Genomic DNA, 107,575 nt, shown 5'->3' with positions numbered 1-107,575 from the left:
TGTTGGGTGGGGCCGAAGCCAGACTCTGTGCAGGACGGGACCTGGGAGAGGCTGCCCACGCCCACTCCCCAGGTCCATTCTCTCTAGCTGAGCTACAGCCTCAGAACTTTGTTTGGAGAAGGTATGCCAGTTTGTCTCCTGGGCAGGGGGGTGGGGTTGGGTGGGGTGGTGCTGTGTGTGGTAGGTCTGCCCTGTACTTTCTTGCTCCTCTTTGTCTCCCTCCCTAGTAGGCAGAAGGAATCTACAGCTGGAAGAGAGGGGAGAGGCTCCCTCCTACACACACACACACACACACACACACACACACACACACACACACACACACGTTACCTTTCGGTTACCTGTGATCACCAACTGTCTCAAAGATGCACACCACAGTGTAGGTAGACCCTGGCACACATTTAGCTTCCCCTAACACAGCTTTACTTAACCACCGTGGCAATTCACACTGTCACACAGAGACTTTCAAGGTCAGCCAGGTATGCTGGCACCTAAGACAGGAGGACTGTCATGAGTTCCAGTCTGGGATATAGGGTGAGACTGCGTCTCAAAAAGTCAGTAGAGGGGCTGAAGAGATAGATGGCTCAGTGCTTAAGAGTTTATACTGCTCTTGTTGAGTTTGTCGCCAGCACCCACTCTGGTATCTGACAACTACCTGTAACTCCAGCCCCAGGGGATCCAAGGACACCTGAACTGAGGTGCATATATTTTTAGTATTTGGGCATCTGTACTGTGCTGTCCTTGGGGTCCTGACAGGATACGCCCTCAGCTGCAGCCACTAAGAGCACCACCTGTGCATTCACTACATTCCCTTTTAAAAGGTGGGTCTTGCCCACCTCTCATCTCTTTCTCTCTCTTTCTCTGCCTCTCTGCCTGTCTCACTTTCTCTCCCCCACCCTCTCTCTGCCTTTCTTCTCTGCTGCTCCTGTCTCCAGAGGCCAGTTTCGCCTCTCCCCTCCCCCTTTCCCCATTCTCTTAAAAAAAAAAAGCCCTCCACATGAGCTCTGTCACATGGTGTCTTTCTCTCTCACATTGCTTTTTAAATTACAACACCTATCCCCACACAGGCATAGACACATGTACACATAATTGAAAAAGCAGGACTGGAGATATGGCTCAGGGGTTAAGAGCTCACACTGCTCTCGCACAATTCGGTACCTAGCCCCCACATTGTTGCTTACACCTGTCTGTAACCCCAGTTCCATGGAGTTCTGATGCTCTCATTTTGCCTCCTTAGGCACTAAGTACTTATGGAGTGTATGTTTGCACATGTAGGTGAAACATCCAATATAAACAGCCCAGCGGTGTTGGTGCATGCCTTTAGTCCCAGCATTTGGGAGGCAGAGGAAGGTGGATCTCTGAGTTAAAGGCCAGCCTAGTCTAGAATCTGGTCACATAGTGAGTTCCAGGACAGGGCAGTCAGGACTACATAGAAAAATACTGTCTCATGAAAAAAAAAAAAAAAAAAAGGAAGCCACTTCTTTAATTCTAGCATTAGAGAGGCAGAGGCAGGCAGGATATGTGAGTTTGAGAACAGCCTGTTCTACAGATCTACATAGAGACTTCCAGACCCTCTCCCCACCAAAAAGTCTATAAAGGTGCATATCTATGATGCTAGCATTCTTTGGGAGGTAGAGGCAGGAGGATCACCAAGAGGAGATAAAGACACCAACCTGGGCTTCATAGTGAATTTGGGGCAAGCCTCAGTTTGCTACATAGTAGGATTCTGTATAAAAAATAATGCTTGGTTGGGAGGAGGCGAGAGTGGAGGGAGTTGGGAGGTTAGGAGGGGGGAACTGGGATTGGAATGTAAAAGATAAATTAATAAAAAAAATAATGCTGGGCAGTGGTGGTGCACACCGTTAGTCCCAGCACTCCAGAGGCAGAGGCAGGTTGATCTCTGTGAGTTCAAGGCCAGCCTGGTCTCCAGAGTTAGTTACAGGACAGCCAGGGGATACAATAAAATTCTGCCTCCAAAAAACAAAACTGAAAACAAACAAACAAAAATGTCATACATAAGCTCATGTATAAGCTTAATCCTTGAAGTCTGTATAAAGCAACTCCACAAAGCTGTCCTCTGATCTACACACCCCCCCCACCCCCACCCCACCAACGTTTCATGTTTGAAGTCACCCAAGGTACATGTAGCCTCACTCTCTTCCCTCCACTAGAGCAAGAGGTTGTAAGGCAAGTGAAACCTGGAAGCAGCCAGTTCTCAGCTCATGGACCTACACTCGCTGCTCCGAACAGCCTTATAGGAAGGCAGAAGAAGCAGGCCAGGGGCCTGCCTTCCTGTAAGCTCTTGTCATATGACAAGGACTCAGGAGAGCACACAGCCACCAAGGCCTTCCCATCCATAGCCACAGACATTCAGTTTGAAGTCTCCCCCTCTGTACAAAGACACATCCAAAGTCACATGAGAAGTGTGGGGTGACCTCCCTCAACACAGTAGAATACAATCCTAGGGTCAGAGCAAGCCCTTGGTGGTCCCTGACATTTACCAATTTGCAAAGGCTGTGGGTAGCTTAATGGTAGAAGACTTGCCAAGCATTTGTGAAGCCCTAGGTTCCATCCCTAGCTTGGCAGGGGGATGACAACAGGGAACTTTTCTTAACATTCTCACCAACTCAAACCCCAGTGACATTAATGCATTTGTATATTAATATATTTAGTCAGGCATAGAGGCATAAACCCGTAATCCCAGCATTTTAGAGGCCACACATTCAAGGACAATCTAAGTTATATAGTCAGGCCCTGTCTAAAATTAAAAAAAAAAATGCCTCATTTCAATGCTTCCTTTATGTGCTGTGTACAGAAACACCCAGACATATACTCAGATCTCATACTCAACAATGTCCTGAATACATAACCAGGCACATAAATCCTTGTCCCTACTTTTGGCACTGATTCGAGAGACAGATGTTGTCTCTTCAGAGACACCAACAGGAGGGCCACTCCCAGTCTGGCACAGAGAGCACTCCTGCTGCCACCCCCAACTTCAAGCATGTCCACAGACACATGGGTATGAGAGGGGCAGAGGCTCAGGGGTCCAGCCTGGGAAGGGCACTCTTGAGGTCCTCATGAGTTCCTTGGTATCTACCTGTTTAGCTGCAGAAGTGGGAACGGCCCAGTGCAGCCCACTGGGAGGCCCATCTGGCCAGGACACAGTGTTCCCAGGCTGGCAGATGTCTGCCCCACCTGGGTAAATTAGGAACCAGCCTGGGCTGGCCACCCTTGGACCCATATCTCCGCTGTCCAGCTGCCCAGCAGCCTATAAACTCCAGCAACGATAGCTGACTGGGGTGACACTGTAGGACCTGGGAACTGGACAGGCTGTTCTTTGAGACTGCCCTGACTCCCCGCAGCTTATCCCTTCTCCACCAGCACACACATTCCCACACAGTTCCCGATCCCCAGCTGGTCTGGAGGGCAGGTTGCCTAGTTCACATGCCCTCTCACGGCAATGGCACCATTCTTAGTGAGGTCTGAGTCGGGTGCTGGAGGAAAACCTGTTATTTCCACCAGCCTCATGGGCAAACCTTATCTCTGATGATACAGCTAGGATCTGAACCCGGGCAGTATGGCCTTGGAGTCTGTGGTCCTTCTTCCTGCGGCCACTTCCATTGGCTTACTTTTGTCACTCCAGCGTGCCCACACCAGCTTGCACACACAGGAGTCCAGCAGCAGGACAAGTCTAGGCGGGTGATTGGGTTTCCTTTGCATGCATTCCTCGGCACGCCTAGACCCTGGGTGTACCAGGAACACTCCTGAGTCATGTATGTCTCCCAACACCCCTTCTTGTCCCCTCACACCAAGCAACTGTGGCTTGGAACTTGAAAACACTCAAAGGTCATGTTTTATTCCCAGTCTCTCAGGTGTCCATTACAGGGTTGCTCAGTGGGTGTAGAGAGAGGGCAGGGAACAGGGGTCCCAAAGGTGTACTAAGAATTCACGCCACAGTTCAGGTCCCCAGTTGAAGGGCTATGGGAGTACAGCTTGGACAGGTGGGGCCCGTGCTGGGGAGCCTCGGGAAACCTTCTCTGAAAGCAGGTCCAACCTCAAGGGAACCTCCAGCATCGTCTGCCTCCTGCTAATCCTCATCAGTCCCACCCCAGGAGAGGCTGAAAGCATGTCAGGAAGGCAGGAACTAGGGGTGTGTATACAGATCCTTAATCCCCAGTCTGGCAGGCCAAGTCTCTGCCCAGGGCGCCCACTAATTCCCAAACTAAACAGCAGGTGGTATTGGGCTCATTGCCTGCTTAATCCGTTCCCTACTAGCCTGGGGCTGGCCACAGGGCCCAAAGATTCCCACACTCTTGTTTTTTTTCTTTTTCGACACAGGGTTTTTCACCTGTTTAACAGCCCTGGCTATCCTAGAACTCACTTTGTAGACCAACCAGGCTGGCCTCGAATTCACAGAGATCCCACCAGCCTCTTCCTCTTGGGATTAAAGTCCTGTGACAACACACCTGGTTTGAGTTTTTAAGGAAGGGAGCTTTGCAGCCCTAGCCAGGATATCTTTAAGACAGTCTCTTTCCACAGCTGTTACCACAAACAAATTATCACCCTAGGTTTGCTATGGATGGATCCCTATGTGTGTGAGTGAGAGAGATGACTTTGGTGCAGTGTACAATCTATGTGGCTGTACACAGGTGCTTACCTTCCCATGCCTCCATTAACAAACAGCTGTTTAAGATTATTTTATTGAGGAGTGTGAGGCAGGGAGAGGTGGGGGGCATTGCAGCCTCCCCAGGCCCCACCAGGGGGAACAGATCCCCTCCCAACTTCCCACCTCCTAAACGGCTCCCCCGTACTATGGGGGACTTTGTGCAAACTCTGCCCCATAGGGAAAGAGGAGGGTGTGAAGTGGCAGCAGCTGGGATGAGTGGTGTGCTATTGGGTACTGGGGGGCTTGTAGGGCTCCAGGAGCAGGGCAGAGAAAGTGTTGACTTTGTCGGCTCCCCGAACCTCATGGGGTAACAGTGGCAGCTTCACAATGTGAAAGTCTTCATAAAGGTCTTCCATCTGTTACAGGTTAGAGAGCAGAAAGCAGAGATTAAGGGCAGAAGAGGTTTACAAGGTGGGGGATGGCAGGTCAGGGCAGAAGCCTCTTGCTATGTTAAGTGGGAGTGGGGGCAGCAAGTCCAGGATTGGACTAGGTGTCATGCTTCCCAGTTCAGCCTCAGTTGAGATACAGAAAGCTCAGGAGTGGGAAGAGGGTAGGTCATCAGGGGAGCACAGAGGTCAGACAGGACTGGGGGCATGGCTCTGCAGAAGAGAATTGAATGTAAATTGCATGTAAAAAGCCTCAAGCAGTATCCTCAGTAAGACCAACTCTCTCTCTCTCTCACTCTCTCTCTCTCTCTCCACTGAGCTGCAGCCCCAGCCCTCAAGGACTTAAAAAGGGGTAAAAGACACAGGACTTTTGGCTGGGTTGGGCAGGTCGGCACACCTGGTCCAGGTATTTGGCCTGGATCTTGTGGCGAGCCTCACACATCTTGCAGGGTTTTTCAGGGTCAGGGAAGACGAGCTGGTTGACGATGATGTTGTGGGTGTCGATCTTGCACTTAGCCAGCTCCTGGATCAGCCGTTCCGTCTCATACAAGGACAAGAATTCAGCGATGCACACACAGATGAAGGTCGTCTGTTCCTGTGGGGTACAACACAAGAGCAAGGGAAGGGATCTGGCTATCCCCATCCCCATCCTCAAAAGCCCCTCACTACCTGCTGGGTCACAACTCACAGGGTCCTTGAACTGTTCGCTAACCGATCGGATGACAGGCAATGTCTCTTCTAGCTTGGAGGCCAGCTGGTCAGCATTCATGTCCCCCAGACCCAGCATGTTGCACATCTGTGGGGAATGGGAGGACAGGTTTTTCACCTTCCTGGCCCATCAGAGGCTTGCTGAATACTGCAGCATCTCCTTTAAAGGTATGGGTCCTGGGGCTAACTCATGGGGTAAATTTGTGTAATTTTAGTTCTTCCACTTTGTGGGCAAACATGGCCAAGATATCTGACCTCCTGAATTCTCAGTTTTCCTATCTCCACACCTTACTTCCAAGAGCTGTTGTGCTATGTGAGCTGTCATGTGTTTTATTACAGATTGGTGCTAGCCACTAAGTAGATACCCAGCAGACATTACTCTCTGAGACTGGAGGTAGACATGGGAGTGGGGACAAGTGTCACAGTATCGACAACCCACAGAACCATTCTTGGACCCTCCATTTTTGTTTTTTAAAGTGTCTATGCTGTTGAAGTGAGCATTATAGTTGACAGAGAAGGAAAGGAAGACTCAAAGAGGAGAAAAGATTTACTTGAGGTCACATAGCAGGTGAGATGTGGAAGGACACAGTCCATTTCATAGGGGAGGAGACAGGGGACAATGCCTCTTGCTTTTCCATGTGGAACATGGTTCAGTAAGACACAGAAGTAGTGTGTGGCACCTGCCTGTGAGATGAAGGGGCTGATCTGGTTCTTGATTTGCATGAGGCGGCCCAGGCCCCGCTCCACGATGGTGGGGAAGTTCAGGAGTCTGAGTGTGTGTCCGGTGGGTGCTGTGTCGAATACTACCACTGAGAAATTCATGCCTTTCACCAGCCTGAGGAGAGATGAGGGTCAGGCTCACACCAGCAGCCCTCCCAGAGCAGGCAGGCAATCCCCCAACCCCTCCCAGGCTGACCTCATGACCTCAGCATAGCTCATGGCCTCATCAATGCCTGGGAAGGCGCTCATGGCCTCCTGCATCATCTTCTTGCCCATGCTCAGCATGTTGTCCTCCTCGAAGAACTCATCGGGGAGCTCTGCCACGCCCAAGCTGGGGTCTATCTCCTGGGGGCCGAGGGGATCAGACTCAGGCTGCTGCGATGACGGACTCCCAGAGGAGGCCTCAACTCCTAGGTGCAGGCCAGAGGAAGCCCGTGTAGGGCTCCAACCACATAGGATCCTAGGTCTGTCCCATCAGTGGTTTAACCTTCACAATCAAGTAAGAAATTGCAAACTGGGACTAGGGGAGGCCCCAAAGATAAGCTGAAACCCAAGCCCACTGCAGGAATCTGCACAGCTGTCTGCCACCCAAAATTTGCCTTCCCAATTTACAACTACAGCTAGCTCCAATTATTTTCAGATCATGTCTCTAATATGGGCCTTGGCTGTCCTGGAACCCACTCTGTAGACAGGATGGGCCTTGAACTCACAGAGATCCACCTGTCTCTGCCTCCTGAGTGCTGAGATTAAAGGTGTGCACCACCAAATCCTCGATGATTCTTCAAAATTACTATGTAGCAGAGGCTGGTCTTCCTCGACCTCCTGAATGCTGGGGTTACAGGTGTGTTGCACCATGCTTAGCTAGCTCCAGTTACTCTCTGTACCTCACCCTGATCTTTTCTCCCCTGCCGTTTGCTGTCCCTTTTATTTTTTATTTTTTTGGTGGGGGGTGTTTCAGATGGAACCAAGAGCTAAAGATGCAGGCTAGGCCAACGCCCCTATCAAGTAATGCCTTCAGCCACTCACTGGGAGATTCTTGTTTTTGTTTTTTTCCAGTTAGGGTTTCTCTGTGTTACAGTCCTGGCTGTCCTGGAGCTCGCTTTGTAGAGCAGGCTAGCCTAGAACTTACTGAGATCCACCTCCTTCTGCCTTCCAAGTGCTGGGATTTAAGGTGTGTGCCACCACCACCTGGCTCACTGGGAGATTTTAAGTAGGGCCTTTACCACTGAAAAATTCTCAAGCCCCTTAAAGGTAGCTTCTAGCTGGACACTTGGCCCCATGGCCCCAGCCTCTGTCTGGTTGATTTTAGCAGGAGCTCTATTACTGAGATATAGTCCCAGTGTTGGCTCCCTGCTCCCTTTCCCAGCCTAGGCTGTTGGGTAGCTCATGTCAACTCTCCTACTTTGCTGTTGACAGGCTCCCCACTCTGCTTTTCCCTAGCTGTTTGGTATTGCTACTTTGGGGGCAAAAATACACCTCATCAGTCATACCTGCCCCCATTCCTAATGACAGAGCTCCAATGGCTGCTTGAAAAGCCACACAATTCTGCCCACTACCCCACCCCCTCATCAAATGTCTCCTGACTCACTCACTGCGGAAGCCCCTGGCTGTGCCTGGCAGTATAGGCTTGTAATCCCAAGTACTCGGCAGAGTGAGGCAGAAAGGTTTCAAGATCTGTCAACGCCACAGAGTGAGCTAACGCTGGCTGTAAACCCAGTCTGAAAACAGCAACAAATCAAAAGCACAAACAAAACCATAACAGGTCATTGAGAGAAGTTTCAGCAAGTAAAGAAATTGCTCCATGAGCCTGGAGACCTCAGTTCTACCCTGGAATCTACTGAAGGCAGAGGAAGAGAAGTGATCAGCCATACACGTGGTAATAACAGAGAAGGAAAGGTAAAAAGGGCTGACGAGTTCAGAGATGAATCTGGCCTAGTATGCACCAGACTCTGAGTCCAATCCTTATTTCTGGGGAAAAAAATTAAAAAGAAAAGATGAGATGTCACTGTTTTTTTTTTTTTTTTTCCCTCCCAAGACAGGGATTCTCTGTGTAGCTTTGGAGCCTGTCCTGGAACTCAACTCTTTAGAGTAGGCTGGCCTCGAATTCACGGAGATCCACCTGCCTCTGCCTCCTGAGTGCAGGGACTAAAGGCGTGCGCCACCACTGCCCAGCCAAAATGTCACTGGTTTTAACACCTCACCTGTCACAGGAAGCATCCCAGTTCCATATACTTCCTTCTGCTTTTTCCCCCCTGGCAGAGCCTAAGCCCTGGCTCTGTGTGCTGAACAGAGCTCAGCTTTCAAGAACTATGCCTTTCTGCCTTTCTTTCTTTCTTTCTTTCTTTCTTTCTTTCTTTCTTTCTTTCTTTCTTTCTCTACTCTGGCAACGTCCAGCAACATCAAATATGCCCTACTACCATCTTTCCAGTCAAGCCCTTCAAAAGCCAGATGTGGTGCTGTGATCCTGCAGACTAGGCTGCTCTAGAAGCTGAGGCAGGAGGACCGTTTGAGTCCATAAGTTCAAGGCTAGCCTGGACAGCATAGTTGAAACTCTGTCTCAACAACCCTCTTTCTTTCCTGTGACGTTCCCATTTCTCAATGCCAGTTACTATTTCCCTCATTAAAGGAAAACCAAGCAATCTTAGACACTAGAGAGGTGGCTCAGAGGTTAGCACTGGCTGCTGTTCCAGAAGACCCAGGTTCAATTCCCAGCAACCACATGGAGGTTCACTACTGTCTATAAATCCAGTCCCAGGGGACGACCCAGCACCCTCTTCTGGGACTGAAGGCACTGCCTCCACTTGGTGCACACTCATTCATGTAGACATAACATACGTCAGTGCCTATAAAAAATGAAGCAAAACCAATCAATTTTTGGCAGGCACCATGACACATACCTGTCACCCCAGCACTTTGGAGGATGATCAGAAGTTTAAAGTCATCCTTGGCTACATATCAAATTTGAGGCCACACTAGATTACATGGGACTGAGGCAGAAAACCAGAATAATGAGGATTGGAGAGATTCTTTTGTGCTTAAAGGCTTTGCTGCTTTTGTAGGGAACTTGGGTTTGATTCCCAGCATCCTCATCAGTCATCTCACAACTACTTATATCTTTAGTTCAGGGGATCTGAAATCTTCTTCATGCCTCTCCAAGCACTGCATGCAAGTAACCCATGCCACCTACAAATAGTCACACAAACACACACATCAAAGAAAAAAAAAAAAGAAAAGAAGGCCTTCTGGATAAAGCAATTGTACCAGTGTGGAGACCAAAATTTGGATCTCCAGAACCCATGTAAAGGTGGACACTGTAATGACCCTATACTCCCAGGCTGCTCTGTTGAGATAAGAGGTGGAGAACTCCTGGAAACTCTCAGGTCATCTAGCCTAGTGTATACAGCAGTAAACAAGGGAGTCTCAAACAAGGTGGTGGAAGAGCAAACACCAATATATGGAGATGTCCTCTGACCTTTACAGTGGCACATGGGCATGGATATATGCATATGCTACACACACACACAGACACACAGACACACAGACACAGACACACAGACACAGACACACAGACACACACACACACACACACACACACACACACACACAGAGATTGAAACAGATGGACAAAATTCAGATATGACCTAAGTAAATCCCCAGCTTTCTTGTTACTCTTCCTGACATCATCCTTGACTTGCAATCCAGTTTCCATATGACAGCCAGACACGGATTTCTTTTCTTTTTTTTGGTTTTTCGAGACAGGGTTTCTCTGTGGCTTTGGAGGCTGCCCTGGAACTCTATCTATAGACCAGGCTGATTCTGTCTCCCAAGTGCTGGGATTAAAGGCATGAGCTACCACGGCCAGGTACTACTATATTTTTAAAGACAGGCTCTTCCTATGACAGGCCCTGCTGGCCTCAGATTCAGTGATCTATCTGCCTCTACTTTTCTAGTGCTGGGATGAAAGGTATGTGCCACCATGTCCAGCTCTTTTAGTTTATGAACTTGAGAGCTGGGGATGCAGTTAAGCACTGGCCTAGCATACTGGATGCCCTGAGCTTCATCTTAAGCAGCAGCAGCAGCAGCACCGCTGCCAACAACACAATAATAACAACAACAAAAACATGAGTATGGGGCTAGAGAGATGGTTCAGCAGTTAAGAATGTGTACTGCTCCTCCAGAGGACCCCCAATTACATAGGGGTGGGAGTTCACAATTGCCTGTAACTTCAGCTCAAGGGAGTCCTGATATCTCTGGCCCCTGTATATATAATTAAAAATAAAGTTAATCTTTAAAAGAATAGCTTTCTTTCTTTCTTTTTTTTTCAAGACAGGGTTTCTCTGTGTAGCTTTGGAGCCTATCCTGGTACTCGCTCCAGAGACCAGGCTGGCCTCAAATTCACAGAGATCCACCTGCCTCTGCCTCCCGAGTGCTGGGATTAAAGGTGTACGCCACCAATGCCTGGCAAAGAATAGCTTTCTTAAAAAAAAAAAAAAAAAAAAAAAGCTTTCTATCAAACTTTGACTCAAAGCCAAACTACTTGCTCAGCCAGCAAAACCTCACAGTGTTTACCTCTGGTTGGTCTTCCTCCTTTTCATTCCCTCCCTTTGCTTGCTTAGTTCCATTTTGTCATCTTTCTTCCTGTTCCTTAAAGGTTTCCTTCCCACATGTCCCTCTGGGGGGATGGGGACAGGGACACACCAAAGAGATGAATATGTAGACTATGAATGGCCTGGTGGCTGCTGGTAGGTATGCCCCCAGAAGACTTTATGGTTGGAGCTCACTGGTTAAGAGCACTGGCTGCCTTTCCTGAGGGCCTGGGCTCAATTCCCAGCACCCAGATGGTGGCTCATAACCATCTGCGACTCCAGTATTAGGGGATTTGATACCCTTTTCTGGCCTGCATGGGTATAAGGCATGCACCTGTCATTAAAACAAAACCAAAAAAAAAAAAAGGGGGGGGGGAACCTCAGCCTGAGAGGCCCCCAGCTAGCTTACCATAGCAAAGAGGTTGTCATAGCCTTTGACCTTGGTAGGCACCTTGGAGAACTTCTGATCAAAAGCATCTGAGATGTTGTGGGCTGGGTCTGTGGAAATGATTAGAACACTCTCACGTCCTTTAGACAGCTGGACCGCTAGGCTGCAGCTGCACAGAAGAAAGGTGGGAAGACAAGAAGTGAGGAGCCAGCTTTGGTAGTGTGGGTTTATAACAGGAAATGCAAGGTCGGGCCACAGAGACCTGGATCAGGCAGACCTTAAAAGCAAAGTACCGGTCCCATTGAGATCATGCTTTGATACCCGCAGAGATCACCACCTGACCCTTCCATTTGGACTGGACTGGTGTGCAGTTTTCAGTTGATTGGTTCGGCTTGTTTGAGTGCCTGCTTCTGCCTTTTTGGCATACAGTGGCACAGTCCAGCTGCACAGCCAGCACAGACTGCTCTACTTCACTCACTCCACTTGCTCAGGGACAACAATGTACTTCACCTCTCAATGGACTGTAATTATGTGCCTTTTACTCCTTCCCGCGCTGGGCATCAAATGGAAGGTTCGTCATACTATAACAGCTTCCACTGGTGTCCCTGCCTCTACTCTGAACTTCCTGGGGGGACTGTCCATCCGATTGCGGTATTTAAATGCTCCTCTGCACACCCCACGCGCTGGATTCACAAGGCCCAACGAGGGATAATCCAACCCAGAACGCCAGGCTTGCATTTAGGAGGTATCTTCGGCAAGCTGCCGTAACTTCCCGAGAGTACAACCCCGAAGAGCCCCGCTCAGCTCGCTTTGCCCCGCTTGGGATGAAAAGGCCGGTCCCTGTCCTCCCCTTCGTCCGGTGGTACATCCCACCCGCCTTCCTGGCCCCACCAGAGCCTCCTTACCTGCAGGTGGTCTTACCCACGCCACCCTTGCCCCCGACGAAGATCCACTTAAGGCTGCGCTGCTCGATGATATTGCTAAGCGTGGGTTCCAGCGGCTCCACGTCAGGAGCATCCTCGAACTCCTCTGCCTCAACCCCCCACCCGGCCACCCCCGCCGCCATCTTGGAGCCGGCTCACGTGATCAAGCGGAACGCACCACGTCCTAAGCAACTACAGGGGAAATGAGTCTGCCACATCCCTGTGCAGGCTGGAAGTCTGACTTATTTTCCTCCTGAGTTGACACTTGGGGACAATGGACGCTGTATTTTCCCGTTTTATGCGTCGAAGGTTCCCCTTGGTGAACTTTCGCCTGCAGTTTTCTAAGAATTCCCCTGCCTTGTGAGCGTAGTGGTGTGACCCACGGTAGTGCCCTTCACTGATTGGGTCCTCCGTCTTGCGGCACTCTTTCCATTGGCTGCATCCCGTCTTACTTCCGCTAGCCACGCTCAAGTCCCTGTGGGCGTCAACCTCTGTCTCCTTAGCAACCAGCCAAACATCCTGTCTAAGCTCTTTGAACGAAGTTACAGCAGAGGTGTCTCTTGCCTCGATTCTATAGGCTCCGTTTCCTGATTATCTTTTCCCTCTTTCTTTCTGCTTTGGACCTCAACGTCTCTTCTTGTCCGCCAGTTACTCTGTTGGCTGTGAGCCACCTGACTCCGGCCGCAAAACGATCACGAACGAAATGGTTAGTAGGGTCGCTAAAAGGCAAAGAGACTCCATTTGTGGCAGAGCACGCAGACCTTTGTCCCGTGTGCCCGGAATACCCATGCTGGGCAGGAGTGCTATTTGTCACAGTCGAGAGAACTTTAACTTCCGAAACTCTAGCTGCGCTTGGCGCTCTGCTCACCCCCATCCCCGTGCACACGTGTGTGCTCCAAGTCTAGCCAGTGCTGTCTGAACTGAGTCCCTGTCCTCGGGGAAGAGTACGAGGAGGGTTCTTAGTCCCTTGGTGCAGAACCCAGCTCAGAACATTAAGTCTTAAGAGAAGGATCAGGCTGGAAATATCTCCGGCTTCATTTGAGTGCTCAACTTGTAAAATACTACGACTCTCAGACAGGGCGTCTAGCTGCACGCAGCCAGCAGTATCCTTACTTAAAGGTAAGAGATTAAATGCCGAGGCAGATGCCCGGTCTAGAGAAGCTCCCGTTTCTAATAGGAGGTGCCGAGTCAGACAGATATGCTTTCTAGACCTAGTTAGGGGCCACCCAAGTTCCCAAGTGTACGCAAACAACATTCTTTCAATTACAGAGTTCTGGTGGCCGACTATGATTGTGCTCTCAGCCTTTAGAGGGATCGCGGGCCCCAGACGATGGTTCCATTCTGTCTGGCAGGATTAGGGAAATCCGAGGAACAGAAGGCAAGGAACCCGGCTTCTAGGCTCCACCCACTGGTCGCCAGGTCAGAGCACCTTTGCCCCGCCCAAGTCCCGCCCACTCCGCGTTGGCTTCTGGGATCAGACCTCTCTTCCCAGCATGCAGTGCTCCAGACGAAGCCAGTCCCGCGCCAAGCGCGCGGTCTGAGATCCTTTCCCGAAGTCCCTTGCGCGGCACCTGGCGACAAAATGGCTGCCCGAGGGAGACGGGCGGAGCCTCCGAGTCGGGAGGTGCCCGGCCCGGCGGGCGGCGGCAGGAGCCGATGGGCTGAGTCGGGGCCGGGAACGTCACCCGAGAGCGGGGACGACGAGGTGTCGGGCTCAAGTCCGGTGTCCGGTGGTGTGAACTTGTTCGCCAACGACGGCAGCTTCCTGGAGCTGTTCAAGCGGAAGATGGAGGAGGAGCAGCGGCAGCGGCAGGAGGAGCCACCCCCGGGCCCGCAGCGACCCGACCCATCGGCCTCCGCCGCGGCGGGCCCTGGGAATCCGAAGAGGAAGGGCGGCCCAGGCCCCACGCTCAGCTTCGTAAGGAGCCGCGGGGGTGGGGGCGGGCGCCGGGGCCCGTGTTGGCAGGGGGAGTCGGACCCGGGAAGGGGCGTCATGGTCCAAGGCAGTTCTCCGCCGGGATGCCCCGACGGTCCCGGTCGTTTGCTGAGAACGTTGTACCTGGATTCCGGACGAGAGGTGTTTCTGGGAGGTCGTGGGAACCCCCAGATCTTACTCGTGGAACCTGGGAACCGGGAATTGCATTGGAAGCAGCACTCTGGGGATAGGAGACCCTAGATGCTAGGATTCCTGTTTGATTTGTACCCAGACTTTGATTAGTGGGTACCCAAACACAATCTGGGGAAAAGGAAGGGACAAATTCAAATTTTGAGTCTGCTGCATTCGTTAGACTCAGACCACGGACCGTAGCCGGGCGTGGTGGCACACGCCTTGCAATACCAGCACTCCGGATTCAAGAAGATTGAGGATTGGAAAGTGAGATCCTGTCCGAATTAAACAAAACCAACCAACAAGAAAAAGCAAATCACTGACTTTGTGGCCTTAGGAAGATCATTCGATTCCTTTCTATATCATTTAACTATTTTCCGTTAATTGAGCACCTTGTGCTGGGTATTCAGTGGTGAATTTGACAGAAAAGATCGCTGTTTGTTTGGAGCCTGGGTTGCCTACCCTGATTTTCTGTAGTTCTAACAATTGCCGTAATTTCACCTTTTAATGTGAGTATTCCATAGAAAAGTCAGTACAGACTCTACAGAAAGAACTAGACCAGTGGTTCTCTATTGGGGACAAGTCTCCTCACCCTTGTGTATTTATTTGGTAAAGTCTGTAGACATTTTGGTTGTTAAAACTCTGAGAGGAGATGCTAGTGACATCTATGGGTAGGTACAAGGATGCTGTTCAATATCCTACAGTGCATGGGATAACAAAGAATGATCTAGCTGAAAATGTCTAGAGTACCAGGTTGAGGAGCTCTGAGTTAAATAAATTGGATATATAATTTTTGTTAGTTGTGAGCTTGCTTTGTCTCCGGTGTTGAGTTAGAGGTCCTATAGTGGGGAGGGAGAAATGTTGGTTTGAGGATGACATTGAGGGTCAAGTCCTGGATCCAGCTCTGTGGTTTGGGGCAAGGCTTAAGTTTCTTTAGCTCTTAAAAGGGTATGTGAGCCAGACAAGGCAATGCATATGTGTAATCAATCCTAGCACTGTGGAGGATGAGACAGGAGGATTGCAGAGTTTGAGTTCAGCCAAGGTTACATAGCAATAACTTGTTTCTAAAAACAACGAAAAGGCTATGTTTGAGTGGTTGGGTACAGTAGTGTGTTTCTATAATCTCGGCTACTCTGAGACCAGAGGATCTTAAGAACAGAATGAATTCAGAGCCAGCCTGAGCAATTTAGTGAGACCTGTCTTAAAATAAAATCAAGAGGTCTGGGAATTTAGCTCCATAGTAGATAGCTTCAAGTGCTTGAGACCCTAGATTGCATCTGCAGTGCTACACGAAAAGTTGTGATTGGGGAGGAGATAGTCCCAGCACTAACTGATGTCTAGTTGAAGGGTGAGTACAGGATGATGTCTTGGAGGCCCTCAGTTAAGGGGAGAAGATGGTTTACCAAGGTTCCCATCTGTTCTTAGAGGAAGTAGAAAGTGATAGGACTTAGGTTGATGTGATGTTTAAGAGTAGAGGATGAAATCTTTTCCAGGAATGGGAGCAGCAGTAGTGTTACTGTTATTTCTATTTGTTCAGGAGTAGCCATTATAGTTACACTCCTCAAAAAGCCAGGCCAGCTAGGTGGTGGTGGTGGTGGTGGTGGTGGTGGTGGTGGTGGTGGTGGTGGTGGTGGTGGTGGTGGTTCTGCTGCTGATGCTGCTGCTGATGCTGCCGCACGCCTTTAATCCCAGCATTGGAGGCAGAGGCAGGCAGATCTCTGAGTTCAAGGCCAGCCTGGTCTACAGAATGAGTTCCAGAACAACCAGGACTGTTTTATAGAGAAACCTTATCTTCAAAAAACAATAACAACAAAAAAGCAAGGCGGGAGATTTAGGGGTGTGGTTCAGGATGCTCCCACTGGCTTTGCACCACTGTATCCCTGGTTTTGCTCCCTTGTTTGCAGTCTGCCCTGTCCCTCCCAGACACTTGTCTCTATCTCTAAAAGTTACTATCTTTCAAATAATGTAACTGAATGTGAGAGGAGATACCATGGACACAGCACTCTGTGTGTGATATATAAGGCTGGGTATATAGTGAAGCTCAATAAAGGTATTGCCACCCATGTGATCCCTGCCAGGACAGGGTCAGGCCTGGGCAGAAAGAGTGAGGGCGTAGCCAGTCCCCAGTAAGGTGAGCACTCCTCTGGCCCCCTGGGAGGGTAGCCTGGGGCCCAGGACTGCCTGGGCATGGCAGCCCAGGGCAGGTGCTGAGTCGAGTGTGCTCCTCTCTGATTGCTGCGCAGGTCGGCTGGCTGGAGGAGCTGGGCGAGGCGTCGATAGGAAGGTGTAGTGGGCCTCAGCACCGCCAAGGGCGGGCCCGGCTCCTGTAACCCTTGCAGTCTTCTGTCCCTTCACCCAGGTGGGCAAGCGCAGAGGCGGGAACAAACTAGCCCTCAAGACGGGAATAGTAGCCAAGAAGCAGAAGACGGAGGATGAGGTGAGTGGGCTTGCTAGGGGTGCCACCCTAACTGCTTTTTCCTTCCAGACTCAATGCCCAGTGGTCAGCTCTGTTTGGATGGGTGGGCGTGGTAGGGTGGGAGGTCCCGACCCACCATAACCTGCTTCTGCTCAATTTCACCTGAAATCCAGGGCTTTAGGGTGACATTGGGGATGGGTTAGTTGTCTCATGGCATTCCTGACTCATGTCCCTAACTTCTTGGGCATCTATCTTCCAACCATTCCTCCCTTCCTCCGACCCCACAGGTATTAACAAGTAAAGGTGACGCATGGGCCAAGTACATGGCAGAAGTGAAAAAGTACAAAGCCCACCAGTGCGGTGATGATGATAAAACTCGGCCCCTGGTGAAATGACCCCTTCCCGGGTGCTCATTACCTGGGACTCTCTGCGATGTACATAACTATTTAATGTGGTAATGGCAGCGGCCTTCCTGGAGGACTGATACACAGAAGGAAACCAAGGCGCTTCCCATGGCCGCAGACCATTCTCCAGGACTCTTTTTTTACCTTGAGCACTTGCCTCCTGAGACTTACTAGACCAGTGGTTTACTGTCCCCTTTCTTCCTACCACCTCGCTTTCTCTGGCTCTGTCTGTCTCTTCTTGCTGTCTCTCTCCTTTTAGCAGTCACTTCTGAGAAGTAAAGAACCTGATTTAGTGCTGGAGTTGTGTGCTTGGTTTATCATCTTTGCGATCTCAAAGCTAAGACTTTGCTCACTAGTGGCTACCACATGTACCAGTGCTGGGGTGGACTCTTTGTGAAGGACAAAGGGAGGGTTCTGTAGGCAGGAGCACATGCTGCTCCTTACATTCTCAAGACACCTTCCTTCCTTCCCTCCCTCCCTCCTTAGTAACTGTGGTACTTAAAGTCCTGCCTTCCTTGTGTTTATGTTTTTGTTTTGTGCACAGGGTTTGTCTCCTGCCTTGGCAGCATGGTATGGATATGTACTATCTTCCAAGTCTCTTCACAAACCTCAGTTTAGCTGTGACTTCGGTTGTACATAAGTGTAAGTGTGCTTGCCTAGTACACACAAGGTGCTGTTCAATCTCCAACACTCCACGTTTGTGGAATGCACTAGTCTTTTTTTTTTTTTTTTTTTGGTTTTTCGAGACAGGGTTTCTCTGTGTAGCTTTGGAGCCTATCCTGGCACTCGCTCTGGCCTAGAACTCACAGAGATCCTCCTGCCTCTGCCTCCTGAGTGCTGGGATTAAAGGCGTGCGCCACCACCGCCTGACACAAAGCTGCTTTTTATTTATTCCCTAGATACTTGCTAAGCACTTACTATATGCCAGGATTGTTCTGGACTATGGGAACCAGAGCATGAAACAGCTGACATTCTCTCTGTCCTTATAGGAGACAGATGGGAAGAAAAAGGGGAAGGCTTTTTGGGTGATGACTACTAACAAGTACTACTAACTACTAACAAGGATAGGATAGAAGCTTGTGGGGAAGGGATATCTGTTTTAGAACACTTTATATATTTTTGGTTGTGAGCCTAACATTTTAATGGCTATGGCATCTCGCCAGCCATTTTGTCACCGTTTTTTAAAAGTTTTTTGTTTTCTTTTTCTTTTTTTTTCTTGTATTTCCTTTTTTTTTTTTTTTTTTTTTTGTTGTTGTTTTTTTTTGTTGTTTTTTCAAGACAGGGTTTCTTCATGTAGCTTTGGAGCCTGTCCTGGAACTTGCTCTGTAAACTAGACTAGACTCAAATTCAGAGGTCTGCCTGCATCTGCCTCCTGAGTGCTGGGATTAAAGGTGTGTGCCACCATTGCCTGGCAAGTATTTACTTTTTGCTTGCATGTATGTCTGTGTACCACATGCATGCCTGGTATCTGTGGAGGCCAGAATAGAGCAGCAGATCCTCTGGAACTATAGTTATAGTTAGTTGTGTGCTGCTATGTAGTTGCTAGGAACTCAACTTGGGTCCTCTGGGAAAATAGCAATCCTTTTAACAGCTAAGCAATCTTTCTAGCCTCCTTAGGTGACATTTGATCAAAGTCTGGTGGGAAGGAGGTGAGAAAGGGTCTCAGACACTATAAGGACAGGTTGGACAGTGGTAAGTTCTGATGGGACTTGAGGAAAGACAGACAGCTATGATCCTGGAATGTTGAGATAGTTCCCCTGACCTTTCTGTCAAAGCAGTTTGAAGGCACTCTTCATTCACTCAGTTAACACATACGATGTAGGAGTTGGGCATAGTGACTCATGCCAATGATCTCAGTGCTTGGGAGGTGGAGGCAGTTGTATCAGTTTAGGGTAACCCTTGTCTCATGTAGGCTCTCTCCCTAAAACCACATACAAAAAATAAAGTTGGTCAGGGTTGACAGCCTGAGAGGATAACATTTACTTCAGATCTCAGTCAGTGTGGAAGGGCCTCAAAAGTGCTCCAGGCAGAGGAAACAATAGGTATGAAGATCTAGAATTTGGGGCTGGAGAGATGGCTCAGAGGTTAAGAGCACTGGCTGCTCTTCCAGAGGTCCTGAGTTCAATTCCCAGCAACCACATGTTGGTTCACAACCATCTGTAATGAGATTTGGAGCCAAACACTGTACACATAATAAATCAATTTTTTTGAATCTTTTTTTTTTTCTTTTAGATTTTATTTATTATGTGTACAACATTCTGCTTCCATGTATATCTGAACACCAGAGGAGGGCACCAGATCTCATTACCAATGGTTATGAGCCATCATGTGGTTGCTGGGAATTGAACTCAGGACCTCTGGAAGAGCAGCCAGTGCTCTTAACTCTGAGCCATCTCTCCAGCCCTAAATAAATAAATCTTAAAAAAAAAAAAATCTAGAATTCATAGGTCTTCAAAGGAGTGGGGGGTTGAGGATGGGGGAGGAAACGCAAGCTAACAGAGTAAAAACGTGTGGCTGTCTCCTAGGAAGCCTGAAAAAGTTGGATCTTAAGCACCCATAGACACAAGTAGGTCACCACTACAGCATCTTGGCCTCTATTCTGGAGTGTGTCAATAAGCAGGGCGAGCTGAAATCCAGGCCCTTCCGATCACAGATTTTAACCAGGTGTATGACTTAGGACAAGTGAAAGGAAATTCAGGTACAAATTTGGGCTGAGTCAGAGCCCTCTTCCACCTATTTTTGTGCTTGTTAGCTGTGTGATTGTGTATAAATCACTTATCCTTTTTAGTTTTTTTTTTTTTTTTCCATTTGTATGTGTATCGGCCATATGTGTACAGACAGAAGCGTTGAATCCCCTGGAGCTGGAGTTAGAGCCAGTTGTCAGCCACCTGACAAGGGTGCTGGGGACTGAACTCTGGTTTTATGGAAGAGCACTAAGTGCCTTTAACCATTGAGCCATCTTTCTAGCCAGTTGCTCTGCATTTCTTTTTCTTTCTTTGGTTTTTCAAGACAGGGTTTCTCTGTGGCTTTGGAATCTGTCCTGGAACTAGCTCTTGTAGACCAGGCTGGTCTTGAACTTACAGAGATCCACCTGCCTCTGCCTCCCGAGTGTTGGGATTAAAGGTGTGCACCACCACCATCGTCTGCTCTTCTATTTTTACAGATAGGGAATAATTTTTAAATTCAAGTTGTAAAGAGCCAAGGCTGGAGTGTAGCTTAGTCTGGTATTTGATATAGAGTCCATGACTGCAAAAAGCGAAAGAAGATATCTGTACAGTTGACTGACGGATTAGAGCTACTTTCATTGGTTCTCTGAGAGAAGTTAGCTTATGTTTACAGGCTGTGTTTTATACTTGGATAGAACCTATCTTCTGGTGCATGGTAGCACACACACTTAACATTGACCTACATCTTGGAAGCCTTGTTTAAAAATTAGACTGGAGCTGGAGAGATGGTGTCCTGGTTGTGAGCGTTTGCTGCTTTTGTAGAGGACCTGGGCTTAGTTTCTCTGAAGCTGTTACAGGTGGTTCCTTGTTTCCTGATTGTATGTCCTGGGTTCTGAACTGAGGTCCTTTGCAAGAGAAACACATGAGGCATCTTTCTAGCCCTTGTAACATTTTTCAGAAAAGTACACTTGTGTGTGTGTGCGCGGGTGGGAAAGGGGGCACACGTGGCATTCAGTGCACTTGCCCTAAGTCATTTGTGTTCTTTGCACCATGTGGGGTGGCACTTCAGTTGTCTGGTGTAATGAGTGCCTTAACCTGTTTAGCCACTTTCCTTTCCAGCCTTTCCCAGACACTGGATGGCCAAGCTGGAACCCAAGGCCTTGTGTATGTTAGGTAAACATTGCAGAGACCATGAGTTACACATTCTAAACACCAAGTGTTTGTGGTGAGACTTCTGTAGGCTGAGAGTTTATATTCTCCCATCAGATACAAAGTTGGGCATGATCTAAATGCTTTTAGTTGAACTCAAGTAAATATTGGGTGCATAGGGCCACTGTGAGGATTGCATAGGAAAATACTATTTGGAAACCTCGTGGCAGGGACTAAGTGCCCAAAAGCAGAAGGGAGACCCTAGTAAAGTGGTGCTCAGCTGTGGTTATCGAGAAGGCTGAGGTGGGTTAACATTGGCCTGGGCAATACAGGAAAGAAAACACTGGATCAAAATAGCAAAAAACAGGTCAGGAAACTTGTCCTGATTAAAAACTCTCTTGTGGTCACACTTGTGCCCTCAGGAGGATAAGGCAAGAAGTTTGCACGTTGGAGGCCAGCTTGGGCAACACAGGTAGACCCTGCCTCAGCAAGAGATTTTTTTGTTTGTTTTTCGAGACAGGGTTTCTCTGTGTAGCTTTGGAGCCCATCCTGGCACTCCCTCTGGAGACCAAGCTGGCCTTGAACTCACATCGGTCCGCCTGCCTCTGCCTCCCGAGTGCTGGGATTAAAGGCGTTCGCCACCAACGCCCCCGCTCTGCAAGAGATTTTAAGAATGGGCCGGTGGCGCACGCCTTTAATCCCAGCACTAGAGAGTCAGAAGCAGGCGGATCTCTGTGAGTTCGAGGCCAGCCTGGTCTACAGAGGAAGTTCCAGGACAGGTTCCAAAACAATACAGAGAAACCCTGTCTCCAAAAAAAAAAGGGGGGTGGCAGTGAGATGACCTGGTGGATCAAGGAGCACGCACAAATGCCTGAAGACATGAGTTCAGTCTCTAGTACCCACAGTGAGAACCAGCTGTGGAAGTTGTCACATGCCATTTGAACACATTTTTAAAAAAGTATCAAACGGTTTGCAGTCCATACTTACTCCACATGTCCTCTACTCGGAATCAATGCCCATGTTTGATCAAACACACACCCACTCCCAAGAAAAAGAAGATGAAAAAAACAAATTTAACCCTCCCTGGAGTCTTCCGAGGGACTAGCCCAGCACCACGAATAAATCGCTTTTGGCGTCCTGGACGCACAGCACCTTGGGACTTGTAGTTTCGAGGGTCACAGATGTGGTTGACTACTAGCGGGGCAGGAGAGAAAGCTCTGCGCATGTGCAGGGCCGCTTGTCGCACGTGTCTTTTAAGGAGGGTTTCTGTTTATATTAATTTTTAGCTATCCTATTCGGGAGCTTTCCCTTGATTCTCTCAACCGAGCCTAGTAAGGGGCTCCAGTTCTTGTGTTTCGTGAGTGATTGAGCGTTACCGAGACTGTGCTAATGGGAAAGTGTGCTGAATTGTTTCTCTTTTCCGTTTGAGGTATACCTAGCCCTGTGCCTCACCTGAAGGTCAATAAAATTTAGGGCAGGGCTTGGTTGTCCTTTGGAATTAGTCCTGGTTGACTTAGTAAATATTGGCAGGGCGCGAAGACAATGAACGGGCAATATTGAGGTGTGCTAGAAGCCAAATTTTCAAAGAATAATTGCGATCTGTTGCCCAAGTTTAACTTGGACTGTCTGTAATGGAGCAAATTATATAATATCCACTGAAATGGAGGCGAATGGCAGGACAGAGCGAGCCCCTTATCAGCGACCGGACTAGGAAGGGAAGAAGATAGGAAGTTAGAATTGGGTCCCCAATTCTGGACTACTATGCTTTGCAGCTGGAATGGAAAAACAGTGCTCTACTGGTTTCAGAAGCATTTATGATACTGCCGTTGCCTAAATTCTCTGGGCAAGAGCTCTCATCTTACTTCTGTCTTCAGGTAGGGAAAGGGATTAGGTCTTCTGTTCGAATTTACTAGATCATTTTATTTGAAAAGTTATAGCAGGGGGCTGGAGAGTTGACTTAGCAGGTTGAGAGCATTTGTTGCTCTTCCATAGGACCCAGGTTCGAGTGCCAGCACAGCTCACAACTATCTGGTAGCTCTAGTTCAGGAGATCCATTCACTGCCATTGGACTCACATTAGGCAAAACATCCACATACATAAATTTAAAAAGTTATAGCTTTGTGGTTTTCCTAGGACCATGTAAAAGTGTTGCGGTATTGGACAATAACAAAGAACAGAGTTGCTCGTGTCTCTGGTATAACATCCACCTCAAGCTGCGTGTCTTGCTCTTTATTCGAGAGTGGACCGAATGCTGTATAAGGGAACTGAAGAGAAACAACCATTTTAGTTTTTTTCCAAGACAGGGCTTTTTTTGACGAAAGAATTTCATGTTATAGCCCAGGCTTTCCTGGGACGGTATACTGTTGCCTTACTCCCTATCTCTCTGCCGTCTCTCTCCCCCAGTCCTGAGATTACAGTCTTATGGGTCGCCACGCCGGACTGAGAACAGTTTAATTTTTAGAGAGTGTAGTAAGGACGCAGTTAGCTGGGGATTGTGAGATTCCTAGGCGCATTACACACCGGAAGCACCCACGTACTTGCAATTTTCTAGCTCCAGCAACAAGCTGCAGTCTGGAGGGCCGGAGGGATAGCCCAATGGTTAAAAAGTACTGGCTTCTCTTACAGAGGACCCAGGTTTGATTTCAGCATCCATATGGGCTCACAACCATCTGTAACTCCAGTTCCAGGGGGATGTCCAATATCCTCTTCTGGTCCCCACGGCACTGCACTCACATGGTTCAGGAAATACACATTTAAAAAGAATGGAAGAAAGCTGCAGTAAGAAAAAGGAAACGAGATGTTGGGAGGACCTAACGGCCAGAGAGGCCTAGAGGCGGCACTTATCCTGTCACGTGACCCAGCAAAGGCTTTGGCCACTCTGCCAGATCACATGGGAGTGCTGCGTCCTCCCATTGGCTTGGCTAGGCCAGTTTGAACGGCCTACGGAAGCCGAAGTTATTCATTTCGGCCGCGTTTTCTTTTTTTTTTTTTCTTTTTTCTTTTTTTTTTTTTTTTTAATTCCCTGGCTTTGGCTCCCTCCTTCCGCGCGAGCCTCTGGAGAAGCTGCAGCACTTAGGCGCCGCCGCTGCCTTCCGGGGCCTGGTAGGTGGACCTCGCTCGGCCGGGGCTCCTTGGCTTCAGCTCTCTCGAGCCTCCCTGGGTTCTGGGTCTGCGTTGCGTGCCGCCCAGGCGTCGGGGTCGCGCCCGGCTGAGAGGCGGGGAACCGGGTTGGGCCAGCTCTCGAGGCCGGCAGAACGGGCCGGGCGGGGGAGGGGGAGCTGAGCCGACCTCAGGGGGTGGGGCCTCGGCGCCCGGGCAGGTTTGGGTGCCACGAGATGCGGGCCAGTGGGGCGGCTGGGGTCGGGCTGGAGGGGCCCTGATTGGGGGAAATCGTCGGGGGACGTCTCGAGGATCGGGTGTGTGGGGCAATCTGTGCCGGTGGGGTTTGGTTGGGTCTGATTGGGAAAGACAGCTTTGAAAGTTGAGGGGGGTGGGTTGTTAGGTCCTGATAGGGAGGGGCGTCAGACTTAAAAAACCCAGAGGGCCTTGGTGGGTCTGACTGAGAGGCGGTGTTGGGATCCGTTGAGGGTAGCGCTCCGGGCGAGTGTTTGTGTGGGACTCTTTGGGGGAAGCTGCAGGGATTGGACAGATGGGGTCTCTGACACGCGGTGGTCGGGGGCTTAAGGTAACTTGATTGGGGAGCTGACAGAGATCCGTCAGCAGGAATTACTGCTGACTGGGGCGGAGGGAGGGTGAGAGCGAGAGAGGCTTGGCCAGATCTGATTGGGGCAGGCAGCGGGCACAGGTTCTGGGGGCTTTCTTTGGTCGCCGGCTGGGTGGTTTTGACTGGCTCTCGTTCAAGTAGACATTGGAGACCTGTGGGACATTGCTTGTATTCTGGTAAAGGGGAGTCACTGGGCCGCGTCTAGATCAGAAAGAGGGGCACGTGCGTCTGCCGAGCTTGTAGGGCAGGTTTAGGGGAGGTAGCAGGGGTGAGAAGGATCTAGGCACTTGGGACCTAGAGGAGCTCAGGAACCTAGGAGGCGGCTGGGATCTAGCGGAGCTTGAAGGCTTGATCTTGGGAGAAGGAATCCTCGTGGACCGAGCCTTCACCTGGAAGACCGCTGGGGTGGGGCCCTCCCCTGGAGGGAGACGGAAGCCGTAGGGCCCGTAACCGGGGGCGGCGGCATGGACCGCCATGCGAAGAGGGTTCCACGTCGCGCCCCCGCCACAGTTCCCGATGGCTGGCATTTATATCCCCCCGCACCCCCCGAGCCCGCGACTGCGTGGCCGAGATGGCTTAGCTGGCGGGGACCCGGCACTTGGACAGGCGCGGATCAGAGGCCTCCGCTTGCCCGCGGAGCGTGCTTGCGTCTGCATGCAGCCGCCTCTGCTTTGGGGACTCAGCTTGGGTCTCACACAGAACCCTAGCGACCCAGCGCTGACCCAGGCCCCTGCCTCTGCAGTTCGCCTTGCGCCATGGACTGGCAGCCAGACGAGCAGGGCCTGCAGCAGGTCTTGCAGCTTCTCAAAGACTCGCAGTCGCCCAACACAGCTACTCAGCGCATTGTGCAGGATGTATCCTTTCCTTCCGGAGCTGATGGAATAGGGCTGATGTCTGCACCTCGTGAAGGCTAGAGAGGGAGGGACCACTTCTTGTCCCCGAGACTTTGCTGCAAGAGAGAACGTGACATGAGATGAGAATTAAAGGCTTAGATCCCTGGGTTCCAGTTCCAGAGGTGCAAAAAATGATGGGAATGCCTGATGGTCACTGAGCACTTAATCCTTTAACTGTTAAGAGTGAGTGATGGGAACCTGGAGGCTTAGGATGGGGAAAATACCTTGGATAAGCCTCAGCTAGAAACCAAGGTGAGAAGCTCAGCCATCTCATAGATGGGGAGGGACGATGGAGTTGCAGCATGTTTGTGGCAGAAAACTTTTTTTCTAGCTGCTTGTTAAGTATATAAGTATCCTGGTTAGTTTTGTTGTCAATTTGATACATCTATGAAGAAGGACCTTCAATTGAAGAATTGCCTCCATCAGAATGGCCTGTGGGGCGTTTTCTTGATTGATAATTGATGCTGGCAGGCCTGCTGTCCAGCCCAGCCCAGCCCAGCCCAGCCCAGCCCAGCCCAGCCCAGCCTATTGTGGATATTATCCCAGGTTGGGTGAACCTGGGCTGTAGAAGAAGGTGACTCTGGGAAGGAGCCAGTAAACAGTGAGTCTGGGAAAGAACCAGTAAACAGCTTTCTGCTTTGGGACTTCTCTCCATGATAAGCTAAAACAAACTCTTTACTCCCTGCCTTGGCTCTTGGTCAGTGTATTATCACAGCAGCAGAGAAGCAAATTAGAATAATGAGTTCAGATTTTTAAATGAAATGGTCATGGTGGCATATACCTTTAATCACAGCACTCAGGAGGTAGAGGCAAGTTGAATCTCATAGTTTGAGGGCAGCCTGGACTTATGTAGACCCTGTCTCAAATATTTGAACAATATCAAGTTTTCACTTGAAAATGGGACAAGTCCCCTACCATTTCTTGTGGTGTTGAGGATGAAAAGGCCAGAAGCTTGCTGGCCACATATTTTCCCATTGAGCCGCATCCCTGAGTCCTGTTCCCTGGATTTTCAACCATTCTTTCTCCTCTCTTGTGGCTGGAGACCGAATGGCCTTGTCTATGCATTTTACCACTGAGCTGTATCTCTGTACTGCTCTTTTGAGTCAACATTTCTCCATTTAACAGAATAAGAACTGAATATGTAGCTCAAGTTGGCCTTGAACTCAGTCTGACCTTCCTGCCTCAACTTCCCCAGTGCTAGGGTTAAAGGCTTGTACCACACCCAGACAGCCTTCCATTCTGGTTGAGAAAAGCAGGCATCATTGGAGTGTCAAGATCAGAAATGAGTAGCAGCTGCCCTTTTAAGAGGAGTAGACTTTTCCAATCTACTCCTGCTCTGGTAAAGGGATGGTGCAGAAAGCTCAGACATGTACCCTGTACATGTATGGACTTGGTTCTCCTGAAAAGGCCCTGTGGTGCTGTAGGGATAGTGATTGATGAGTGCCATCCCTGGAACTGACTGCCTAATTGCATTGGTCTCTCACATTCTGAGCCGTGTGGCAGTGAGAGAATATTGCCTAGGAAAAGTTCCTATCTCTCGGGGTTTTTTTTTTTTTTTTTTTTTTTTTTTTTTTTAGAGCCAAAATCATGGGATATAGTCCATGCTGGCCAGGAATTCAAGATCTTGGCCTCAGCTTCCCTAGTTCTGGGATCTCAGGCGTGCCCCAATACACCTGACTTTCTAAGTCCCTTAACAGCTTGACAGAAACTTAAACAACTCAACCAGTTTCCTGACTTCAACAACTATCTGATCTTCGTCCTGACCAGACTCAAATCAGAAGGTATGTTCTCTGTCCCTCCACACTGTGCTAGATCTTGCTTCTTCTCATGCCACAGCCCTCTGACCTTAGCACTTTTCCCACAGATGAGCCAACCCGCTCTCTGAGTGGCCTCATCCTCAAGAATAATGTGAAGGCGCATTACCAGAGCTTCCCGCCTCCTGTGGCTGACTTCATCAAACAGGAGTGTCTCAACAACATAGGCGATGCCTCCTCTCTCATCCGAGCCACCATTGGTGAGGGGGCTGTGGGGGTCGTCATCAAGGACACACTAAGGGCTTGCTCTGGGCCAAGAAGCTATTCAACGTGTGTTAAGGGTGTTGCTTACTGAATGCTGAAGCACCCTCTGTGATAGCACTGTTACTACTGCCATCTGACTGGAGAGGAAACTGAGGCACAGAGATGATAAAAGGGACTTGCCTGGCAAGTCACAGCTTGGAAACAAGCCAGGCAGTGCAGGTCAGTCTTTTCCCCCCCTTTTTCTTTTTGAGTCCAAGCTGGCCTCAAACTTTCCAATCTTCTGCTTCAGCCTCTTAAGAGCCTCAGTAACTTGGTGTCCACAATTTTGTGACACAGTCTCAAACTATGTTTGAGGTTCAGCCATTGTAATACTTGCTTCCTGTGAACACACGGAGTCATTAGTACTACACCTCAGATGATCCATATACAGTGAGAATTAGTTAAAAATGGAGGCACCTCGCTGAATCCAGGAGGAAGAAATACCTGGGCACATTACAACAGGAGGACCAAATTTTACTTAGACCATTTTCCCTTAAGGCTTTTCACCAAAAAGATTCATAGGTGATTTCTTAGCAATGTTTTTAAATTTTTAGTTATTTTGTGTGAGAGAGGGCACACATATGCCATGCCTGAGTCTGGAGGTCAGAGAAACACATTCGAGAGTCAGTTCTCACCTTCTACCTTATTGAGATGGCTCTCTTGTTTTGCTGCACAGTGTACTCCGTGCTTATTGGCATAATAGCTTCCTGTGCTCTGCCTCCTCATCTGAGAGTAGATGTGATGGGAGGACAGGCCCCGCAGCTTCTAGGGAACATGTTAGTCTGTGTCTCTTCAGCTTGGACAGTGGCTCTTTTTACCTTGGACTTGTTTTCCCAACTCCTAGTCTTTCTTTCTTTCTTTCTTTCTTTTCTTTTCCTTTCTTTCTTTCTTTCTTTCTTTCTTTCTTTCTTTCTTTCTTTCTTTCTTTCTTTTTTCTGAGACAGGGTTTCTCTGTGGCTTTGGAGGCCATCCTGAACCTCACTCTTGTAGACCAGGCTGGTCTTTTATTTTGTTTGTTTTTCGAGACAGGGTTTCTCTGTGTAGCTTTGGAGCCTATCCTGCCACTCGCTTTGGAGACCAGTCTGGTCTTGAAGTCACAGAGATCCGCCTGCCTCTGGCTCCTGAGTGCGTGCACCACCAATGCCCGGCCAGACCAGTCTGGTGTTGAAGTCACAGAGATCCACCTGCCTCTGCCTCCCGAGTGCTGGAATTAAAGGCATATGCCATCACCACTCTGCTCAATTTTTCTTTTCTTTTTTTTTCCCATTATTTTCTTGAAATCTGTCAACTAAATTTCTTTCTTTTTTTTTTTTTTTTTCTTTTTTCTTTTTTACTTATTTGTGTGTGATGTACATGGGGATTAGAGGACAGTTTTGGAGGTTGTTTTTCTCTATTTGGGCTTAGGCTTAGGGATGGCAGCAAGTGCCTTTAACCACTAAGCCAGCTTGTTCACCCTTCTATAGACTATTCTAACTAAACAATAGCTATTTACTTAAACCTCAGGAAAGGAAGTCTTAAAAAATAAAGGCTGGGTATGGTAGCACATGCCTGTAGTTTTAGCACTCACTGGAGTTTGAGGCCAGCCTGGTCTAAATAGTTCTAGGCTAGCCTCCGGTGAGATCTTATCTCAAAATAAATAAATAAGTAAATAAATAAATAAATAAATAAAACGGCTAGATGTGCCTTTAATTTCAGCACTTGGGAGGTAGTAGCAGGTGGGTCTCTTGAGTTCGAGGCAAGCCTGATCTGCATAATGAATTCCAGACCTGCAAAGTCTGTACGTGTCTAGATTGTGTTTCTTGTCTTTTTCCCTTAGCAATATAGTTGTGGTTTTTTTGTTTTGTTTTTCTAATTTGTGTGGAGGGTGGCGTGGGGTGTATAGTGCCCCTATTCATGTGTGGAGGTCTGAAAAGAACTTTGAGAATTGTTTTTTTCTACTATGTGGGTCCCAGGGATATCCAAGTCAGGTTGTCAGATTTGGTGGCAAGCACCACTCAGCTCTCTCACTGGCCCCACAGTGTACTTTTATAACTATGTATTGTTGATATTGTTGCAGTAGTTTTAAGTCATGGGGAGGGGATTTAAAGTCTGAGAGAGGTTGGGGACATAGCTCAGGTGATGTAGTGTGCCTCTCATCTGTAGGAAGATGTGTATAGGTTCTCTCTAAGTACTGTACCAGTTCTGTAATGCCCTTGATTTGGCATCTCTGAGGACCTGGAACTAATCCCCACAGAATGTCTGTACTTCAAGAAACCTTGGAAGAGCTTTAGGGCTCTGATTCAGGATTTTGCTACTCAGCCTGTGCTTTCAAACTTGGAATCTTCCTGCCTCAGCCTTCCAGGCGCTGGCATTGCAAATTTCCAGGATAGTGCTGGGATCCATGTGGTACCGAGCGGCTTTGTGATGTGGCCAACACAGTGCATGGGGTCTGTCCCATCATGGCATAGCATCTTCCTCATAGTCTGTCCAGTCCACTTTTCAGTTTTAGGGGTTGGCATCACTTGAGAGTTGTCAGTGGCATCCTCTGCCCTTGTGAAACACTGCCATCTTGTGTTGAGTGCTGTGCACATTGGCCACCATGTCCAGTTGCCTGGTGGCTCCATTACCCTCAGACCTCAGATGAAGCCTTCTGCTTAGTACCTGTGGATTTCATTATTCTAAGCCAACTTATTGTAATGTGAACATTAGTCCAGCATTCTCTATTGCTCTCTGTGTGTGCATGCTCATAAGCACGTGGACAGGTGTGCACACCTGTCTACATAGACAGGGGCCAGAGGAGGACATCACATATTGTGTTCTGTCACTCATGGAATCTGGAGCTAGGCCAGCAAGCCCCAGAAACCCTCCTGTCTATCCTGATCACTGCATTGGTATTACAGGTGTGTGCCACTACACCTGGCTTTTTATCTGGGTGCTGGGAACTGAACTCAAGTCCTTCATACTTGCCCAGCAAGCACTTTTACCCACTGAGGCATCTCTCCAGTCCCCATCCATGGATTTCTACTAGTCAGTAGAGCCCTCTCTTCGTATAAAAGAGCTTTCATCACTTGACTGCTTGGTCCCATCACCTTCCTGCCCACAACCTCTCCCCACTCTGGCCTTTCTTCTCTTAATACACCAGACTTGCCATACTTCAGCCGAGACACCTTTGCCCCAGGTGATTGGAGGCCACCTCCTCTTCATTTGCTTTAATTCCCCTCAGGTCTTTGCACGAATGTCAAGATGTCGCCTGACCACCATTTTAAAGTTGCTCCTCTCTAGCTGGGCCTGGTGGCACAGGCCTGTAACCAGCTACTCAAGAAGAAGTCTTGCCTTGGAAACTTATGACCTTAACTCACAAGGCTAAAATAAAAAAGTTAAAAAAGCAGGGTTGGGTATTTTGCTCAACAGCAAAATGCTTGTCCAGTGTGCACAGGGCCTTGGGTTCAATCCTTTGAACAATTTACTCTCTTCTCAGCCCTTGGCTTGTGGCCACCTTGATCTCTGGCTTGTGCCTCTTCACCTACACCTTCTCTTGACTTGTAAGAGAGGTGGTTTTGGGCAGATCCCATAACCTAGAACAGAGCTGGCATAGTGAGGCTCAGAGGATGTGTGCTGACTCACCAAGTGCTGCCTGAAGAGGACCTGTTGCTCTCCTCTAGAGTGCTTACTTGGCACTCATGAACTTGGGTTTAACCCCTGGCACAGGGCGCCATGCAGGACTTGCATGGGAGGGAAGACCCTGCTTCTTTGGGGCGGGGGGGTTGTAGGGACCACTAGGACCTTGCCCAGCCTGAGCAGCCTCCTTTCCCTGGCTGCCCCAGGCATTCTCATCACCACCATCGCCTCCAAGGGTGAGCTGCAGATGTGGCCTGAGCTGCTGCCCCAGCTGTGCAACCTGCTCAACTCAGAGGATTATAATACCTGTGAGGTAGGCGACAAGCTGTCCACAACCTGGCCCAATCAGGGGCTGGAGCTTGGAATAGGACCCACAACCATCTCTCTGCCTCTCTGCTCAGGGAGCCTTTGGAGCCCTACAGAAGATCTGTGAAGACTCCTCTGAGCTTTTGGATAGTGATGCTCTCAACAGGCCCCTGAACATCATGATCCCTAAGTTCCTGCAGTTTTTCAAGCACTGCAGCCCCAAGATCCGGTATGTGAAGTTCCCCAGGGCACAGGGGTCTTAGAGTTGGCAGGCAGGTGCAGTTCAGAAGTGATCCGTGCCTTCACTGACTAACAGGTCCCATGCCATTGCCTGTGTGAACCAGTTCATCATGGACCGGGCCCAGGCACTGATGGACAACATCGACACCTTCATCGAGGTGGGTCACAAGGCTTGGGTGGGTAGGGAGAGGCCGAGGGCCCTCAGGCAGCTGACTTTGTTCTTTGTCACAGCACCTGTTTGCCTTGGCTGTTGATGATGACCCTGAGGTGAGGAAGAACGTATGCCGTGCCCTAGTGATGCTTTTAGAAGTACGGATTGACAGGCTCATCCCTCACATGCACAGCATCATCCAGGTGTGCATGGCCAACACCAAGGGCAGGTGGGGGGCTGCAGGGGGTTGGTGAATCCCCTCAGTTGAGCTGGGTCTCAGCTTCTTTCCATTGCCCCAGTACATGCTGCAAAGGACCCAGGACCATGACGAGAATGTGGCCCTGGAGGCCTGTGAGTTCTGGCTGACGCTGGCCGAGCAGCCCATCTGCAAGGAAGTCCTGGCTTCCCATCTGGTTCAGTGAGTGCTCTAGCCCTCCCTTCACCCTGTGCCTCCCCGCTGACTGATTTTGCTTACCGATTACGTGGCTCATGTAGCTCACTTTGATTCCTGTGTACATTGATTTTTATGGAATGTAACTTTTTTTTTTTTTTTTAAAGATTTTATTTATTTATTATGTATACAACATTCTGCTTCCAAGTATATCTGCACACCAGAAGAGGGCACCAGATCTTATAACGGATGGTTGTGAGCCACCATGTGGTTGCTGGGAATTGAACTCAGGACCTCTGGAAGAGCAGTCGGTACTCTTAACCGCTGAGCCATCTCTCCAGCCCGGAATGTAACTTTAATGGCTTTAAAAATTAGGTAACAGAAGCCAAGTGTGGTGTCTCATACCCATCATGTGTGAGGCTTAGGTGAGATGATTACCACACATTTTTGAGGCTGATTGGACTATATAGTTCCAGGCCAGTTTGGGTTACATGAGACTGTACCTCAAAAACAAAACAAATTACAACAACAACAAAAAAGAAAACACACTCACACACACAAAGATAGTAGGCAAAAAAGATGAGAAAACAATCCTACAGCAAATGAAGGCCTCAGCCTGGCCAGGCCCAGGTGCTCAGGAAGGAAAGGCATAGACTTCCATTGTCCTGGCTGTCCTTTCAGGCATGACCTTCCTGCATAGGAAATGCTGTGGCATTCTTTTTGTTTTTGGAGACAGACTTTCTCTGTATACCTCTCCTGGAACTTGCTCTGTAGACCAGGCTGGCCTTGAATGCAGAGATCTGCCTACCTCTGTGCTGGGATTAAAGGTGAGCACTAGCCACACTGTCTGGCAGCTTCTGGTGTTAATTCAGTTTAGGAGTTCAGAGGCTTGGGTGATATTTTTTAGAGTAATGAGGAGATTTATTACCTTTTTGGGGTTTTGAGGCAAGTGGGCCTGCCTAGGACTCACATTCTGACTCCCTCAGACTCTTAAGTGCTAGTGGTAGATGCTTGTGGCACCATGCCTGGTTTGAGCCCCCTTTCTTTGACTAATCTGGGTCACTTTCGTATCAAATTATTGATAACAAGTAGGGTTGTGACTGGAGGGACAGGACTTTGAGGAGGAATGAGACAACCTTGCAGAACGGGGCAGGATAGTTGAGTCAGTTTTTATGCCTAAGGTTGTGCTCTAGTGTGTGTAACCACTTTGCCTGCTTGTTCCCTGCCATGGGCCCAGCAGCTTCATCTTAGCAATGCCTGGATATTGGGTCGGATGTTTGTGCTTTGTGTAGTGCTAGGGTACAGCATTTTCAAGGGTTTTAGGGTTCTGGCATTTATTGTGTTTGGGTCAAGAACTATCTGGTGGTATATTTATCACTAAGAGTGATAGATGGAGCAGCTGAATGTGGCAGGAAGCACTTGTAATCACAGTGTTTGGAGATTGAGGCAAAAAGTTCATGATGTCCTTTTTATTTTATTTTTTAAATGTGTATTGGTGTTCTGCCTGCATGTTTGCTGTGCGTTCATGTGTGCAGTTCTCACAGAGGCCAGGATATTTGATTCCCTGGGGCTGGAGTTAGAACAACCGATGATCCTAACTACTGAGCTATTTCTCTAGTCTCAGTGGTTACACAGACCGTTTCAAAAGGAGAGGGGAAAAAAATGATGTCTCTTAATCATGTTGGCTGAACATGTTGATTCTCTTAAGGTGAGTGAGCTGATGCAGGACACAGAAGTGTGGGTATATTGAGCAAAGTCTCCCTTGCTTAGCATTCCTCCCCACACCTCTGCTTCTCTCAGGATGGCCACCTCAGCCAGAGCTGCTGCGTTCTCACCAGCAGTCTCTCTCTCCCCACAGGTTGATTCCTATCCTTGTGAATGGGATGAAGTACTCTGAAATTGACATTATCCTGCTTAAGGTCAGCTGGGGTGTCCACAGTTGGCTATGGGTGGCCCAGACCATGGGTGTTGGGTTGGAGTCTCTAGCCAGTGCTGAGAAATCTGCCGGGGCTGGTCCCTAGGGGGACGTGGAGGAGGATGAGGCAGTACCTGACAGCGAGCAGGACATCAAGCCACGTTTCCACAAGTCACGCACAGTGACTCTGCCCCACGAGGCTGAGCGGCCTGATGGCTCTGAGGATGCTGAGGATGATGACGATGACGATGCCCTTTCGGACTGGAACCTGAGTAGGTAGTAGGCCAGCTCCTCAGGGATGGGGAGAAGCTGGTGCTGACAGTTTGTGAAGAATTGGTGGTGACATTTAGTCTCAGGAGCTGAATACCTGCCACACAGGCCTCTCTGAGCCTTGGTCCCGTTGTCCCCCTTCAGGGAAGTGCTCGGCAGCTGCGCTGGATGTCCTTGCCAATGTCTTCCGGGAGGAACTGCTGCCCCACCTGCTTCCCCTGCTCAAGGGCCTCCTGTTCCATCCTGAGTGGGTGGTCAAGGAGTCAGGGATCCTGGTGCTGGGTGCCATTGCTGAGGGTGAGTCACCAACATTTGATCAGCATCTACCTGGGCTGACCTGGGCAATGCCAGTGATGAATGCAACTCTATAACACAGGCTACCCCCCCCATCCTTTCCTTTCTTAACATTTTATTTGTTTGTTTGTTTGTTTATTTATTTATTTATTTATTTATTGGTTTTCAGGACAGGGTTTCTTTGTATATAGAGCAATCTGGCCTCCAACTCACAGAGACCTGCACCCCTACTGCCTGACTTCCTCATTCTTTCCAAATAGCTCTGTTATCTGTCTTCCCATTGTTTTGCTTGAAAGATACACCCTGATCCTACCCACCACCCCTGCCACCACTAGCAAATTCTCAGCACACTAGCCCTCTTCCTGGTTCTCACAAGCAGGTGATTCTGTGATAGCTCAAGCATGGACAGCAACTGGAGTGCCCACTTAGGTCCTTCCTCAGTACACATCCCACTGGGGTACCCCTTGCATCAGAGTCTTTTCATGGGAACTCCATCCATATATCCAGGGCTAAGCCCAGGCTTCATACATGGGCAGATTGAGCTACATAGGCTGATGCCACTTCCCTCATACCCCAGTGTACATCTGGGCTCAAACCTTATTCTTGCTGTTAGGCTTCCCACCAGAATTAGAAGTGCCTAGTTTTGAAGTTTCCTTAAATTTTTTTTTTTATAAATTTTTATTTAAATTAGAAACTTTCTTATTTTACATGTCAATCCTAGTTCCCTCTCCCTTCCATTCTCTCATGCCCCCAGTTTCCTTAAATTTAATAGTGTAAACGAGACAGTGGTAGTATACTTGTAGTTACAGAACTGGAGGAAGACTACTGTTAAGTGTGAGGCCAGTGTAGTCTACACGGGTAGTTCAGGCAAGCTAGGGAGACATCCAAAACAACCCATAGTGTGGCTGGTAGTTGGCATAGCTTTGGGGCTTCTTTCCCTCCACAAGACATAGGGAGTTCACTGTGGCCATTTTTGACACGTGTGACCATCTCACTACCCAGCATTGTCGCCCAAACTCCAGATACTAGGCAGTAAGATCTTTCATTGTGGAGAGCTTTTAATACCTCTGAGTGAGGCTTAGGGGTTGGGTGGGATACAGTCTATCATTACAACACTTGTCTGGGTTTTAAAAGGCTCAAGGTTCCATTCAGAAATGTTTTCATGACTTCTAATGCATGGTCATCTCAGATACCATGCATACATGTGTGCATGGTTTTTTTTTTTTTTTTTTTTTCCTCTTTTTTCTTTTAAGACAGGGTTTGTCTCTGTAGCTCTGGCTGTCCTGGAACTCGATTTGTAGACTGTGCTGGCCTATAACTCACAGAGATCCTCCTGCCTCTGCCTCTGCCTCCCAAGTGCTGGGATAAAAGGCAGTTGCTACCAAGGCTGGAGAGATGGCTCAGAGGTTAAGAGCACTGGCTGCTCTTCCAGAGGTTCTGAGTTCGATTCCCAATACCAACATGGTGGCTCACAACCATCTGTAATGAGATCTGGTGCCCTTCTGGTGTGTAGGCATATATGCTAGAACACTGTATACATAATAAATAAGTAAATTTTTTTAAAAAGGGGCATTTGCTACTACCATCCAATGAAGCCTAAGGTTTTACTCCTAGTATTGCAAAACAAAACAAAAAAACCTCTGTAAATAATTAAAACAGTAATGATAAAGATAAAAATGAGGGCTGGAGAGTTGGCTCAGTGGTTAAGAGTGCTTGATGCTTTTCCAGAGTACCTAAGTTTCATTCCTAGAACCTACCTATCCCCTCACAATTTCCTGCAACTCCAGCTCCTGGGCAACTTACATACTCTTCTGACCTCCGTGGGTGCCTGCACATCAGCACACCCCCACACAAAAAAAATAAATCGAGAGAGAAGAGAAAAAACAAATAATACCTCAGGAGGTTTCAAGTTGAGAAGCACTTCCTATCCATCTGGGTCCTTGCTGTTCATGAAATCTAATTCACTCAGTAATCCTGCACATTTTGATTAGTCTTGTGTTATTTTGAAGGCTGAGTATGTGTGCTTTCTCTGTGATGTGCTAGCCTCGATCTTATGGCATGCCTCCTGCCTTGTTCTAAGTGCTGGCATTATAGGTTTGAGCTATCGTCCAGACAGAATTTGAACTACCTCCAGCTCTGGGGTATCTTCTGTGTTTTCTCTTGCTCCCGTCTTTCATGGGCTCTTAAATGCCTCCAAGCCTCAGTTTTCCCACCTATTGCGATGGGTTGGATATGAGTAAGCCTCAACCTTCTCTTAATGACTTACTGTTTCCGGGTTACTGCAGGCTGCATGCAGGGAATGGTGCCCTATCTACCGGAGCTGATCCCACACCTCATCCAGTGCCTGTCAGACAAGAAGGCCCTGGTACGCTCCATTGCCTGCTGGACGCTGAGCCGCTATGCCCACTGGGTAGTCAGCCAGCCACCTGACATGCACCTCAAGCCTCTGATGACAGAGCTGCTCAAGCGTATCCTGGATGGCAACAAGAGGGTACAGGAGGCAGCCTGCAGGTGAGCCTTGACCCCTGACCCCTGTCTGCACAGTGGCCCCTTACCTTGGGAAGTGATGAAGCCTTTGACTGCTGACAATACACTGATCTCTGTCGTATTCGTACTGGCTGATCCCGTATTCATCCTGCCCAGCTTCTGTGGTACGGCTCCATCTGCTAGAGTCCTTTAAGCTTTCCTTTCTATCTTTCATCCACCAGTGCCTTTGCTACTTTGGAGGAAGAGGCATGCACGGAGTTGGTCCCCTACCTCAGCTATATCCTTGACACTCTTGTTTTTGCCTTTGGCAAATACCAGCACAAGAACCTGCTCATCCTCTATGATGCCATTGGCACCCTGGCCGACTCTGTGGGCCACCACCTCAATCAGCCGGTGAGACCCTAGAGACCCTCTGCTCTATCCTTGTAACCCTTGGCATCTGGCGTAAGATGCTAGAGACATGACCTGCCTGCTTGACAGGCAGACTGAACCGCTTTATTTAATTAGCCCCTCCTTACCCTGCTTGTAGTCTAGTGTGAGAGATGGACAGTTATGAGACAGCGTGCTCAGTGCTGTGCTCAGGGAGTGCAATGACCTGTGGGAAGCAGGAAGCAGGAAGCAGGAAGCAGGTCTCTGGGAGTTGTAGGAAGGACAGACAGATGAGGAGCATCAACAGGGCTTATAGATCTTGAACTATGGCCAGGATCCTGGATGTCACCCTTTAAGGGACAGCACTGACGAGTTATGCTGCCAGCCTGTCTAGGGACCCTAATCTCCCACTCCTTCTCCAGGAATACATTCAGAAGCTGATGCCTCCACTGATCCAGAAGTGGAATGAGCTCAAGGATGAAGACAAGGACCTCTTCCCCCTGCTGGAGGTGAGTGGGCTTAGGTCCTCCTTCAGAGTACTCTCACCTGGCCAGAGCTCACCCTTGCCCTTTTCCCTGCCAGTGTCTGTCATCTGTGGCCACTGCCCTGCAGAGTGGCTTCCTGCCCTACTGTGAGCCTGTCTACCAGCGCTGTGTTACCCTAGTGCAGAAGACACTGGCCCAGGCTATGGTGAGCACCCTGGACCCTCTGTGAACTTGCTCTACTGCCTAGGTTCAAGCTTACCTCCCTCATCTGACCCCTTTGTATCCAGATGTACACACAACACCCTGAACAATATGAGGCCCCTGACAAGGACTTCATGATAGTTGCATTGGACCTGCTTAGTGGCTTGGCTGAGGGCCTGGGTGGCCATGTGGAACAGCTGGTAGCCCGAAGTAACATCATGACATTGCTCTTCCAGTGCATGCAGGTGAGTGGTCACCCTACATAGGCTACACTGAAGTCAGGCCAAGGGGATTTTTTTTTTTAGCCATAACAGTTCAGCTGCCGTAGTTGACCCTGGGGCTAGTCAGGGCCTTGATTGTGCACAGGGAATGTCAAAGAAAAGGAGCCCTTAGAAAAGATTTTGCCAGGCGGTGGTGGCACACGCCTTTAATCCCAGCACTCAGGAGGCAGAGGCAGGTGGATCTCTGGGAGTTCCAAGTCAGCCTGGTCTACAAGAGCTAGTTCCAGGACAGCCTCCAAAGCCACAGAGAAACCCTGTCTCGAAAACAAAAAACAATTTCATGGTCTGGAGAGATGTCTCCATAGTTAAAGTACTTGTTGCTCTTGCAAAATACCTGGGTTTGGTTCCTAGCATCCACATGGTGGCTCACAACCATCATAACTCCAGCTCTTTAGGGGAATGTATGTTCTCTTCTAGTCTTTGTGCACACTAGGCACACACATGGTGCACAGACATACATGTAGACAAAACTCTAATTACACACTTAAGATGAAAACAAATACATGCTTTTTCTTAAAGATTGGGAATGGTATTACATGATCTTAAACCCAGCACTCAGGAATCAAAGGCTTATGGGTCTCTGAATTTTAGGCCAGTCAGGGCTACATAGTGAAACCTTGTCTCCAAAACAAAATAGTCAATTCTGTGCTGTTGAGATGGCTCAGTAGGTAGAGATGTCTACCATCAAGTCTATGGCATCCTGACCTGAGAACCCCAGTACACACATGAATGAATGAAAGAGTGAACCAGCTCTAGTTGACCTCTGACCTCCACATGTCTGTCATGGCGCTTTTACCTGCTCATGCATACATACAGATTAAATAAATACAAATTCTAAGGCTGGGGAGATAGCTGTGTAAACAAGGTGAGGTCCACAGACTGGGTTTTGTTTTTTTAAGCAGTTGTGTTTAGTGTCACATGCTTATAATCCCAGCTGTGGGGAGACAGACATAGAGGCAGTTCCTGGGGCTTCTGGTCAGTCACTCTATTCTAAATAGTGCTCTCCAGGCCGGTGAGAGACCCTGTGTCACAAAACGAAGTGGAAGGCTGGGAAAGCTCCTGCTTACCATGTGTGAGGCTCTGCCAGCAGCCTCCAACACTAACATAAATAAACAAACAAATGTTGGGTGGTTCCTCAGGAATTATACCTGGTTTTTGTCTGCCCTCCCATGCACAGGTGTCCACTCAGACCCTACCCACACATAACTACAATACCATTTTTTGTCAGGAAATGTAGTGCAGGTTGATCTCAAAAATAAAGTTTGGGCACAAGCCTTTAATCCCAGCTCTTTGTGGGCAGAAATAGGTGGATCTCTGTGAGTTCCAGGCTAACCAGAGCTATGTAGTGAGACCATGCCTCAAATAAATAAATAAATAAACATGTATATGGGCTAGAGAGATGAGTTAGTAAAGTGCTTTTTGGACAAGAATAGGAACCTGCATTTGATCTCCATCACCCAAGGGGGCAGGGGCTGAAGTGTTGGCTTACGTTAAGGGTACTTACTGCTCTTCAAGAAAACCTAAGTTTGGTTCCAGCACCCACATCAGATAACTGACAGTGACACTGCCTGTATGTAACTCCAGATCTCTAGGGGATCTGACTCCCACTCTAGCCTCCAAGGATACCTGTACAGCTCTTCCCTAGCATATAAACATAATTAAAGATAAAAATAATGGGTGCAGCTGCAAAGAGGTACCTGTGATCCCAGCACTGGGAAAATAGACACAGAAGAATCCCTGGGGTTCTCTGGCCAGCTGTCTAGCTGCATTTCAGTGAGCTTTGGTTTAGAAAGAAATTTTGCCTCAATTATAAGGTTGGGTGGCAACTGAGGAACGTGACCCAAGTGATTGTGCCCTTGTGCTACATAGGGTGGTAAGCCTGGTTTGTGTAGCAAACCCTGTCTCAAGAAATAAAATGTAGCAGTGATTTAATACTACTGTTATTTTGTTTGTGGTTAGGTGGCTGGAGGTGGAGCCCTTTTTTTTGTTTGTTTTGTTCAAGACAGGATTTCTCTATGTCTTTGGAGGCTGTCCTGGAACTCACTCTGTAGACCAGGCTGGCCTGGAACTCACAGAGATCCACCTGCCTCTGCCTCCTGAGTGTTGGTATTAAAGGTGTGCGCCACCAACGCCAGGCTTCTGGAACATTTTAAGTAAATGCTTACCAATGAACTTCACTGCCAGGTCCTGGCAACAGGCTATAGTTGAGTGGGAGGCCGCTAACAGTAAAGGACAGTCCTGCACCTCAGCCAGTGTTTGTGGTCGGAACTGTGCCACCTCAGCTGGCTTGGATGGTGTCATTTTGCCACCTTTTCCAACTTCAGGATTCCATGCCTGAGGTCCGGCAGAGCTCCTTCGCCCTTCTGGGAGACCTTACCAAAGCCTGCTTTATCCACGTCAAGCCCTGTATCGGTAGGCTACCCCCTTTGCCCTATCCTATGGCCCCAGTACTGGCCTCCAGTGATGGAGACATGCCCTGGGAGGCCCATGACTGTACTGGGATGTATTCGTACTGCTTGGACTGCCCAGCCAGTTCTGGGAGCATGGCCTCATTGGCCTTTCTGCTAAGTCTTTTCTTTTTCTGCTCTTTTCATTCCATTAGCTGAGTTCATGCCTATCCTGGGCACCAACCTGAACCCTGAGTTCATCTCTGTCTGTAACAATGCCACCTGGGCCATTGGAGAGATCTGCATGCAGATGGGTGAGTGCCCCAAAAGTGGCAGACTGCCTCTTCATTGGTCTGTCTCTGTCCTGGGGGCCAGAGCTTGATTCCGACAGGTCCCCTAAAGAAATGCCACTGAGTGTCCAGAGTCAAGATTATGCTTTGATTTCCCTGACAGGTGAAATCAAAGAACTAAAAAGCATTTATGAGGTGGGGTAGGTGGTCTGTCCCTGCTGGGCCATCTCATGTAGTTGTCTCCCAGGAAGGCCCAATAGTATCAGTTGGGTGACTGGCCTCCTGACCGTGTGGGTAGTGAATGCAGAGACTCCTTTGGGTGGGTCTGTTGTGGCTGTGGACTTGGCTGCGAGCATCCGGAGGAGGTTCTTTGTTCTCTCAGGCTTTGTGGTGCAGCAGTCCACATGGACCTGGGGACATGGATTGAGGTCAGCCATACCCAGCTGGCCTTCTGTGGGTGGAGCGGGCCATGAAGGGCTCTGAATGGCTGGTCCCTAGGGGCAGAGATGCAGCCCTATGTGCAGATGGTCCTCAACAATCTGGTGGAGATCATTAACAGACCCAACACGCCCAAGACACTACTGGAAAACACAGGTGAGTACCAGGCCTGGGCTGAGAGGGAGAGTTCCAAGAAGGGTGTCAACACCTGAAATGGAATTCTGGGAGGAACCCAAGACAGAATACTGGTTTTAGAATATATGGGAAGAGACCCAGGTTGAGTGGGGTGGACAGCTATATGGGCCAAACTCAAAGGCCCAGGATAGCCATAGGGTCCTTCAGTTGGGGCCTGTGGGGCGGGGCTCGGTGCCTCCTGTCAGAGGCCCCGCCACGTACCGTCCCGGGGCCACTCGGGGTTGCAGGTCGCCTGACGAGTCCCTCTGCCATTCCAGCCATCACCATCGGCCGCCTGGGCTACGTGTGCCCACAGGAGGTGGCACCTATGCTGCAGCAGTTCATCCGGCCTTGGTGTGTGCCTGCCTGGGTGGGGCCTGCTGGGGGTGGGCAGGACAGCTGTACTCCCAACACCACCCCCATGGATGCATGTGGGACACCTGTACCCATGGACACCCCACCCCCACCCCATTCCCCCATCCATCCTTCACCTATGCTTGTCCAGTCCCAAATCCATCCACTGACCTGCTGCCCTCCTCCATGGCCAGGTGCACGTCCCTTAGGAACATCCGGGACAACGAGGAGAAGGATTCTGCCTTCCGAGGCATCTGCATGATGATTGGTGTCAATCCTGGGGGTGTTGTGCAGGTTCGGGCAGTGGGACTCAGAGGGCAGGGCGGGGGCTGGCTTGGGCAGCCCCTCACATGGGATCCGTCATGTTTCAGGACTTTATTTTCTTCTGCGATGCTGTAGCCTCCTGGGTGAGCCCGAAGGATGACCTTCGGGACATGTTTTATAAGGTGAGACTCCTTCTGGTCCCATGGGAGTCCTGAGGAGTAGACACCACAGGCTTGTCCCAGCCCATTGTCACCCCTACCTTACTGCAGATCCTCCATGGCTTCAAAGACCAAGTCGGGGAGGAGAACTGGCAACAGTTCTCAGAGCAGTTCCCGCCACTGCTCAAGGAGAGGCTGGCAGCCTTCTATGGGGTCTAGGTGAACGAGGAGACCACCAGGTGAGCAGGTCTTTCATTACTCAGGCATATCAGAAAGTGAAGAGCATGAAAGCCCTGACCCCTCCCTCTCCCTTGCAGGTTTCTGTCTGCGTCATCGTCGGAGGGTGTGCTGGGGAATGTGCTGCTTCCAGAAGTCACTGTGCCCTGGTCCAGGGGGGCTAGGGAGGAGTGAGTGGGACCTAAATTCAGATGCTACCTAGTTTGTGCATCTGTCCATCTGTTGGTCCACTTGCCCCACCGGGCCTGACGAGTGGGCAGGTGGGTGGGGACTCCATGCTCATCCTACAAATAGGGAGGGGGGTGGGACTTCTTGGTGGGCAAGAGTTCTCTAGGCTCTAATCTGGGTCATCTCAGGCAGCCCATTGGGCCAGCCATGTGGGAGGGAGGAATCCTAAGGCCTACCGAATCCGGTGTCAGATAAGGCAAGGGAATTACAGGTGGGGAGGGGGGTTCCTTGTAGAGAAGCATACACTCACATGTACACATGTGGACACACGCATGTGCAGGCACCACAGCCAGCTAGGCTGGGCCAGCGGCCCCACCATTTCCTCGACTGCATGGAGACAGTAGAATTAGTGAACCCCCAAATTATGCCTATGGCCTTCTGTGTACCTTGCATCTAGAGTATAAGAAGCTTCCGCTGTTTTGCCGGAATTGGTGGTGATTGGGAGGGCTGGGAGGTTTGGGGGACCTCAGCTGGGCCCCCAGGGCCAAGGGAGGAGGGCGGTCATTTTGGGGCTACCCTCTCAGCACTTGCACACTTTGGACCTGCTCCATACACTTCCTGCCAGCTTCATGGCAGCCTCATTTAGTGTGTCCCCATCTTTGTTACATCCCAGCCAGCAGCAGAATGGGGACCATTGGAGCTGCTGGGACTGGCTTGAGGCTACCCTATAGGCTTTTCCTGTGCTCCAAAGGTATTTAAAGGCATAGGCCTGGGACTAGTTTTCCTTAAGAGGGCTAAGGGCAGCCAGAGCTGCTGGCATTTCTTGGATCGCTCTTGAAACAGTTTCAAGGATAGTTGAGTTCTCTGTCCCTGAGAACTTCCTTCTCAAGAGCTGGGGCAACAGCGGGTGATTGGTGAGGACAAAGGACAAAGGTTTACTGGGTCCAGCAAGATTTGAAGTCTTGGAGGAGCAGGGTGTACCCAGGGCCTCAAACTTTGTCCCTTTTGGGATTTAATGCTCATCACAGTGTCCACTGGACTCAGAACCCCCACCAGATTGGTACACTAATTCTAAAAATGCTTGAAGAAATTGGTAGGGGATTCCATCAAGGTGGGAGGGGCATTCTGAGGAGGGGGGCATGGATTATTTCCATATTGGCTGTGGAAATCAGCCTTGCAAGGTCCCTGAACGTTTATCCTCCATCCCCTTCCTTGCTTCCTACTACTTTGGGGGCCCATTATATTTTGGGCTTTGACCCAAGTTCTGCCCCTTAGGGCCTGTTCCATCATCCCTCCAGGACCTGGACCTTATCCCATCCAGGCCACGTGTCTGCTCTCAAGTAGGGTCGGGCCCTGCCTCTATTCCCAGGGACACTTAGTGCACATTCCATAACTCAACTGGTGGCCCCCAATCCCCTCCAGCCTCAAAATTGAGCAGGTCTCTGGAAGCCATTTGTAGGGAAAATTTTTTTTTAAAGAAAAATACCATTAGCTTTCTGGTAATTCCACTTCTTTGGAGCATCCTCTGCTGGATCTTGGGGTGTATTGATGGATTGACTGTCTGATGGTGTTGTGACCACCTCTGCCCAAGGTGGGGGTGCCAACCACCTTCAGGAAAGGGGAGCCCAATTCTTGTATTTTCTTTTTTTATTTTATTTTATTTTATTTTTTTAAAGAAATTATTTAATTTTTTAATTTATTTTTAGTTGGTTTTTTGCACAATGAAGTTTCAGTTTCTTAACCTTCCTTGCCCAGGGCTGCAGATACAGACTGACCTTGATCTGCAGTGCCACCCCCACCCCCCATTTCCCTGAGACTTTCATTACCATTACCCTGAGGGCTCCCAGGTCTGTCCGTCTGTTACTGTGCTGTGCTGGGGACTAGCGCCTCGGTGGCGTGAGATTCCACTTGTGTAGAACTTTGTTGAGTAAAGGTCAGTTTCTTGTGAAACCCTTGGTGTCTGGTTTCCTAGTCCTTGACTTTGGTGGTAGAGTGGTGTGGAGGTGGGCCTTTAGTGATGATGGGAGAATCCATGAGCTCTGGGAGGAATGAGATAGAGAATAGTAGAGCAGGACACCTGAGGGATTCAGGGTGCATTGAGATTGAGATGCACAGCTGTTCCTGGTGGGCTACATGACTGGGGCAAGAGGATACCAAGTTTGAAATCAGCCTGGGTTGATTGAGACCTCGTCTCAAAAAGTGGAGCTAGAGAGCTGGGCGGTGGTGGCGCACGCCTTTAATCCCAGCACTCAGGAGGCAGAGGCAGGTGGATCTCTGTGAGTTCGAGAACAGCCTGGTCTACAAGAACTAGTTCCAGGACAGCCTCCAAAGCCACAGAGAAACCCTGTCTCGAAAACCAAAAAAAAAAAAAAGTGGAGCTAGAATTCCTTTCTTGAGATCAAATTGAGGGATTAGTAGTTAGTTTAGCTAGACACATAAATTCCTAGCTTTAATTCCCAGGACTTGAAAAGTCAAATTGAGTGACCAAGGAAACCTGTTTTCATCTTGGTAATGTGGGAAGGTGAGTGTGGAAGAGGGTGATTAGATATTCTCCGTGATTAGTGACCCAATAAAAGGCCGCCATAACATTACACCTAATGGCAAACCCTTACAGCAGACACAACTTTGGGTCACTGGGCAGGCTAGAAATTCTTGGAGATATTAAAATAAGAATAACTGGCCAGATGGTGACACATGCTTTTAATCCTAGTACTTAGGAGGCAGAGGCAGGTGGATCTTTGTGAGTTCAAGGCCATCTTGGTCTACAGAGTGAGTTCTAAGATAGCCAGAGCTACCCAGAGGAACCCTGTCTTCCTGTCTTGGAAAAAGAAAAAAGAAAACCTCCCTCCAAAATGAATGTGACAGTGTACACTTGTAATTCAGCTTCTTGGAAGACTGAAGCAGAAGGATTGTAAATGAAAACTGTGAAGTTCTCAGAAAAAAAAAAAAAATAAGCCTTTTATGCCAGGCATGTTGGCTCACACCTTTAATGGTGAGCATTTGGAAGTCAGAAGCAGGCAAATCTCTTGAGTTTGAGGCTAGCCTGGTGTATATAGTAAATTTGAGACCAGATGGAGCTACAGTGAGACCTTTAAAATTAAAAAGAAAAAAAGCGGCACTTATACATTAGTATTCTACATGGCCATTAGAAATTTTGTGTTTGGGGCTGGAGAGATGACTTAGGGGTTTTGTTGGTCTTCCAGCAACCACATGGTTGCTCCCAACCCTCTGAAATGAGATTTAGCACCCTCTTCTGGCATTCAAGGATTCATGCAGACAGAACACCATACATAATATGTGAATAAAATCATTTAAAAAGGGCTGGAGAGATGGCTCAGAGGTTAAGAGCACCGGCTGCTCTTCCAGATGTCCTGAGTTCAATTCCCAGCAACCACATGGTGGCTCCCAACCATCCGTTATGAGATCTGGTGCCCTCTTCTGGTGGCAGATGTACATGGAAGCAGAATGTTGTATACATAATAAAATCTTAAAAAAAAAAAGTTCCAACTTCTCCCAGTCTGTTTCTCTCTCTGGTGATCGACCATGGTGGTCAGCCATTAACTCTTCTCTCTTCATCTCTCTTCTCTCTGTCTCTCTTCTCTTAAAAAAAAAAAAATCATTTAAAAAAAAAAAACCAACAAAAAAAAAAATCTTAGCCGGTCGTTGGTGGTGCACACCTTTAATCCCAGCACTCGGGAGGCAGAGGCAGGTGGATCTCTGTGAGTTCAAGACCAGCCTGGTCTACAAGAGCTAGTTCCAGGACAGCCTCCAAAGTCACAGAGAAACCCTGTCGCGGGGGGGGGGGGGGGCGCGGCGGGGGGGGGGCTTAAGCCGGGCGTTGTTGGCACACGCCTTTAATCCCAGCACTCGGGAGGCAGAGGCGGGTGGATCTCTGTGAGTTTGAGGCCAGCCTGGTCTCCAGAGCGAGTGCCAGAATAGCTCCAAAGCTACACAGAGAAACCCTGTCTCGAAAAAAAAAAAAAGTTTTTATTTTTTAAAGATTTATTGTGTATGCAGTTTCTGTCTTCATGTATGCTTGCAGGCCAGAAGAGAGCACCAGATCCCATTACAGATGGTTGTGAGCCACCATGTGGTTGCTGGGAATTGAATTCAGGACCTCTGGAAGGGCAGTCAGTGCTCTTAACCTGTGAGCCATCTCTCCAGCCCCCCCAAAAAGTTTTAAAAAAAGAAATTTGTGTTTGATGGGGAGCTGTACGCTGTAGACAAAATTATCCTGGCCTACCATTTATTATTCACTTCTGTCTGTCTGACCTAGTGTCATTGGGACAACCTGAGTCAGTCCCTGGGCCTTGGTCATTCAACCCAAAAATGAAGTGTGCATGATTGAGAACCTAAATTAGGATTCCCAGCACCCACATAAATGTTGGGGACAGGAGAGCAACTCTAATTCCAGCACCGAGGAGCAGAGACGATGGAACCCTAGGTTGCTAGCCAGCCTACTGAAATGGTTACCAGTGAAAAAGCTGTGTCAAGATTTATGATGGGAGTCAGTTTACTCAGTAGATAAAGGCGTTTGCTGCCTGGTGATGTAAATTTGATTGCCAACAGAACCCACATAAAGGTGAAGGAGCATTGACCCCACAGTATATGTATGCCGTGATATACGGGAGCACACACCTCACACACAATAAAGTTCAGGGCAAAAAACTAGGATGCAGATTGAAGATGACACCTCTCCCCTCTTCCATCCCAACCTCAGGCCTGCAAATGCGTACACAGCATAAACTCGTGGGCTGGAGTGGGAGATGGCCCAGTGGCTAAGCGTACTTTGGGCCAGGTTCGTGGTGCACGCCTCTAGCCGCAGCACTCGGGAAGCAGAGGCAGACGGAGCGCAGAACTCGAAGCCTTCCTGGGTCACATGGTGAGACCCTGTCTAAAAGTAAAAGCACTTGTTGTTGCAGAAGACTCAAGTTGGGTTTCCAGCACCCACGCCTGGCGGTTGCCGCCCTGTAACTCCAGCTTTCAAGGGATCCCAAACACATATAAAAGTAAAAATAAATCCTTAAAAACAGCAAAAAAGACTTCCTTTGAGATGACAGTTGCTCATGGTAAAAAAAAAAAAAAAAAAAAAAACGCAGACCGAAAGAAGTGACCAGCTTGTGGCTTGGACATTGGGTTTCCAGGCTAGAATCTCGTTTCCGGTGGCTTCTGACGTCACCTAACAAGCGCCGGAAATGATCTCGCGCTGCCTAGGAAACAGGACGCGGCCCAGTAGTAGCCAAACCTGAGAGCCGCACCCACCCTGTCGCCATGGAGCTTCCCTCAGGGCGGTGCGAGGATCCTCGCTCTTGTGATGATGAGTCGGACCCGGAGCCAGACCCGGACCCTGACGTTCAGGCTGAGGCCTACGTAGCCCGCGTGCTCACCCCACCCAAACCTGGCCTGACCCCGCGGCGCTCGTCGCTGCAGTCCACGCTCTCCGCGTCCCTGGACGCGCCGGAGCGAAAGGCTGTCTCCAGAGTCCCGCCCGTGCGCCTGCCGGGCCTGCTGAGCCTTCCCCCGGAGCTGCTGCTGGAGATCTGCGCCTACCTGGATGCGCGGGTCGTGCTTCATGTCCTGCCGTGCGTGTGCCAAGCACTGCACGACCTCGTGCGTGACCATGTCACCTGGAGGCTACGCGCTCAGCGCCGCGTACGTGCACCCTACCCAGTGGTGGAAGGTACGCACGCACACCCCGGGGAGCAGCAACTCCTGCCTAGGTCCGGCTTGGGGCGGTACCTGGGCTGCGGGGTGCGCACAGCTTCTGGAGCAGGCTTCAAGGAAAGGCTTCTGGAGTTGCCTAACCCTACTTGGATTCTTGACTTCCTCAGGCAGAGCCTGAACCTGGGATCTCTAACCTTAGAATTCAAAGATTTCCCGGTTTGGGCTTTGTTAGCAGTAAGGCCCTAGCCCTGATAAGAATAACTCTAGTAGGACTTTTTGGATTGTACTTGGAATGAGAATAGGGCCAAAGAATCTTTAGGCTCTGGATACAGCCTGAGACTCAAGCAGCAACTGGCTTGACAAAGCCCTTGACCCCTGGAATGTTGATCCAGGATAGGTGAAACAAGAGGTTCTGAGTCTCTCCCAAACCTGAACTAGCCTCAGGATTTAGAAATTGGGATCGTTGATACCTGGGTCTAGCCTGTCATCTTTTCTATTTTATTGTCTTATTTTGAGACAGGTTCTTATGTAGTCCAGGCTTGCCTTGTACTCCTGATCCTCCTCCTCTAGGCTTAGAAGTGCTGGGCTAGCTTGGCATCTTTGCAGAGCTCCTGTGTTATTTCTTCTGCCCTTGACTCCATTGGATTGTAAAGGAAAAGAAAACTTGAAATTGATGATTTTGAGTTTTGGGTTTGTTTTTTTTTTAAGGGTTGTATGCATGGAATTCAGAGCTTTGGGTCTGCTAGGCAAATGCTTTAATACGTGTTACATCCTCAGCAGAACTTTGATCCGGATGTTTCTGGGTCCTTAGGCTCTTGAGACAGACATATGACAAGCTGAATAGTTGATTACTCTGACCTATAAGAGTTTGATTCTGCAGATTTCTGGATTAAGGAGTTGACCTCCAATCCCTGGTCAGATTTCCAAATAGCTTTGATAAGAACAGGTGCTTGAACCTCATCCACACCATTGAAAGGGTAATCTGGGGTTTACATTCTGTCTTGGGAGGGAGGGGAAACTATTAGGGATAAAGCCAGGGCCCTTGGTAAATTCTTGACTGCTAAGCCACACTTTCCACTCTTTAGCTTCTGCCTTTTTTTGTTTTTGTTTTTGTTTTTGTTTTTGTTTTTTCAAGACAGGGTTTCTCTGTAGCTTTGGAGCCAATCCTGGAACTCACTTTGTAGACCAGGCTGGCCTCAAACTCACAAGAGATCCACCTGCCTCTTCCTCCCAAGTGAATGCTGGGATTAAAGGCATGTGCTGCCACTTCGTGGCGGCTTCTGTGTCTTAATGTGGCTTCCTGGTTTACAGTTAGAAGTTTAAGAACTGTGTCCTTGGATCTGGGTCAGGCCAGAAGGGGTAGTTAGTCTTGAGGTCCTGAAGAGGACCCAGAGTGAGGCTATTGTCACCTGGGCTCCAGTTGTGGGATGGAGGTTGAAAAGTGTAGTTTGGTTTCTTAGAGCTAGGGTAAGTATTCCTAGTATGGGAGATAGGTGGTCAGATAGCAAGGTCAGAGTCTGTGCCTGCTTGGGGTGGGGGGTGGCATCCAGGTGTCATTCTATCCAGGTCTGGTGAAGTTTGGGCTCCCAGCCAGGGCTGGACTTTCTCAGCTGATGCCCACTGACTATCCTGCTCATGGTACCCCATAGAGGAGGACTTTGACTGGCCAACTGCCTGCATCGAGTTGGAGCAGCACCTGGCCCGCTGGGCAGAGGATGGACAGCGAGCTGAGTACTTCTGCCTGGCTGATGGTCACTTTGCTTCCATTGATGCAGTGTTGCTGCTCCAGGTGAGGGGTTAGGTGGGAGGCCAGGAGAAGTAAAGGGTGGGGAACCTCCACAACATCTATCTCCATGCTCTCCTTCCAGGGTGGGGCACTGTGTCTGTCAGGTTCCCGAGATCGCAATGTCAACCTGTGGGACCTACGACATTTAGGGAAGGAGCCTAGCCGAGTTCTGGTGAAGGCCTTGGGCACCCAGGGCAATAGCACACACCAGGTGAACAATCTTGGGGTGCATGAAAGAGGCTGGGAGGGGGCTGCGACTCAGGGACTGGGATTTGATACCACATTGCATGGGTTTGACTCTGCCTGTGCTGTTGGTGTAACTAGTGATGAGTTAAGTTCTCACTGTTCAATGGGTGGTAAGATGAGGATGGGGAAGTATTAATGTGCATATGCCATCAATTTATTCTTTGGCACACAATAGGTGCTCAATAAGTTATCAGGTATACCTCGAGAAGCCCATTGCAGAACAGTTATAAAGCTGCCATCGGGTATCAGCTAGCCTTCAGTATGACTGTCCTAGCCCTTGAGGCTGCATGCTTAATTTGGTTGTTTGAGGCCTCAAACCTCCATCAGTGTGAGCCTCTGAAGGCTTTAACTGTAATGCTAATACTCTCAGGAAGCTAAAGGCAGATAGGATTATTCTGAGTTTGAAACTAGCCTGAGCTACATAATAAGTTTCAGGCCAGCCTGGACTGTAGAGTCAGATGGTTTCAAAGAGCAGAAGTGAAAAAACAAGCTATTGAAAACTGCTAGTGATAGAGCACTTGCCTAGAATGTGTTGAGGCTCTGGGTTCTATCCTAGCACAAAGAGAGGGGTGAGGGGCACTGAGAGAGACAGAGGTATCTCTAGATGCCAGTGGGGGATGTGTGGTCTTGTCACCAGGATCTGACAGGCTCGCAGACCCAAACCTTAACCTCACACACTGGGTTGCGTTGTGACTTCTTCAGTTGTTTGCCTCCTCCTCCTGACCGTCGGCTTTGCCATCTGTAGAATGGGAGTTGCGTGTGTTCCTGAAGTGTCTGTGAAAGCAGGCACGAGGGAGGAAAAGCTGTCTGGCTTTGAGTGAATCTCTTCATCTTTTGCACCATCCCTTACAAAAGCAAGAAGGTCCAAGCTTTCTCTTGGGCTTTGGGGAGGAGAGAGCCATGAGCTGTTACACAGCCCTCAAAGTGACTTGTGCCTGCTCCCACAGGGCTGGGTGTGGTCGCTAGCAGCACAGGACCACCGTGTGTGCTCCGGCTCTTGGGACAGCACTGTGAAGCTTTGGGACATGCAGGCCGATGGGCAGCAGTTTGGCGAGATCAAGTGTGAGGGGGCCCGGGCAGGGGGCCTGGGTGGGTAGGGCCCTGCCCAAGCCATCACCCCAGCCTTGTGTGCCGTGTGTCCCCAGGGGCAAGGCGGCCGTGCTGTGCCTCTCCTACCAACCTGACATCCTGGTGACTGGTACTTATGACAAGAAGGTGACCATCTATGATCCCAGAGGTGAGCCTTTAATTTAAGTGCTTAGAAGGCAAAGTGAAGCAGATCTCTGTGAGTTCAAGACCAGCATGGTCTACATAGTAAATTCCAGGCTAACCAGGGCTACACAGTGAGACTCAGGCTCAAAAACAAAACAAAAGAAACACAAAACAATAGAAAAGAACATTGGGCCTGGAGGGGAGTGGTGCAGGAGCTGAAGAGATGGCTCAGCAATTAAGAGCACCGATTGACCTTCCAGAAGACCTGGGTTGGGTGGGAGGCACCCACATGTTAGCTAACAACCACCTGTAATTCTGATTTAAGAGGATTCATTACCTTCTGGCCTTCATGGGCAGGGTATGCATACCGTACACACACACATGTAGACAGAACACCCATACACATAAAAAGGGAATCTCAAAAATTCAAACAAACAAACATTAAGTCATTTGAACAGGGAACATTGGTGGATAACATAACCATGTCTGCACTGCAAGTATTTTCTGTGTTTCTGTGATCCATTGTTCTTGTTCTAAAGGCCCAGAAATGTATTCCATTTTTTTGCTCATTTTGAGATAGACTCTGTTGCCCAGGCTAGCCTCAAACTCACTCTATATCTTAGGCTGGATTCTACCTATTTATCCTCCTGTCTCAGCCTTTGGGCTCCTCAGTAGTTGGGTTACAGGACTGCACTATGAGGCCTGGGTGATGATTAATCTCTCCTGTCCCCCATCCTGGGATAGAAGCCAAGTCCTAGTGCTTGCTAGGCTATGCCTGAGCTATATCCCCACCCCAGCCATGACTGAGTCATCTTACTCCATTAAACTGAAGGGATCCTGAAATGGACTTTGGCTTGGGTGGAATCAAGTGCTTGGCTTTGTGTTGGGAGAGTCTGGTGGGGTTGGAAGGAGACATGGCATGGAGGCAGGGCTAGGAAAGGATAAAAGCCTTTGGGTCCTGGATCCAGGTGGGTGCTGAGGGGAGGAGAGTGATTGGTAAGAGCCAAGAAGGTAGAAGATTTTCCTAGGTGTGATACTGGCCAAAGTCTCTGAAATGCTCTGATACCCTCCATCCTCCTTGGCCTATCATCCCACTCTAGCTGACTTGGCCCTAGTGAAGAGCCGGAGGCTGCACTCAAGCGCTGTGCTAGCGGTGCTGGCAGATGACAGGCATATCATCTCGGGCAGTGAGGACCACAGTCTTGTGGTATTTGATCGCCGAGCCAATAGTGTCTTGCAGCGGCTGCAGGTGGGTTGCCCTTCCCAGTAGCTTCGAGGAGGACTGCAGCCCGGCTTGCCATTCCTAAGTTTCTCTATGCCTTGTCCTTTCCACAGCTGGACTCCTATCTGCTCTGCATGTCTTACCAGGAGCCCCAGCTCTGGGCGGGTGACAACCAGGGCCTGCTGCACGTCTTCGCCAACCGAGATGGTTGCTTCCAGCTTGTCCGGGTCTGCTAGGACCCTTGTCTGTACCTCCCCTGTGACTCCTTGGGTGTGGAGGGCTAACCATGGGAGAACTCCACCTGAGTGTCACCCATTATTTCTCCCCTAGTCCTTTGATGTGGGTCACCAGTCTCAGATCACAGGGATCAAACACTCTCTGGGGACTTTGTACACAACATCTACTGACAAGACCATTCGGGTAAGAACACTGGCCCATGCAGACTCCCCCTCTGGCCAGGGCACATATCCTGACCTCTACCCCTTACCCTTCTCAGGTTCACGTGCCCACAGACCCACCTAGAACCATCTGTACCAGAAGCCACCACAATGTGTTGAATGGGGTAAGGGCCTGCCCCATATAGCCTGCTGGCCTACCAAGAACCCATGACATCTCCTAATTCCACTGTCACTGCTCCCCAGATCTGTGCTGAGGGCAACGTGGTGGTGGCTGCCTCTGGTGGCCTGTCATTGGAGGTCTGGAGGCTGCTGGCCTAAACAGCTGGATGGATATGCCTGGATATATACTGCCTGCTGAGGCTGCACCTAGGCCTCAGCTCTGGAGGACCTTCCTGCGATTGGTGCTGCTTCTGCCCTGCTCCACAGGCCTGGGGCAGAGGAAGCCCTAGGGCTGGGCCCACACCTGTGCCTGTGGAGGTGACATTCTGGTTTTAGCCACACAGGGGGCTATTCCCTACCTTCCACCCTTGGGTTGTTTTGTTTTGCTTGTTGAGAACAGGGTCTTAGTAACCCAGGCTGGCCTCATACTCACTATGAGGCAGGCCTTGAATGCTTGATTCTCCTGCCTAAGTCTCCAAGTGTTGGAATAACAGGTGCACCACCAAACCTGGATGATCCCTGTTTTGTTAGGATTTGGGTGCTTCTTTCCCACAGGAGAGTGAAGGAGAAATAAATGACCGACTGTGCAATTGTTGGGAACTGGAGTGTGAGCTTTGTGTTCTGTGACTGGGGTTGTACATGTGACTGAGTGGGAGGAGTACCATGTTAGGGCTGGGGTGCCTGCTGCTCTGTGTGTGCATGCCCTCAAGGACTTAGCTTTGTGAGGTGTTTGTGGTCTATGTGGCATGTAGACTCTGACTCAAATCCCCAGTATAGGTCTATATGGAAGGAGAAGATATCTGCCCCAACCACCCTGTAGGTATCTGGCAGGGGGCCATAGTGTGGGTTTCTCCATGCAGAGCGCTAGGTGTGCAGCTATGTGTGGCTGTGGCTGTGGCTGGAAATGGCATGGAAGGAAGCCTGACAGGTGTGCACTGATCCCCGAAAGCTGTAGTACCCCTCAGCCTCCTGCTTGAGCACACACAAGTTGTAACACAGGAGCAGTCATGTTTATTGAGGCCCTGGTACTCAGGGTCATAGGGTAGTAGCATTATCGGGGGGGTGGGGTGGGGGAGTGTCATAGGATAGCACAGGGCTTCTTTTCCTTGAAAGGGTTGGTGGCAGCTGGGATGCCCACAAGGAAGGGATCAGTCTTGGCCTGCTCCGTGCAGAACTGCAGCAGATCTGTGGCTGCCTTGGACACCTGCAGACCAATCAAGTCAGCCACATCTGGGTGTCCACCTGTTCCCTTGCCCAGATGTGTCCACTCTAAGCCTGCCCCAACCCTTACCTTTATGCGATTGATGCCTGCTTCCATCCGAAGTTGCTCCACTGCCCGGCGGGCCTGTCCTATGTCACTGCCGGTGGCTGCCTTGCTGGACATCTGGGAGAAGGTAGCAGGGATGTGCAAGCCTGAGCTTCCAAGCTTCTACAAGTCCTTCTGGGTCCCTGGCTACTCTGGGTTCCCGCACGTTCAGATACCTCAGCTGAAGACTCCTGAACACGTTTGGCTTCCTGCTCCAGCCTCAACTACCCTCAGGCTCCCTCCTCAATACTGGCTTCAAATCTTCAACCCCCTTCCCAGTCCCTGGGGAGACTTTGAAGCCAGGACCCAGTGAAATGTCACCAGCAACAACAGCAGCAGCTGCTGTGACAGAAGGGGTCCAATACCCAGGAGGCCCAGGGGCTGCTTTGGTGTCACATGTTTCTTGGATCCCCTGAGGTACTAGGCAGCTTGGCTGCAGGCATTAGGATGTGGGACTCTTACTTGCTGGGTATCTGTGGACTGTTCACAGCAGACCTCTCTCCCTGCTTCTGCCACCCCATGCAGGCTGTGTGTGTTCCCTGCCTGGCTGGGTTCTTCTCTGAACTCCAAACTGTGTTTTTCTTTTCTTCCTTTTTCTCGAAACAGTTTCTCTGTAGCTTTGGAGTCTGTCTTTGGAACTTGCTCTACACACCAGGTTTGCCATGCCTGTCTCTGCCTCCTGAGTGCTGGGATTAAAAGGCGTGGGCCACCACTGCCCAGGCCTCACCCCATTTTTTTTTAAATTTATTTATTAGTTCTAGGTAGGGAACAAGCCTGTTTCACATGTAAGTCCCTTCTCCTTCTCCCTCTCCCTCCCCTACCCCCATCCCTCTTCCCCCAACCCCATCCCATCCCCTACCCCATCCGCCCACCACTCCCCAGGCAGGGCAGGGCCCTCAACGGGGGCTCTGCAAAGTCCACCAAATCTTCCTGTGCTGATCCTGGGCTCTTCCCCATGTGTCCAGGGCCAGAGTGTAACCCTTCACGTGGGATGGGCTCTCAAAGTCCCTTCTTGCACCAGGGAAAAATACTAATCCACCACCAGAGGCTCCCTGGAGTGCAGAGGCCTCCTTATTGACATCCATATTCAGGGGTCTGGATCAGTCTTGTACTGGCCTACCCGACAGCATCTAGGGTCGATGTGCTCTCCCTTGTTCAGGCCAACTGTTCCTGTGGGTTTCTCCAACCTGGTCCTCACCCCGTTTTTAAAAAATATATTTTAATGGGGTTTTGAGGCAGGGTCTTCAAAGTGACTAAGTAGCCCAGGCTGACCTTGCCATCATGCCTGGCCTGACATTACTCTTGTGTTAGACCTCTTACTATGTTCACCCCTAGACTTGCATCCCCCAGCTGCTCAGGCACCCATCTCCAGGGTCCTCGTCCTTCTCCTTCCAGTGCCTCCATATCTAACTGCCTCAGGTACCATCATACCAGCCTTTTGGTTTTTTGTTTTGTTTTTTTTGAGACAGGTTTCTCTGTGTAGCCCTGGCTGACCTGGAACTCACTTTGTAGACCAGACTGGTCTTGAACTCAGAGATCCATCTGCCTCTGCCTTCCTGGGCTTAAAGGTGTATACCACCACTGCCTGGCCATATCAGCCTTTAAGTGATGTTCTCTGGTTCCTGCTCTTATTGGTTTTTTTGTTTGTTTGTTTGTTTGTTTGTTTGTTTGTTTTTTGTTTTTTCAAGACAGGGTTTCTCTGTGTAGCTTTGGAGCCTATCTTGGCACTCGCTCTGGAGACCAAGCTGGCCTCGAACTCAGAGATCCACCTGCCTCTGCCTCCCAAGTGCTGGGATTAAAGGTGTGTGCCACCAACGCCCGGCTTCCTGCTCTTATTGTTCATGTCACCTGTCTTCCTCCCCAACCTGACTCACTGTCCTGAACCAGTACAGTCCTCTATGTGTCATTTGCCAGCTTTTCTCTGCCCTGCTCTGGCTGTTTTGAGCATGCTGTGGTGCACACCTGTGACCCTGTCACTCTGGAGGCTGGCTTGGACTACACAGTAAGACCCTATCTCAAAACAAAACAAAACAAAAACAATCGGGGTGGGGTGACTGGCACCGTGTGTATTCCAAGCTACTCTAGAGGCTGAGGTGGGAAGATTGTTTCCTGAGAGCCAGGAGTTAGCAGCCTGGGCCACAGAAGGACCCTGTCAAGAAAATAAAAAACCTGCCCTCTACCTGCTGCTGTGCAGCCTCTTGCAGTAGATATATCCTCTGCAGTCCACAGGGTGCTGCCGCCAGCCCAACTCTTGGAATTACTTTGTTATTTATATGATCAATACCATGATTATCATTCAGACAGGGGCTGGCTAAATATCATCTAGACTGGTCTTTCACTCCAGGGCCAAGGCATCCCTCTGCCGCATCCTCTTGAGTAGCTGGGACTCTAGATACTCCCAGCATACCCAGCCTCTTAGTATCTTTTCCCCTTATCCCTCAGGGATTACTCTGACACTGTTTTCTGCCTGCCTTTCCGAAGTGTATGAGCTTTGAGATGCTACAACAAATACCACAGACTGAATTGTATAAGCAACAGTAATTGTTGGCTGAGTGGTTGGAGGTCAAGGTGCTGGTTTTGGTTTCTCTAGAGACTGTTGTTTCATCAACTGCTTTTAAAAAAGTATTTTAAAATTGCATTCATTATCCCAGCACTCAGGAGGCAGAAGCAGGCTGATCTCTGTGAGTTGAGGCCAGCTAGGTCTAAATAGTAAGTTCCAGGCCAGTCAGAGTTATATGGTGAGACTGTCACAAAAGTATTTGTTTGTGTTGGGGTGGGGTGCATGTGGAAATCAGAGGACTACTTTCTGGACTCTGTTCTCTCCTTATACCCTATGGGTCTTGGGGATTGAACTCAGGTAGCCAGGTCCTGACAATGACTTTTACCCAGTGAGTCGTGACCTCACCAGCCAGGAGGTCAACTTCTTGCTGTGTTCTTACCGCTTCTTTCCTCTGCATGAAATCACTGGTGACTCAGTGTTTATCTGAGCATAATAGCTATTACTATCTTAATCAGAGCAGTTCTGGCTACCTACGATCAACACTCAAGATTGAACCTGTTCCTCATAAAAGGAGGGAGTGCAGGCCGGCATCAGACTCTCACCTGGGAATTCAGCCACTTTCCCTCCTGCATGCCACCCTAGAGGTGTGCAATTCTCTCCAGCCACATGTGGCATTGGGCAGTGCTAGTATATGTAAGAGGTTACCTGAAGTGGGGCCCTCTATGCATCTTTGTAGGAGTAGTGTCTCTGAAATCTTTATATTAAACAGGAATTTTCTAGGTCTTCTGGCCTTTGCCAAAATGCCATGTGTTTGGGATTTTTCTCCAATCGCTTCTCCCTTCAGCTAGGGTTACCAACTCCTCTTTCCACCTTCATATTTGAGTGTGAGTGTGTGTGTGTGTGTGTGTGTGTAGGCCAGAGGACAACCTCAGATGTCATTCTTTAGGAGACATCCATCTGGTCCCCAAACCTTTTATTTTGTGCATGTATGAGCATGTGCATGCATGGTGTGCTTGTGGAGGTCAGAAGACCATGTGCCTTTGGCTACTGAGCCATCTTACAAGTCCCCAGGGATCTACCTGTCTCTGCTACCCCAGAGCTGGAAATATTGGCACTGCCCTCACAGCCATTTTTTTTTTAAATTTGTGTTCTAGGAATTGAATACATACATCCAATTCACACTCTTGCAAAGCAAGGGCTTTACTGACAGCTATTTCTTTTACCACACCATCCCCTTATGTTGAGTTATGGTCTCACTCTATTGTTCAGGCTGATCTGGAACTTGAGATTCTCTTGTTTCTATCTCTTAACGGCTGGCAGGTGTGTGCCCTGAGCCTGGCTTAACCACAATTTTCTGTTGCATCATTCAGACTATGGGACATCAGGAGGGCAGAGGTCTTGTTTACTGTTGGAGCTCAGTGCCCAGTACTGAGATTTTTTTTTTTTTCCCCTCCGAAACAGGGTTTCTCTGTGGCTTTGGAGGCTGTCCTGGAACTCGCTCTTGTAGACCAGGCTGGTCTCGAACTCACAGAGATCCACCTGCCTCTGCCGCCCGGTGCAAAGAGCACTATTTAGTGTAGACTACGCAAATTACAGAAGAATAGGTGCTCCTGTCGCTTCTTGGGGTACAAAGATGATAGCCATGCCTCCCTCCCACAAAGGACCCGTGGTTCAGTGGAAGGTGACGGGTGTGGCTGGAGGGGGACTTGGGAAGGCACCAAAAGGAGTAGCTATTCCCTTTGACAAGAGGCTGCCTGATGCCCTAAATCCTGTCTGAGGGCTCTGTCTTAGGAATAGTCACCTCACTCATACGGGGCAGGAATATTTGGACAGACAACTTTCAAAGGAGGCACTTTCATCCGCTTTAAACTGAGTCCGTTTTCAGGGAATAACGGCAGTGTACGGAGCACAGGCGTAAAATGGCCGCTACCAGGACTGCAGGCGCGATCGAAAGTCACGTGACTAAATAGCTTCCGGTCGCCCCGCCCCGCCCCCAGGCTCTCCAGTCCCATTTCCTGGACTCGGGCCGACCACGCTGAGCGAGAGGTTCGGCGCGTCCCGAGGCAGCGAAGCGGCTGTGAGTTGTGAGCGGCCGCAGGCGCATGGAGGGGACCCCGCAGGGGGTGGCGCCCGCCGCGGCGTTGGCCGCTGTGCTCAAGCACAGCTCGGCGTTGCCGCCCGAGAGCGCCCAGGTGCAGGGTTACGACTTCAACCGCGGCGTGGATTATCACGCCCTTCTGGAGGCCTTCGGCACCACCGGATTCCAGGCTACCAACTTTGGACGCGCGGTGCAGCAAGTCAACGCCATGGTAAGGCCGGGTCCGCCCAGGAGCGGGACGAGAGGGTGGGCCGCCCCGCCAGCCCGCGTTCTCTCCTGAGTGTCCTGTAAATTTGTGTTCTGGGATGGGGGGATAGGGGTTAATAGAAGAGCATTACAGGAGGAGCTTAACGCCCGGAGAGCCTTGGAGTCACTTTTCCCAGTGTAAGGAGACTTGAAAAGAAGACACTGTGTGGTTCCTAGTGACATCCCTAAGTGACAGACCTGGACTGGGGAAGGCAGGGCTAGGATCTGCACAGCGGCTGTGCTTTGGTTTTGAAGTAGTCCTGAATCCTTGAGTACAATCAAACTCTGGAATCCAGGCCGCCTGGGGTTCCTCGACTGAGGTTTGGAGTCAGTGCAACTTTGCTGTGCCCTCCCTCACGTGCAGATTGAGAAGAAGCTGGAGCCGCTGGCACTAGGTGAAGACCATCATGAGGACCTGACGAAGAGCCGCCGCCCACTCACAGGCTGCACCATTTTCTTGGGCTACACATCCAACCTCATCAGTTCAGGCATCCGTGAGACCATTCGCTACCTTGTGCAGCACAACATGGTGAGTCCACACTATGTCTGTGGCCTCAACCTCCTTGGGCTAATGGATAATAAGGTTACTGCTCATTTCAGAGAAATGGAGAGGGGTCTGAAGAGGTTCAGAGGTTAAGAACCTGCTGAACTTGCTGCTCTTGTGGAAGAAGGTCTGGGTTTGCTTCCCAGCACCCATGAGGTGGCTCACAAATGTCTGCAGCGCCATTTCCAGGAATGTAGGGAAAACACCGCACATATTAAAAAAATTTTTAAAAAAAGGATGTTAGGAGATGGATGTTTGCTTTTGGATGCTGGCAGTCCTTATGCCTGCTGAGTGGTGAGATCACAGGAGTGTGCCACTTTTTCTGGCTATGGGTCTGCTCTAAGCAGAGGAACAGACTTGGGGTCAGGATGAGCTCAGGCTGATGGTAGGAGTGCTGCTGCTTACAGTCAGGGTCAGTGTTGTTGCCTGTGACTACAGGTGGATGTGTTGGTGACCACGGCTGGAGGTGTGGAAGAAGACCTCATCAAGTGCCTGGCACCCACATATCTTGGCGAGTTCAGCCTCAGTGGGAAGGAGCTCCGGGAGAATGGGATCAACAGGTGGGCCCTGAGTAGTGATGGGGGCAGGGAAGCTGGACTGAGGGTCGTGATGACTGATGCCCATGTGCCTCCGATCCCCAGGATTGGGAACCTGCTGGTGCCAAATGATAATTACTGCAAGTTTGAAGACTGGCTCATGCCCATTCTGGACCAGATGGTGCTGGAGCAGAACACAGAGGTAGGGCTGGAAGGGTTCAGGAAGACCTACATAGGAGAGTCATAAGACATATATGGGCTAATACTGATGTTCTCTTCTTGTAGGGTGTCAAGTGGACACCATCCAAGATGATCTCCCGGCTTGGCAAGGAGATCAACAACCCAGAATCTGTGTATTATTGGGCCCATAAGGTGGGTTGGTAGGGATGACATTCCTAGGCTTTGGCATGTGCTGACTTGTTTTGTCTTTGCAGCCACCTGGGAGTCTCTATAATTATTCTTAGTCTTCCCAGACTTAGATGAGGCGTGTCAAACAGAGGCTAGGTAATCTGTCTGTTGGATGAAGGGTTCTGATATCCTAGCTATGCCCTCACACTATTGGGACCACTTAGGTGTAGTGCTTAAGAACTCACTGGGGCCTGACCCAGGGTACCATGCTTCCAGAGACAGTGGAGTTCCAAGAGTGGAAACTAATGAACCACTGCTCAGAGTGCAGACACCTTCTTAGAGGCATGTACAGTTTTCCTCTCATCTGCCTCATGTCCACCAGAGAAGTCAAGCAGCCTGGTCGGGTTGGGAGGGAAGGAGGGAAGGAGGGAGGGATGCCACTGGTTGGCATTTTTTCTGGGTTTGAGCTGTAGCTAACTGGTTGTGTGTCCACACCAGAACCACATTCCTGTGCTGAGCCCTGCGCTCACAGATGGCTCACTGGGTGACATGATCTTCTTCCACTCCTACAAAAACCCAGGCTTAGTTCTGGACATCGTTGAAGGTGAGATGCTAAGGGCCTGGGAGAAGAGGGAGGAGGGCCCAATGAGGCCAGATGCAGACACAGCTCTCTCTCTCAGACCTTCGACTCATCAACATGCAGGCTATTTTCGCCAAGCGCTCTGGGATGATCATCCTTGGTGGAGGTATGGTCAAGCACCACATTGCCAACGCTAACCTCATGGTGAGTGGGGTGGCCCTTGGCAGGTGTCTCTTTTGCAGACATATGGCATGCTAGGCATGGACTACAGCAGTGGACCAGATGGGCCATAATCCCTGTCCTCTTTGGAGTTACTTTGGGGTGAGGCAGTCAGACAGTAGTAAGTGACATGCATGTCAAGTGGCAATAATTCTAAGGACATAAGTAATGTCAGTCAGGCAAGGTGACTATAGTCCCAGCTATTTGGGAGACCGAAGCAGGATGATGGCCTGTACATAGTTCAGGGCCAGTCTGGAATGCTATAATGTGCAAGGAGTGTCTGTTTAATAAAGGGAATGTTGGAAAAGGCTTCTGGAAAATGTGACCTTGAGCAGACATTGTTCAAGAGATGCCTCTCACAGGCCTTATGGTTGTGTATGGGGGGAAGAGCATTCCCAGCAAGTGCAAAGGCCCTGAGGCATCGGAAGTAGCCGAGGAACAGTTTGGGCGAGGAGTGGTAAAGACCTGGGGGTCTTTACCTCTGCAGTGCTAGCTGGGCCTGTGGCATTGAGGGTAGGACTCAGGAGCTTGCAGAGGCCCTCTGGTGGCTGTGGGGTGAGAGTGGTGGGTCTGAGTGGTGCTGTGGGAAGAAAAGGTTTGTTGCAGCTATAGCTGAGCACAGGGTGTTGACTACAGCTTGGCTATTCTCTGTGATTTTTCGAGGTCAGCCCAGTTTCTTTGCTGACCAGACTGGTCTTGACTCCCTTGGATCAAGGATCCTCCTGCTTTCCTCTGCCTGGTAGCTGGAATCACAAGCCTGTGTTAGCATAGCTGGCTCGAATGTCCCTTAATCAAAATGCTGGGTAATACCAACCAGTGTATTGGATAGGTGTTCTGTTGTTTTATGTTTAAAATTTCAGATAGTTACATATACATTTTGGGGCAGGAACCTAGAAGGAAATCATGTCCACAATGACATATAGCTTGAAGATAATTTATTTTTAATTATGTGTATGCACGTGTGCCTATGTACACTTGTAAGTAAAGCACAAGTGCCCGCAAGAGTCTAAAAGAGGGCATTGGATCATCTGGAGCTGGAGTTACACATGGTTGTGAGCCACCTGACATGTGGGAATTGAATTCAGTTCCTGTCAGAGCATGAAATCCTCTTAATCACTGAGCTCTCTTCTCTCTCCAGTCCTATATACTGTTCTTACTTTGCCTGTGGTTTAACTGACTTGTCACACAGGTGTTCAGAAGTAGTACATTTTGGCTTTGGAGGGACAGCTTGTACCCAGAGTTGATTGTGTTGGAAATATGGACCATCTCACCTGCCCAGTAACTTCAGGCACTGATGGGCCCTTCCTAGAAGCTCTCATGGCCTTCCTCTGTGTCATACTCCAGCCTCTCCTGGGTTCTGGTATTTGTCTGTGGTTTTCTGATCAGCCTCTACTCTGCCCACAGCGGAATGGGGCTGACTATGCTGTCTATATCAACACAGCCCAGGAGTTTGATGGTTCAGACTCGGGAGCCAGGCCAGATGAGGCTGTCTCTTGGGGCAAGATCCGGATGGATGCACAGCCAGTAAAGGTACAAACTGGCTGCCTAGGGTGAGTCCATGGGCAGTGGCCATGGGTCCCATGGTTCACCCAGGTTCCTTGCAGGTCTATGCTGATGCTTCTCTGGTCTTCCCCCTGCTGGTGGCTAAGACATTCGCCCAAAAGGCAGACGCCTTCACAGCTGAGAAGAATGAGGACTAAGAAGATTGGAGAAGACCGGGGGTTCTTGTCATACCTTTATTTATTACCTTTACACTTCAGTCCCTCCCTGGGCCCACCCACTTCTTGGTCAGCAGCATCTCTAGAATAAATTGTCTTTGTTGGGTCTTCTGAGTTGGTGTGGGTCCTTTGGCTTGGTGTCAGATCCCTAAGCATCAGCCTGCTCCACCCTCTGCCTCATAGGTCTCTTCTCGCCAGTACTGGATGCTGACACCCATGGCTGTCAGCAGGCAGGATTCCGTGGGATGGTAAGCCAATGACTGTACCACACTAGAACCCACGGACAGGGCCAGTACCAGGGCACCCTAAGGAATGAATGGTGGGGAGCAATTACTAGTGATCAGGCTATCTCCCTGAGATCCAGCCTGAAGTCTTCAGTTACCCTGACTTCTTTTGATGGTGCTGAGAATGCTAGGCAAATCTTGCCACTGAGCCACATCCTCAGCCCAGACTCCTAGCCTTGGGCATAGAAAGGTCCCGGCACAGTCTTCCTTGTGGTTCCACCTGAATGTTTCTTCTTAGTCTTGGTGTTCCTTTTTTGGGGTACTAGGGACCTGAGGCTTGTACATAACTAGGCAAGTGCTTAAAACTGTTCCACCCTGGCCTATAATGGCTTCTCAAATACAACAGACATACAGACCAAACTACAGCCCTCTGGAGCTCTACCTCCAGGTGCTTAAGTATCCTGGGAGTCTCTTATACCTCACTCACTCTTTTTTTTTTTTTAAATAAAGATTTTATTTATTTATTTATTATGTATACAACATTCTGCTTCCATGTATATCTACACACCAGAAGAAGGCACCAGATCTTTTAACAGATGGTTGTGAGCCACCATGTGGTTGCTGGGTACTGAACTCAGGACCTCTGGAAGAGCAGTCAGTGCTCTTAACCTCCGAGCCATCTCTCCAGCCTGCCTCACTCACTCTTACCCTCTTTTAAAAAAACAAAAACACAAAGGGCTCTGTAGTCCCAGGCTGGCCTCATACTTGCAGCAAATGCTGCTGCTTTTTTTTTTTTTTTTTTTTTTTTTTGAGACAGGGTTTCTCTGTAACAGCTTGGGCTGTCCTTGAACTCAGAGATCCATCTACCTCTGCCTTCCAAGTGCTGGGATTAAAGGCGTACCCCACCACCATTCGACTCAGCAAACCTTTCTTTATTTGCAATATAGTGCTGGGATTACAGGCTGTCTTGGAACTCAGTGTCTTTCATAGCCTCACCAGTTGCTGGATTACATGCATGTTCTACAGGGGACCCTCTTGGCACTGCCTTCAGACTCTAGAAGTGCCTGTTCTGCTTCTTGCTCCAGGCCTGTCTTGTTCTGAGTTCACTGTTCTCTGACATTCTGGGCACTAGCAGGCCTACTTGGCAGGCCCAGTGATTGTTATTTGCCTTACACCCCATAGTTACAATACTATAGTTCCTAACCTCATACTTTGTGTACCTTTGTGTGCCCTTCAAGGTTAATTTTAGTCAGGAGTTTTAGAAGTTGACAGACTGTTCTTGTTACCTTAGTTCCCAAAGCAAGAGCTCGTCTCTGGGGTTCCATAGTTTCCCCAGTCTTCTTACTGAGCTTAATTCTGCTGACTGGACCCCAACAGTGATATCTCCTTCTTGGAGGCCCTAGAACCCTGATCTCACTAAGCTAATGGTCCATTTCCCACTTGGGGCATATCAGGTTTAAAGCCGTATGAAGCCCACATGCAGATCAGGTTTTCTTGGGTGATGCAAGCCCAGGCTTGGTGCCCCGCACTGGCTCTTCTCATGCTTTAGTAGCTCAGCCTGGCACTTACAGCTCTGTCTGACCTGGAGCCAGCTACAGCCACCACCTTCTCCAGGTTCCTTAGCATATGCTGTTTCTCTTATTGAATTTGCTACCTTCTTTTACCTCCTTCCTTCAAACTCCAGCCTGGGAGGCTGAGGCAGGATAAATTCAAGCCCAGTGTGGGGCTACAAAGTGAGACCCACCTCTACACTCTATGCCAGAGGTCCCAGCTCAAATACCTAACATTACTGCTCTCTTCAGACCTGAGAGTAGCTGAGGTAAACATATAGCTGATGCCCTGGCAAGGAGTGAAAGGGGAAGGCTTACCTCTACCAGGTCCCAGAAGAACACTTTCCCATCCTCAGAGCAGCTGACCACATGTGTGTCACGCTCACTCAGGCAGCAGTCTAGCTTGTACTTCTGGTTCTTATGGCCAACATACCTAGCAGTAGAGGTGGGTGGAATTGAGGGGCTTGTTCCTTCTAGCCTCAAAAGTAGGGTGAGGGGGAAAGGCCAACCAAGGAGACTTACTCGCCCAGCAGTTCCCCTGTGTCTTTATCTAGAAGCCGCAAAGTAGAGTCCAGGCTGGATATCAGAGTGCACTGACCATCCTGGCTGAAGCAGGTGCAGGTGATGGGGCCTGGGAGAGAGTATGGCAGGCAGGTGAATCTGGATGCTCTTGTCTGCCCCATCATCTGCCTTGATTGTCCTGCTGGGACCCGAGACCACACTCACTGCCCACGTAGTCTGAGAAGACCTGCCCCATCCTTAGGTCATAGCGCCTCACTCGACCATCCACAGAGCTGCAAGAAAAAGTAGAAGCATTACAACTATTTACTCCATGGGCAACCTGTGTCCCCATGCATTTTTGGCTATCTATGAAAGTGTGAGCAAGGGAAAAAAATGCTCTCTTGTTTTGTGACTTAGGTCCAGGGGACAATTTGGTTCCATTCAAAGACTGTGCCCTCTTTTCCAAACCCCCAGAGCTCTCTAGATCTGCATCGGCACAGCAGTCAACCCTGTCTGTCTCTGTCTACATCCACATTTGACCAACTGCAGCTCAGGACTATTCTTATAAGACTATTATGTTTTTTTTTTTTCTTTTTTTTTTTTTAAAGATTTTATTTATTTATTTATTATGTATTCAACATTCTGCTTCCATGTATATCTACACACCAGAAGAGGTCACCAGATCTCATAAGGGATGGTTGTGAGCCACCATGTGGTTGCTGGGAATTGAACTCAGGACCTCTGGAAGATCAGCCAGTGCTCTTAACCGCTGAGCCATCTCTCCAGCCCCCTTTTTGGGTTTTTTGACAACAGAGTTTCTCTGTGGCTTTGGAGGCTGTCCTGGAACTAGTTCTTGTAGACCAGGCTGGTCTCAAACTCACAGAGATCTGCCTGCCTCTGCCTCCCAAGTGCTGGGATTAAAAGCATACACCACCACCTCTCGGCGTATTATCTGTTTTTTTTAAGACAAGGTTTCTTTGTGTAGCCCTGGATGTTCTAGAACTCACTCTGTAGACCAGGCTGGCCTCTTAGCATACACAAAGCCCTGAGTTCCATCCTTAACACACAAACCACGACCATGTATTAGGATGTACAGGCTCAATGAAAGCTATTTTACAGAGGGCTGGAGCAGCCTAAAGTTTGCTGTCCTTGGTAGACTCTAAAACCAGCCTACTGCAGATAACAAAGCAACTGCTCTCAGGGTGTGATTCCTTTCCCACTTCCAGTCTTATTCTTACATGTATGAAGCTTTCTGCCTGGAATCTCCAATCCTTAGTGCCCAGGCCCACCCAGCAGCTTTCATTGCCTTTTTTGAGACAGAATCTCATAGAGCCCTGGCTCATCTCCTTTCACCATGTGACTGAGGCTGTCCTTGAACTCCTGCTGGGTTACAGGTGTCCTATCACATTTAGCTCACCAGGAAACTTTCAAAGCACAGCCACTTCGTTCCAATCTTTCCCTCAAAGAAACATGGCCTTTCACTACTCTCAGAAAATTATATGTTTGCTGGGAGGCAGGCGGATCTCTGAGTTCAAGGCCAGCCTGCCTGGTCTACAAAGCTACACAGAGAAACCCTGTATTTTGCCTGCATGTATGTTTGTGTACCATGTGCATGCCTGGTGCCTGCACAGGTTAGAAAAGGGTATCAGATTCTCTGGAACTGAAATTACAAACAATTGTAAGTCATCATATGGGTGCTGGGAATTGAACTTATGTTTCTTTGGAAGAGAGGCCAATGCTTTTAACTACTCATCTCTCCATCTCCCATAGTTAACAAAACTAACCTCTATGCTCAGCTTTTTGGGATCCTTATTTTGACTTACAGAATGAAATGTTACCTGAGCTGGGCCAGGCTTTGAGGTACAGCACTCAGGAGGCAGAGCTGGGAGCACCGCCACAAGGCCAGCCTGGTTTATATAGTGAGTCCCCGTCTCAAAAAACAAAGCAGATCTAGGCTAGGGTTCAGCATGGGGTTTGTGGGGGTATTTTTTGTTTTGTGTAACAATCCTGGCTGTCTTGGAACTTGCTTTGTAGACCAGGCTGGTCTTGAACTCACAGAGATCCGCCTGCCTCTGCTTCCCAAGTGCTGGGATTAAAGGGGTGTGCTACCACTGCCTGGCACGATGGGGTTTTTTAATGTGCATTCTGAAGGGACCAGACCCTCACTCAGCCCCTCCCCCCCCTTTTAGCAGCCATGACAGGCTACAGAAAAGGCATGTAGACCTCTGACTCAGCACAAAGACACAAAGAAACTCCAGATTCCCCCTCCCTCCAGCCTCCTAGATGCTTGGTTCCTGGGAACTGTTTGGCCACAAAAGAAACTCCAGGGGAGACCAAAAACTCCCCTGTAGTCTTCTAAAATATATTGGTATTTGTGAACAACAGGCCACCTGCAAGTAACAAGACAAAGCCATAGAAACCACAGAATGTCCCCTCTCAGCACTGACCAATGAAAATAATTGGCTCACGGGTATTTCATGCCAAAATATGACTTTGAGAAATTCCCCTTATTGTTCACAAATGTTAACCAATCAGAAACCAACCCATCTACTGATGTCAATCTTGTGATTTTCTTCCCTTTAAATTCTGGCAATAGACAAGGGACTTTGCTTCCTCTGGTGGTTGCTTCATTAGCCAGCTAGACGAGAGCCCTGTCATGGTTGGATGAACCATAAACCTTGCTTTTACAGTTTGGTGGGTCTGTCTCCCTGGTGGTCTCTTTGGGAATCCTCTTGACTTGGGCACAACATTTGTGGGCTTGTCCAGATCCCCCAGGAACCCCCCACCCCACCCCCAAGGGTTTAAACTCCAGCCTGACAAGTAAATGTTCTGTGTTTGTCAGATTTCTGTTTTGTCTAGGCAAGCTCTACTTTCTGTTTCTGGCTGTAGGAGGTTTGGCTTATGTTTCCTCTCCAGCTGGTTGGGTGACTGGTTATGCAGGTTTCTATATCTGTCATGGTCCTCTGCTTGCTTCGGTTGGTGAGTTCTGTTATCCGTTGTGCTGGCCTGGTATGTTGTGTCCTGAGTTCTGTGACAGATTTGTGATTTTATGTTTTTGCTGCGGTTTGCTAGCGGACAATCTGTAGGAAACAGGTCAGAGCCTTGGCAGACGTGTCTGTAAGGCCAGGCCTACAGAAGCTGAGATGTCCCAGCTTCTGGTCTTCTAGCCTGGGTGGGGATCCCACCATCTGAATCTAAATTTGGGTGGAAATCTGGCTAATTAAGCCACCATCTGAATCTGAGTAGCTACTAGGGAGCTGTCTGTAAATCTAAAACTTGCAAGTCTTTGAGATGGGCCCCTTTCTTTTGTCTAAGTGCTGTGTTTGTTTGTCTGTCTTGTCTTGATGGTACCAACAGTATGGACCTGACTGGGATGCAACCTAACATGGGACATACACCTTCCTCCTCTCTAGATCTCTGCCTGACTCATTGGAAGGACATAAAACAGAGAATCTGGGATTATGGCTGAAAATGTTGGAAAATTTTTTCTTTTCCTTTCAGGAACACTGGCAGCCAATGACACACTGTGTTCACCAGTGCTGCTCTCCTCCCCTTCTTCCTAATTATCCCAGTCTGTATACTTTAAGAAGCTTTAACTTTAAAAGTCAAAGATACATTATGTTTGGGAAGAAAATTATACTTTTGCTTCCACAAAAAAAGGAAAGATATATGGATTTTAGTCATTTATGATGGTTGCACACAGCAGCTCCCATGAGAGATGGATCACCCCAGCTACTGGCTGCGGGCCAGTACTCCCCTGCTAGCCTTGGGCGGCTAGCAGCCAACTTGAGCAGAGCAGCCAAGGTACAGGTTTTAATGTTTAATATGATATTAACCACCCTTCTGTGTGCTAGTCTTTTGCCATCTATATGTCCTTGACAATGAAATGTCTGTTCATGGCTTTTGTCCATTTTCTACTTGGATCATCTGTTCATGTCACTGTTAAGTTTTATATAGGTTCTCTATCAGACGTGTGGTTGCTTAAATTTTTCACATAACTTGTACCAGGAAAAAAAAAAGTACATTTAGCAACCCTTCATGCATGGCCAGTCACTAACAGAGATATGGGGCTGGGAATGTACCTCAGTAGGTAGAGCAAGAGACTCTTGTTTCTGACTTGTGCCTTCTCCCCTTTTAAGGAACAATAAAATCTACTCTGTTAATTAGGGTTTTCTGTTCTAAAAAAATTATGTAAACTTTATAATTTAAGTCACCCAGGTGATAATGGTTTTAAAGGCATAAAGGGTATTTTTTTTTTTTAATATTTTTTAGAAACATTTATTTATTCATTATGTATAGTGTTCTGTCTGTATGTTTGCCTGAAGACCAGAAGAGGGCACCAGATCTCATCATTGCAGATGGTTGTGAGCCATCATGTGGTTGCTGGGAATTGAACTCAGGACCTCTAGAACAGCCAGTGCTCTTAACCTCTGAGCCATCTCTCCAGCCAGGTACTTTATTTTTGCTATGAGTTACCCCCTTCCCTCAGCCTGGGCAAAGGGACAATCTAGCCAGCTTCTGCTGACAAACTGCTGCCAGACATAATTCATTTACCTTTTTGCCTTTTATTTCTGTCACTGGCAGTTTTCTTCTTTCACTAGCTCTGTTGCACATGGCTTGTTTACGGAATGTGCCTTTCCAGGGCCCGGTAGGGCACACATCTCATGCAAAAGCCCTGGCTGTTCCATCGACAATGGATCTGCATTCTTGTCCCTGATAGTTTTTAGTTACTCTGTCTCTTTAAATGTCCTGTCTGATTGCTAAGTTAAAGCCAGCTACAGTCAGGCTGGAGGGCTCTAAGTAAAACACCCCTCCACAGCCTCTCAGTTTAAATCCAGTTCTCCAGACCGATCCTGTACTAATGTCATTATAGCCATATTAAATATAGAAAAAAAATTTGTAACAGGTATAAACCTTACACAGTCCCCTGTATATGTTTTCAAAAGTTAAAACAAATAACTACAAACAAAGTTGTCTATCCAGATTTACCTAGACAACACTCTTAATGCTTTTGGAGATCTGCAGAATATTGGCATTTAAATTCTGACTAAAAAAACTTGTGATATCAGACACAGAATCCCAGATCCTGACAGTGATCCAAAGTCTCCAAAGAAGATTACAGGACACCTCGATATCTGCACAATGCTGACCAGGGGGCAGGATGTCCTGATGCACACTTGTTGCCAGGACCTAGCCCAGGCAAGCGACAGGACATTGGAGAATTGGTTGTATCCCTTTTGCCTAGACAAAATAAGGTCAGTCTCTTCTATGTCCCTCTTCCACAGAGAGAAAGAAAACTCTCACCTTATGGGCCTGGTAAAGATTGATGCTGTTCTTCTGATACTCCAACACTATAGAGACTTGGGTATGGCTAACTGTATATGGACTGGTCCCTGTCATTTTTTAACTGTACAGTATTTATTCTTCTCAGATCTTTGAAAATATTAATGGTTGTCAGCTTGGCAACATCAGGCAGCAGCTAGATCCTTCCACAAGGCTATACCCAGCTTGGTAACTCATTTTATATATAAAAATCAAGCCTTGATATGGCTCCTTATAAGGGGGTCTGAAGATACAAGTACACATAAATGTTAAGGGTCTAAAAAATGATTTAGATAAATAATTTAAAGACATAAAAATGGTTTTAAATTATTTTCTCCTTCTATAATACAAAAATTCAGAGCTTAACATTTAATAAAATTCCAATAAGCTGATAAAACAGTGACTACCTACTGGTCAGTCACAAGCTCAAGGTTTTTAGATTTATTTTGGTTGTCATTTAAATATAAACTTAAAGGGCTTTTCATCAGGCCAAAGACACCTCTGTCCAATCCAAACCTGACAGAAGAAAAATGTATATGCTTCTACCCAAATCTGTAGATTTTACTAGGACTCAAAGGTGTAAGTCTGTTCCTGCTGTTTTACAGATACCCAATATCTGCTTTTTCTATTTCAGTACAGATTGGTAATGCTAATATGTCTAAAACTTTTATGTCCATTCATATAGGCTTCAGAGATCAAAAGTCATAAATCTGGGAGCCACTTCTCACAGGTCAAAAAGACTCCAGATAAGTACAACTTTTGTTATCCCACATGTCTGTTCCTGAGGATGGGATTTTCTCCTCTGGTCTCGGGACTCCTGACCTTCCTGATCACTAAAACTATAAACCTAAGAGTCTGATTAAGTACATAAGTCTTAACTTCTGTTTCCAGTTTAAACATGTCTCAAACAGGTTTCCATTTCTGGCAGATGCATCCGAGCATCAGTTGCTGACTACAGCCTGCTCCTAAAGACTTTGAGCTTTGGACTTGGCTATGGATATGAATGGGTCCAGCCGATGTGAACACTCCTTGTCTCTTCAACAGAGTCTGCCAACCAGATGCTTCTGATAAATACCCCATTGCCTAAATTCCCTCTTTGCCCCCCCACCCCACCCCAAACAGGGTCTGTGTAGCTTTGGAGCCTATCCTGGCACTCGCTCTGGAGACCAGGCTGGCCTTGAACTCACATTGATCCGCCTGCCTCTGCCTCCCGAGTGCTGGGATTAAAGGTGTTCACCACCAAAAGCCCTCTTTGCTTTTGACTAGCATTTCAGCCTGCTTAGGCCCCTGACTATGACACCTCAAAGTCAGCAGGAAGCAGCACAAAAAATATGTTGCCCCTTTTCCCTGGTAGAGATGCTAAGTCAAAAGAAAACTCCCTTACATAGGGAACAAGATGACAATAAAAATTGTCCACTAGTAACCCAAGATTGGTGGTCTCTTTGGGGATCTCCGTGACTTGGGCACAACACATTCATGTTTTGTCATGGGTGTTAGGTCACTTGGAACTGGAGTAACAGACAGTTATGAACTGCCATGTGGGTGCTGGGAATTGAGCCTGGGTCTCCTGGGAGAGCAGTCAGTGATCTTAACCCTGGAGCCATCTCTCTGCCATCCGCCCCCTTTGTTTTAAAGACAGGATTTCTCTACATAGCCTTGGCCATCCTGGAACTCAACTATGTAAACTAGGCTGTCCTCAAACTTAGAGATCCAAATGCCTCAGCCTCCCGAGTGCTGGGATTACAAGGATGTGCCACCATGCATGTCATGGTTCACTCTTACAATCTCAGCACTTGAGAGATAAAGACAAGAGGGTTAGGAATTAAAGTCCACCCTGGGTTACACAAGACCCTGTCTCAGAAAAACAAGCCATGGCCACTATGGTCTCCAGTGGCACCAGGGTAGGAATAAGCATCTGGACCTACTCACCCTGCCAGGATCTCATGGTCTGACACCTTTACACTGGATATGCCATCTCTGGCTTCATCTAGCGTCTGCACTGGCTCAGGCTTCCGAGAACGGCAGTCCCAGCATCGGATGCTGGAATCGATAGAACCTGTAAGGCCAACATGAAGGTGAGGTCAGGTTTGGCTCTCTGGGCAGCAACCAGTTTCTAGCTGTCCAGACCCCTAGACTCACCAGACAGGATGACTGTGGCCTCTTCGTTAAATTGAACGGTGTTCACCTTCTGAGGAACAAGAATTACTACTTTAGAGGAGGGGGTTTTTGGAAGATTGGGATAAAGGACAGATTCGTGGTTCAAGTTAGAGGACTGGTAGGGGAGGTGAAAAGATTCTTGGGGGAAACTGCCGGGGTATAGGAGTTGGGCACACAGGGAAGACTAATGGAAGGACTTTCCTCGTACCACCTACACGCTAATATGGATCTCCATAACGCACACGTTAATGGGGTCTTCTGGCTTGTACTCACTCCAGCGTGGCCCCGAAATTTGCGCACGACCTGTCCAGTTGCCACATCCCACAGCACCACCGTCTTGTCCCCACCACCAGAGCAGAGATGGCTGTTGTCAAAAGAGCTGGCGGGCAGGAAAGGGAAGGTTAATATCAACTCCTGATCCTAGCCTCTGCGTTCCTTACGCCAGCCTGGCCTCGTGCTCACCCGGCTGCATCCAGCACTTCGTAGCCGTGGCCACTGTACGTCCGCAGCAGCGTCCCACGCAGCGGGTTCCACAGCTTTAGGGTTTTATCGCTGCCGCAGGTCAGGCAGTAGTTGCCATCCACTGGGGAACAGCAGGAGTGGGTTACGGGACCTCCAGCCTCAGGAGGCGGAAGGTCCAGGATGAAGACGAGGACGCTTACCATTAAATCGCACCGCTCTCACTGCGCCCTGGCCGCAGTCCAGCGTCTTCAGCCGTTTCTGCGGCAGCTCCGGGGCCCGTGGCTTTGGCTCAGGAAAAGCCATACTTCCAATGCATTAGTCCACTACCCGCATTGCTGCAGTCTGAACTGAGACTGCCTTGGCTTCCAGGCGTTCAAAACCCTTGCTGTGGTGTAACATTATTATTGTCCCCCAGGATGTATTTCCTGCTTCACACTTCCGTGTTCAAATTTTCATCGCGTTAATGACAGTGTTGGGAATACTGAAGGCTCCTTTCAGTTTTTTCTATATTGCCTACTTTCCAGGAGCTATTCTGGGCTGTTTCTTCTTCTCCATTCTCCGGCTGAGAGCAGTCCTGGTCACCGCCACTGGGAACAGAAGCGCTAGGCTACTGGTGTTACTCTAAAAGCCACCCTTCATTCTCACGCCGGAAGCTGGTGTTCTAGCAGTGAAAGGTACGGTGTGGTCTTCAGTTCGCTATGTCCACCAACAATATGTCCGACCCACGGAGACCCAACAAAGTGCTGAGGTGAGCAGTCCAGCAAATCATGGCAAGGCGTTTCTGGTTGTGGCCGTGGGCCCAGGCCAAGTTGTCAGCCCTGGTGGGGCTTGATCGCTCCTGACCCTTGAACATGTCGCAGGTATAAGCCTCCGCCGAGCGAGTGCAACCCAGCTTTGGACGACCCGACGCCAGACTACATGAATCTGCTAGGCATGATCTTCAGCATGTGTGGCCTCATGCTTAAGGTGGGCGGGGTTGAATCTGTCTGCGCTTCTCTGGCTCCTCCTGAGAATGAAGCCCGGGGGCGGGTTCAGACAGAGGCGGGCTTCTGGCGGAGCTGGAGGTGGTGGGGGCTGAGGTCAGCGGGAGCGGGGCCATGGTGACGCCTCCAGCGTAGGGGAAGTTGGGGTTGCAGTTGATGAGTACATAACAGCGGTCTGAGGGTGGGGAGTGACTTTGAAGGGCAGGGTCCTTGGCATGTGGGAATATGATGGGGTCGGAGATAAAGGGTACACAGACATGAGGACTTTTTTATAGCATCCTTCTCACTGATTCCATCTTCCCACCCACCTTTCTTCAGCTGAAGTGGTGTGCTTGGGTTGCTGTCTACTGTTCCTTTATCAGCTTTGCCAACTCCCGGAGCTCGGAGGACACGAAGCAGATGATGAGTAGTTTCATGTGAGGATCCTGAGTACAGGGGGTGGGGTCCCATGCCTACTATCTAGAACTGACACCTCTTTTTTGTCTCAGGCTCTCAATCTCTGCCGTGGTGATGTCCTATCTGCAGAACCCTCAGCCCATGACGCCCCCTTGGTGATGTCACCTAGAGGGCTTGGATCCAGGACTCCTACCCACCTTCTCTCTGGTCTAGCCTTTGGCTGCCTCCAACCTGCCCTTAGCTGCTGTCCTTAAACTTGCCTGAGTGTTGTCTCTGGTCTCCCAGTTGAATGGAGGGAAGTTGGCCCTTTCTTTTGGGGTCCTGCTTCTGTTTTGACAAAGGGGTAAAACCACAGACTTCCCCTTTATCTTCCCTCCCCTGGTCACTGTTATGGGAAACACTGTTCATGTTCCTAAGTATTCACTAGTTTTCTTGTTGAAATCAGTTGATATAAAATTTTCCACTCTGTATGGCTTGTATTCTCTTTTGTTCATGGGTGCTGCTCTGCCCAGGAAAGACCAGCCTGTTGTAACTCCCTCCCACTCCCCTCCCCTCCAGGTTCCCTCCCACCTCAGGCTTTTTTTTTTTTTTTTTTTAACGAGTTAGTATTTCACAAGCCTCATGTTTAAGTTAGGCATCAGGGGCAAGACAGTTATTTCCACACTTGGGTGACTGTTGGCCCTTCGGACCTAACTAACTTTGGCTTTGGTTTTCTTTCTTTCTTTTTATTTATTTATTTACTTATTTATTTAACCTACTTGTTTATTTTGAGGTGCTGGGTACAAAATTCAGAGCTTTATCCATTCTGCACAGGTGCAATACTACAGAGCTATATTTCTAGGTTTTATTTTTGTGTTCCTGTGTAGCCCTAGCTGGCCTGGTAATCATGTAGTTGGGATGGCAATATTCGAGCCCCAGCCTTCAGCATGCTAAGATTACAACTCCACACCAACACACCAAACTCTGGCCTGGGGTTTTCTTGTTAGAGCAACAGAGTAATGAATAGACTGTTAGGGGTTGGAAAGGGAAACCCTGTCCCCCCAAAACCCTCCCAGCTCACAGGAGGTCCAGCCTCTGTCCAAACCCTGCTGGGAGCCTCATCTCTGGTATTTCAGTCCCCACAAGGCAGACCAGAACTGTTTTCAACCCCAGCTGCTAGCCACGCTAGGCCCCTCCAGGACCCCAACCCTAACAGTATGGTACCCTAGGATCCCATCGATACTTTTCGAGTCCTTAGGAAACACTGACGTCCACTGGAAAAGTTGAATCCTTTGCTTACACTCATACAAAAGCCTAGCAAAGCCTTACAGCTAAGGTCTCCTGCCAAAAGAGCCCTGGGTGGAACGGGGGTGGGGACAGACTCAGTACTTCCCTGTCCTCTTAATTCCTCAGTACACTAGTCTACAGCCACAATTCGTAGATGGCCTAAGCCCTGCCCCCTTCTGCGCCGATTGGCTGGTTCGGGTTCTGGGGGCGGAGCGTTCTCGGGGATTTAGCTGGGTTAGGGAAACCCGCGGAAGCGGCGTCTCCGGAGCCATGGGCACCCCACCGCTGGCCTCTGGTGTCTGTGCTGGTGGCGGGAGTGCTGTTTGGTTCTGGATGAACTCCTGCACTCTGAGTTCTCCTGTCCAGCTTATTTCCTTTCTCTTTTGGTTGTTACTGGCCACACCTGGCGCTTGGGCCGCGGACTACAAGGTGAGCTGGGGTCCGAGGGCGAAATGTATTTGGGCTAGAGTTGAGAGGTTTGGGTGACTGCTGCTGATCTGCTGGTGCGCTCTAAGTGCGTGCATTGGGTTTCTGAAAATGTCTGCCGAGCTCCTGAGAACAGGGCTGCGCATGATTGTATCCACCGCCCTGTGACTCCAGCCGGCCTGCTTAGACTTTGCATGCACTTAATAGAGTGATTGGTTGGGTCAAGGATGAGCGGTCACTTGAGAACCGGACTCTAAGCTTTGTACAGGTTGTGTTTGCTATGGTTCCACTTGCATGAACTCGCTGTTTGGTGACAGTGCATTCCCCAAAGCCCTGTTTGGGGCGGCTCTGCTGGAAAGCCAGCCTTGAAAATCTGACTACATCACGTGAAAGGGTTCCACATCTTCCCTTCCAAAGTGTATGTGAGCTGGGCTGCTCATCCTTATTCATCTCCCTTTAGGTTGCCTGGAGTCCCAGTTTGGCTTCTCAGCTTCCTGGCTCCTTCCTTGTGCAAGTGACCTCTCTACACCATGCCTCAGTGTACAACTAGAGCTAATATTGCCCCACATCTCAGGGTGGTTGCCTGCTGTCTGTGAATGCTTAGCTAACCCCAGCTACTACTATAGTTGTTACCATGAGTATGAAATCTGCCTGATGGTGTTTGTGCAAAGTGGGAGTTGTGTCTATGAGCACAATCTGCGGTGTGTCCTACCTGAGAACGCCTGGGACAGACAATAGCTTTTGATCCCTCTGTGTTACTCCAGAGTCAAGACTTGTGCTTGTACCACCTCCCTGCCTGCTTTGTGATGGTGGAGGTCAAGCTTACAGTCTTGGACACCCTAGGCAAAGATTCTACCTCAGAGGCCCCTGTTGGCCTGCCAACTCTTGGTTACTGACAGCGGATGTGTATGTTTTGGGGTCTCTGTGCAGACGTGTCCCACAGTGAAGCCAGACATGCTCAACGTGCATCTGTTGCCTCACACACATGATGACGTAGGCTGGCTGAAGACAGTGGACCAGTACTATTATGGCAGTGAGTAAGGGGAGGGGGCCTTCTAAGTTTTTCAGGGACCCGGACACTTCCCCGGGGTGAGTGTGGTGACATCTTGCTTGTACAATGAGCCGTCTTGTATCAAGGCATGTCTCCTAGTGGTCCCTCATTACCTGACCTTCATGCCCACAGTCCTAAATGATGTTCAGCATGCATCTGTTCAGTACATCCTAGACTCGGTAATTTGCTCTCTACTGGAGGATCCCACCCGTCGCTTCATCTATGTGGAGATGGCTTTCTTTTCCCGTTGGTGGAAGGAGCAGACAAATGCAACACAGGACACTGTACGGGCACTGGTGCGCCAGGGTGAGTCTGCCCCAAGGAGTGAAAGGCAGAAGCCCAGCCCAGATTGATCTTGGAGATTATTTATTTATTACTATTATTTAATGGGACAGTGTCTTATTACATAGCCCTTCCTGGCCTGGAACTTGATATGCACATCAGGCTGGCCATGAACTTATGGAAATTCTCCTGCTTCCCTAGTGCTGGAATGAAAGGCCTGGAATTTTTTTTATCATATCATAATGTGTATACACTGAACCGATGATAGTTCTGCCTGCTTCGAATCTCTTTTCATGTGGAGATCTGTGTCCCACAAGGCCCTGCCTCTATTAGTTTCCCTGGAAGCCTGTCATGCAGATCTAAGTGTACTGGCTTGGAAACTCCCCTCCTCTTCATCTTCAGTAACAGTATGGTCTATTCTCCTAGCCTTGCCTATGATGGCCCTGTTCCTAACAGATAATCTTCTCCCCTTGCCCTCCTTGTACAGGGCGCCTGGAGTTTGTCAATGGTGGCTGGGTGATGAATGATGAGGCCACCACCCACTATGGTGCTATTGTGGATCAGATGACACTTGGGCTACGCTTCCTTCAAGACACATTCGGTAGCAGTGGGCGTCCCCGTGTAGCCTGGCATATTGACCCTTTTGGCCACTCTCGAGAACAGGCCTCTCTGTTTGCCCAGGTGCCAGCCACCCTATTTTCTTTTGGACCAGACCTTTAACTTAACTTTGATTCTTCCTTTAGCTGCTCTAACCCTGCCCTTCTCTAGCAATTTCTGGGACTAGCCCCTGGCTTGCTGAGACACCACATCGTGGGTGAATTTGACTCCTGTGAATTGAGTTTGAGCCTTGGTCTATGTCCTAGGGCACTACAGGTTTAAACTGCTTTGCTTTTCTCCAGCTGGTTTGGTCCCTTCCCTTGACAAGGCTGTATTAAAACTTGGACTCCACTAGCCTTCTAGGGTGCTCTGAACAGTGACCAGTGGCACTACCCTGCTTTAAAACTAAGTTCATGTCTGTGCTGACCTATCCCTACCTTGGACTGTAGAGAGTGGAAAAGCCTCTTTGGTTTTGACATAACCAGGGCGGTGAAAGGGTTTGGCTTTAGAGTGTCCCTTTTTTGCTGACCCTCTCAAGCTTAGAAGTGCACATCCAGGCATTGTGGGATCTGTGCCTGTAATGCACACACTTGGGAGGCTGGTGCAGGGAAACTGTGAACTTGAGGTCAGCATGGCCGCATACTGAGACCCTGTCTCAAAAAAAATCTAGCTTTATTAATTTTTTTCAGTTTTATTATTTAATATATATGGGTTTTTGGTCATGTCATGTATTATTTAATATATAAGAGTATTTTGCCTGCATGTATGTCTGTGCACCATGTGTGTGCAGTGCCTACAGAGGACAGTTGTAGGATCTCCTGGAATTGGAGTAATGATTGTGAGCCACCATATAGTAGATGCTGGGTATTGAACCCTGGTTTTCTGGAAGAGAGATAGGGCTCTTAACCACTGAGCCATTTTTTCAGCTTCCCAAAACCTAGTTTTAGTTGTGCATACTTCTTCTGTGCTGTCTTTCCCAACTGAGCAAGAAGGACCTGCACCCCTTCACTCCATCCCTTCTTCTGCACTCCAGATGGGTTTTGATGGCTTCTTCCTTGGGCGCATTGACTATCAAGATAAAGATGATCGGAAGAAGAAACTGAAGATGGAGGAGGTGTGGCGGGGCAGTGCCAGCTTGAAGCCCCCAACTGCTGACCTCTTTACTGGTAAGGAGGTAGGAGGGTAGGACAGTCACACAAGATCTCAAGCTCAGAATCGTCCAGGCGGGATTTTGTGATGTGCTGTGATTATCTTAGAAGTTTTAATGATTTTTGAGCTAGGCTCTGTGTGTTCTTTTTGTACCAGCCCTTCCTTCCTTCCTTCCTTCCTTCCTTCCTTCCTTTCTTTTTTATTTGAATTAGGAACAAGATTGTTTTACATGTCAATCCCTGTTCCCTCTCCCTCCCCTCCTCCCCATCACCCCTCAACTAAAACCCTACCTATCACATATCCTTTCTGCTCCCCAGGGAGGGCGAGGCCTTCCATAGGGTGTCATCAGAGTCTATCATATCATTTGGGATAGGGCCTAGGCCCACCCCCGTGTGTCTTGGCTCAGGGAGTATCCCTCTATGTGGAATGTGTTCCCAAAGTCCACACCTATGCTAAGGATAAGTATTGAACTACTACAGTAGGTCCTATAGATTTCTGAGGTTTCCTCACTGACACCCACGTTCCTGGAGTCTGGATCAGTCCCATGCTGGTATCCCAGCTATCAGTCTGGGGTACTAGCCCTTTCTAATTCAGAAGTCTATTCTGGGGGGGACATGGCTGGCTCTGACCCCAGGGTAGGTCTGGGGTGCTGAGTCCAATTTGGTTTACAGGTGTGCTCCCCAATAATTATAATCCTCCGAAGAACCTGTGTTGGGATGTGCTATGTGCAGACCGTCCCTTGGTGGAGGATCCCAAAAGCCCTGAGTTCAATGCAAAGTCTTTGGTCAGTTACTTCCTGATGCTGGCCCATTCCCAGGTAACATAGATGTTTAGACTATGCAGGCACAGGCACCTAACTTTTCTCAAAGCCCAGGGGAATGCCTCCAAGAGATTTCCCTTTGAGATTTATTCTTCATTAGAAGGATACACAAGGAGCTGGAGAGATAGCTCAGCACTTAAGAGGACTTGCTGCTCAATTATGAGTACCAGAGTTCAGATCCTGGTACAACATAATAAGCTAGTCACCCTGACTGCAAACTCCTGTATGGGAGTTATCTGGAGCCCTAGCTCCAAGGGGTGGAGAGACAGGGGAATCACTGGCACTTTTGAATTTCAGCCTAGTGAAGAAAATTCAAGTCCCAGGTTCAGGGAGAGACTCTGCCTCAAAGGAATAGGTGGAGAATGGTAGGGGCACACCTGACACACTCTTGTGATTTGTGCATGTGTGTACAGGCAAATGCACCCCTACAAACATGTAAATACACAGAACCCCCCCCCCTTGTTTAAAAAAGAGGTGTGGCCAGCTATGGTGGTCCACAACTTAATCCCAGGTGGGCAGAGGCAGTTGATCTCCGTGAGCTCGAAGCCAGCCTGGGACTACATTGGGAGACCCATCTCAAAACAAAACAAGTAAGCAAACCAAAGAAGTAGACCGGTGAGATGCTTGACACCCAGAGCTCAATTTCCAGAACCCACTTGGTGGAAGGAGAGCAGTGACTCCTGCAAATTGCCCTTCAATCTCCAAGCTGGTGCTGTACCATGCACTCCATAGCATGTGTCCCCTCCCCTCATAAATAAACATGAAAGAGGAGGAAGAGGAGGAGGAGGAGGAGGAGGCTGCATATGAGGTATGGTTCAGTCACACAAGATCTCAAGCTCAGAATCGTCCAGGCGGGATTTTGTGATGGTTCCTTGTAGCCTCATCTGAGTAGTGAACCCTAGAGTACTTCAGCAACTACTGGTTGTTTTCAGTTAAGGTCTTATGCAGCCCAAGCTGGCTTTGAACTTGCTATGTAGGTGAGGCTGGCTTTGAGCTTCTGATACTCCTGCCACCATTTCCTGAGTGCTGAGAATATAGATGTGTACTGCTATGCCTGATTTCAAACCCAGGACTTGATGCATGCTAGTGAAACATTCTACTGACTGAGCCACATTCCCATTCCCTCACTGGTTATTTTTGTTTGCCTCTGCTTTTATGTGCCATAGTCCCCAAGTATTCTTGAGTGTGGGTCATCCCCCCTACCCTGTACTGGGGATCTAACCTGGGGTCTTGAGTGTGCTAGGCTAGTACTCTCACACTGAACTACATCCCTAGGCCCCCGCATGTACTTTTGCACACTTGGGCATAGGAACAGTCCAGTACACCTGGGCCTGAGGTTTGCCTTCTCATCTATAGCAAAAATATTACCGAACCAACCATATTGTGATGACCATGGGTTCAGACTTCCAATATGAGAATGCCAACATGTGGTTCAAAAACATGGACAAGCTTATCCGCCTGGTCAACGAGCAGGTCAGTGTGCCTCCCTGTGTGTGTTAATCAGCTTTCTGTGACTACAATCAAATGCCTGAGATAAAGGGAAAAAAGCCATGTATAGTGGTGCACCACAGACACTGAGGATTGCTTTGAGTTGGAGGCCAGCCTGGGATGGGGACACACACACACACACACACACACACACACACACACACATGAACACGACTGTCTCAAAAACAAAATCATACACAAAACCAAAATAAAGTTACTTTTAGTTTTAGTTTTCCTTTTTCTTTTTGAGACAAGGTTTCCCGTGTAGCCCTGGCTGTCCTGGAACTCACTCTGTAGATCAGGCTAGCCTTGAACTCAGAGATCCCCATGCTTCTGCCTCTTGAGTGCTGGGACTAAAGGCGTGTGCTACCATGCCCAGCATAGTTTTAGTTTTCTAAAAGTGTGTGTGTGTGTGTGTGTGTGTGTGTGTGTGCGCGCGCGCAGATACACATAACCACATTTGTTCTTGGAGACTGGAAGAGGATGTTTAGTGTCCTGCTTTATTGGTCTCTGTCTCATTTTCCTGAGAATTGAACCTGGAGCTAGGCTGGCAGTCAACAAACTTGCATTGTACTCTTATCTGGGCCCCCTGCCATCCTGGAGTACAGATTCATAGTTGGCTATTCTTAGCTGGGATTAAAGATGCAGGACACCACAATTAGCCTCGTTATTTCTACTTCTCTGTTGCTAGTTTTCCCTCTGTCTTCTTCCACCTACCCCCTTCTCTTCTACACGCTTCTCTACACACTCCTTTTCCCGTTCCTCCCTTTCTTCTTCTTCTTCTTCTTTTTTTTTTTTTTTTTTTTTTTGGTTTTTCGACACAGGGTTTCTCTGTGGCTTTGAAGGCTGTTGTACTGGAACTAGCTCTTGTAGACCAGGCTGGTCTCGAACTCACAGAGATCCTTTGCCTCTGCCTTCCGAGTGCTGGGATTAAAGGCATATGCTACCACTGCCTGGCGCAACTGGTAGTCTTAACCACTGAGCCATTTCTTTGTCTCCATTTGTTAAAAGAAAGGATCTCACTATACATCCCTGGTTGGTCTTGAACTCACAGAGATCTGCCTGCTTGTACCTCTTGAATGCTGGGATTAAAGTCCTGCTGCTGCCTCTTTCTCTTCCTCCTGTTCCTCTTCCTCCTTTTTTTCATTGTTGGGGATTCATGGATGAGTTTTGTTTGTTTGTTTGTTTGTTTTTTCGAGACAGGGTTTCTCTGTGTAGCTTTAGAGCCTGTCCTGGCAGTCGCTCTGGAGACCAGGCTGGCCTCGAACTCACAGAGATCCGCCTGCCTCTGCCTCCCGAGTGCTGGGATTAAAGGCATGAGCCACCAATGCCCAGCCCATGGATGAGTTTTATATATGCTTGGCAAGGGCTTCATACTGCAGCTGCTTCTTTCAGTTTTAAACACCCTTGTGATTATTTTGGGTGTCCCAGGTAATCTCTGTTTTAAAATCAGCTGACTACACATTCTAATTCCTTTAAAATAAAAAAAAATTATTTTATAGTCAGGCATGGTGGTGTATACTTTTAATCTTAGCACTTGGAATCAGAGACCAGTGGATCTGTCTTTTGGTAGTCTTGACAGTGCTTAAAAAAAAATCCATTCTACCCTATAATGACATACTTAATTTTCCTTAATTAATTAATTAATTAGTTAATTAATTAATTGTGTTTTGGCGACAGGACCTCCTGTAGCCCGGGCTGGCCTCTGCTTGCTGTGTAGCTAGGCCTGTACCTCTGGAAGGGTAGAATTACAGATGTGCTGGAGGTTAAACCAGCTTTGTACAAGCTTGGCAAGCACCATACCAACTGAGCCACACACGCCCAATCTCTCCCTGTTTTAAATAATAGAGTTGGATTATTTAAAAGGTTTTGTAAGCCACCTAGGTGCAGCTGCCCATGCTTATAGTCCCAGCTACTAGGGATGCTGAGGCAGGAGGATCATTTGAACTCAAAAATTCTAGGCTAGCCAGGGCAGCTGGATAACGTGGGGAAGAGTGCCTTTCAAACAAAGCAAATAAAAAAGAAAAGAAAAAGTTGTGTAAAATTGTAGAATTATCCCTGAAATCTTTTTAAGAGTGATAGTGTTTGGTCTTGGACAAGACATATGCCCACATTTGACTACTGTTTTGTACTCAGAAAGGGTGTTTAGGGGCTGGAGAGATGGCTCAGAGATTAGGAGCATTGGCTGCCCTTCCAGAGGTGGCTCATAGCCATTTGTAACTCCAGTTCCGGGGGTTCTGGTGCCCTTTTCTGACCTTCATGGGCACCAGGAATGCAGGTGATGCATGAAGAGACATGCAGGCCAATATTAAATTAAATATAAACATTAAATAAAGAAATAAACCTTAAAAAGAACAACAAAAAGTGTAGAGAACTCAACCTATTGGATGCCTGTGGCCCCTGGAAGTACAGATCCCGAGGCTCACACATGCCTTCTCCCAGCAGCAGGCAGAAGGGAGCAAGGTCCATGTTCTCTACTCCACCCCTACGTGTTACCTCTGGGAGCTGAACAAGGCCAATCTAACCTGGTATTTGGGGCAGGGGACTGGGGAGCTTGGGGTGGGGTTGGCATGTTTCGTTGGTTGACTGCTTTCAATGCCCCTGTGCAGGTCTGTGAAGGAGGATGACTTTTTTCCTTATGCTGACGGCCCCCACATGTTCTGGACCGGCTATTTTTCTAGCAGGCCAGCCCTCAAACACTATGAGCGCCTCAGCTACAACTTCCTGCAGGTGAGTGAGCATGTGGGGAGTCAGGAAGCCCAGAGGAGCTGCTGCCTAACATACCTCTTTCTCTTCAGGTGTGCAACCAGCTGGAGGCACTGGCTGGTCCTGAAGCCAACATGGGACCCTATGGCTCAGGAGACAGTGCACCCCTCAGTGAGTGTCATCTGCCGACTATGGAATTGAAGCGGGTGGGAGAGAGAAGGATTGAAGCTAGAAACCAAAACCATCCCTAGGGCACTTTACTTTTGGTGGTGCTCGGGATCGAACCCTGGACCTCTTGAATGTTATACAGCACTGTATCACTGAACACTGAGCTACTTCCCTAGACTTTGAGTTCTTTCTTTTAAATTTACTTATTTTTATGTGTGTGGGTGTTTTGCCTGCATGTATATCAGTGTACCACATGCATAGCTGGTGACTTGGGAGGCCAAAGAAAGCGTCAAATTCCCCAGAGCTGAAGTTACAGACAGCTTCTGTAGACATAGACACATGTGATGTCAGGAGTCAAACCCTAGTCCTTTGAAAGGTCAGCCAGTGCTCTTGGCTAGTGGGCCATCGATTGCTCCAACCTTCCAGAGCTGTTCTTAATTCTCCTAAGAACCCTGTTTTCCTGCATGGGACATTTTGTGTATGCTTACTTGGTGTGGGGCTCAGAGTTCTGTGGAAGATGGCGTCCAACTGATGTTCTGTTGGCAGATGAGGCAATGGCGGTGCTCCAGCACCACGATGCGGTCACTGGTACTGCAAGGCAGAACGTTGTAGATGACTACGCTCGTCAGCTGGCAGCAGGCTGGGGACCCTGTGAGGTGTGAGGGGCAGGACCATGAAGTAACCAGGAAGGGGCTTGATCCAGGGTGATGGGTTGGCCCCAAAGGATTCTTAGGGGCAGGGTTTTGGGGAGGAGGGGAGAATGAAAAGGGGGCCATTCTTGGGAGAGAAGGGGTGGAGCTTACAGGAAATGGGGCAGGGTCTAGGTAGAAGAGACTGGGCCTTGCTAGGGGCTGGACCAGGTTTCCTGGGGTGCAGATCTTGGGTGCAGGTCTTTTGGTGATTGTCACCAGGTTCTGGTGAGCAATGCACTGGCACAGCTCAGCTACAACAAACAGAACTTCTCCTTCTGCCGTGAACTCAACATCAGCATCTGCCCAGTCAGCCAGAAGTCAGAGAACGTGAGTGAGGGCTGGAGGCAGGTGGGACTGAACCCCAGAAGGTGAAGCCTGCATTAAAGGGGATGGAGCGTTTGCATAATTTCTTTTTGGAGGGCTGTTCTGGGCACAGGAAAATGGGACAGGATAGTTCATCACGAGGGGCATGGCTTGGCCTGGGAGGCCAGGACTGTGTGGGAAGGTGTTCTGCTAGATGGGTTTGGAGGCCTGTTGTGACTCTGCTCTTCCTAACAAAGTTCCAGGTAACTATTTACAACCCCCTGGGCCGGAAGGTGAAACACATGGTCCGGCTGCCAGTCAGTGAAGGCATCTTCTTTGTGAAGGATCCACATGGAAAGACTGTGCCCAGTAATGTGAGCTTGCCTGCACAATGAAACTCCTTCCCCAGTGCATCCCAGATCCTGTAGATATCTATGGCCATGAGTTCCTTCCTCTTCTGTGTGTCTCCTGCCTCTGTTCGTTAATATATCAGGAACATCTCCCTCCCACAAATGACAACCCTTCTAAATATGTCCCCTTGGAATTTCTCTTCTTTCCTTTGTTCTGACCCCCTCCTCTTTTTTCCTTCTGACAGGCTTTCACTGTTTAGCTCAGGCTAGCCTCCAACTTGTGGTCTTCCTGTTTAACCTCCTGAGTGTTAGGATTGCAGGTTTGGGTCACCTCACAATTTCCCCAACAGATTCTCTGTGGACAGCCTCTTCACCCCAGGGGATCTCCTTTCCTGAGCCTCTTAACCCCCCTCCCGTCTCTTGCTCTGCTTCCTATTTTCTCCCAGACTCCTGGTCTCAGTCTGTATCTCCTCTTCTCTCCCCTTCTCTCTCTCTTCCTTCCTCTTCTCCCTCTCCTTCCTATGTCTTCTTCCTTGAACTAATTATGGAATGTGCTAGGCAAATGCCTTCTCCCTCTCCTGTCACACCTAAGTTTCTTCTTCTGTCCTTCCCTTACCCTCTGAGGTAGTGCTGGCACCTATGCCTGTTTTCTTAACTCTTGACTAGCGTCCTCTTTCACTCAAGGTGGTAATGCTTCCCAGCTCCTACGGTAAGACGTCCCGGTGGGATCTGCTGTTCTCAGCCTCAGTGCCTGCCCTGGGCTTCAGTATGTACTCTGTGGCCAAGGTGACTGTCCGTACACCCCAGGCCTCCAGCCTTTCGGGCAAGTCCAGGAAATCCAGGTCCCATGTATTGTCCATTGAAAATGAGGTGAGATTCTCCTTGAATTCCCTTCCTTGCCTCTGTGACAAATTTAAAGTGTTATAAAACTGTTTGGATTCTGGGTCCTTGGTTTACACTCATCTCTCTTGATTGTGTGTTCTTTAGTGAGGAGGGTGACTTTGAGCCTCAAGTTTCCTTTTCTGGAGCAGTTGTGTAAATCTAGTGTAACCATGAGGTTGATGTGGCTATGTCAGGGCCCATGGCAGGAAGGTGTTGTGGGGTCACGGAAGGCTTCTTAGATAAGGAGACAGATGAAGGCTTGGATTGTACTTCAGTGATAGACACTTGCATAGCACCTGTGAAGCTCTGGCATTCACCCCCAGCGCCTTAGAAACAGATAAATGAAGAGCCAGTGAGTGTCTACCCTAACAGTCAGTTAGGGTAGAAACTGTGACAAAACACCATGGCCAAAACCAGTTGGGAGGAAAGAGTTTATTTTGCTTACACTTCCAGGTAACAGTCCATCACTGATGGAAGTCAGGGCAGGAACTCACACAGGCAGGAACCCGAGGCAGGAGCTGATGCAGAGGCCATGGAGGGGTGCTGCTTACTGGCTTTCTCTTCATGACTTGCTCAGCCTGCTTTCTTTTTTTTTTTTTTTAAAGATTTTATTTATTTATTATGTATACAACATTCTGCTTCCATGTATATCTGCACACCAGAAAAGGGCACCAGATCTCATAACGGATGGTTGTGAGCCACCATGTGGTTGCTGGGAACTGAACTCAGGACCTCTGGAAGAGCAGACAGTGCTCTTAACCTCTGAGCCATCTCTCCAGCCCCCCCCGTCTGCTTTCTTTTTTTATTTTGTTTTTTTGAGACAGGGTTTCTCTGTAGGTTTGGAGGCTGTCCTGGAACTCACTCTGTAGACCAGGCTGACCTCCAACTCACAGAGATCTGCCTGCCTCTGTCGCCCGAGTGCTGGCATTAAAGGTGTGTAACACCACCACCTGGCTCAGCCTGCTTTCTTATAGAACCCAGTACCACCAGCCAAGGGGTGTCTACCTACAATGGGCTGGGTCCTCCCCATCAATCACTAATTAAGAAAATGTTCTACTGCCTTGCTAAAGCCTTATAGAGGTATTTTCTCAATTGAGGTTCCCTCCTCTCAGATGATGCTAGCTCTGTGTCAAGTTGACATAAAACTACCCAGCACAGCTGGAGAAATGGCTCAGCAGGTTAAGAGAATACACTGCTCTTGCAGAGAAACCAAGTTGAGTTACCAGTCCTACATCTAGCAGCTCATAACCGACTGCCTGTAACTCCAGGTCTAGGGAGACACAATGCCTCTGGCCTTGCAGGCACCTGCAATCTCACACATACCCACCCATATACATCATTAAAAATAATAAAAATTAATCTTAAAAATATCCTGGCCAGGTGTGGTGGTGATTTCCTTTAATCTTAGCACTTGAGAGGCAGAGGCAGGTGGATTTCTGGGAGTTCTAGGACAGCCAGAGCTACATAGGGAGACCCTGTCTCAAAACCAAAACCAAACAAAAAAACAAAAGAACAAAGAAACAAAGACAAAAACAGAACAACCCCAAACCCAGGTGAGTGAAAGAAAGAAAAGCAGTCTGTCCTAAGCTCTGGCATATTTGCTTTGTGGGCTCCTTTCATAAAATGTATTAATAATTGTATCAGGATGATGTGGACCTCAGTGTGGTGCAGTGTTTTTTATAGTCCTGTTACTTGGTGGGCACAGTTAGGATGGTGGGGCTTGCTGGCCAGCCAGTGTTGTTGAGTTGGTGACCTCCAGGTTCAGTGAGAATTCTGTCTCCAAATACAAGTTCTGGTCTACAGCCTGGTCGACATAGTGAGTTCAGGCTAGCCAGAGGTATATAGTGCAAACCTGGCTCACAAAAATAAAAATAAAAGGGGCTGGAGAGATGGCTCAGTAGTTAAGAGTGCTGACTGTTCTTTTTTTTTCTATTTTTTTTTTTAAATTTAAATTAGAAACAAGCTTGTTTTACATGTCAATCCCAGTTCCTTCTCCCTCCCTTGCCCCCTACTAGCCCACTATCCCATCCCCTTTCTGCTCTCCAGGGAGGCCTTCTATCTTCAAAGTCTGTCATATCATTTGGAGCAGGGCCTGGGCCCTTCCCAGTGTGTCTGGGCTGAGAGAGTATCCTTCTATGTGAAATGGGCTCCCAAAGTCCATTCGTATGCTACGGACAAACTGACTGTTCTTCCAGAGGACCCAGGTTCAATTCCCAGCACCCTCATGGCAGCTTACAACTGTCTGTGATTCCTGTTCTAGTATATCTGACACCCTTACACAGACATACGTGTAGGCAAAATGCCAGTACATAAAACAAAAATAAATAAATCATTAAGAGAAGATTAAAAAATAAAAAGTGATGGTAGAGACCATTGACACCCAGCCAGTTTCAGCCCCTGGCCTCCTCATGTATCCATGACCGCACACACACACATATGTACACATGCAGACATATACACAAGAAAGTTATAGGATGATATTTCTGTAAAGATAAGTATGCCCATGCAAGTCTTATTATGATATGTTCATTGTTACTATTCCACTTTGTGGTTGTTTTTTTACTCTTTATTCTTTTGGCTCTTTGCTCTTTTGGGGAGTCTGCCACCCAGCTCCCAAATAACTACAGAGACTGTTACTTATGAACCTCCAGCCCTTTGCTTGGCTTGTTTCTAGCCAGCTTTTTTTTTTTTTTAACTTAAATTAACCAGTTTACCTTTTGTTTCTAGGCCTTTCCCATTTCTTAGTTTTGTAAATCTTACTTTCACTCTTACAGCGTGGCTGGCTGGGTGGCTGACCCCTGATGGCCTCCTCCCCTTGTTCTATCTTGTTCCTTCGTCTTCTCCCAGATTTCTCCTTCTATTCATTCTCTCTGCCTGCCAGCCCCACCTATCCTTTCTCCCGACTCACTATTGGCCATTCAACTCTTTATTAGACCAGTCAGGTATTTTAGACAGGTAAAGAATCGCAGCTTCACAGAGTTAAACAAATGCAGCATAAAAAAATGCTGCATCATCTTTGCATCATTAAAGCAAATGTTGCACAACATTAACAAATGTAACACCTCTTAAAATAATATTCCACAGCACAACTTTTCTTTAGATTTTTAAAGGAAATGAAAATATTTTTCAGTTTTTTGGGACAGAGTTTCATAGACCCCAGACTGGCCTTGGACTTGATATGTAGGTCAAAATGACATTGAATTCCTAATCTTCCTGCCTCCACCTCCCGAGTACTGGATTATAGGCATGTACCACTGCTGTGCCAGATTTATATGGTGCTGAGGGCTTCACACCTGCTGAGAAGCACTGTCAACTGAGTTATGATCACTATTACAACATGAAAATATTTCTGTGGGTCACTGGAAGCCTTATGGTTTCTGGCATTTGCCTCATGGGTCAGATCATATATATTAGTCTAGCTCTGGAGCAGATGAGAATTGTGATTGATTTAGGATACCACAGTTGGCTCTGCTGCTGTGGGGTGAAGAGACTGGATAAGTATAGAAGTGAGGGTTTCTGCAAAAGGCTGAGTTATTCCTAGAGGGCCATGGTGCATAGAGAAGTGGCCAGAGTCTAAAGCTTATGGAAGCAGAGGTTACAATGGTGTTTGCTAATTGGATCAAGCACAGCAGTGGGTGAAATGAGGGAAGTGATTCCAGGGAGGGCTGGAGCTTTCGTTGCTAAGGAGATGTTTGTCCACATGTGTGCTCCGTTTCCCACCCAGTATATCCGGGCTACATTTAACTCTGACACAGGGTTATTGATGATGATTGAAAACATGGAACAGACCCTCTCGCTCCCTGTGAAGCAAGGCTTCTTTTGGTGAGAAACGGCTGCTATCTCCGGGTGGTGTGCAGAGCTGGGTGGCTGAGAGCTGAGGGCCCTCCCTGATGCTCATTTGTTCTGGTCCCAGGTACAGTGCCAACATCGGTGATGAGGAGAGTTCTCAGGCCTCTGGTGCCTACATCTTCAGACCCAAACATTCTAAACCAATGCCTGTAAGCCGTTGGGCTGAGATCCATCTGGTGAAGGTCTGTAGCCAGAAACCATTAGTGGGTTTTGGGGGGTAGGGGTGGGAATATGGAATCTTGGAACAGATGTGGCACATGTAGGGTGTGGGTGGGAACTATTTCATCTTCTTTATTATTATTTTAAATATTATTTGTGTGTGTGTATGTGTGTGTGCGTTCACATGTGTTTCTGTGTGCACATGTGTGGAGGTTAGAGGACAGTTTGTGGGAGTCTACCTCATGGGTCCCTAGGGTAGAATGCAGATCTTTAGGCTTGGCAGCAAGCACCTTTACTCATTGCACCATCTCTCTGCTGTCCAAGAAAGCTTTTACTGTGTAGCACAGCTCAGCCTCAGAGCTCGGGAGTGCTAAGACTGCAGGAGTGCATCACCATGCCTGGCTTTACTTCTTTACATATGAAGTAAGACCCAGGCTCCCTCTGCTGATGGGGAAAACCTGCTTGTATAAAGAACAGGTCAACATGTTCACATCCATTCCTCACTGTGGAAATTGGAGGTGAAGGGGGTGGCAAAGTATAATTGCTTAGAATTCACTAAGGTCTATGGATTCACTAAGGTCTATGAATGAGTTTATGTCTTGGAATGTAGAATGTAGTTTAGATCACTTATATATGAGTAAAGGCTGGGTTCTAGCTCCACACCACCACAAAAGGGAGGGGCTGTAATAACAGCACTTGAGTGGCTGAGGCAGGAGTATCTCAGGTCCAAAGCCAGCCTAGGCTACGTAGTGAGACTTACTCTGTCTCTGTCTCTGTCTCTGTCTCTGTCTCTGTCTCTGTCTCTGTCTCTCTTACACACACACACACACACACACACACACAGAAACAGCAACGAAAACATTTATATGTGGCTATGTATTTGATAATTTACTCTTAAAAGTCTCAAGCGGCCTCTAATGATTTTCTGATGTTTCTTCTAGGGTAGGAAAGGAGTAGATGTAGGCTTCTGAGACTCACATTTGAAGTCATTCCCCTCTAGGCAAATGTCTACATACTAATATTAAAATAAGGTTTAGAGGCCAGGTGGTGCTGGCTCACAGCTTTCATCCCAGCACTCAGGAGACAGAGACAAGTGGATCTCCAAATTCGAGGACAGCTTGGTCTCTAGAGTGAGTCCCAGGACAGCCAGGGCTACACAGAGAAACCCTGTCTCGAAAAACAAACAAAAGATTCTTTTCTTCTGGGCCATGCATGGTGGTGTACACCTTTGATTCCAGCACTGAGAGGTAGGTGGATCTCTGTGAATTTGAGGTCAGCCTGGTCTATAGAGTGAGACCCTATCTCAAAACAAAACAAAACAAAACAAAAACAAAAACCAAAGAAAGAAAAAGATTCTTTCCTTCTAACAGAATGTCTGTCTGGGCATCCAGGGAAGGTGGAGGCCTCACATTTGCCAACATTTCTTCTGTCTTGTTCTTGTCCCTCTAACTTCTTTAATGTTTATTCTCCCCTTCATGATCCAGAATAAACACTCAGGCTCTAGCCACCACATCTGTGTATTTGAGCCAGTGAGAGGGAAAGGGTCTAGAACGTTGTTGAGACTACCTTGGTCATTTTCCATGGCGGCAGATTGTGGCCACACAGTTCCTGATAGCACAAAGAAAACTAGACATGCAACTCTAGACTCCTAAGAAGGGAAGAATAGCAAGTATATATGAATTCAGTCAAGGGCTATGTGGCTTGTCAGGCATGGTAGCACACACCTGGAATCCCAGCACTGGGGAGGCAGAGGCAGCAGGTCAGGAGTTCAGGGCCAGTTTTCTGTTTTGACTCCTACAGAGTTTGAGGTTAGCCTGAAGTACTTGAGACCCTAGCTCAAAAAAAAGTGGGCTAACCAGGCTCTGGGTTCCATCAGCAAGGGTAAAGGGTAGAAGTGGGGGAGGGGAGAAGGAAGGAGCTGGTGAGATGATCAGTGGTAAAGGTGCTTTTCACCAAACCTACCTGTGTCCAATCCCTGGAAGCCACATGATGGAAAGGGAGACAGCCAATCCCTGCAAGTTATTCTTCCATCTCCATATGTATCCTGTACACAACAAAACAAAAGCAGCAGTGAGAACATCACACTGAGTTAGTCTGTGAGGTGGATGCTAGTGTTCCCTTATGGGATTCTAAGCATTTTCAATATGGCTGACACCAGCCCTCTTGTGTGCCTACAGACAGCCTTGGTGCAGGAGGTACACCAGAATTTTTCATCCTGGTGTTCTCAAGTGATTCGCCTGTACCCAGGACAGCGTCACTTGGAGCTGGAGTGGATGGTGGGACCAATCCCAATGCAGTATGTGGTATACTTTCTAGAGTGGGGAGCAGGCCCAGTGGTGTTTAGGAGACTCACAACGGTACTTTTCCATTGAACACAGAGATTTCGGGGGGAAGGAGGTCATCAGCCGCTTTGACACCCCGATGAAAACAAAGGGAGAGTTCTACACTGACAGCAACGGCAGGGAATTCCTGAAGAGGAGGTAGGAAAAGGGAGTTATGGGGAGTCTGTGGTGTGTTGGATTTCAGGGGTGATGGTATGAGTGTGGGAGAATGAAGAGGAAACAGGGCCCCAAATCTGATGTCATCACACCTCTTCCCAGGCATGACTATCGACCCACTTGGAAATTAAATCAGACTGAACCCGTGGCTGGAAATTACTATCCTGTCAACACTCGAATCTACATCTCGGTATTTGCCCTGCCACTGCCTTGGACTAGAAGTGTCTCCTAGATACCTGGGGCAGGGTGGGCTCTCAGGATCCACATTCTCAGTTACCCTTGCACCACCTAGGATGGACACATGCAGCTGACCGTGGTGACTGACCGCTCCCAGGGGGGCAGCAGTCTGAAGGATGGCTCACTGGAACTCATGGTGAGAGGGGAGCCCCATCCAAGCTGAGTTTCCCCCATAGGGTCCACTCAGACCCAGCCAAGCCTGAAGGCTGTTGTTGGTATCCGTGTCCTGCCTGTGGGCTTGGTCCCATCTTCTTCCCTTTCCTCCCTTTCTTGTGCTGGGATTACAGGCCTGCGTCACCATGCCTGCCTTTGGAATTATATTTCTATGTTTCACTTTCCCATCTTTTACCCAGTCCCTGTTGAGGCCTTGACTTGTTAGACACCTTTCTTTGTCTTTGTTTTTTGTTAGTTGGACCACTTCAGCTGCAGTTCCTACCAGTCCCTGACCTTGGTCTTCATTGTTTCCTTATCTTTAGTTTCTGTTGAAATTCCTGCAAGCCTCTACCGGATTTCTAAACCTCGATTGCTTGCTGGTTCCTCACTCTTTTCTGGCCTCTCCTCCCAGGTGCACCGACGGCTATTGGCAGATGATGGGAGAGGAGTGGAGGAGGCCCTGATAGAGTCAGGGGCTGCGAGTACGGTGCGAGGGCGCCACTTTGTGCTTTTGAGTTCTGTTAGTGATGCAGCTGCAAGGCACCGACTGCTGGCGGAGGAGGTGGTCCTGGCCCCTCAGGTGGTGCTGGCTCAGGGTGGCAGTCCATATTATTCCTGGGCAGCACCCAGGACACAGGTGAGGGACAGCGAGGCGGGCATAAAGGGAGAACCCGAATGACGCCTTCTAAGCCCCCCTTTTCAGGCCTGAGTTCATCCTCAGTTTAAGCCTTCCTCAGTTTAAGCCTCAGGAGTGAGGCCCACCCTGTTGTAAGCAATATGTTTCAGTATTGAGTCTGCCTTATCAGTGCTCCTTCCCATTCAGCTTCATTTCCTGCAAGTCAGTGCTGACTGCCAGCCAGGCTATGACCAATCCTTTTAGACTTAGTCCTTCTTTCCAGTTCTCCGGACTTCGCCAGGACCTCCCTCCCCAAGTGCATCTGCTCACACTGGCCCGCTGGGGACCAAAGAAGCTGTTGCTGCGCTTGGAACATCAATTCACTGTGACAGAAGATTCAGGCCGCAACCTGAGCTCCCCTGTAACCTTGAACTTGCAGGTGAGGCGGGTGGAGCCTAGAGACAGGAGGAGAGAGACGGGCAAAAACTGGGTTTGCATCTCAGCTGCATCCATCTATTCCCTGCAGAACCTGTTCCGGGCCTTTACTATCACCCAGCTGCAGGAGACCACACTGGCAGCCAACCAGCCCCTGTCCAAGGCTTCCAGGCTGAAGTGGATGACAGACACTGGTGAGGACCTGGCAGGAAGGGCTGGCTCCTGAGGGTGGAGTCTGAGGGTTGTTGGTTAGGAGCTAAGGGGCCAATGTAGAGCTTGAGGACAGAGGCTTAAGAGTGAGCAGTGGGTCCAGCAAACCAGCAATGCACCTGGAGTTTGGGGCATGGAATTTTGACCCAAGGATGTGTTGATCCCATCAGTGTCTAGTTCTAGGATTGTGTCTTATCACCTTTGGGCTATGAGCACAATGGTTAAGAGTTAGAGTGGGTTTTGGGAATCTTGAGGTGTGTCAGGCATAGGAAGTGGTTTAGAGGTCTGGATGTGAGGCCCTAGGGCAGAGTTGAGAGGCGGGTGTGCATGGTTGTGTCCAGGTCTCAGTTGTCTTCTGCTCATCAATAGGTCCCGTCTCCTATCCTGCTCCTTCCAAGTTGGACCCTACCTCAATCACACTGAATCCTATGGAAATACGTACCTTTGTGGTCTGGGTTCAATGGCAAGAATCCAGCTAGGCCTGCCAGGAGGCCTTTCTTGCTGTAACTATTCATAAAAATCATTAAAAGGCTACTACTAAGACTCATGTCACCCAGTGACTGTGCATTATTTTTGAGGAGGGGACATAGAGTGTGGGCAGGTGAGCAGACCCTAGCTCAGCCCTGACCCCAGGCCCTGTCTAGAGGTTACCTCCACATTGGAATTACCACGCTAGCTGCTCTCTCTCCATCTCACCCATGGCTTCCTCCCTCTCCTCCCACTTCAATCCTTTGTCCACACAGGCCCTCACACAGCTGTCTCACAAGCAGGCCTGTGAAGGAACACGGCATCCAAAAACCAGCTGCACCCTGGGCCTTTTTTTTTTTTTTTTTTGAGACAGGGTTTCTCTGTGTAGCTTTGGAGCCTATCCTGGCACTCGCTCTGTAGACCAGGCTGGCCTCGAACTCACAGAGATCCACCTGTCTCTGCCTCCCGAGTGCTGGGATTAAAGGCGTGCACCACCAACGCCTGGCCACCCTGGGTCTTTCTACCTTTGGGTCAGATCAAGGCAAGGAATCTGGGAGGTTCTGGAGGAGGTGGTGGGACAGAAGCAGCTCCCAGCTCACTGGTAGGAGGTCAGCCTGGGCGATAGAGCAAGTTCCAGGATAGCCAGGGCTTCACAAAGAAACCCTGCTTCACAAAACAAACAAAAAAGTAGTGCTTCTCAACCTCCTAATGCTTTGACCCTTTAATACAGTTCCTCATGTTGTGGTGTTCCCAGCCATAAAATTATTTTCATTGCTACTTCGTAACTGTAATTTTGCTACTCTTACGAATCATTGTGGCATCTTCCTTTTCCTTGTGGTTCATTGGTCACCAGTGAGAGAAGACAAAGGGAGCAGAGGCAGCATGCAGGTCTCTGTGTGGTCTGTGAGTATGACAGAAATAGCCTTCTGGGAGTCAGATTCATTTCAGGGTGAGAGGAATATATAGGATGGGGACAGCAGCTGGGGCATCACCTAATTTGCATTTGGCAGCATGAGCCCATCATACAGCTGGAACATAGCACCTAGTTACATGGGAGTCAGAGGGAGAGCATCTGCAGGGAACTGTGTCAAAGGTCACACTTAAGATAAGTTAGGCATCCAAACCCAGGGACAGCTTCTAAGTAAGGGCCTAGAGACACTATCCAAATAGGGTAGAGAGGGAGTCCTGCTGCCAAGGGAGTCCTCCATATTATCCCAGCTCAGAGAGCTCTCAGAGAGCTATGGGACATGGTAAATTGCAATCTTTTTTTTTTTTTTTTGAGACAGGGTTTCTCTGTGTAGCTTTGGAGCCTATCCTGGCACTCGCTTTGTAGACCTGGCTGGCCTCGGACTCACAGAGATCCGCCTGCTTCTGCCTCCCGAGCGCTGGGATTAAAGGCGTGTGCCACCAACGCCCAGCACTGGGAAGACTTTCTATTGACATAAAAACCTTGTCTGAGTAATCTCGGGTGGATATATCACTAAAGGAATCAGTGGGCTTATTAGTTACTGAAGGAGCATGGGTGACCCCCAAAACAGCCTCATTAGAAAGTTTTTACCCCTAGATCTACAGTGCCTCAAAAAACAAAGTCTTTTCCCAGAAAGGCCGATGTCTTCCTTATAGCCAAAGAAGTGGACCCTTTTCCCCTATTCACTTTAGCCCCTCAATACCACGTGGCTACATGCAGCTAGGATAGAATTACACACAACTGGATAGGGGTGGCTGGATACTAAAGTGAGGGTTTGGTGACCCTCTTGACCTTCCTTCTAAGAAGGAATGCCAACAGTCCACAGAGCAGCTGTGATGATCGTTTGCAAGCAGATCCATCTGGCCTTAGGAAGATGGTGGCCACTCCGCTTAGGAGAATTCTGTGCAACATGGAGGGAGTGAATGCCTGGAGCACATTGAGCACCTACAGCAAGTTTCCCTGCCATACCTTTTGGTGATAAGACCTGGTAGGGAGAACCAGAGAAACTGCCTGACTGGAGACAGTTTGTTGTAGCATGTGAAGTACACAGATGTACTTCATCCCAGAAACATTTCTGACTGTCCATTCTGCCTGGCATATGCTGTTCAGCCATAGAATCAAGAACCCCTCTCCCCAAAGATCTTTCAAGTTATCTAGCTGAGGCTATCTCAGAATGTACTGTTTATTCCAGGCTAGTCTTGAACTTATAATTCTCTCTCCTCATTCTTTGTATTGGCATTATAGGTATGTGTTCACTAAAACTTTTTTTGTTTTGTTTTGTTTTGGAGATAGAGTTTCTCTGTGTAGTCCTGACCATCCTGGAACTCACTCTGTAGACCAAGCTGGTCTTTAATTTAGAGATTCTCCTGCCTCTTCTTTCTTCAGAGTACTGGGATTAAAGGTGTGCACTATCACCATCTGGCTACTAACCCTTTTCAAAGTCTCACTGTAGCAAGGCAGATCTCTGTAAATTCGAGACTATTCTAGTCTATGTTGTTAGACTCTGACTCAATAAAACAAGACAAAGTCTCACTCTAGATTCTAGAGTCTAGAAGGGTAGCAAGCCAAGGTAGTCTGAGTAGGGTAAAAAGGCCAACCAAAGAAACACACCCTGACCCCGAGACCTCAGAGCTAAAGAAACACACTCTGCCCTTGACCAACTAGCATGAAAACTAACCAATGAATCCCTAAGCATGAAATCCAGCCAATCTCTGAGCTTGTCCAAGTTCGGGGATTGAAATCCAACTAATTCCCACACTGAAAATACTCACCCTGGAAAAACTCCACCCCTAAGAAAACCTAAATAAACCCTGTACCTGTTCAGTTTGGGCCTGTCTTTTTTCCACCCGGACCAGACAGCCACTCTGCTGGATTTCTCCCTCCCAGTGAGTCTCTTGAATGAGGTTTGGGTGATGACCTTCTTTCACCAGAGAAGGTGGTGGGGGCAGAGAAGTAACAACTTTCGTTGGAGCAGGAGCAGAACTGCTACATTACTGCCAGGAAACCACCCCCACCAGAACAGAGCTGCAGGTAACTGTTATTTTGTTTAAAAAGAAGAAAAGAGAAATGCTGAGACATGAGACATGTTGACCATAAGTTTATTATAAGGCCTGGCAGAGTAGGGAGACTAAGAAGAGGAAAGGAACAGGGTAAATGGCTGACCGCCATGGTCGCAGCAGAGACAGCGCATAGGTGAGAGAGAGAGTAGAGAGGAAACAGAGAGGAAGCCGAGAGGAAGAGAGAGCTTAAATGGGCAGGGATCTGTCTTTTTTAAGGGATCCTCTGCACCTGCGTGCAGACTTAGTTCCCATGGAACCTTGGGCTGACCAGGGTACTGCCTGTTCCACCAGGTAACAGGGGCGGGCCAGCATAATGCCTGAACCTTTCAGTAACAACTGCCAGAGTACCTTTCCCTTCTGAGCTGTAGCACTTAACAGTCTGGAGAAGGAAGCCCAGGGTTGTGTAACGTGCTGAGTGCTAGTCTCTCATGTGCCTTGGGAAAATGATCTTCTGGAGGATAGCAGTGGAGAAGTGGCCCAGGGGCCATTTGGAGGGTGACTTGGGCTGATTGCTGTCATTCATGGAGCTCTCCATGAATGTGCTTCTCCAGAATTTAAAAACAACTTTTAAAACTTTTGTGTTTGCGTGTGCACATGTATGTGTTTGCTCGTGCAACACAGTGTGCATGTGGAGGTCATTTGTCTCCGTGGACAGTGGGGAGCTTGTCAGGTTTGGTGGTATGCCCTTCACCCACTGAAACATCTTATTGGTTTCATGTGTGTTGTGGCCCGTCCTGTCTCAGTTCCAAACCACAGAAGCCACGAGGTCCAGCCTGAGTGGGGAAGCGTGGACTTGGAAATTCCTAGCAACCCAACGGTGATAAAGACCAGAAACAGGCATCTTGTCATCTTTAGAGAGCTCTCAATTCCATGCTGCAAAACTGGAGGCTCTCCTTTATTCCAGCTTCTTCCTGGTTGCTTTCTAACCATGTTTCGGTGATAGCAGAGACTATTCTCCTGAACCTCCCTCTCTGGGCCCTCTCAGCAGATGCCCCTAAACAGTCTCTACTCTTGTAGACTTCGACCTCTGCCGTGGTGCAGGCCTATTCAAATGCTTAGTTCTGTAGAGACACAAAACTAGGGGACATTGTCCGCCGAGGCTATGCCAATCAACAGCACATCAGCTAGCATCTGCAACACAACGCAGACCGCAGCTCCTGTATACTGGAACCGGAGGTTTGGACCCCGAGAAATTCTCTAATGGAATTTTTCTCAGCTCCCGACACAAGTGTCCCAGGCTGGTCTCAGATTCACTGAGTAGCTGGGAATAATCCTCCTTTCTGCATCTCACGAGTCCTGGAAATGTTTTCACCTTCTTCCATGACAGGGAATCTGATCATGGATAGTCAAGGTGGGGAAGGTCATGAATAACATTCCTCTGATGAGCTGGGCTGTGGCTGTGTACACCTTCATCCCAGCACTCAGGAGGCAGGGGCAGGCAGATCTCTGAGCTGGGGCCAGCCTGGTCTACAGAGTGAGTTCCAGGACAGCCAGGGCTACAGAGAAAGCATGTTTCAAAAAAAAACCAAAAAAACAAAAACAAACACACAAACAAAAAAACGACGTAGCAACAACAACCCCCCAACCCCCGCCAAAAACCAAAACCAAAAATGAGCCAACCAATATATTTTCTCTGCTGAGTACAGTCTCACACCAGGCAGGTCATTGTTAGATGTGGCATAATCCCAAGGTTACTTTGGAAGCTGAGATGTCTTAAGTCATTCAGACTCGCCCATGGAGGTGAGCTGGCTTTGACTAGGTGGCATCTCTCATTAAGGCCCTGTACTGTGTCACATGGTGACCACTTTTGTCCTTGGAGCTGGATGGACATGTGCATGGGACCAGGTCCACCTGGAAGCCAGAGGCCAAATCTAGGAAGCAGATGGCACGGATGGTTGCTTGGATTGTATCCTCTGATGGTTACTGCAGACCCCAGTAGAGAGAGAGACATGGGGCACTTTTGCTGGCTGTCTCACCGTGGGCTAGCCCCATCCCCACCTGCTACAAACCCAGTATACCTCCTGGGAATTTCTTTACCTAGAAACAAAAGTCGCTGTCCTTAGTTCTGCATTGCTGATAGGTCACTTTGGTCCAAGCTCTTTTTAAATCAAATCTTTGAGACAGAGATGCATGAAATAAAGGGTTTAAAGCCTAGCTGTGGTTAAAGGATCTCTTCTGGGAGAGCTCAAGCAACTGACATGAACAGATAGCAGTTAGGAAAATACCCCCCAGACTTAAGGGGTATGTGGTGGTTTGAATGAGAATAGCCCTCATAAGCTCATATATATGAATGTATAATATCCAGTTGGTAGAACTGTTTGGGGAGAATTAGGAGGTATGGCCTTGTTGGAGAAGGTGTGGGGCTGAGCTTTGAGGTTTCAAAAGTCCACACCAGGCTCCATGTCTCTCTTTTTCTGTAACTTGTGGATCAGCTGTGAGCTCTCAGCTACTTTTCCAGTGTCATGACTACCTACCGCCACGCTCTCCATCGTAATGATCATGGACTAAGCCTCTGAAACTGTAGGAAAGCCCCCAATTAAATGCTTTCTTTATAAGATGCTTGGTCATGGTGTCTCTACAGCAATAGAAAAGTAACAAGACAGTATAAGGTTAATGTGACAAAGTCATCGAGTTGGTCTTACTATCCATAAGCATGATGGTGAATTTTAACATACCCTTTAAGGAAGCAGACAATAATGGTAGTATCCAAGTTGTTTCAAAATACTCAATGCCATTTTTTTTTTTTTTTTTGGTTTTTGGGACAATTTCTCTGTAGCTTTGGAGGCTGTCCTAGATCAGGCTGGCCTCAAACTCACAGAGATCTACCAGTCTCTGCCTCCCAAGTGCTGGGATTGAAGGTGTGTGCCACCACCATCCGGCTTTGTTTTTGTTTTTAAATTTTTTTTTTTTTGGTTTTTCGAGACAGGATTTCTCTGTGTAGCTTTGGAGCCTGTCCTGGCACTCGCTCTGGAGACCAGGCTGGCCTCGAACTCACAGAGATCCACCTGCCTCTGCCTCCCGAGTGCACCACCACCTCTCAGCTATTTTTAAAATTTTTTTATTTATTATTTATGTATACAGTGTTCTACCTGCATGTATGTTCTAGCACCAGAAGAAGGCACCAGATTTCATTACAGATGGTTGGGAGCCACCACGTGGTTGCTGGGAATTGAACTCAGGTTCTCTGGAAGAGCAACCAGTGCTCTTCCAAGACTTAGTGATAGACTCACTTAAGAAAAATCTATTATTTAAAATTCCATTGAATTGCATGCAAATGAACCTGGGTAGTGCATATATCAGCAGCTGGGAATACCCATAATTACATGAGCTGAGGAAATTTGAGGGGAACTGAGCTCAGGTCTTCTGCAAGAGTTGCAAGCACTCAGTGCTGGTTAGTTTTTAATAATTTGACACAGGCTGGTAAGGAGGGGCCAGTCCCCTGTGGGCAGTGTCACCCTTGACAGGTGGTTCTAGGTTGTATAAGAAAGTAAACTGAGCAAGTCAGTAAACAACATTTCCCCCATGCTTCTGCTTCAATTCCTGTCCCCACGTTCCTTCCCTGAGCTGCTGCCCCGACTTCCTCAGTGATGGATTGTGATTGAGAATTGTGCTGGATAGTTTTATGTCAATTTGACACAAGCTAAAGTTGTTGAGGGGACTTCAATTAAGAAAATGCCTCCATAAGATCAGTTTTGGGTAAGCCTGTAACGTATTTTCTTATTTAGTGACTGACAGGGAGGGCTCAGTCCATCATGGGTGGGAGAATCTCTAGGCTCACGGTCCTGGGTTCTATTAGAAAGCAGGCTGAGCAAGCCATATGGGACAAGTCAGTAAGCAGCACCCTCCATGGCCTCTGCATCAGCTCCTGCCTCCAGGTTCCTGCCCTGTTCCTGTTTGAATTCCTGTTTTGACTTCCTTTGATGATGAATAGCTCTGTGGAAGTATAAGCCAAATAAATCCTTTCCTCCCCAACTTGCTTTTGGTCATTGTGTTTTCCCCAGCAATAAGAACCCAAACTAAGACAGAAAGTGTAAGACAAATAAACCCTTTCTTCTCCTAAGTCACAGAACTCATATATTTATTTAGGTGGGAAAAATGCATGGCTTCAATCCCAGTGCTCAGGAGGCAGAAGCAGGTGGATATTTGTGATTTTGAGGCCAGTCTGGTCTACAAAGCCAGTTCCAGGATAGCCAGGGCTGTTACACAGAGAAACCCTGCCTAAAATAAATTAATAACAAATAATAAATAAATAATAAAAGAGTTGTCATTGTCATGGTGTCTCTTCACAGCACAGAAACCCTAACAAAGACTTTGTCCTCCAGTACTTATGGCCATTAGAAGTACTGCAGTTCTGCTGGCTGAATGAAATGTATTTTCTCCTCCTCCTCCTGTTTTGTGTGCTAGGCTGCCATGTGTCCCAGGCTAGACTCAAATTCACTATAAAGCTGAGGATGATCTTGAAATTTATTACTTGTTGTTTTCAAGGCAGGGCCTCACTAATTCACAGAGGTCTGACTACCTCTGTCTCCCAAGTGCTGGGATTAAAAGCATGTGCCACTACACCCGGCTTGGTCTTTATTCTTTTTTAGCTTATCATTTATGTGGATGTACAATGTGCACGCACATGTGTGAGTGGCCACAGAAGCCTGAACAGGGGTTGGATCTTTTGGAGCTGGAGTTACAGGGAGGTCATCACTGCTCACTGTAGGTGCTGGAAAAGTAGCAAGTGCTCCTAACTACTAAGTCCATTGAACTTAATATTTTAAAAAAAATGAGACAGGATCTCACAAGTTGGTTGGCTTGCAACTTACTATGCAAACCATGCTGGTGCTGTGCTTCCAGATCTGCCTGCCTCTGCTTTCCAGGGGCTGGGATGGAAGACATGTGCCATTGTGCCTGGCTATTAAAAAAATCACTCATTGTTACTGTGCATGAAGGGGAAAGGGCCTGTGCTATGGCAAAAGAATGAAGGTCAGAAGATGATTCTGTGGCATTGGTCTCTGCTACCTTTGTGTGGACTCCAGGGATTGACCTCAGGTAGTCAGGCTGTGGACTACAGAGTGAGTACCAGGACAGCCACAGGGGTTTCTCTACACAAAGAAACCCTTCTTTTTTCTTTTTATTTATTCTATGCTTCTTTTACATCATGTATCCTGACCTCATTCGTTTCCCGTCCCTTCGCATCTGCCCTCTGCCCCTGAACCCCGCCCTGAAATAAAACAAAATTTAAGACAAAAAGGAAAGAAAACAAAAAGTTAAAAATCCCATCATGGAAACTGCAGAGTGACATGGTGTGTCATGTGGTGATCTCCTTTATCCTTACATCTTTAGTTCCAAGTGTTCATTGCGAAGAGTCTGGTTTGAGGCCTTTGATTTCTACTCCACCATCAATGCTGGGGCCTCACTGGGCCTCTTCTTGGTTGTCCTGCTATTGCCCTGTCTTGTGAAGATCCTGCAGCTTTGGGTCTTCGGGTCAGGTCTCTTCATGTGCTCCAGCAGATCACAGATGGGATGGATGTTGGGCAGCCCAAGTCAGAACCCTGGCTCTGTCTGGGTCTGGGCAGCTGTAGGAATGGTCTGCCAGCCAGCTCTTTGTCATCACCACCAGGGGGAGCTCTCCAGCATTTTCCAGGCTAATTCACCTCTTGCAGCAATGACCTACACTCTCACACACCTACACCAACAGGGCCAGTCCTACTGTGTTGCCCAGGTGCTATAGGGGCCACTCTTCTGAGTGATACAGGTGGTGAGGGGTAGGGACAGCCAGCCCCTCTTATGACCCAGGACCAGATCCTCCGCCTGTCTCAAGCACTGATAGGCAGGAGGTAGGGGGAGGGCATCTCTCCTCTAATGTTACACATGTCTGATAAGTAATGGGGACAGCTCTCCATTGCTCATAACATCAGGTCTGGGTCAACCTCCCCTCCAACCACTGGGCAGCTCTGCTCTGCTGCCAAGGCAAGGGGCAGGGCGCATTTCCTGAGAACTGCAGCTGGTTAAGGAGAGGGTCAGCTCTCTCATCGATTGCAGCTGGTAAGGAGTGAGGGTGAAGGAAGCGTCTCTCACCTTCACACACTGCCAGTTGACAGACAGGTAGTGGGGACAGCTCTCCCTGCATACAACTTCAAGGCTGGCTCACCCACACTTCTGCCAACAAGGTTGGCTCTGTTGTGTTACCCAGATGGGGCACAGGAGCTCCTCTCCCAAGTGTTTCAACTGGTGAAGGGCAGGGATAGCTCTCCCACTCTGTGACCTCAGTGTGAGTTTTCACACCTGCCTCAGCCATTGATAGGCAGAGGTGGGGGAGGGCAACTCTCCCCCACTTCTTGTGACATCACAGGAAAGATGGCCGATGAGGACAGCTCTGCCTTGCTCACTACTTCCAGGCTGGCTCACACACATCTCTACTAACAGGGTTGGCTTCATTGCATTGCCCAGGCAAGGTGCAGGGCCAGCTCTCTTGAGTGTTGTAGCTGCTGGAGGTCAGAGCCAGCTCTCCCACCTCTCTCAGGCATTGGTGGGCGGGGCATAGGAGTTCATTCTCCTGCCCATGCTGCCACAAGACTGACGAGAAATGGGGTCAGTCCTCCCATGCTCACAACTTCGGGACTGGCTCATCCACAGCAACACTAACAGGAGAGAAAGCCTGTCTTGAAATAATAATAATAAAGGCAGAGTCGGGAAGCCAGCAAGCAGCACTGCTCCATGGCCTCTGCATCAGCCTCAGCCTCCAGATTCCTGCCCTGTCTGAGTTCCTGCTGTGACTGCCATTAATGTTGAACAGTGATGTGGAAGTGTCAGCCACAGAAACCTTTCCTCCCAACTTGCTTTGGTCATGTTGCTTATTACATGACACCTAAGACACCAACCAAACAGAAACTCCTGAAGTGAAAGATGGTCAACTAAATAAAATCCACAACAGACATCACAAACCCAGGCAGACCATGAAGGAAGAGCTTCAGGAATGGAGAACAAAGCTGATATTATACAAGCAGACAGTATAAAATTGGGATTAAAAAAAAAACCACCTAAGGACTTGAATGATGTTTCCAAAAAGTCTGGGATATATTCAAGAGGATAAAATTGAAAAGCAACAATGTAGAAGAGGGAACAGACATGAATCTGAATGGGATAGAAAAACTAATGAGTTCAGGAGGAAAGCCAACCCAGCCCCAGCCCTCCACCCCCCCCCCTCCAACACGCTATACCTCACCCTCCCTCCTGATGCAATTTCTCTCAGATGAGGGTTAGGCAGCCAGGGTCCTCAAGGCCCCAGCTGGTGGGAAGAGAGCCATGGAATCGTCTCACCCAGCACCTATGGCCCCAGGCATGTGGATCTTATTATGATAAAGAAATACGTGGTGGAGAAATAGGAGAGAGAGAAGCAGAAGGGTTCCTGTGCTGAGGAAACCCACAGAAAAGAAGAATTGAGGAGGGTGAGGAGAGGGCAGATGTTGGAGACCTGCTTGACCATGGTGAGGCAATGAGGAGTAGACTAGGGGAGAGGTCTCTTGCCACATGGGACAATGAAATGTCTGGGGTGGCTGCTGCCAAGGACCATGGCTGGGTGTGTGGCCCTATATCGGCCAGGCTCTGGATTGACTTATGTGGCTTATTGACAATAAGCACTATTAGGATGTCCAGGATCAGATCAGCCAACTGATTCCAGGTTGGTATCTGAGGGCCAGGATCAATGCAGATGTGAGTGGCCTGGAGGACTACTCGACTTCACAGTGGATTCAGGGCCTGAGCTGCTGCTAAGGGCCATGTCAAGGTCCAGGGTCCTACTGTAGCTTGGGTTTGAATAAAGTCTAGGTCTTGCATCGCTACCAAAGGTCACATAGAGAACAAGGGCTGGGGCCGCACCCAGAAGCCTTAGTGGTGTCAGGAAGCCCTACGGTCCCCAGACGATTCTCTCCTGAGTTGCCTTTCCTCTGGAGGTAGGATGGCTTCTGGACCTAAGCTTCTGCCGAGGGCCCTTAGTCCATCCGAGTCACTTCTGGAGGCCTTAGGAAATATGGGAGATGAAATCAGAGGGCCATGTTGAGCAGGCCCCACACATCACTGGTATGGAGAAGCTTGCCTTGCCTTTCAGTGGACACTATAGCACGAG

At 48.7% G+C, this 107,575-nt stretch overlaps 9 protein-coding genes and 1 non-coding gene across 25 annotated transcripts; 7 read left to right on the top strand and 3 right to left on the bottom strand.

Moving 5' to 3' along the window:
- Positions 1-4,685: 4,685 nt before the first annotated feature.
- Get3 (guided entry of tail-anchored proteins factor 3, ATPase) lies at positions 4,686-12,718 on the bottom strand. Of its 2 annotated transcripts, XM_027406260.2 has the most exons (7): positions 12,363-12,549; positions 11,479-11,626; positions 6,680-6,828; positions 6,448-6,598; positions 5,744-5,851; positions 5,453-5,650; positions 4,686-5,025 (listed from the first exon to the last, which is right to left on the bottom strand). In XM_027406260.2, exons 1-7 carry the CDS (start codon positions 12,521-12,523, stop codon positions 4,894-4,896), a joined length of 1,047 nt encoding a protein of 348 aa, XP_027262061.1. In that variant the 5' UTR covers positions 12,524-12,549; the 3' UTR covers positions 4,686-4,893. The 2 variants fall into 2 exon arrangements, with proteins under 2 accessions (XP_027262061.1, XP_035298425.1); XM_035442534.1 differs by lacking the exon at positions 5,744-5,851 and having other exon boundaries at positions 12,363-12,718.
- Positions 12,719-13,874: 1,156 nt separating this feature from the next.
- Positions 13,875-17,607, top strand: Trir (telomerase RNA component interacting RNase). Of its 3 annotated transcripts, XM_027406261.2 has the most exons (3): positions 13,891-14,298; positions 16,847-16,924; positions 17,191-17,607. In XM_027406261.2, exons 1-3 carry the CDS (start codon positions 13,963-13,965, stop codon positions 17,296-17,298), a joined length of 522 nt encoding a protein of 173 aa, XP_027262062.1. In that variant the 5' UTR covers positions 13,891-13,962; the 3' UTR covers positions 17,299-17,607. The 3 variants fall into 3 exon arrangements, with proteins under 3 accessions (XP_027262064.1, XP_027262063.1, XP_027262062.1); XM_027406263.2 differs by lacking the exon at positions 17,191-17,607 and having other exon boundaries at positions 13,875-14,275; positions 16,847-16,923; XM_027406262.2 differs by lacking the exon at positions 17,191-17,607 and having other exon boundaries at positions 13,880-14,298; positions 16,731-16,870.
- A 6,464-nt stretch (positions 17,608-24,071) lies between these two features.
- Tnpo2 (transportin 2) lies at positions 24,072-45,203 on the top strand. 11 transcript variants are annotated; one of them, XM_027406274.2, is made up of 25 exons: positions 24,072-24,224; positions 25,589-25,700; positions 27,445-27,520; positions 27,604-27,753; positions 31,600-31,706; positions 31,795-31,928; positions 32,016-32,097; positions 32,171-32,293; positions 32,390-32,508; positions 34,340-34,400; positions 34,503-34,668; positions 34,811-34,963; positions 37,246-37,471; positions 37,669-37,840; positions 38,239-38,325; positions 38,399-38,506; positions 38,589-38,747; positions 41,108-41,195; positions 41,386-41,484; positions 41,959-42,054; positions 42,351-42,426; positions 42,621-42,720; positions 42,798-42,872; positions 42,960-43,061; positions 43,166-45,203. In XM_027406274.2, exons 2-25 carry the CDS (start codon positions 25,602-25,604, stop codon positions 43,247-43,249), a joined length of 2,742 nt encoding a protein of 913 aa, XP_027262075.1. In that variant the 5' UTR covers positions 24,072-24,224; positions 25,589-25,601; the 3' UTR covers positions 43,250-45,203. The 11 variants fall into 11 exon arrangements, with proteins under 11 accessions (XP_027262075.1, XP_027262071.1, XP_027262070.1 ...); XM_027406270.2 differs by having other exon boundaries at positions 42,960-43,087; XM_027406269.2 differs by having other exon boundaries at positions 42,321-42,426; positions 42,960-43,087.
- LOC113834725 lies at positions 37,518-37,587 on the top strand. The gene has a single exon (XR_003483465.1). It is a non-coding gene; the product is annotated as a small nucleolar RNA SNORD41 (small nucleolar RNA).
- A 3,235-nt stretch (positions 45,204-48,438) lies between the features above and the next one.
- On the top strand, positions 48,439-54,540 carry Fbxw9 (F-box and WD repeat domain containing 9). 2 transcript variants are annotated; one of them, XM_027406275.2, is made up of 10 exons: positions 48,442-48,933; positions 50,567-50,706; positions 50,786-50,914; positions 51,897-52,009; positions 52,095-52,186; positions 53,262-53,410; positions 53,497-53,610; positions 53,714-53,803; positions 53,880-53,945; positions 54,025-54,540. In XM_027406275.2, the coding sequence occupies exons 1-10, from the start codon at positions 48,525-48,527 to the stop codon at positions 54,097-54,099; spliced, it is 1,377 nt and encodes a 458-aa protein (XP_027262076.1). In that variant the 5' UTR covers positions 48,442-48,524; the 3' UTR covers positions 54,100-54,540. The 2 variants fall into 2 exon arrangements, with proteins under 2 accessions (XP_035298420.1, XP_027262076.1); XM_035442529.1 differs by lacking the exons at positions 53,880-53,945; positions 54,025-54,540 and having other exon boundaries at positions 48,439-48,933; positions 53,497-53,626; positions 53,714-53,852.
- Positions 54,541-55,018: 478 nt separating this feature from the next.
- Gng14 (G protein subunit gamma 14) lies at positions 55,019-55,369 on the bottom strand. The gene has a single exon (XM_035441404.1). The coding sequence runs from the start codon at positions 55,322-55,324 to the stop codon at positions 55,019-55,021; it is 306 nt and encodes a 101-aa protein (XP_035297295.1). The 5' UTR covers positions 55,325-55,369.
- A 4,385-nt stretch (positions 55,370-59,754) lies between these two features.
- Positions 59,755-64,149, top strand: Dhps (deoxyhypusine synthase). 2 transcript variants are annotated; one of them, XM_035442528.1, is made up of 9 exons: positions 59,755-60,055; positions 60,455-60,619; positions 61,073-61,194; positions 61,276-61,372; positions 61,456-61,542; positions 62,017-62,122; positions 62,199-62,302; positions 63,722-63,847; positions 63,967-64,149. In XM_035442528.1, exons 1-9 carry the CDS (start codon positions 59,849-59,851, stop codon positions 64,015-64,017), a joined length of 1,065 nt encoding a protein of 354 aa, XP_035298419.1. In that variant the 5' UTR covers positions 59,755-59,848; the 3' UTR covers positions 64,018-64,149. The 2 variants fall into 2 exon arrangements, with proteins under 2 accessions (XP_035298419.1, XP_027262079.1); XM_027406278.2 differs by having other exon boundaries at positions 59,757-60,055; positions 63,922-64,149.
- Wdr83 (WD repeat domain 83) lies at positions 64,040-74,694 on the bottom strand. Its single transcript, XM_027406279.2, has 9 exons — positions 74,452-74,694; positions 74,252-74,372; positions 74,063-74,168; positions 73,772-73,820; positions 73,562-73,688; positions 66,536-66,603; positions 66,332-66,440; positions 66,128-66,242; positions 64,040-64,340 (listed from the first exon to the last, which is right to left on the bottom strand). The coding sequence occupies exons 1-9, from the start codon at positions 74,552-74,554 to the stop codon at positions 64,191-64,193; spliced, it is 948 nt and encodes a 315-aa protein (XP_027262080.1). The 5' UTR covers positions 74,555-74,694; the 3' UTR covers positions 64,040-64,190.
- Positions 74,695-74,796: 102 nt separating this feature from the next.
- On the top strand, positions 74,797-76,100 carry Wdr83os (WD repeat domain 83 opposite strand). The gene is made up of 4 exons (XM_027406280.2): positions 74,797-74,999; positions 75,112-75,217; positions 75,553-75,650; positions 75,723-76,100. Exons 1-4 carry the CDS (start codon positions 74,950-74,952, stop codon positions 75,787-75,789), a joined length of 321 nt encoding a protein of 106 aa, XP_027262081.1. The 5' UTR covers positions 74,797-74,949; the 3' UTR covers positions 75,790-76,100.
- A 1,011-nt stretch (positions 76,101-77,111) lies between these two features.
- Man2b1 (mannosidase alpha class 2B member 1) lies at positions 77,112-96,514 on the top strand. Its single transcript, XM_027406277.2, has 24 exons — positions 77,112-77,325; positions 78,253-78,355; positions 78,506-78,679; positions 79,143-79,336; positions 80,286-80,418; positions 81,073-81,218; positions 82,578-82,694; positions 85,155-85,237; positions 85,319-85,439; positions 85,508-85,586; positions 86,130-86,239; positions 86,495-86,602; positions 86,836-86,952; positions 87,613-87,798; positions 91,535-91,632; positions 91,724-91,841; positions 93,996-94,114; positions 94,197-94,298; positions 94,419-94,506; positions 94,609-94,689; positions 95,119-95,343; positions 95,606-95,761; positions 95,849-95,951; positions 96,337-96,514. The coding sequence occupies exons 1-24, from the start codon at positions 77,167-77,169 to the stop codon at positions 96,444-96,446; spliced, it is 3,030 nt and encodes a 1,009-aa protein (XP_027262078.1). The 5' UTR covers positions 77,112-77,166; the 3' UTR covers positions 96,447-96,514.
- The last annotated feature ends 11,061 nt before the right edge of the window (positions 96,515-107,575 follow it).

Source organism: Cricetulus griseus, chromosome 3 (genome assembly GCF_003668045.3).
Source record: "Cricetulus griseus strain 17A/GY chromosome 3, alternate assembly CriGri-PICRH-1.0, whole genome shotgun sequence".
NCBI classification, from domain to species: domain Eukaryota; kingdom Metazoa; phylum Chordata; class Mammalia; order Rodentia; family Cricetidae; genus Cricetulus; species Cricetulus griseus.
Note: the sequence above shows the minus strand (reverse complement) of the source record. Positions and strands in the feature narration are given on the sequence as shown.

Bases quoted from the DNA above. Each gene is read 5' to 3' on its own strand.
- Get3 (XM_027406260.2), bottom strand. From the start codon at position 12,523: ATGGCGGCGGGGGTGGCCGGGTGGGGGGTTGAGGCAGAGGAGTTCGAG. The intron at 11,627-12,362 runs GTAAGGAGGCTC...TCTTCTGTGCAG, and splicing joins GTGGGTAAGACCACCTGCAG to CTGCAGCCTAGCGGTCCAGC. The intron at 6,599-6,679 runs GTCAGCCTGGGA...ATCTCTCCTCAG, and splicing joins AGCTATGCTGAGGTCATGAG to GCTGGTGAAAGGCATGAATT.
- Trir (XM_027406261.2), top strand. From the start codon at position 13,963: ATGGCTGCCCGAGGGAGACGGGCGGAGCCTCCGAGTCGGGAGGTGCCC. The intron at 14,299-16,846 runs GTAAGGAGCCGC...CCCTTCACCCAG, and splicing joins CAGGCCCCACGCTCAGCTTC to GTGGGCAAGCGCAGAGGCGG. The intron at 16,925-17,190 runs GTGAGTGGGCTT...CCGACCCCACAG, and splicing joins AGCAGAAGACGGAGGATGAG to GTATTAACAAGTAAAGGTGA.
- Tnpo2 (XM_027406274.2), top strand. From the start codon at position 25,602: ATGGACTGGCAGCCAGACGAGCAGGGCCTGCAGCAGGTCTTGCAGCTT. The intron at 32,294-32,389 runs GTGTGCATGGCC...CCATTGCCCCAG, and splicing joins ACATGCACAGCATCATCCAG to TACATGCTGCAAAGGACCCA. The intron at 41,196-41,385 runs GTAGGCTACCCC...TCATTCCATTAG, and splicing joins CCACGTCAAGCCCTGTATCG to CTGAGTTCATGCCTATCCTG.
- Fbxw9 (XM_027406275.2), top strand. From the start codon at position 48,525: ATGGAGCTTCCCTCAGGGCGGTGCGAGGATCCTCGCTCTTGTGATGAT. The intron at 53,411-53,496 runs GTGGGTTGCCCT...TCCTTTCCACAG, and splicing joins GTGTCTTGCAGCGGCTGCAG to CTGGACTCCTATCTGCTCTG. The intron at 53,804-53,879 runs GTAAGAACACTG...TACCCTTCTCAG, and splicing joins CTACTGACAAGACCATTCGG to GTTCACGTGCCCACAGACCC.
- Gng14 (XM_035441404.1), bottom strand. From the start codon at position 55,324: ATGTCCAGCAAGGCAGCCACCGGCAGTGACATAGGACAGGCCCGCCGG.
- Dhps (XM_027406278.2), top strand. From the start codon at position 59,849: ATGGAGGGGACCCCGCAGGGGGTGGCGCCCGCCGCGGCGTTGGCCGCT. The intron at 61,195-61,275 runs GTGGGCCCTGAG...TCCGATCCCCAG, and splicing joins CGGGAGAATGGGATCAACAG to GATTGGGAACCTGCTGGTGC. The intron at 62,303-63,721 runs GTGAGTGGGGTG...CTCTGCCCACAG, and splicing joins TTGCCAACGCTAACCTCATG to CGGAATGGGGCTGACTATGC.
- Wdr83 (XM_027406279.2), bottom strand. From the start codon at position 74,554: ATGGCTTTTCCTGAGCCAAAGCCACGGGCCCCGGAGCTGCCGCAGAAA. The intron at 74,169-74,251 runs GTGAGCACGAGG...CCTGCCCGCCAG, and splicing joins GAAGTGCTGGATGCAGCCGG to CTCTTTTGACAACAGCCATC. The intron at 66,441-66,535 runs GTGAGTGTGGTC...ACTCTCTCCCAG, and splicing joins CTTCTCAGACTACGTGGGCA to GCCCCATCACCTGCACCTGC.
- Wdr83os (XM_027406280.2), top strand. From the start codon at position 74,950: ATGTCCACCAACAATATGTCCGACCCACGGAGACCCAACAAAGTGCTG. The intron at 75,000-75,111 runs GTGAGCAGTCCA...AACATGTCGCAG, and splicing joins AGACCCAACAAAGTGCTGAG to GTATAAGCCTCCGCCGAGCG. The intron at 75,651-75,722 runs GTGAGGATCCTG...TTTTTGTCTCAG, and splicing joins CAGATGATGAGTAGTTTCAT to GCTCTCAATCTCTGCCGTGG.
- Man2b1 (XM_027406277.2), top strand. From the start codon at position 77,167: ATGGGCACCCCACCGCTGGCCTCTGGTGTCTGTGCTGGTGGCGGGAGT. The intron at 86,240-86,494 runs GTGTGAGGGGCA...GATTGTCACCAG, and splicing joins CAGGCTGGGGACCCTGTGAG to GTTCTGGTGAGCAATGCACT. The intron at 94,690-95,118 runs GTGAGAGGGGAG...CTCTCCTCCCAG, and splicing joins ATGGCTCACTGGAACTCATG to GTGCACCGACGGCTATTGGC.